Below are 140,570 nucleotides of genomic sequence, written 5' to 3'. Positions count from 1 at the left end.
ATTAGGACTTACGCCTCTGTGTTTTTCTTTTTTTTTTCTTTTAATTTTAATTTTTGGCTGCATTTGGTCTTCGTTGCTGTGCACGGGTTTTCTCTAGTTGTGGCGAGCAGGGGCTATTCTTCATTGTGTTGTGTGGGCTTCTCATTTTAGTGGCTTCTCTTGTTGCAGAGCACGGGCTCTAGGAGCACAGGGTTCAGTAGTTGTGGCATGCAGGCTCAGTAGTTGTAGCTCACGGGCCCTAGAGCGCAGGCTCAGTAGTTGTGGTGCACGGGCTTAGTTGCTCCACGGCATGTGGGATCTTTCCGGACCAGGGCTCGAAACTGTGTCCCCTGTATTAGCAGGTGGATTCTTAACCACTGCACCACCAGGGGAGCCCTATGTTTTTCTTCCTTATCTCACTGTCACTACCCTATACCTTATTTTTTTTAAATACATCAAGTAGCAAGGTGCACATGGCTTGCTAAATTACTGGTTCTCAAATTTTGAGGGTTCAGCATTCCTTTACATTTTAAAATTTTATGAAATCTCTAAGACTTTTTGTTTGTATGAGTTATATATATGAAAAGTTTCCATATTAGAAATTAAGACAGAATTTTAAAATATTTGTTCATTACAAAATAATAACAAAACCATTACAGGGGGGCTTCCCTGGTGGCACAGTGGTTAAGAATCCGCCTGCCAACGAGGGGTACATGGGTTCGAGCCCTGGCCCGGGAAGATCCCACATGCTGTGGAGCAACTAAGCCCATGCGCCACAACTACTGAAACCCACACGCCTAGAGCCCGTGCTCCGCAACAAAAGAAGCCACTGCAATTAGAAGCCCGTGCACTGCAATGAGGAGTAGCCCCTGCTCGCTGCAACTAGAGAAAGCCCGCGTGCAGCAACAAACACCCAATGCAGCCAAAGATAAATAAAATAAATATATTTTTTTTAAAAAAACCATTACAGGTTGACATATTTTAAAAATAATTATACTTTCCAAAACAAAAAAAGCACATCAGTGAGAAAAGTGGACTCATTTTACATTTTTGCATATCTCTTTAATGTCTGGATTAATAAAAGACAGCTGGATTCTCATATCAACATTCAATCTGTTGTGATATCACACTTCATGTAGCCTCTGGAAAATTCCACTCTACACTAATGAGAGAACAAGAGTGAGAGGCAGATAATGTCTTTAATAGTGTTGTTAAAATGGTTTTTACCTCATGGGTCCCCTTTGCTCACACTTTGAAAACCACTAACCTACGTCCTTCAACACATCTAAACTTAGATGGAGTTGGTCAAATACAAGAACACCTAAGTTACGCCTTTTTAAAAATAGTTTTCTTTAGGGACAGTCAGCCTGTTGTTGTATATTTCAGAATTCTGAACTATAGAGAATCCACAATATATACCTAAAGTTGTGCTATTGCTAAGTGGGTTTATTATCCAAGTACTCATACATCATTATTTTTTTACTACTGATCCTATACCAGAAGCTTTGTCTTATATTGATACTTGCTTTTAAAGATTTGTTTGGCTCTTAAAGAAAATCTGCTTGTGGTACTATTTACCTCAAACAAGTTATATATTTGATTTCCAACTTAAAAATTACAATTAGTTTTGTAGGAAACTGACATACTATCTTTCAAAATGACTGTACAGTTTCACATTCCCAGCAGCCATGAATGAGAGTTCCTGTTGCTCCACATCCTCACCAATGTTTGGTGTTGTCAGTGCTTTGAAATTCAGCCATTCTAATAGGTGTGTAGTAGTATCTCACTGTTTTAATTTGCAATTCCCTAATGACATATGATGTTGAGCATATTTTCACATGCATATTTGCCATCTGTATATCTTCTTCGGTGAGGTGTTTGTTCAGATCTTTTGCCCACTTTTAGTCAGGAAGTTAGTTTTCTTATTGTTGAGTTTAAAAGAGTTTTTTTATATATTTTTGATACCACTCCTTTATCAAATACGTGTTTTGCAAAGATTTTCTCCCTGTCTGTGACTTGTTTTTTCATTTTGTTAACTGTCCTTCACAGAGCTTAAGTTTTTAATTTATTATTTATTTAATGCATGGTTTTTTAAAGTTATTTTATTTTATTTACTTATTTATTATTTATTTATTAATTTATTTTGGCTGCACCGGGTCTTAGCTGTGGCACATGAACTCTTAGTTGCGGCGTGCGTGCGGTATCTAGTTCCCCAACCAGGGATTGAACCCAGGCCCTCTGCATTGGGAGCACGGAGTCTTACCCACTGGACCACCAGGGAAGTCCAAGTTTTTCATTTCATTTAATTTTATTTTTAAAAATATTTTATTTATTTATTTGTTTGTTTGTTTGGCTGCACTGGGTCTTAGTTGCAGCATGCAGGATCTTTTATTTTTCTATTTTTTAAATTTTTAAATTTTTTTATTTTTTAAATTGTTATTGGAGTATAGTTGCTTTACAATATTGTGTTAGTTTATACTGTACAGCAAAGTGAATCAGCTATGTGTATACATATATCCCCTCTTTTTTGGATTTCCTTCTCATTTAGGTCACCACAGAGCGCCGAGTAAGTTCCCTGTACATGGGATCTTTTAGTGGCGGCATGCACGCAGGATCTAGTTCCCTGACCAGGGATCGAACACAGGTCCCTGTATTGGGAGCATGGAGCCTTTTTTTTTTTAATTTATCTGTCCACGGCTGCCATTTCCCCTAGGAGATGCTATATTCCAGCCTCCCCTGACATTTTGTATCCCCCCACAGCTCCTGGCATAAGGCCTTGCAATATGGCAGGCTGCTGAGTCAATGTTGCAGCTCTGACTTCAGATTTCATCAGGGCAGTTTGCATTTCAGAAAGCAAACAGGAGAGGATGGACTCGGCCCGGCAATGGCCAACTTAGCAGTCTGAAGACGTGAGCTGTTCAAAATGTGGTCGATGCCTCTGATTTTCTGAGCCTACCTTTATTCCCAGGGCTCTCTGAATGAAACAAATTCACTTCTCCCTAGGAATCCTCAAAGCACACCGCCACTGAGGGTGGATTTATCTTTCTAGAACTCATATCTTAAATCCCCCTCTTTAAATCCTCTCCCTCTTTAAATTACCTCCCATACATCTGCAGGGATAGCAAAGACAGATCTCAGTGAGGCAGGCAGCCAGCTTCAATGAGGAAAGGAGGCCCATGCAATGTGGGGACCAGTGAGAATTGTGGCAAACTGAAAGGCATACACATTCAAAGGTTCTTAAAACTGTGCTGGTCAAACCAAATGTATGAACAGGAAGCCCAGTTCAATCACCAGCAGCCAATGTGGGGTGTTTGATTTATATTTTATAGTAAAAATTGCTCAGTATAAATTACAGGGCCCTTCAGGTCCAGCCACTCTTACCCATGTCCCTACACTCTGCTTACATGACATACTTTCACACATTCTCCCTGTCATCTTTGCTGGTTCATTCTTTTCTCCCCAACATTTATTGAGCACCTAATATGTACCATGCACTATAATATTAATAGATGCTGAGGAAACAAGGGTGAACAAGAGTTTCAGTCCTCATGGAGCTTGCGGTGTAGTGTCGACGAAAAATTAATCAGTCCATCTAAGAAATGGAAAATTTTATTCAAGCCAAATTGAGGATTATAACCTGAGAACAGCCTCTCAGAAAGCTCCAAGAACTGTTCCGCCCATTAGAAGTCAAAGCACAGTTATATAAGTTTTTTTGAGACAAGGAGCTGTACATTAAGTGACGCATTATTGACAGTTTACACAATCCAGATCTGTGAGTGCAAAGTAGTGGGTCATCATGACCCCTTACAAAATCAGGAAGGAATGTTATCTTTTAAGGAGTTGTCTTGTTGGTGCTAGGAGAATGTTGCTCTTTATGGCTGAGCAGGTATTTCTGCCTATGGGGAGGTTTGGTCGATGCATAATGCAGATACACAATGCACAGTAGAGGGGAGAGAGGAGGCCAAAGGGCAGAGAAAAGTTTTTATGTTTAAATTTTTCTTTCCTTGCCACGAAGTATGAATTTCATGTTATGGTAGTGAGGGGACATACATGTTAACAGACAGTTACCAGACTGTGATAAGCATTATGAGAAAAGTACCGGGTTTGACTGAAATATACACAAGGGGCGCCTAGCCAGATCAGAGAAAGATAGGTTTGGGAAGTCTTCTCCGAGGAGTAGATATCTTAGCCGAGGCTAAGGATGAGCTAAGGAAGCAAAGATGAGAGCGGAAGGGTGAAGGTGGTGGTAGGGAGAGGGTTTCCTGGAAGAGGGAACAGTACTAATAAAGGTTCCTAAGGAAACATTCCATGTGGCTGGAGAGTAAGAATACAGGGAGGGGTGGCACAAGATGAAACTGAAAAGGTGAGCAGAAGCCAGATCTTTCCAAACCTTGTGGCCCAATGAGTCAGATTTTGTCCTAGGGGCAATGGGCAGCAACCAACAGTTTTTAATCAAGGACTCACATTTGTCTTTTAGAAGAATCTCTCTGGCTTCATTGTGGAGAAGAGGCTGAACAAGGGGTGGAAGCAAAGAGGATAATTAGAGGGCCCTCACAATAAACCAGCCAGAGACGATGATGGCCTGACATGAGATGTGGCAGTGGGGTGGAAGGCATGGACCAGACTTGGGAGATAGAATTGATATAACTCAGAGATTTAATGATGGTGGGAAGAAAGACAAGAGGAGGTGTTAATGATGAACTTGGAGTGCCCTGATCCCCTCCTCATCCTTTCAGCTTAATTCTCTCAGTCTTCATGGACCCTCTAGGTATCTTCTTACCCACTACCCCCAATACTCTGTCCCACTACTGGTTTAGCACACCATACTGTATAATGGTGAGAGACTGGGCATCCTTCTTCCTTGCTGTGTTGGGCAGAGACCCCGTATCACTCAGGGTCAAATTGGGAGATGGAAGCCACACAGCAATTTGAACAGCGAAATTTTAATACATATAAGTGTTAAGTATAATAGGGGATTTGAGTAAAGTGGGATTGGCTCCTAGCCAAAAAGTAAAGAGAACTCTGGAGAATATAGGATTGGCATATATAAGGTGCATCCATCACCCCCTAAGCTGAGGTGGAGGGCGAGGGCTGAGATCCAGACCTTGCTGGAGAGTTACACAGCTGTGGGTAACTGGATGGCACAGAAGTCGCTCAATGCTGGGCCAACGGTGAAACCAAGTGAGGCCCTGTGAGGCTCCCAGGTATAGAGGCCCTTTTGTCCCCTGTTTCTTATAGGCAAGACTCTAGTCTCCATGACCTTCCCTGAGTTCCAAAGGGCAGATTCAAACTGTTGCTAATCAAGGGAGGAGCAGCCAGGAAACCAGCTGAGGCGAGATGAAAGGGACCAGAGAAGCTCATCAAGATTAGGAGACCCACCACCTGAGAAGAGATCAAGGGAGTGCAAGCCTCGAACACACCCTAATCTTGTCTGAGACCCCACCTTTGAACCACTGTTGTAAAACCCCTCATCAAATCCTCCCGGGTTGGGACACATAGTTTTTCCAGGCAGGAGTCCCCCTTTGCCTGGCAAAGTAATAAAGCTATCCTTTTCTACTTTACCCAAAACTCTGTGTCTGAGATTTGGGACTGGTGTACAGAGAAGCTGAGCTTTACACAGCAATGGTAGTTGCTGGAAATTTGCCCTCCAGAACTTGCCACAAACCTACCTTCTACGGTGTCAAGGAAAGTCATTCTTGGAGAGGTATCTCAGTGGAGGCACCCTGACACAAAGCCAACCAAGGATGGGAGGATTCAGGGGAAAACTACTGGCTGGGTGGTGCTGGCCACTGTCACTGCAGGAGCGGGGCTCTGGAAGAGCTACATGAGCTGCAGAACCCTGGTGCTGGGGAAGCCATCTGCACTGCAGGAGCTGAGCACTAAGGAACTCATGCATGCTGCAGGAGCCTGCTGAAAGAGTACATCAGAATGAGAAGGGAAACCCCTTCCTCCTGCAATTACTCTCCGGAGCCCCTCACCTGACAAAGACTAACATTGTGCCAACTGGTAAAGAAAAAAATACTTAAATGGTCCAGCTCCAATTTTTGCACAGCAAGCAATGAAGGGTGAATTTGGAGCCAAAAGGCAATAAATTGGTAACTGGCACAGACCCCATATTGTTTATCATAGCTGCTGGAGTACCACAGAGGGCTAAAAATCAATATGGCAAGGAAGGTTAGGAAAGGAGAAATGTATATTCAAGTCTGTTGCCCATTTTTAAGCTGGGTTGTTTTTTGGTTGTTGTTGAGCTGTAGGAGTTCTTTATATATTCTGGATATTAAACCCTTATCAGATAAATGATTTGCAAATACTTTCTTTCATTCCATAAGTTGCTTTTTCACTCTCTTCATAGTGTTCTTTGAAGCACAAAAGTTTTCAAGTTTGATGAAGTCTAATTTATCTATTTTTTCTTTTGTTGTCTGTGCTTTTGGTGTCATATCCAAGAAATCATTGCCAAATCCAATGTCATAAAGCTTTTCCACTACGTTTGCTTCTAAGAGTTTTATAGATTTAGAGCTTATGTTTAGGTCTTTGATTCACTTTGAGCTAATTTTTGTATTGGATGTGAGGTAAAGGTCCAATTTCATTCTTTCGCAAATGGATATCCAGTTTACCCAGAACCATATGTTGAAAAGCATTTGATCATATATGCAAGAGCTTACTTCTGGGTTCTCTATTCTGTTCCATTGGTGTATATGTTTGCCTTATTCCAGTACTACATGTTTTGATTACTGTAGCATTTGTCTCTTAAATCCTGTGAAAAATTAAAAGTGGGGTTACAAAAAAATTTATAACAATAGGTTTTATTTATTTATTTTTGGCTGTGTTGGGTCTTCGGTGCTGTGCGTGGGCTTTCTCTAGTTGCAGCGAGCGGGGGCTACTCTGTTGCAGTGCGCAGATTTCTCATTGTGGTGGCTTCTCTCGTTGTGGAGCACCGGCTCTAGGCGCACGGGCTTCACTAGTTGCAGCACGCGGGCTCAGTAGTTGTGGCTCACGGGCTCTAGAGCACAGGCTCAGTAGTTGTGGCGCACGAGCTTAGTGGCTCCGCAGCATGTGGGATCTTCCTGGACCAGGGATCGAACCCGTGTCCCCTGTATTGGCAGGTGGATTCTCAACAACTGCGCCACCAGGGAAGCCCCATCAATAGGTTTTTATATGTGCCCATGTATTTACCTTTAACAGGGATCTTTATGCCTATATCTGGCTACAAGTCACTGTCTCGCATCCTTTCATTTCAACCTGAAGGAATCCCTGTAGCATTTCTTGTAGGACAGGTCTAGTGGTAATGTGTGGGAGAGTAGTATGGGGGGGAGGGGGAATCGGATGAAGGTAGTCAAAAGATACAAACTTCCAGGTATAAGACAAGTAAGTACTAGGGATGTAACATACAACATGATAAATATAATTAACACTGCTGTATGTGATATACAAAAGTTAACAGAGCAAATCCTGAGTTCTCATCACAAGGAAAAAAATGTTTTTCTATTCAATTTTGTATCTATATGAGATGATGGATATTCACTAAACTTACTGTGGTCATCATTTCATGATGTATTAAGTCAAATCATTTTGCTGTACACCTTATACAGTGCTGTACATCAACTATACACCAATAAAACTGGAAGAAAAAAGGTATATCAGGGTAACCAAAGAGTCTAAATTCATGAGGGAAAGAATCCTAGCTAATAAATGTGGAAGAAAGGATTGAATTAGAAAATTACCATTTCACAGCCCCTAATGAGATAATAGCAAATGAACATAACAGCAAATAAAGCAATGAACTACGGTTGAAACTATTAGATAAAAGCTTAATGTGGAACTATACAATTGCAGGGGCAGGCTGTCACCACCTGAGCCTATTGATCACTAAAATTGGGACCATGAGCTATTGCGGGTCTCCTGGTGTGATACCAACACACATCACCTCCTAGCCTCTAGAGCCAACCTCCATTTACACGATATGGGAGAGAGAGGAAGAAGTTAAATGACACGACAAGGAAACAGAAAAATCCACAAAGTGGGGCATTTTACAGGACAACTGACCCAGTTTTTGCAGCAAGTCATGACACGGAAAAATGAAAAGGGCAGGGGCCCACCCTAGATTATAAGAGACTTAAACACCATACAAGAAAATTTCATGTGTAGATTCTGTATGTATTCTGAGTTGTATGTTTTCTATTGTCTTTTAGACAATCAGAGAAATTTGATTCTGGACTGGGTTTTAGATGATAACAGGGCCAAGTTGACTTTGTCAAGTATGAAAATGGCACTGAGGTTATGTAAGAAAAAAGTCTAGTTTTTTAGAGCTGTATATTGAGATATATAGGAGTAAAATGACATAAGGTCTGCAGCAGAGCAAAACAGAAAGGCGTAAAGCAAACCTGACAGGATCTTGATAATTGTTGAATCCGTGTGATGGGATACGGGAGTTCTTTGTTCTATTTTCACTTCTGAGAAGGTCTGAATATTTTCATAACAAATTCTAAAGAGAGTTTTAAAAAGAGATGATGTGTGGGAGAGTGGTAGAGGGATAAATATTAGTTTCTCTTTCCCAGTAGCAGGTGTAAGACACGTGGGTGGAAGAGAAAAGCCTCTCTGCGTTTTATTAAAAACTCTCTCTTGGGATTTGCTCATTTAAGGAACTAACAAAATTGCCCTCGGAGCGTGGTATGTAGGCCACGCCCCACCAGGGATACTTCAGAGAGCAGAAAAAAAACTCAAATTGGCAACTTGGTCACAGACAGAAACTCAGCAAGATCAAATACCTGAAAAAGACTTTTTTTTTTTTAAAGTATTGAATTATTTTCGATCTATTAAAAAGAAAATCCCCGAGGGGATAGATGCAAGTTTCGTGGGAAGAGAATTATCTGCGCTAGTTAAACCAAACCAAAACAAAGGCATTCGTCGCAATAACTCCCTGAGAGCAGCGTTTACGGAGACAGTAATTAGGTAATTAGACCGGGGAGTCACCGCAGAGCCTCGGGTGCCGCAGGGTGTTAATGACTCCTGCTCAGCTGTGCAGCTGCCCTCGGCGAGGAGGTAGGCCTGGCCTCTTCTGAGCGCAGGGCACTCGGCCTGATTCCTCTCGCCTCTGCAGCTCTCGGGGAGCATCCTTCCCCCAACGCCCGCGGGGCCGGGCGCACCCGAGGCTGGCGGGTGGGACGCTGGGCTCGCGCTGCTTCCCCCGCGCGGCCGCTACCAACTCTCGGCCCTCACCCCAAAACTGCCGGCGCATCAAGCTACCACAATTTTAGCGTCCCCTGGCCGCAGGGCTTGGGCACCTGCTGATAATCCGAAATTGCACGCGGTTCCCGGCCTTGCACCAGGCAGGGTGACTTTCCCTTCTTAATCGCTCGCTCGCTTAATACAGTTAATTCGTACCCCTTATCAAACACGTGGACTGTGGAATGGAAAAAGAACTAATGTGTGTATGTCCCTACCAGCCAGAAATACTTTTAGCATTCCAGCGCATTTCCTTTCACTCCAGACATGTTTTAAAAATATATTACTGGGATACCAGAGATATTACTTCAGAAGCTCATTTTTCACTTTGCATCATTTATTGAGCACTTACTCCTGTCATCAAATAGCCTAACAAAATGTTCAATGCTGATAAAAGTCCGCCGGAGGAATGCACAGCTCCCTCACACTTGATACTTGGATAATTTCCCATTTTTGACCGACATAAACAAGTGTTTGGTCGAATTTTGCCAAATACCCTTCTCGCTCAGGCGGCGCACAGGCCGGGATGGAGGAAGGGATCACGGTTCCAGGTGCCAGATCGCAGAGGCCTCGCGCGGAGTACCTTCCCGGCTCTGTGACGTCGGCCCTAGGCCCCGCCACCTTCGGCGGAGCCAATCGAAGCGCTGGGGGGGTGGGGGGGGGAACCTCCAGAAACTCGCGTGCGCGGGGGCGCGCGCGGGCGACCAGGAGGCCAGGCGCGATGGACCCGGCCTTTCCCGGTGTCCAGGGTCAGGCCCAGCCGCCGCCACCCGAAGCGTGGCCGCTGGTTGGCTCCGAGGAGGAGCTCTATGACTGTCCGGATTACTACTACCTGCGCGACTTCCCGGCCTGCGGGGCCGGGCGCAGCAAGGGCCGGACGCGGCGCGAGCGGGAACTGCGCACCAACTGGCGGGTGCCCGGCGGCCACGAGCGCAGGATCGCGCAGAAGCTCCTCAACGGTCAGCGCAAGCGTCGCCAGCGCCAGCTGCAGCCCCGGCCGCGCACCCGTCTCGCCTGAGCGCTGGTGCGTGCGGGCAGCCACGGGCCGGGGCCCAGGGCAACCGCGCGAGCGCCCTGGTAACGCTCCGGTCCGCCCCCTGCGACTCGAACGCGGCACAGTCGCCACCTCCTGAGGCTGCCCTGCGTAGCGAGTTATTAGCTGGGCCCCCTCAACTCCCAGCCTATCTCCCGGCGGCAGTTAAAATTCTACCTTTTGGAATTTTTTAGTTGGGTAGAAGGGGCTGGGAAACGCAGAAAACATCTTTCTAAAAATACAAGTAAGGGATTTACTTCCAGTTTTTATGCACGGACTAAACAGAATAACTGATTTATGTTTTTGTCTGGTTTTCAACAGGATACCCATACCCGAAGGACCTGATAAAAGTATTTTCTCTGACTCCAGCTGTAACTGTGGTCCTAAGGGGAACAGTCCATGTTGCTCAACAGAACTTCTTTTCGACATCGCTTAAGTTCAGTATCTTTTCCTTACTGATTGTTAATTAAGTAACATCCAAGTGGGTATGCCTGTTTAGGGTTTTTAATTAAAAGAGCAACAAGAATGGCATTTTAACTCTTCTGGTGTTTTGTTTTTTTTAAGTTGCTGTGGTAACTTGTTTCAAGTCCACAAATATTTGAGTTCTTATCTGCAAAGAAGAGGTCACAAAGATGAATGTGGGCAGAACAAAGATAGGAATTTGTCAAGATTTCAACCCAAGTGTCATATACTACTGTGCAGGCTTAATATTTATTTGCCAGAATAGGAATATTTTAAATTGTAATGCTGTATGCTAGGTTCTCTGCGCTGCTGACCCCACAGCAATCCTTTAAAGCGAATGCTATCTCCATTTTACGGACGGGATTCTGAGGCACAGAACTCAAGTAACTTTCCAGAGGTCATACAGCTAATTAGAAAACGTGGCATAACCGATACTCAAAAACATTCACTCTTCCCAGCATCACAGTTTTCCTCAACTGTAGACATCCTTCTGTGGTTCAGAACCACCCACAAACTCCATGTCCAAGAACTAGGGTTATAGTTTAAAAATTATGCAGAGTATGGCAGGGTCCCTTTTCTTTCTCTTCACTCTGCATTCAGTCAGGTCTCTGTGCCCAGCGGTGAGTCCTTTGTTGGGGGAGAAGGGTGGTGTTCTGGAAGGAGCAACTTGAATTTTAATCCTAGCTGTGGGTGTTCATCAATCTGGCATTCAGCAAACTTCTGAGTGGTAGCTACTTTCAAGTTCCACCACGCTTCAGGTTTTGCATTTGTAAAATGGGAATAATGTTGGGTTACTTCGCCAAACAGGATTATAGATAAAATATATAAAATGTCTGACACCCTTAAGGGCTTGGCACATAACTGGTGCTCAATAAATGGTAATTATTTTTAAGTTTACAGAACATGATCCCTCTTCTTCCTCTCTAGTCACGAAGTCTTTTTTTTTTTTTTTTTGGCCGCACCATGCAGCATGCAAGATCTTAGTACCCCAACCAGGGATGGAACCCTTGCCCCCTGCATTGGGAGTGCAGAGTCTTAACCACTGGACTGCCAGGGAAGTCTTGAATTCTTTCACTCACTTTATTAATTCTTTTAAAATGTCTCCAACATTCAGGCAGTGTGGTATGGTAGGAGTCTTCGCTTTGGAGTCAAACACCTGTATGGACTTGGGCAAGTTGCTTAAACTCTAAGCATAGGGATGATACAGTACCTATTTCGAGAGTTCTTGTGAGGCATAAATGAAATAACGCACGTAAAGCTCTCAGTGCCTGGTATACAACAGGCACTCAAATAATTAGTAATAATGTTCCCATCACCACTGTCTTAGCCTTCAGGATTTTTTTCCTTACCCCTAGTCTCCCTCTGCTATATCTCAGACATGTCCAGATTAATCTTCAGAAGACCATTTTAATAATATAAAGACCCTCAGTGCTGCTCTAACTTTGCAGGCCAAAAAGCTTAGATGCCTTATATTATGCTGCAAATCGTCTATTGGATTTTTTTTCTTTTTTTTGGCTGCGTCGCGTCTTAGCTGTGGTACATGGGATCTTCATTGCGGCACACGGGATCTTTCGTTGCAGCGTGCAGGCTTCTCTCTAGTTGTGGTGTGTGGGTTTTCTCTCTCTAGTTGTGCCACGCGGGCTTAGTTGCCCCGCAGCATGTGGGATCTTAGTTCCCTGACCAGGGATGGAACTCGCGTCCCCTGCATTGGAAGACACTGGACCACCAGGCAAGTCCCCATCTATTGGATTTTCTTAAGTTTGTTTCTCACAACTTCCAAAAACACACTGGTTCGTGACACACGTCTTCTGTCCTCTAAATTCACCATATTCAATTCTGCTTCTTCCTTTGAATCTGTGCTGTGCTACTCAGTGCGCCCTTTACAATTTTAATTTTTCTAAAACTAATTTCACCTAAGTGAAAGTGGCACCAAGTGCCACTTTCTCCCTGAAGCCTTCATCCACACTGAATGTCCATTCCTTTAAAATCCTTTAGAACTTCATATAAACACCACGTAACCATTTGTTTTATAGTATTCTGTACTTTTAGATCAACAGTTTAATTCATTCATTCATTCTTTTTTGTATGATATGTGCAAGGCACTATATTCATATAACTATGTCTTAGCTATCCAAAGAAAAAACTACATTTACAGTGTATGGACCTTAATGTCTTAAACATCTCAGTTCCTACACAATTCCTGCTGTAAAGTACAGCATACCCAGACAGACATCAGCTATGTTAAAGCAACACTGTAAGATGTTCTAACTAGATTTTGCTCATTTTAGATACTAGAGCTTTTAAAATTTAAATATGGTCACTGTAGAAGTTATGTGTATTAGTTACCTATTGCTGTGTAACAAATTACTATCTCAGTTTCTGTGGGTCAAGAATTTGGGAGTGGCTTAGCTGAATGATTCTAACTCAGGGTCTTTCAGGAGGCTGGAGAGGAATTAGGCTCCACCTTTTGAAGGGAGTGTCAAGGAATTTGAGGACATATTTTAAACCACCAATGTAGGTTTAATTATTGTGTGTTCACTGTAGACAAATTGGAAAATACAGACAAGCCAAAAAAAAAAAAAAAAAAAAAGGAAGAAAGAAATCACTATCCAATGGATAACATCACTACTGGGATGTATATAATTACAGCCTTTAAAATATAAAAGAACTTTCTCAAAATACAAACATACTATGTATACTACTTTGTAACCTGCTCTTTCACTTGGTATTTTGTGAAGATACTTCTCACTTCAGATATTCTTTCACAACATTTTGAATGGCTGCATAGCATTTCATTGTATGTATGTATTATAACTTATTCAACTAATTGTATATTGCAGGACACTTAGGTTATTTCACATTTTCCCTATTTTACACATTTTGTTAAATCAACATCCTTATGGCTAATTTCTTTCACATTCATGACTTTCTCAAATTCTTAGACATGGAACTTCTGGAACAGAGTTTGCACAGTTTTAAAACTTCTGATATTTACCACCTAATTTCAGTAGAATTTTTACTGCAATCATCAAAAGTCCATTCAGCCAAATATCTGTATCAGATATCTGTAACAATGCCTGCAAGAGTTCGTTGTTCAAATTTTGATCACTGTAATTGCATTTGTTGAGAATGACTGAGGTCACTGCGGAATAAGTTGTTATATAAATTTTACTAAAGTGTGAACTTAAGCACACCTAACCCGCCAAACTGCAAATGATAGGTAGCAGAATTCTATTTATTTTCAATTCCCACTTTTTTGCTATTCATTTTAACTTTTTACATGTTCTTGTCTTTTGAATAGAGGTAATACATTAACTGTTTCAAAATCCAAGAGATAGAAAATGTTACCAGTAAAAGTCTCACCCCTGTGCCACTGCCTGAAGGCAACCAGTGTTATCAGCTAAAGATATTTTATGCATGTACACTATGGGCTTTTCTCTCCATTTCACAAATAGCACCCTATACTCAATTCTGCCCCTGGCTTTTTTTCTCTTGACAGTTTATCTTGGAAATCATTTCATATCAATACACAGAAAAACGTCTTTCTTTTTTATAGCTGCATATTGTGTGAATGTGCGATAATTTTTTTTTAACCTGTATTCTGCTAACAGGAATTTAGATTGTTTAATCTTTTACTATCACAAAATAACCTTGCACAAACATCTAATTTTCTCTCTTCAATTTAGGAATTAATGACTTAGCTAAGTATGATTAAAATTGTCTCTGTTCTGGTCTGCATGCCTGTCTGTCCAAAGCTCTGCTCACTCTAAGCTCTTCTGGTGCCAGAATGTCCTTTATAAATAAGGTTTCTTTCTCCCATCTCTTTTTATGAATTATCCAAAGGCGAATACAAAGGCTTATCATTTGTAAACCTTTCATTTCTTTAAAAAGTTCTGTGAAAATAAAACTTTGTTTTTCACAAAAGTTTTTTGCGTTATTTACCCCTCAGTTCCACAAACATTCTGCTGTTGCTGGAAAGGCTGTGTTAAACTCTGCTACCTCTGGTGGAAGGGGGAAATTTCTGATTGGCATCCAAGCAGAAATGGAGGTTCTACGTCTGCTTTCTCTCCTCCATAAATCCCACCCCACCCCCAAGGACTTTCCCATGAAGCCCCCCATGAAATGCCACTAGTTAACTTGTCCCCTACTGCAGAGGCGCTAAAATGTACTGTTAAAAGCATTTCAGGGCTTCCCTGGTGGCACAGTGGTTGAGAATCCGCCTGCCAATGCAGGGGACACGGGTTCGAGCCCTGGTCTGGGAAGATCCCACATGCTGCGGAGCAACTAGGCCCATGAGCCACAACTACTGAGCCTGCGCGTCTGGAGCCTGTGCTCCGCAACAAGAGAGGCCACGATAGTGAGAGGCCCGCGCACCGCGATGAAGAGCGGCCCCCGCTTGCCGCAACTAGAGAAAGCCCTCACGGAAACGAAGACCCAACACAACCAAAAATAAATAAATTAATTAATTAAAAAAAAAAAAAAGCATTTCACACCAAGTATCACTGAAGCACGGATCCTTGGGGCCTTTGCAATTGCCATTCCCTCTGCCAGGAATGCTCGTACCCTTGATAAACACAAGGCTTGCTTCCGCACTTCCTCAAGGACTCCATTCAAATACTTCCTCTTCAAAGACTCATGCCCTCTCCAACCCCTAACTCCCTACCACCCTTACCCTGCTTTCGCTTCATATCACCACCATCTAATTTATGTAGGTGTTTGTCTCTTGCCTCCCTGAATTTAAACTCCTTGGAGGTAGTCTTATTTCCTGCTCTATCTCCAGAACCTAGCTAGCACTTGGAGATCATTCAGAACATCTCACTTAATTATCAGTGAACGAATACCCTACCAATTACGGGCACAAATTCTATAATATATGAAAGGGGTTTGAAAATGTATGAAATACATAAATGTAAGGCATTATTACTGTCTGAATTTAACTTTTGTTGACTGGATCCACGGACAAAATACAAGTAGAACCAACTCAGCTCTGGCGATCCCTAAAGTTTTCCGTCTTATTATGTGCCCACATTGTGCCTCAAAAAATATTTACCCAAATGAGTAACTTAATGGTGAGAAAGGTTAAGTAACTGGCCCAAGGTCCAGCGACAATCACGCCAGAGCTCTGACTCTCTCAAGATTGGAGCTGACCTACCATGTTAATAAGGCAAACGTTTGAAGGTAGTAGCGACGGTCCTTGTGCCCTAGGAAGCAAACAGCTCGCGGTTGTGACTCGCGCTAGGCTCGGAGGACAAGGTCTGCACAACAACACGGCCACTTCCGGTTTTCTAAACAGTCCTGGCGCCGAGCTCCTGACGTCAACCGTGCACTACAAGGCGCCGCCGTGACGTCCTGCTCTTCCTGTGACCTTCAGACCCGCGGAGACGTCGGCGAAAGGAAAGCCTCTGCCTGTGCTCTGATTGGCCGCGCGCTGAGTCCAGCCCCGCTTTCCGACTTCCGCTGTCGCTCGTCGCAGAAGCAGCTAGGGTCTCTTCCGAGTCTCGCGCTTGAAGATCCGGCTTCGCCACGCATTTAAGATGCCTCGTGGAAGCCGAAGCCGCACTTCCCGCGTAGCGCCTCCGGCCAGGTGAGGCCACCGCGAGGTTTGGGGCCCTGCCGGCGCCGTGACGCAGAGGGAGGTTGCGCTGGGCCTCGGGGCGGCGGGGCGGCGGGGCGGCGGGGCGGCGGGGGACGGGGGCGTCCGAAGGCTGGGGCGGCGTGGGCCCGCCTCCGGTCGCCGCAAGCTGGTTGTAGGGCTTTGGCTAGTTTTCCTGTTAGTGGCAAACTTGCTAATTTGGAATGTCCATGAATTATTACTTAAAATACTTAGAGTCCATTTTAAGTTAAAACAGGCCACTTCTAGAAAGAAATGGATATTCCTAAGTGTAATTTGGCTGAAACGTCAAAAATAGCAAGAAGAGCTTCCCTGGTGGCGCAGTGGTTAAGAATCCGCCTGCCAGTGCAGGGGACGCGGGTTCGAGCCCTGGTCCGGGAGGATCCCACGTGCCGCGGAGCTACTGGGCCTGTGCGCCACAACTTCTGAAGCCCGCATGCCACAACCACTGAAGCCCTTGTGCCTAGAGCCCATGCTCCACAAGAGAAGCCATCGCAATTAGAAGCCCGCGCACCACAATGCAGAGTAGCCCCCCCTCGCGGCAACTAGAGAAAGCCCACGCGCAGCAACGGAGACCCAATGTAGCCAAAAATAAGTAAATTAAATAAATAAATTTTTTTAAAAATAGCAAGGAAAAAAAAGTGTAAGGTAGTATAACCAGGATAAATGATCGTATTTCAATTCAGTAAATAATCTTTGAGCACCTTCCAGGAGCAGTGAGCATTCTAAGGGCTCAGCCCAGTAGGGGACACAGTCACTAAGACCTCACGTGTACATGACATTTTTTAGTTAATAAAATACTTGTAAAATGTACTGCCAATTGCACCTCCTGATAGCCTCAGAGGTAGATGTTTTCCTGTTTTACAGGAATAAGGAAACTGGAGACTCAGAATAAGTGACTTGTCCAGGGTCATGCCACCAATAAGTAGAGAAGCCAGGTCTCAGACCTGAGTTTTCCAGTGACAAATTCAGGACATTTAGCAGAGTACCACGTTGCTTCTCTAGACTAAGGTGAATTGTGTTCAAACTGCATGCTAGGAGCGTAGGGAAGGAGTTCACTTAATGTAAAGACGCTGCTATCCAAAGGAGGGGAAACCACATTTTTGTAAAGTTAGACCAGATACCACCTGATAGGAAGTGAAGTCATAAACTTTTGACCTAACATCATTTGAGGGAAGAGCGCCCAAGGAAACAATCTAAAAATGCAGAGTTTGTATAATCTGTGTGAAAGATTTTTGGAGCAACATTGGACATTTTAGTGAAATTTTGAAGACATCCAAATGTTCTACAGATGGGAAATAGTTGAAATCAGTTTAGGTATAACAGTTAAGGCAAGTCACTTCCACTTACTGGGCTTCAGTTTTCTAATCTGTAAAATGAAGGAATTGGACTAGTTTATTTCCCCATATGACTATCTTTCCGTGTTCATTCAATTGTTCCCAGCTCAGTGAGACCTCCCTTGACTGTCCTAAAATTGCAGCATCCCACAACATGCTGCCCTCTCTCTCAATATTTTTTTCTTAACATTTATTTGATCCCTCAATAGGATGTCAGCTCCACGAAGGTAGAGGCTTTTGTCTCATTAACAGTTATATTGATTTTTATGACGTATTGGAATAACTGTTCTCTAAAGATACTATAGACTTTGTGAATACATGGAAATGGTTAGACAAAAGCAGGGAAAAAAAGGTTATACTTGGTGATTACAACTGTAAAAGGTTAAAGAGATAATGATGTAAATAGTTCAGGGAATTGTGTTCTGTAAGGTTTTCTTGTATGTATGTAGTATTTGCGTTTAATAATTTAAAATGAAATCCTGAGGTTATTTTAATATACAAGGGGTTTTCGTTTGTTTATTTAAGTTGACAATTTCCTGGGACTTCCCTGATGGTCCAGTGGTTAAGACTCCGCGCTCCCAATGCAGGGGGCCTGGGTTCGGTCCCTGGTCAGGGAATTAGATCCCTCATGCCGCAACTAAAGATTCCACATGCCGCAAAGAAGATCCCGCGTGCTGCAACTAAGACCCACACAGCCAAATAAATAAATATTATTTTTTTAAAAAAGAATATAGCATCGACTTAATATCCCATTGGATTTATTTAAAAAAAAAAAAAAAGTTAACAATTTCCAAACTTGGTTGGGAGTGGGAACTTCATACTTTCTGTTCCTTTCTTTCACAGCCGGGCACCTCAGATGAGAACTGCGCCCAGGCCAGCGCCCGCAGCTCAGCCACCAGCAGTGGCTCCACCATCTGCTGTTGGCTCCCCTGCTGCTGCTCCCCGGCAGCCAGGTCTGATGGCCCAGATGGCAACCACTGCAGCCGGCATGGCTGTGGGTTCTGCCGTTGGCCACACTCTGGGTCATGCCATCACTGGTGGCTTCGGTGGAGGAAGTAATGCTGAGCCCTCAAGGCCTGACATCACTTACCAGGTAAGATTTGGGGCAGCATTCTCTTCGGTGGTGTATTTTAAGAGAAAACCTAGTTAGTTGTAAGTGCCTTATGTATTGGGACTGTCTCCACATGTGGAGAATGGTTTATCCATACTTGGCAGCAGTTGCGTTAGTACCTTACTTAGGCCAGCGTCAGAGAGTCCTGGACAAATGGTGTTTCTTCTCAAGGAGTAGAATTGTGGCAGTTCAACCTGATGCACTGTCAAACAGCCACGTTCCCCTTATTTTAAGTATTTTGGGGAATTCCCTGGTGGTCCAGTGGCTAAGACTTGCCGCTTTCACTGTCATGGGCCCGGGGTTCAATCCCTGGTTGGGGAACTAAGACCCCAGAAGCCGTGTGGCCTGGCATAAATAAATGAATGAGTGAATGAATGAATGTGTATATATATATATATATATATATATATATATACACACATATATATGTTTTGTTTTGTTTGTCCTGGTCACGCTTAACTAATTCAGTCTCAATCTTCGTTAAGTGTTCAGAAATCTTTTTAATGGCTCTGTGCTCTCTCATCTCTTACCTGATATTTGCCACTGCCCTTCTTTCTGAGATATGTGAATTTTCTCCTCTAAGGAGCGTGGGTGTGTACTCTATTGTATTTCTGATGTACTTAAAACTCTCATCCATCTATTTTTCTACAGTAGGCCCATTTTTTCCTCCATGAAACATCACTGAAGCACTGGTCTTTAGGTGCCCAGATAACCACTTTATTTGTATCTTTGTTCATGAATCTTTCTGATTACAACTGGGATTTTTGTTAAAGCTCATTTCCTTCTGCCTTTAATTTTTTTCACTGTCCATGTTATTAGATAGAAACTTTAATTTGCATCTGGTTCTAGTTCTGTTCCCCCAGTTAACCTCACAGAGTGGCTATTGCTCTTTGTTCAGGTATAAGTCTGATTTCCTTTTTTTTTTTTAATTTTTTATTTATTTATTTATTTATTGGTTGCATTGGGTCTTCGTTGCTGCATGTGGGCTTTCTCTAGTTGCGGCAAGTGGGGGCTACTCTTCCTTGTGCGCAGGCTTTGGGCGGGGGCTACTCTGCTTTTCATTACAGTGGCTTCTCGTTGCAGAGCACGGGCTTTCTAGTTGTGGCGAGCGGGGGCTACTCTTCATTGCGGTGCGCGGGCTTCTCATTGTGGTGGCTTCTCTTGTTGCAGAGCATGGGCTCTAGGCGCACGGGTTTCAGTAGTTGTGGCTCGCGGGCTCTAGAGTGCAGGCTCAGTAGTTGTGGCGCACGGGCTTAGTTCTTCCGCGGCATGTGGGATCTTCCCAGACCAGGGCTCGAACCCGTGTCCCCTGCATTGGCATGCAGATTCTTAACCACTGCGCCACCAGGGAAGTCCCTGATTTCCTTCTTAACAGTCCTGAATGTTATGCCTTTGCAGGAGCCTCAGGGAACCCAGCTGGCACAGCAGCAGCAGAATGGCCCGTGCTCTTTTGAGGTGAAACAGTTTTTGGAGTGTGCCCAGAACCAGGGTGACCTTAAGCTTTGTGAAGGTTTCAGTGAGGTGCTGAAACAGTGCAGATTGGCGAACGGTAGGTGATACATCAATCCATGGTTGAACTTGCATCTGCTTAATTCACTGAATGGTACCCCTGGACCTTATAAAACTTAGGGAGTCTGTGTTTGATAAATTAAACTGACAAATTAGAGGAGATATTGTTTAAATTACTCTAAAAATAATCTAACTCTTCTAACAAGGAGCTGGTCCAGAGTTTTCTAGTCATTATCTTAGGCTTTTACCTGCTTAAGGAAGAATCAGATTCAGTTACGTTGTGACTCTGATTCTTCCTTAGGCAGGTATAGATTAGTGTGCCAAGATCTTATTGTGGTTATTGCATAGCCTTAGTGCTGATTTCACCAAAGTCCAGGAATGAGCACAAGATCTGATAGAGCATTTTCATTCTGCGCACCTCATTTGAGAGGGGCAAGTTTATTAAATCCCTCAGTGGGACTTTGAGATTTAGGTTCTCTGGAATGTTGGCAGTCAACTTGTTTTTGTGTGATTTCCTCCTGTCAACCTAAGAATTCACCATCTATTAAAAATGATTATTTTCATTTTCCCGCCTGCATTTTTATTTATTTATTTATGTATTTTATAGTTGTGCAGATTTTATTTAGAAACTTAGAAAGGGTTTTTGTGGATAAATCTATAGTTGATTCTCATGGAGTCACAGAGTATATTTAATATATACAGAGTCATTTTTCAGGCCTCTTATACTGAACTGGTCTAGGCCAGAGGTTGACCACCTGTGGTCCATTTACCAAAGCCATCCTGACACCTGTTTCTGTAAATAATTTTATTGAAACACAGCCATCTCCTATTCATTTAGGTATTGTGTATGACTGCTTTCCATGGCAAAGGAAGAGTTGAGCGGTTGTGACAGAGACTATATGGCCCACAAAGCCAAAAGTATTTACCTGATTCTTTACAGAAAAACGTTTTAAAACCCTGGTCTGGGCCAGTGGTTCTCAAAGTTCCCCACCTTCATTTATGTAGGAAATAGGGGAGAAGTTAATCCTTATAGGTGGTCGAACTGTGGAATTAAGAGATTGCATGGCCAAGTTTATCAGAAGTCTTTGATGAAGCTACGTCTAATACCAGAGCAATTATGCTTCTGCTTCAAAGTGTAGAGTTGAGGTTTTATTGGTTGCAGGATGCCTTAAACAGCTTATGAAAGAAACTAATAACCTTGGGCTTCATCCCTGCTTTCATAATTTGGAGGACTTCTGTTCTGTTGAGAATACGTAGCTAGTGCTCTTCTAACAAACCTTTTCTGTTTGCAGGGTTAGCTTAATCAAGAAGTTCCAGTTGAAGGCATGGAAAATCATCTCTCATGACCACGTTGATTTAGCATTAAAAATATAATTGATAGTGAGGATATAAAGTGTGAAGCCACCAGTTAAACTGCTCCTCAATCATTAATAGCTTTTGTGCTTCAGGATTGCAGTGGAAGAGGGTATTCTCACCATATGGAAGCTCACTGAGATGATACTGAGTTTGGGGCTAGGCGGATGTTTGTGTGGCCTCTTAAACATGCTTTTGTTTGTGAATTAATTAGAATAAAGTGATTTTATTTCCAAATGTGTCTCAAGTATAAGGTTATAAATCACACATGGTATACACATGCTGAACAGAATGCATTTTGCAGAAGAACACAGTTGTCTCTACATGTCTTTAAGTGTATCTAGTCTGTAGTCTCCGGATGTTAAAGTAGTGGCCACCTGGAGGATCTGGCAGAGCTTCCTGAGGAGCTTTGGTAGAGGAATAGTTATGTGAGGAGTAGCTCCCTAGCAAACGTGCTACTCATTAAAAAGATTCCAGGTGGTACAGGCCTTTGGAGCCAATGTTCAGTAAACTGAGCAGTAACAAAACTAAAATACTAACTGTTCTAATCAGGTGAATGATAAAGGAAATGTGGGAGCAGACCCGTTACACGTGTGGGCTCCCTGTGGCCAGGTCAGCACTACATGGCATTGTTAACCTAGGTTATCCAATTGGTTGGAGATGAAAATTCATTCTCAATACAGGCAGTTTCCCTGCAGATGTTTTTATTCTACTTAAGGCATTGTAGCTTCCTCTTCCTGAAAGACTCAAGTTGCCCTCTCCAAGCTGTCTTAAGTCCATGTTGGACTCAATTTGGGGTGCATCTTTTTTTTTTTTTTAAATGAACCCAGCTCCATCCCTCACAAAGAGCTCAAAATTTCATTTACTTCTGGGAGTTGACCTCCAGTCTCCATTATGCTCTGCAGTTTTCCTACTTTCAAATATACCTTTCAGAGTTTCCATTATCTGATTTTTTTTTCCTATTAACTGCCAGGTGAGTGAAGTGCTGTTGAGTAAGTGAATTATTCAGTTGTTACCTCCTTGTCCTCAGCGGTGTTCTTAGAGTGCCCCATTCTGTACCTAATCACTCACTTCCTGAAAGAGGCCAAGACTACCTTGCCCAAGGACCAAAATGACCACAGACAATTCACTACTGGCCAGTCCCTCAGCATATTCCCTCCTGGGTTCATCAGTGGGCTCGTTTGCCCATTTTCCTAAAGGCTCAGGACCTCTGAGTTCATAGTTTTAATGCCCCTCACGTCCAAGGTGTGATGCTGTATGGTGGGTACCCAAATGTGGTTGAATCACTGAATCAAAGGAAAATGAACCACTGACAACAAAATGCAAGAGTCTTGGCTGACCTGGCCTGCCCCTGGTGGGAGCCATGGCTACATAGAGAAGGTCACAGGGAATAATCCACCAGGTGTATTGGCCTTTTGCCCTAAAGTCAGAAGGGATTTTTATTATGTATTGAAAGTGTAAGCCAGCAGGCGTCTTGCAGCTTAGAATCGGGGAAAAAGGCTTATTGACAGTAAGTAAAAGGAGAATTCAGTGTTTTCATCTTTGGAACCAGATGTTGCATCTCGATAAGCTGGAGGCCGTTAAGGATAGGGACAAAGTCATTTACAACTCTTCCTGTATAGCAGTTCAGCAAAGTATATCCCCAGAGTGGAAGAGATGGCGAGCGTGATACAATGGAAAGAGCACGTGGGCCTACATCTGAGGTTCACCTAGGCCCTCCTACTCACCTCATCGAGCAAGTCACATTCTCTCTAAAATTGGCTTAATACCAGAATTTTGGGGGCCCAATGAGAGTGCATATGAAGTGCATTGTAAAATGCTCATTAAATGGGTTTTTGTGGGCTCAGCACCTGTATGAAGCAGTATATTACCCCTTTCTTCGTTTGGTATAGTAGAAGAACTAGGGGTTTGAAGAACAGGTAGCTTTAGAATGAGGGTGAGCATTTAAAAAGTGTCTACTTGTGTGCCAGCATGTTTCGTACATTATTTCCAACTCTGTCAGCCTCTTAAGCTAGACTCGCACCGATGAGGACCCTCACCCAAAGAGCCTAAAGCCACACACGGTTAGAGCCCATGTGCTTTTCCTGGCACATGGAACTCCTCTCATTCATTAGAAACTGCAGGCTGAAGTTAAGGATGAAATGGAGGCAGATCAGAGATGGAGTCCTGAAGGGAATGTTCCCTAGCCTTTGAGGTCTGCATTGGGTCAGGCAGCCACACAAACCGTAGCTGAGCGAGTCCCTGTAGCAGCCAGGGCTGCAGGGTGGGCACGCCAGTGTGCTGGGGTGTCTCCAGGGCTCTGCTCTCAGCACACACAGGAATGGCTCCCAGAGAAGCCAGCGTGTTCCCAGCGAGCTGGCTTTATCTCCTCTAAGCCTGGAGGGTGAGTGAGCTCCAGAGGGAAGATGGGTCACCTTGTGCTGCCCTGCCTGCTCCCAGGCCACCAGAGCTTCCCTCACCCTCCAGCAGAGGTCACCCCTGCTGAGCCTTGGCCTGCACCCCAGCCTTGCAGCTGGGATTTATTTTTGGCACATCAGGCTTCCGTCCTCAAGTAGCAAAGCCTGAAGGAAGAGCAGCAAGATATCCTGTTCTGGCCACAAGCGTCTGCTCGGGACACGCTTCAGCTCTCTGTTGTCCCCTGTCCCCAGGGGGCTTCTGGACCTTTGGGATTCCTGTCACGTTCATTCCAGGGCCTGCGAGGACATAGAGGTGAGTAGCTGGGTGGGGAGCGGGAGAGGCTGTGGCGTAGAGAAGACAGAACCCCCCACATCCATTAGACCCACCTCTCCCTGCTTCTGAAGGCACATGGGCCCAGAAGAGTGGCAGCACTGATTCTCTAAGTTTCAGGGAGGGATGTCATGTTCCAAAAAGGACCAGGCTGCCTACTCCCGTTTGGGGACCCTTTCCAAAGGCATCTTCGGTAAGGCATGGGGAATGCAGGCGGGGGCAGTGGACAGAGGCGCGAAGTTGGCCCCAGGTTAGGCCTAGAGTAAGGGGATGAGGCAAGATAGACCTCCGCCGCCCACCCCAGGAGACGGGAGTGCTGCTGGGGCTCAGTGGGGCCGGTTGTGCCAGGGAACGGGCCCTGATGGGACGGCATCCCGGGCTGGGTCCACATACACTGTCTGTGCAGGGAGGGCTGCAGGAAGGAGAGACCTTTCCTTGCCCAGCTTTGGGAGGTGGGGGGAGGAGGGGGAACAGATGCCCCTCGTGGGAACTTTAAAGGACTTACCAGGGACTGGGCTAGTTTTTGTGGGGAACAGACACTGTGGTGCTCAGCTGGGGTTGCTGACGGGGGTGGAGCAGAGGCAGCTCCAGAGCCTGCTGCTGGCAGAGGACACTGTTGTTATTCTCATCCTTCCTCTGGTAACCAGGCACCCAGCAGTGGGGACGCCAGCCTTCCTAGAACAGCCGGCCTGTCCCGAGGCAGCCAGGGCTGCTGCTTGGCTGGTCAGCAAATTGGCCTCTTTGACAGGCCAGACCTTCTTGGACCCAGAAAGGGCGGTGGAAATGGGACCGGAGGCATCTTTGGCCCTGCCGAGAGGCAGCTCGTGCCCATTTTCTATCTGCCCCTCTTCCTGTTGGTACAGAATTTTCTCCATTCCTCAAGTCCTCGGTGTGAGGTAGGAGTTTCCATACCCAGTGGCCTCTATGTTCCTGAAGCAAAGCCGGCCATCTCCTCTGGGTCTAGGCCTGAGTGTCCTGGCTCCGTTCTGCCCCACGCTGCAGCAGGACCACTCAGGGCTCGTTGGCCATCGTTCGGTAGGACACAGGGCATTCTGAGGACATGACCATCCTGCTGGCAGGAACCTGGACCAAAGGGACACCTCCAGCCATTGACTTACATCTACGGAGCAGCACCTGCGACACACCTACACCGGGCACAGTGGGGAGGGATGGTTGGGATGATCTAGAGATGATCACGGTGGGATAGAGGTGAGAAAACAAGTGATACCAGAGGCTGGGACCAGGACTCACCCATCAAACTCTGCATCAGAGCACCTGGCACAGTACTTCTCCGAGTATGAAAGGAAGGAAGGAAGGAGGGAGGGAGGGAGGACAGAAGGAAGGAAGGAAGGAAGGAAGGGTCAAGGGGGGACAGTGATCACAAAAACTAAGGGCGGAACGGGTGAGGAAGCAGCAATGGGAAGCACAGCAAGGCTGTCCCAGGAGGAGGGGTGTTTTCTGGGTAGGACAGTTACAAGTGGGGGAGATAAGGAGAGGTTATGGGAGCAGCCTATTTGAAAATGAAACCATGAAGCTTCTCACCTTTTCCAGAAGTGCAGAGAGCAGGCCGAGGAAAAGCAGGACCAGCCTCGTCGCCTCAAAGAGGAAAGAGCACTTTAATTTGTCCTTTGCAGAATTTCTCGGTGGTGCTTTCTAAAACCAAGCGTGTGCTGGCCCTGTCAGAACTAACCTTGCAGCCTGGTGGCCCGATTCCTGCCTCGAGCCTGAGCTTGGGCCTGGCTGCCCATCTATTGCTCCTATCGGGGAGCAACAACTAACAACGAGAACATGCCGGGAGCCACATGGTCACCTGGGGTCACGAGAGCTTACAGCCCGTGGGGAGAAGCAAGTTGGGCTCTTTCCAAAGCTTTTTTAAAAATACATAAACATTTATTTTGAATATTCACAAGAGGCCAGACCTATGCCAGGAAATACGAAGATGAGGGAGAGGGACTTCCCTGGCGGTCCAGTGGTTGAGACTCCGCACTTCCAGCGCAGGGGGCACGGGTTCGATCCCTGGTTCCTCTGGGTTCCTGGTTACCAGAGGAAGGAACTAAGATCCTGCATGCTGTGCGGTGCAGCCAAAAAAAAAAAAGGGAGAAACGGTTTCAGCCCTCAAAGAGCACATCCCCCAGGTCAGGAAGGCTGACCGCTTCTTTCTGTTCCCCTCTTTAAGGAGCTGAACATGACCCAGGACAAGGCACTGCCGGACTCCCGTTCCGCACAGGGTTTCTATGAGAACTACGAGCCCAAGGAGATCCTGGGCAGGTAAGGCCCGGACCTTCCCCATGAAGTTCTGTCTTGGGCTCCGGCCAGCACTGCAGGCGGGATCCATCCCTGCTTGACCCTGAGCACTGACCCCATTTCCATCCCGAAAGCACTGTCCACTTGGAGAATCTCTCAGTTCGGGGTCCTGCCCTCCTGCACCAGGATGGAGGAAGCGGGTATAAGAGCACCCAGATTAGAGACCTCTCCCAGCAAGGAGCTCCCCCAGTTTGGGGCCAGGGTCAGGAATCAGGTGTCAGAGAGAAGCTTATGGCCCTGAGAGGGTGCAGCTTCTTCCTCCGTGCCGAGAAAGAGCACTGAACTAGGAGCTAGGAGGCCCCAGAGCAGGCTTCCTCCTCTTGGGCTCCAGGCAAATCGCCCTCTCTGTGCCTTCTTCATCCTACCATCCCCCAAAGCTCACAGGGAGCTGGGGGACAAGGCAGGACATCTCTGCTGCGGCCTGGATCTGGGCCTCCCCCTGGGCTGAGGGGCCCCGGGGATGATCTGTCCTCTGCACCCCCAGGGGAATAAGCAGCGTTGTCAGGCGCTGCATCCACAAGCCCACACGCCAGGAGTACGCTGTGAAGATCATCGACGTCACGGGTGGGGGCAGCTTCAGCTCCAAGGAGGTGCAGGAGCTGCGAGAGGCCACGCAGAAGGAGGTGGACATCCTGCACAAGGTCTCAGGACACCCCAACATCAGTGAGTGACGGCCCCGAGCCGCGGCGCGGTGCCCTGCCATGGGTCTGCTCTGATAACCCAAGCAGGGGAGGGTGGCCCCAGTGCAGCTAGCCAGAACCACCAGTGTCTCCTGCACCCCGAGGCCCTGAAAGCCCAGTGCCCAGAGGCTTGGGGCTCCCGGCTCCACCCTCTCTGCTCCCGGGAGTCAGCTCTAAGCCTCCTCTTCCAGCCCCACAGAAGGGGTGACAGGCAGGGCTGGGTGCAGGTGCGGGAATGGGAGTGTGAATTCCCTGGGTGCCCCCTCCCCTGGTGCGCCTCCTTTGAACACCATCGCGATACCCCTTCCAGCTTCTGAGTCCGGCCACAGCGGCCTTAGTCCCCTTCCCCCCGCGCCTCCACTGCCCCCGCCTGGGTTCCTCTGTTGCCTGAGACGAGTGAGCCATTTCCATTTCAGTACAGCTGAAGGACACTTATGAGACCAACACTTTCTTCTTCTTGGTGTTTGATCTGTAAGTACCCAGGCCTGGGGCCTATTGGAGAGGCTTCTATTGTAGTCCCCCACCCAGGGCTTCCTGGAGACGAGCAGCCAGCCCCTGACACCGTGGATGCCAAATAAGGCCACAGACGCTTTAGGCAGATCAGCCCCTGGAGTCAGGCTGCCAGGTTTTAAATCCTGGGTCCATCACTTATGGGCTGGATGATTTCTGTCAGTATCAGCTTTCCCATCGGTGTTGCAGGAGTAATAATGGCACAGTGACTGGCACAATGTAAATGCTAATAATTATGAACTACCATGATGATGACCGTGGTGGTCATTCAATACTCACTTTAGACGTTGAGGATACGCAGTCCTACTTCATGCACTAATTTTCACGGGGCGTGAACAGAAAGCTATCAAGTCATAAAACACACACAGAGTTACACATATACACATACACGTAAAGCTGAGCAGGGGTCAGAGGGAGTGGGCAGGGAATGCGCTCCAGGAGGTGACCTGAGCAGAGACCTGGATGAAGGGAGGGAGGGATCTGAGCCAAGACCTGGAGAAGGAGCCTCTAGCAGAGGGAACGGCCAGAGCAGGGGCCCGGCAGGGGTGGGCTTGGCATGTTTGAGGCTCGGCAAGGAAGTCAGGATGGGGGAGTGGAGCAAGCCTGTGGCGATGGCAGGATGCAAGGTCAGTCAGTACCAAAAAGCAGATTATGCAGGCGTTCTGGAGGTAAGAATTTTTTGGAGGGCCAAGGGCAGGAGGGTGATGTGATCTGACTTACTTTTATAAAGGATCCCACTGACTGTAAGGAGGCAAGAGTGGAAAGGAGGAGGCCAGCAATATGGGGGCAAGAGGCCCAGCAGGGAGACAGTGGTGGAGATTGTATTCGGGATGTGGTTCAAAGATTGACGTCATCATCGTTGGTCATCAGCAGCAGCATCAACAGCAACATGTCACCATGTTTGTGCACCAACAGGCCTATTGAGATGAGCTCCTTGTCACAGGGCCCTCTGCCCCCAGGGACCAGCGGGCCTGTTAGCTGTGAGAGCCTCTGTTTTCTCAGGAAAGGAAAAACGATACTGTCCATCTCACCAGGCTCCAAGCATCAAATTCGAACAACACAAAGTGTTCTGTGAACCGTGCCCTCAGACTTCTTACCGTTTTTACTGGAAAAGGTTCCCAAGGAAGGGAACTCTCCAGCTCCCATGCCCCCACTCCACTGAGTCCTCACTAAAGGACACACACCTCTGTTGCATGAATCATTGTTGGAGAGCTGTCTTGACTTCTCCATACATAACTGCTAATTTAAGGACTAGCTTTACTTGAGAAGATTATTCAAGCAGATTTTGTATTGCTGGAACACTTCATTGTGTAGTCATACTGAACATGTGCAGTGTTAAGTTTTTCTTGGAGACACAATTTAACTTGGCCTGTGTGTACAATTCAACCACCAGCTCCAGGAAGGCAGGAGCCTGCTGATGGACCTTGCAGGGTCCCAGTGTTGTTGACTGGTCAATCTTTTTGCTGCTGCTGCTATTAGTGAGTTCTCCTAGCGTGTTTAAAATGGAATTAAAGTGATCAAAACTGGAGGCACACACTGCCTTTTAGGGACACAGTACCAATCGTGTATGAAACAAGGCTCACTTCTGTAATTTCTGGGTTGCTCCTCAAACAGAACTCAACTCCCCGCCCCACCAGTTAAGTTCAAGGATTTTCTTGCCTCCCTCAGATACTGGCCAGAATTCTTCCCTTGGGCTCTGCTTTTCCTGGAGGAGCAGGCAGGATGCACCTTTCCTATTTAACTTTCCTAGGACCCCTCCAGACTTGCCCAGCTCTAGCTGTCTCAACTCTGTTCGGTGGCACTGTCCTGTAGAGTCCTTGGGGGCAGCTCAAATGTCTCTAACCTTTGAAGAAGTTCCTTGGGGAAGCTATTTTTAATGCTGCCCCAAATTGCCCTTCAGGGTATAACTAGATGATTCTAGCAGAAACCTCTTTCTAGATCATCCCAAGTGAGAAAATGGAACCGCAATTCTTAATCCTAAGAAATCCTAAAATAGGTAAAACTGCTCTTCCATCACTACTGTTGCTTCTGTTTGTTCCTGGGGAAAACCAGGATACTCCTGTCCTTCTGATGTGGGTCTGGGGCCTTGTGCCAGTGGCTCAAGTTCCCTCTCCCCCCTCCCAACCCTGACTTTGACCCTGAGGGATCCCAGTCCATGCTGTCACTCCCACACACGGGGGGACCTTCGCACTGGTGCCATCCCCCAGCCCCCAGTCTCGTTCTTCTTTCAACCTTCCGAGACAGCCTCTCCACTCACTTCCCTAGCTCCTCCCCACAGACCTTGGTCCTTTGTGGGGAGCAGCCCACTTTGCCCCTGGAGGTGTTAGGGTGGGAAACAGTTTTCTGGGAGCAGGGTAAGGAGGGGGTAGCCTTGGGGCACATCCAGCTACAAACCCTCTGTCCCCACAGGATGAAGAGAGGGGAGCTCTTTGATTACCTCACTGAGAAGGTCACCCTGAGTGAGAAGGAAACCAGGTGGGGTCCACTTGCCCCTCTCCCTACTTCCGGCCTGAGTCCCTTGCTTAGGCACCGCAGTCTTGGAGGAGGCGTGGCATGCGCCCGTCTGGGTGGGCAGTGTGCTCCGCTGGCTTTGGTGGCCTCCTTTCCTCCTTGACTCAGCCAAGGTAGGCCTGGCCTGTCTTGAGTCCTCCCTCACTTGCAGTCCAGCTGGCTTACGGGCTTTGGTGTCCCTGCCTGTTACCTGACCCTGCAGAGTAGCAGATGAAAGTAACCTGTTCCTGTCCCACCCCAGAAAGATCATGAGAGCCCTGCTAGAGGTGATCTTCACCTTGCACAAACTCAACATCGTGCATCGGGATCTGAAACCTGAGAACATCCTCTTGGATGATGACATGAACATCAAGCTCACAGACTTTGGCTTTTCCTGCCAGCTGGAGCCAGGAGAGAAGCTGCGAGGTCCGGTAACATGGCCTTGGCCCATGTCAGGGGCTCAGGCTCTCTCCTCAGCTCTCCTAGGAACAGAGGTTGCCTGGGTTTCCCCCCCAGGATAAAAATCCTACCATTTCAGGGCTGGGTGTTTCTTCCCCAGACTGGGCTGAGCCAAGTTCCCACTGCCTGCATTCCAGGCCAGGATAGCTAGAAGTGACCAGGCCACTGACGGTCCCCCATCGGGTGGCCACAGGACCCAGCACCCTGGCCCTGCCCTTGGCCCTGGGCCAGGCCTGTGTTCAGAGAGTCCCAGCCCAGCCACCACTTTGGTTCCTTCTCCATTGTCTCTTTGGGCTTTCCTCTTCCAAGTGCCTCTGCTGACCTGTTCTGATGGAAACTGTCCCTGCAGAGGTCTGTGGGACGCCCAGTTACCTGGCCCCTGAGATCATTGAGTGCTCCATGGATGATGACCACCCTGGCTATGGGAAGGAGGTGGACATGTGAGTGTGCTGGGGGGAGGGAGGTGACCCGTAGGGACAGGGATGCCCCCACGGCCGGGAGCACCTGGCTGGGGAGGAGGGCGCGGTGGGAGCTCCAGCTGGCCCTCCTGCCTTCCTCCCCGCCGCCCGGTGCCAGGTGGAGCACAGGGGTCATCATGTACACCCTGCTGGCCGGCTCCCCACCCTTCTGGCACCGCAAGCAGATGCTGATGTTGAGGATGATCATGAGTGGCAGCTACCAGTTTGGCTCACCAGAATGGGATGATTACTCGGACACTGTGAAGGACTTGGTGAGAGGAAAGGCCTCCTGGCTCGGGGGTCAGGCGAGGGGCAAGTACAGTGGGGAGAGGGGAGTGTACCGTGCATGCCACGGGATGGAGGCCCTGCCAGGAGGGACCCCCCCATAGACGTCTTCCGTTCTGTCTCGTTCTCTCAGGTCTCCCGCTTCTTGGTGGTGAGCCCCAAAGGCCGCTGTTCGGCAGAAGAGGCCTTAGCGCATCCCTTCTTCCAGCAGTACACGGTGGAGGAAGTGCGTCACTTCAGCCCCCGGGGGAAGTTCAAGGTACTTAAGCTCGCCTGCCACTCAGGGCCCCGGGGCAGGTGCCGCAGGCCCCTGAAGTCTGAGCTCCCGGTGCCCTTCTTGGGGACTCCTTACGCCCACAGCGTTTCCAGAGCACCCACCCTTCTCCTCCTGCCCAGCCATGTGATGGTTGCAGCTCAACTTCTGGCTTCTGGCTCCGACAGCCTTAAGCCCTGCGCCTGCTGGTCGGGTGGGAATGGGGATATCGGGGGTGGGGGGCGGGAATGCTAGGACAGGCCCAGCGGAAACCACACAAGCCTTCGTGGCAAACAAGCTCAGGGCCTGCCGTCACGGACTGGGAAGGATACAGGCCGCGGGGCGGGTCCAGCTCTCAGGCCAGGCCCTCCGCAGGTGATCGCCCTGACGGTGCTGGCTTCCGTGCGGATCTACTACCAGTACCGCCGGGTGAAGCCCGTGACCCGGGAGATCGTCATCCGAGACCCCTATGCCCTCCGGCCCCTGCGGCGACTCATCGACGCCTACGCTTTCCGGATCTATGGCCACTGGGTGAAGAAGGGGCAGCAGCAGAACCGGGCAGCGCTCTTCGAGAACACACCCAAGGCTGTGCTCCTCTCCCTGGCTGAGGAGGGCTACTGACGGGCAGGCCGGCAGGGCAGGTGGGACGGGGGTCAGGCCGGAAGGAGAAGCCACTGATATGGAGGGCACAGGAGTGAGAGCGTGTGCAGGCCTCTGTCCAGAGGGGGCACTTGGCCCCGGCCCGGACCCCAGGCGCTGGGGCCACTCTCCCGTCTTGGAGGCGTCACGCGGTGGTCAGTGCAGTTGGAGCCAGGCCCACGGGGTGGGGGACCAGCTGTGGTCCAGAACCAGGAGCACCCTGCCTCTCCATGGCCCAGCTATACCACCATGTCCGCTTGTCCTCACGGGAGGCCCACAGTTACTGACACTCGGTGCACCGCCTTTAGGGTCCCAGGGTGAGGATGAAAGAGAACAGTCTGAGAATCGCAATCACAGGAGATTTTACTGACCTCACAAAGTCCAGTGACACCACGGGAGCAGGTTCTTCTCTGGGGCCATGTTTTTAGAGGCATAGGGCAGCCCTTACATAACTATTAATAGAAAGGGAAGCTTCTGCTGTTTGTCTTTGTGGAGTATTATTCACTCTGTGCCTCCCATGATACGCAGTTGCGCCTGGTAAATCCGTCGTTCTCCTAGACCCTTTTAAGACTGACATTGTGCTTTAAAGAGCCCACAGAACTGCATTTCACATACGGTGGAAACTAGGTTCCCTTGGAGGTGCATGAAACCCCACAAATAAAGCAAATGAAGGAATCATTTTCCTTCTACAGCAACTTGCTGGGAAAACAAGGAGACCTGGGGAAATTCTGCCTTGAGCAAACAGTGTCAGGTCCCCGGGTCAGACAGCGAGAAAGGAGGAGGGAGCAGATTTAAAATTTTTTCACAAACTGCCTTTCAGAGCACTGTGCCCCAACTGTTTTGAGTATGTGGCCCCCATACGGTCAATATTTGACCTCTAAGAGAAACATCCGGCTCCTGGGCACAATCAGTAAGTTGGGCCCCTTCTCCAAGAGACAGTGGCGCCCCTCCGCGGAGGTCAGGGTCCTTTCCTGCCCGGGGGAGAGGTGCCTGCTGCAGAGGATGGGGGAGGGGATGGACGCAGTCCCAAGTTTGGCTGTGTTTGGCATGTGGCCAGGGAGTGCCACAGGTGCCACAGGGGACTCCTCTCGTCTCTGTGTGGTGCTCACAGCTGCCCCGGTGGTCGGCCTACACTGGAAGCGCAGCGGAAGCCTAGGTTGTCTGAGGCTGAATCTGGAGTGTTGCCCATCCTGCCACCAGAGAAGGGGAGAGACAACGGACATTTGTTGAGAAAGGGACCCGGGGCCTTACCCAACTCTCCTGCTCCAGCTCCCAGGGCCTGCTGTGGTCTGGGGCGCCTGAGGACTGGTGGGGGGGCATACACGGTCTGGAAAGGAACCTAGTGTGAGGGTAGGGCCTGAGGGTGTGCCATTCCTGGGGGAAAGGGGTAAGAAGGGACCTTGGGACAGAGTGGAGGAAGTGAGGGTGGTCCTGAGAGACTGAACTGGAAGGAAGGAAAGGCCACAAGTAATAACTTCGACTGTCGGTAGTTTAGAATAACTCAGCCGAAAAAAACCTGTCGGCAAGAAGTGAGACTATCATAGCACCAATCAGTACCTCACACTTTCCAAAGAAGTTTCACATGTATTCCTTCATTTGCCATTTCCCTTACTGATCTGGAAGGAGGGTTTTGTTCACCATCTCACAGACCCAGAGTCAGACACTAGGAAGATTTAAATGTCTTGCCCAAGGCCAACCACTGCTTCAGTGGCACAACAGAATCAGTGGCAAACCCAGTTTCCTGGTCCCCAAGCCAATACTTTCTCCACTACTTTGTCCTAAAGAAAAAGGTGAGGAAAATCCAGGGGGCTCCATGTATCAAACGCCTGCAAACCTGATACCCTGAGGCCACAGGAACAGTGGCTTCTCTACAGTCCTTACAGAACCCAGGAGCAGGAGGAGTTGCAGGGAGATTAACCAAAATAAATCTACAGATGAACAAAGTAGAAAGTCCTAGAAGGGGACTCGGGAGCCGGGGACTCTACCATTCAGGTGCCACCACTAGCCATCTGTGTGAAATGAGCAGGTTCCAGGACCTTCCTGAGCCTATTTTTTCTTGATTGTAAAACAAATGGCTGTAGAAAATGACTTTTCATGTGCACACTCGTTGGAAGAGTCAATATTTCCATGGCCCCTGGCCATGACCTATCGATGTGGCCATTCCACTTCCCTCTCTCTGCAAGCCTAGCTCTGAGGACAAGAGGGGAAACCACATAATTAAGATGCTGGACACAGAGTCTGCCTTGGTGCTGATTGCTGGCAGGAAAAGGCACCAGCAGTCCCGGGCTCTTGGCTTTTCATGGCAAGTGTGGCTTGCTTCCTCTTCTGTACCCACAGCCCCCAGTGGAGGGGGAGGCACGGCAGCGGCGGCCATGCCAGATCTGGTGCCACCTGTGCTCTGGGAGACCAGGACCCAGACCCTCAGCCCCCAGCTACCGAGCCCCTCACCTGGTGGTGACCCGGGCCCGGTGATTGGCAGAGCCGTCCGCCGTGTCGATCCAGGACGCCCCCCGGAGGACACGCATGTCCTGGTCGGCAGGCTGGTATGGTGACGCTGTCCACTCCCACACGTTGCCCACGAGGTCAGAGAGCCCTGAAGCACAGCGGCGGGTCTGGCCCAGGCTGGGGAGCGCCACCCCCGCCCCTCCTGGCCATCGACGGCCCTGGGGAGCTAATGCTTCCCGGTGCTGCTTCTCTCCACCTCATCTTTCAGGCAGGACCGTCCCACCAACGAAGCTGTGAACGCTGACAGCAACCCGATGAGCAATCTTACCGTAGTTGTTCTGTGGGGGGAAAGCGTTCACCGGGGAGACTCCGTGGAAGCCATCCTCAGCCTTGTCACCCTTGGGGAACTTTCCCTGAGGGGGGAGAAATTTAGACTAAAAGATTTACCATCCCGTCCCAAGGCAGCTGCTCCCACCTGCCCAGAGGAGTTTAAACCAAGGCCATCTTGCAGTATCCTCTGGGGTAGGGGAAGGGCACGGGGCAGTGACCCGAGGTTCCCACCCTGAGCTCCCAGACCAGCTGCCTCATGTCCTCCACCATGACCTCCTGGCTGGATTAGGAAGTGTGTCGTTTCCCCTGTGTCCACACCAGGCTGCCCCATTCCCACTTTCTCGACTTCCTCCCCATGTGCCTTGAGAAGAAAGGCTCTGCCTCCCCTCCTCCGTGACCTGCACCCGTCTTCTCAGGAACCAGGATGCTCATCCTGTGCTCCCCTGTACCATCGCTTTCCCTTCTACCACCAACAGGCTTAACTCTCCCTCATCTGCTCTGACCCTGCCTTCCTCACCTCCTGCTTTTTACCGCCAAAATTCTGGAAAAGTAACCTGTATTTGCTGATGCAATTTGTTCAGCTTGTTCATTCTGCTTCTCATTGAAATTGGAGTTCAGCTGCCCCTGCTCTATGGAGGCTGATCTTATGAAAGGGAAGATGAAGGGGCTACAATTTACTCATCGCCAACCATGTGCTAGGGCTGCTACATCTATGTCTTTAATGCTGACCAGGTTGTGAGGCAAGTATTCTCTCCCTTTAAAAAGCTAGCAACTGGGACTTCCCTGGTGGTGTAGTGGTTAAGAATCCACCTGGCAATGCAGGGGACACGGGTTCGAGTCCTGGTCCGGGAAGATCCCACATGCCGCAGAGCAACTAAGCCCATGCGCCACAACTACTGAGCCTGCGCTCTAGAGCCCGCAAGCCACAACTACTGAGCCCGTGTGCCACAACTACTGAAGCCTGCACTCCTACAGCCCATGTGCCACAACAAGAGAAGCCACCGCAATGAGAAGCCCACGCGCCGCAACGAAGACCCAACACAGCCAAAACAAACAAACAAACAAAAACTAGCAACTGAGACTCAAAACAGTTTAATTTATCAAAGATCCCATGGTGAATAAGTCAGATAAGACTTTTTGCAAAGCTCTGATCCCAAGATCATCTAAAAGGTCAGTCTACCCCTCAGGCCCTTTTCAAGGCTTCACCCTAAAATGCTGGTGCTGGGTTCCCCTCATGCTGCAGAGTCCCCCTGGGGGATGTCATTCCTGCCTACAGTGTATGCTGTTGACTCCAAACCAGTTGCTCTGACCCAGACCTCTGTCCTAAGCTCCAAACTCATACTTTCAACCTCTTACTGAGCATATCCATGACCCAAAGGAAGCTTAAGCTAGGCTGATCCTAAACTGACCAAGTTCTATCCCTCTGACCCCCAACATGCATATTATCTATTCTGGATAATGGTCACACCAGCACCCTCTTGCCCAAGCTTGGATTCATGCTTCAGTCCTTCTCTCTTCCACTCCTCCATGTTTGGTGAAGTACCAAACCCTGTCTCTCCTCTCAGGCCGGCGTCTCCCACCTGGCTTCCTCTCGATTTCACTTCCACTTCATGCAAGTGTTCACATGCCCGGGCCATGGCCGCAGCCTTGGATTCAGAGACCTCCTGCAGCTCTACTTCATTTGATCCCACACAAATTTTCAACAATCAGCATCCCCCAAATCAAAATGACGTTGTCGCTCCCCTGTTTCAAGACCTCTGTCGGCTCCCCACTGCCTGGAGGGTAAAATCTAAAACCACATCTTGGCACCCCTGGTCCTTCATAATCTGCCTCCAATCCACTGCCTACTTCATCTCCGATACCTCCTGTTTCCCTGTGCGCTAGCCTCTCCGAGTCTGGCATGTCTCTGAACACAAAGCACCCTTTCCTAATCCACTGCTGACAGGCATGTTGTTTCCTCCACTCTTCTCGTGGCAAACTCCGGCTCAATCAGCTCAAATGGCATGTTCACTGTGAAGTCACGCCCTGCTCTTGCAGCACAAGAGAGCACACTCCCAGCACACCCCCCAGCACACGCTGCACATCTTCACTATACAGCCCCACCACGTTGTCTTCTGCTTTACCCCTTTACCAGCTTTCAGTTCCATTAGAACACGAAGGCCTCTGAGTCCCACAGCCTAACACAGTGTCTAGCCCACAGCAGGTCTCAATCAACACTCTGAGAAGGGACAGGAGTGAGGAACGTGTGTCTTACCTGCCACAGGTTGGTGCGGTTTGGCTGGAACTCGTTTCCCCAGGGGTAAACCTGACCTGCCAGGAGGGCAAGGAGACAGCGGAGGAGGGAGAGGTGAGGAGTTGGGGAAGAAGGGAAAGGCAGAAAGAGCGAGGCAACCGAAAGGAAGTGAGGAAGTGATGAGAACAGAAGAGTAAGATTACTTACTTTTACTTCCCACACCCCTCCCTTCCACTCACAGTATTGCACTCGGAGGCCCTGGCTTCTGATTTGCTCCAGGACAGGACAATTCTAGGTGTGGTTCTGACCAATGCCATTCTGCAAACTATCTGTTACCAGCTCATGCTGGGATAAGTACAGAAACTGAGAGTAAGCATTGAGAAACATGTTCGTTAGACTTAGACTGGATAAATGAACAAGCAACCTCATTTATCACATTCATAACTTTGACTATTGGTATAGCCAGTGTTCATTCAAAGACTGTGTAGAGGTGTTGAATATGGGAAATTGCTATTTCACTCTAACTTTGTTTAGCTAGGATTGCAAACTAACAAAGTTATAAGCAAATAGCAATGTTATATTAATCCCTATACAGCTATGGAAAAGGTATACAGTGTAGGTAATCCTTTTCTTTTTCCCTATGCTATGTTGTTCTGATTATACTTATTGAAATGGAACATGTCTGTAGACTCTGCAACAATTAAAAAAATATATGTCTGGTTTTTTCATTCCATTTTCCAGTTATTAATTTTTATGCTATTTTATGGAAGTATTGGTCTGAGACGGATTAGAAATAACACCACCAACAACCGGTCCATCGCTACACAGTGTAAGCAGCACTGCTCTAGGGAGCACAAACCTGTCCCGCCCTTTAAAGCCCCCCATGCAAGGCAGGATGGGGAGAAAGAAAAAAGGGAAATCGCTTAGCATCTCTATACCCTTCAAGCCCCCTCGGGCAGCAAACTCCCACTCTTCCTCAACGGGCAGCCGTTTCCCCCGCCAAGCACAGTAGGCACGGGCATCATTCCAGCTCACGTGTACCACTGGGAGCTCCAATTTCTCTCGGATGCCAGAGCCGGGACCTGCAGGCTGATAGCCAGGATGAAGTGAGACAAGCTTCTGGGAGCTCGTGGAAGTCTGAGGAAGGCTAGGCTTAGGGTGCCTGAGTTCAGCTTTTACCACAGATGGAGCAAGGAAGTGGGAAGAGAGAGCCTGGCGAGTGAGGAGAGGTCCAGAGTCAGAAAGAAGGACTAAACATGAGACGAAAGGGAGAAATGGGATGGGCCAGGGGTAAAAGGATTAGGGCAGAGAAAACAGGGTGGCTTGGCTGCTTCCCTGAAATTTCTCTGTCATCCTTTTAAACTCAGTATTTCTAGATGGGCAAGGGTCTAGGGAAGCCAGGCCTCCCAAGAGTCAACAGGGGTAGAAAACAAAGTAGAGGAACCAACCCTTACCTGCCTCCAGAATGCCCTTTCCACTGGAAGCCACCAGAGAAGAGACTGCAAAAAGGAAGGAACACGACTGAAAAGATGCTCTGACCCAGCGAGGGCACCTTCCTGGCTGACACCCAGGAGGCAAAGCAGAGACTTCAGGCTGAGACTCAGGTGGTCCAAGTGAGGCTGTGTCCAAAATCTCACCACCCGTATTGGAGGGAGGCTTCTCAAGGGGTTCTCTTGCTGGTCCAGGGACTATCTTGAACCCTGTGTGTATCTGCATCTTTACAGAGTCTCTATATACAGAAACCAGCACAGGGTGAACTTCCTGGGAGTGTGTGTTCATCTGACTCTTCCAGGGTGGGTCTCTCTTGCTTCCTCCCTGCCTCTGGTTCTCAGGTTTGATTCTCTACTGTGGCCCAGGGGACCCCAGATCCCACAGGATCCTCTGTCTAGATCCCACTCCCATCCCCTCAGCAGCAAACCTAGGTTCTCTTACCTGCATTTTCTGGGTTGCTTTTTTTCTAAGCTCATCAGAGACAAGGTCCTCAAAGACAAAGCTCCACCCAAACACCTCAGCCTCTGTCTGGTACTTTTTCTCCCTGACAAACTCCCTGAAAAGAGATGTTTCATATGGTTTAGCTAATAGGGTTCTGTGCTCCACCCTCACCCTCTCCTGCTCCAGAACACCTCATACACCCTTATCCTATTAGTCACACATCACAGAATTTTCATGAACTACAAGGAATTAACCTGAGAGCCTGAGCAGATTTTCTTTTAAAATCTGTTGCTGTGTGTGCAGTTCACGAACAGGAGAATTCACTCTTTTTGGTGTATAGTTTTGTGAGTTTTGACAAAGCACGTAGTCACTATCACAATCAAGATACAGAGCAGTTCCATCAACCACCCCCTAAAATTCCCCTATACCTCTGCAACCACTCATCTGTTGTTTGTCTCTATAGTTTTGCCTTTCCCAGAATATAAATTCACATAAATTGAATGACACAGTATGTAGTTTTTGGGGTCTGGCTTCTTTCACTTAGCATACTGCTTCCAAGATTCATCCCTGTTCCTTTTTTTTTTTTTTAGTTTGCTGCCTTTCATTGCTGAGTAGTATTTCATTGGATGTATAGACCATATTTTGTTTATCCATTCACCAGTTGCAGGTCATCTGGGTTACCTCCAGTTTTTGGAGATAATGAACAAAGCTTCTGAGAAGATTCAAGGGTGGGAATGGGTCTCTCTTCGGAAAGGTCTTCGTCACATACCTAATGTCACAACAATCACAGGAGGGAGGCAGAACAGGGGTTATTATCTCCCTCTAACAGATGAGGGAGATTGAGTCAAACAAAAATGACTTGCCGAGATTTTAGAATGGATTTGCATATAGTTTGGTATGGCTGAGCAAATTTCAGCAAGCAGATTTCCAGGGTAAGATGGATTGTTTTCACTGGGCTAAGAGTACTCCATCTATGCCAGACCTCTGATATGAGAAGACATTGTTCACCCATCAAAGGGGCACTGAGAATGGAGGAGGAGATGAGATTTGGTAGCAATAGCTATTTACCGACCGCTGACCACCTGAACGGTTTGAGACTCTTTTACCAGAGAGGCAAAGACAGATTATGGGTTCTAAGAAAAGTTTAGGGGCTTACTGGAGGTGACATTATATTTCCATAATATAAAAGGTCAATTTAAAATATAAAAGAATGCATCTAGGGCTTCCCTGGTGGCACAGTGGTTAAGAATCCGCCTGCCAATGCAGGGGACACGGGTTCGAGCCCTGGTCCGGGAAGATCCCACGTGCCGCGGAGCAACTAAGCCCATGCGCCACAACTACTGAGCCTATGCGCCACAACTACTGAGCCTATGCTCTAGAGCCCGCAAGCCACAACTCCTGAAAACCGCGCACCTAGAGCCTGTGCTCCGCAACAAGAGAAGCCACTGCAATGAGAAGCCTATGCAATGAAGAGTGGCTCCCGCTCGCTGCAACTAGAGAAAGTCCACACGCAGCAACGAAGACCCAACACAGCCAAAAATAAATAAATAAAATAAAATTAAAAAAAAAAAAAAAGAATGCATCTACCTAGCTAGCTATTTCTGGTTGTCATGATGCGGTGCAAGCCTGATCAGAAGTGATTTCTCCTTTGATTTTAATAACTTTCCTGTTTAAAAATATTTTTTTAAAAGCATATATAACATCATATTATAGAAAAACAAGGAAATAGAGGTAGGTAAAAAGAAAAAAACTAAAATCATCCATTATCACACCAACTAAGATATACCTGTCCATATTCTCTCCCTCTTCACCCCACAACCAAGGATTTTTAAATCGCTTTCAGAAGGTGCTTCCTGTAATTATTTTCATTTGGAAGTCACAAAAACATGAGCAGAATCCGTCACCTAATGCCATGTTGCAACTTCCAGGTCTTTTTTAATGCATACACATTCTATACATATAGTTTTAAAAAATGGGATCATTCCCTATTTAGTATTTTGTAACCTACTTTCTTCACTTAACACTTCAGAACTATCTCTTTTTGACAACAGGATTTTTAAGGGCTGCTAAGTAGTCTGTTATATTGATACAATATGTTTAAGTGATTCTAAAATTGTTAACATTTGTTTACCAGATGACATTGTAAATGTATTAGCGTTGTATCAATAGCTAAATGTTTTTTGGCTAAATGTTTTTGGACAACTTTTAATTCTTCAAGACAAATCCTTAGAGGTGGAACCAGTGAGTCAAAAGGCCTGAGAGTATACTGACAATCCTTATGCTGATTTCAGCCTGTGTCTCCTGAATCAAATTCTCCCCAAAACTTCTTATCCTGAAAAGTTTTAAGTCCACAAATGTAACATTTAAGTCATTTCTCACATTTGCTTTATTGTCTTCCCATCCCCTCCTCTTCCTTTCCCTCTCCTCTCTATATACTCCCTCCTCTACCATTTGAAGGTAAGTTATACATATGTCCTGGATCATTTTCTACTTTGGCCTACCCAAAACATATCACCTTGGAGACACTGACGCAGCTCAACATGGCTTCTTAGATTAAGCTGGAACCAAAATGTTTGATTCTGGAAACAACGCCATTTCCCTAAGTAAATGTAAAGGGAATTTAAGGGACTCTCAGCTACTATGACCCTTCTCCCAATTCCTTCTCCCGTTGCAGAGGTTTCTGTTCAGTGTCTGACTTCTGCCCATATTTCTCAGCGCTATGCCCAGTGCACTGGACAATCCACTGGCTCAAGAGTCAGAGGATCTGAGTTCCAGGCCCAGCTCTGCCACTAACATAAACTTTGGACTTCAGATACTTTTTTTTTTTTTTTAAATTTTGGCTGCGTTGGGTCTTCGTTGCTGCACGTGGGCTTTCTCTAGTTGCGGTGAGCGGGGGCTACTCTTCATTGTGGTGTGCGGGCTTCTCATTGAGGTGGCTTCTCTTGTTGTGGAGCATGGGCTCTAGGTGTGCGGGCTTCAGTAGTTGTGGCGCAAGGGTTCAGTAGTTGTGGCTCGTGGGCTCTAGAGTGCAGGCTCAGTAGTTGTGGCGCACGGGCTTAGTTGCTCCACGGCATGTGGGATCTTCCCGGGCCAGGGCTCGAACCCGTGTCCCCTGCATTGGCAGGCAGATTCTTCAACACTGCGCCACCAGGGAAGTCCCTGGACTTCAGATTCTTCATCTTAAAAATGTAGACAACACTTATCTCACTGTACCATTGCAAAGATGATATGTGGTAGTGAACAAGCTAATCTCCTTTTAAATATTATGAAGATTAGAATAGCCTTTACTTCTCCTGGAAGAACACTGGATGTACCTGAAGTCTTTGTTGGTGACAGGAAATATGTCGATGGCAAAGGGCTTTACCGTCACCTCCCGGACAGGTCCTTCACCATCTCTGCCATCTGGTGAATTTGTCCCCATCTGGAATCTCCCACCTGGTAGCTGGACCATGTTGGTCATCTGCCCATTCCCTGCAGAGAAAAAAAGAGTCGAATATATATAAAAGAAGTGGCAATATTTGGATCATATGTAAAACTCATAATGCTATAATGAAAAAAACAATGGAGGCTTAAAAAATTTGGCTTTAGGACTTCCCTGGTGGCGAAGTGGTTAAGAATCCGCCTGCCATTGCAGGGGACACGGGTTCGAGCCTTGGTCTGGGAAGATCCCACATGCTGCGGAGCAACTAAGCCCCTGTGCCACAACTACTGAGCCTGCACTCTAGAGCCCACGAGCCACAACTACTGAACCCTTGCGCCACAACTACTGAAGCCCGCACATCTAGAGCCCGTGTTCCACAACAAGAGACGCTACCTCAATGAGAAGCCCGCACACCACAACGAAGAGTAGCTCCTGCTCACCGCAACTAGAGAACGCCTGCATGCAGCAACGAAGACCCAACGCAGCCAAAATTAGATAAATAAATAAATGTATTTTTTAAAAAAAATTTGGCTTTAAGTTCTTGTTCTGTCACTTAATTTGCTGGGTGACTTTGGGCAAATTACTTAGTCTGGATTTCAATTTCTTCATCTGTAAAATGGGGATAATATCTAACTGAAATGCATGGCTGTATTAAAATAATGTGTGCAATGTTTAGTGCATGGTAGGTTTTCTTTCTTTTTTTTTTTAATTAATTTTATTTGGTTGCGCCAGGTCTTAGTCACGGCATGCAAACTCTTAGTTGCAGCATACATGTGGGATCTAGTTCCCTGACCAAGGATCGAACCCAACCCAGGCCCCCTGCATTGGGAGCACAGTCTTTTTTTTTTTTTTAATTTTACTTATTTATTATTTGTGGCTGGGTTGGGTCTTCGTTGCTGTGCGCGGGCTTTCTCTAGTTGCGGTCAGCAGGGGCTACTCTTTGTTGTGGTGCGCAGGCTTCTTATTGCAGTGGCTTCTCTCATTGTGGAGCACGGGCTCTAGGTGCACGGGCTTCAGTAGCTGCAGCACACAGGCTCAGTAGTTGTGGCTCACAGGCTCCAGAGCGCAGGCTCAGTAGTTGTGGCACACGGGCTTAGTTGCTCCGCGGCATGTGGGATCTTCCCAGACCAGGGCTCGAACCCGTGTCCCCTGCATTGGCAGGTGGATTCTTAACCACTGCGCCACCAGGGAAGTGGCCGGGAGCACAGAGTCTTAACCACTGGACCACCAAGGAAGTCCTGGTAGGTTTTCAACAAATGTTTATTTCCTTTCCTTACCTCTCTATTCTTCTGCACAACCTTTTGTCCCAGAGAGATAAATCTAGACACTATACTCTGAAATACATCTATCAACTTTCTACCCATACTACTGCTCATGTTGTTTCTCTGACTCTTCCTTTTCACTTGTTTGAACTCTTATCAATTCGTAATGATTTTCACCATTATATCATTTGCTCCAGAAAGAAAAGAACTACATCTGTTTTGCCAGTGTATCCCTGGCACCTAGCACAAGTGCACAATAATTATCATCAAATGACTGAATGAACTGCTTTACACTTGCTGTTTGGATACCTCCAAAAATCATAGAATTAAAAGGATCTTTATTTCAACCTCCTCATATGACAGGAGGAAACCAAAACCCAAAGGGAAATGACTTAAACAGCTAGTTAACAGGAGAAACCAAGGTCTCCTTACTTCCAGGTTAGTGCTATTTCCAAAAGGTCACACTTCTCTGGCTTGACGTACTATTTCGTTATGTTTCTACCTAACGGTGTCTAAGTACTATAATTTCCCTAAAGGCAGAGTCCACATCTTTTCATGTTCCCCAGTATCCCATCTTTGGCCCTTTTCTCATTCTCATTCTGACACACTCACACATGATTTCGTCCACTTTAAGGGGGGTGAGGGTTGGAATAGAGAAAGCAGGAAATTCTCAGATTAAAAGGGAATTAAGAAACAACATACAGGGACTTCCCTGGTGGCGCAGTGGTTAAGAATCTGCCTGCCAATGCAGTAGGGACAGGTTCGATGCCTGGTCTAGCAAGATCTCACATGCCGCGTAGCAATTAAGCCCGTGTGCCACAACTACTGAACCTGTGCTCTACAGCCCTTGAGCCACAGCTACTGAGCCTGCGTGCCACAACTACTGAAGGCCACAAGCCTAGAGCCCATGCCCCGCAACAAGAGAAGCCACCGCAATGAAAAGCCGGCACACCACAACGAAGAGAGTAGCCCCCGGCTCGCGGCAACTAAAGCCCATGCGCAGCAATGAAAACCCAACACAGCCAAAACAAAACAAAACACACACACACACAATAGCAATATATGAATTTTATTTTGACACTAATTCAACAAGTAAACTATATTTTTAAAACATTTACAGTAGGTGAACTTGAACACTAATTGGATGTTTAATGCTGTTAAGGAATACGGTTAATTTTTTAGGTGGGAAAGTGATACTTTTTTTTTCGTGACTTCTTGTCTTTTTGGCTATTCAAGTTAAATATTGAGGAATAAAATTGTATCGTGCCTCAATTCACTCCAAAATGAATTTCCCAGGGGAAGGGTCCCAAAGAAGCAAGATTAAAGCCATAAATTGGCAACCGTTTAAACTAGGCAACGGGTACGTGGTGGACGGGAGAGGATCGTTTTATTCTTTTTTTATGCTCAAAAGATTCCAGAATAATAAGTTAAAAGTAAAAAAGAAGTGAGATACACCTCGCCAAGTTGGCCGCCTCTGGGAGGCACCTCCGGCCGCTGCAAGATCGCGCAGGAAGCGGGCAGACCGGCCATCGACTCTTTCCCCGCCGGGGCCGAGCGCCCCACCCCTTTTCTCCTGCCTCCAGGGACGAATGGCGCCAGGGGCAGTCGGGCAGGCCAGCACACTGACCTAGTTCGAGCCACGGGCCGGAGAAGAGCGACAGCAGAGTCAGCAGCGGCGACAGCGAGGTGGCCATGCCGAAAACACGACCCCGGAAGCCCCACGAGGAGACGCGCCACCGTGCGGGTCTGCTGCGCACGCGCCCCGCGCGCATCACGTCGGCGGCCGTGCCCTGCGCACGCGTGCGCACTGCTCCTCTACGCGGCCCCACCTAGAAATTAGTCCTGGGGCCGAAGCTCCAGGGTTGCCCGGCCAAGTAATTAAGAGAAGGCAATTTTCTCAGCGTTGGGGTCGAGAGACCCTGCCATTCCAGAAGCCCCTTCTTTAGCTTGTGAACATTTGGACGGACTGATTTCCTTCCCTTTTGTGCCCTGGAGTACCATCGCAAGATCACAGAAAAGGTTTCAACTTCCAATTTATTGTACGCTCACTGTAGGCAACTGCGAAGTCCTCAAAACGCAAAGCTTAGCAACACACAACTTCCCTTTCAAGGTCTTCAAATATATTGCCACAATATATGTATTTTGTGGCAACATGTAGGAGAACAGTAATTTGGGTGAGAAAAATAGGACACTAGAGGGTTTGGGAGAGATATCAGCCTAAGCAAGGTTCCGAGGTGCAAAAATACCGTCTTGCCTGAAAATCTCTTACCTCACCTGGTCCTCGTCACCACGCCTTCAGCCACGTATTTAACCTCTGCCTTTCCTATTTTGCCACTTTAGACTTGCAGCTCTAGTTCCATCTTTCTACTCACTACAACGTAACATTTCTGGGAAGCAGTTTAGCAAAGCTACTTCAAAAGCATGAAAAGTCCCATTTATCCAATAGTTTTTTTTACTCAAAAGCAGCCGTCCCCAACCTTTTTGGCACCAGGACCGGTTTTGTGGAAGACAGTTTTTCGAGGGGGGCGGGGGATGGCTCAGGCAGTCATGCAAGCAATGGGGAGCAGCAAATGAAGCTTTGCTTGCTTGCTCCCTGCTCACCTGCTGTGCGGCCTGGTTCCTAACAGGCCGCTGAACAGTACTGGTCCTCCGCCCAGGGGTTGTGGGGGACCCCTGCTCAAAAGGATTTATACTAAGGAAGCAGGAATGCTTTCAAAACCTTAAGTTACTTACGTCTTATTTATAACTAGCATAAAAATTGAAAACTTAAATGCTTAATGACAGGGAACTATTGGAGATAAATTAAAATACATTCATTAGAAGAATTATTAAACCATTAAAATGTTTTTCAAGGAATATTTAATACAGTAGATAATATATGCTTATCTAACATGTATTTTTATATCACTGAAGCTAAAGCAAAACATCCTGTTTATTGGTAAGTATGGCCTGTATGTGTACACTACAGTGCAATTTAAAAAATACTGTAATTATAATTTCAGAACTTCAGAATCTGAACAGATGCCAGTGTTCTCTCCTTTTTTTATATGGGAAAAGAAAATCCTTTGAAAATCATCTGAAGCTTGGACAAAAATTCCATAGCTATATTCTTAGGATCACTCTGTAGAATCTTCATGATTCAGATGATACAAGGGAAGCTTCAATTCAACCTTTTAGAGAAGACATTCCAGCTCTCATGATCTCATCAACCAGGAGAATGTTGGTGGCAATCACAGTGCTGAAAAGGGGGGAAAAAAAATCAGACTACTCAGGTTTGAGGTATGAACTCTAATTCAACTCAATCTCCAACTAAATTGCACAAATTATATCCAGTCAAGTTTCCCCTTTCCTTTCCATACATAGAAGGCTCACTTAGTTGCTACTTTTGACTGATTACCTTTTCTTACGGAAAGAAAATTAAACAAAACATACCAATTTTAAAGAGTATGAATATTCCCCAAATGTTATAATTTTGGCTTTCCCAAACTTACCAGGAATGAAGAAGCTGTTTCTTTACACAGTAGTTATCCCATACGCCTACTTCTGCTGCTACCATTGGCTCACCTGAAAAGTAACCCAGTATTCTTAAAATCATATAGAGCAGGTCATAAGATCAGAATACTGTCTGAAAGAACTAAAAAGGGTATTTTGTGCTGCTTTACTCATCAATGGTCACTCATTTCCTCCAGTATTATCTATGAGAACCCGAAGTTCCTCAGTTAGCCCAATGTTGTACTCCAGACCATGACTCCTGTGCACAGCAGCTTTGATGAGCGGCTGACCTCTACTTAGAATGCTTCCAGTGATAGGAATGCTCTATTTGGTTATCAAATGTTTGAACATCTCTGTATTTCTGGAGACGTTCCTATTTGTCCATATTAAAGTATAGCACCTGAACTATAATCTGGCAAAACAGGCTTAACACTACCCTCCTTCCAGAAACCTTTTAAATTAACTTAATTGGGAGACTGGGATTGACATATACACACTACTATATATATATAAAATAGATAATAACCTACTGTATAGCACAGGGAACTCTACTCAATACTCTGTAATGACCTATACGGGAACAGAATCTAAGAGTGGATATATGTATATGTATAACTGATTCACTTTGCCGTACAGCAGAAACTAACACAACATTGTAAATCAACTATACTACAGTAAAAGTTAATTTAAAGAAAAGAAACCTTTTATATTAACTTGAATGTAAATGATGCTGTTCACAATAGGTCTTACACATACTGCACAGATGTATCTCAGTTATCTCTCTTCCACTTTGTACTTGTATAATTTGGATTACACTGGCCTAAGATCAGGGCTTTACTCATTTTATTAGATTTGGTTCCCTCTTCCAGCATTTTTTGCTATCCTCAGCCTTTTTTCACCCATGAGTATGATCATGAAATGTATCATTTTAATCAAAGTCCCTGATAAAAAACAGTAAAGCAAGCTCAACATGAAACCCTTCAACATTAACCAAACCACCTACCACAACTCAGCAATATCAACAAATCCGTACTCTTCTAAATTATTCAAATGTCTCCTCGATTCCCTTTATTTCTGTATCTAGTCATTACATTTTTGTATCATACTTTAGAACCCAGAGATCCTGGATAGCACTGGTGTCAAAGAGCAAAAGCAACTCCAAGATTCTTCTCTCTCCCATTTTTTTTATCCTTCCTGGTCTTACCTCACCTATAGTATCTAGTTCACCCCCTACAAATAGTCACATCCTCCTTACCTGTGTTCAAGTCTACACCCACAAGTTGACCTGATTCTGAATGTTCTGCTTTAACTTTAACTAGTGTTTCCTGAAGGTCAAAACCAGAGTTCTGAGCAAGAACCTAAAGGAAACAAAATTTATTTAAAAGACAGGACCTAATAACAGATAGTCAAGTCTGTAATAAATGAACAGTATTTCCAATTAATAGTTAAAAAAAAACAAAACAAAAAAACCAAACCTTTAATAAGTGAAAACAGACTGGTATTTATGTTCACTTCAGAGAATGACTAGATATACATTACCAGCAAACTCACTAATCCACCCCAAGCCCGGCAATACACTGGTCATAAACTGTACCCTAAATAAGCATACAATAGAAAAATCACAGTATTAACCTTAGTTTAAAACAAAAACAAAAAGCAAGCTTGTACCCCTACACTGCAAACCCTCTTAAAACAGCTATCTCTTGCCATCTGAAACATCAGATATTCAAGCCTCCCCTCCAGAGGAACCAATACATCTAGATAATGAGAAATACCTGTTCTAGTGTTAGGGTGAAAACTGATGAACCCTATTTATTCAAAATCCACATTATGAAAAAACCCAGATTAGCAAAAAGTTTTCATCAGATGAATCATTTTGGTGAAAACAGTTAAAGCATTCACACCTTGGGAATAATGAGCAATGCATCAGCAAATGCTTGAACTCCAAGTTGGGCCCTGCCCTTTACACTGGGCTTGTATTTAATCAGGGCTTCTGCCATTGCCACTTCCACTGCACCAGCACCTGGAACTACACAGCCTGTTGGGTGGGAGGAAGAGAGAAATGCTAAGCTACAAAGAAAATAAAACTGCAGAGGCAATTTTAAGAAAATATATAAAACACACACAGGAAATCCATTAATTTGAGAATTCAGTATAACCACAGCAATTTTAATATTACATTTGAAAGCAATACAGGCAACATATCAAACAGCAGAATGATTTAACTAGCACATGGAAAATCCTGAAAGCTTAGTATTAGTTCATTTATTTGTATCCCCTTTTAACAATAGCATGCCATGAAAAAAATTAGCATACCATCATAGCCATTTTAAAGGTAAAACTTTACTTTTGCATGGTGTCTGGCTGTGTAAACTACTGATAAAAAGAACACAGTATTCAGCCATGCCTTTTAGACTAGCAAAAGAATACAATTTAAATACAGTGACCATCTTACCATCATCAATAGCATTTTTAACAGCCCTCAAGCCATCTCTTATTGCATCTTTGATCTGAGTAAGTGTGTGCTTATTTGGTCCTTTGATCAATAATGTGACCGAGCGAGGATTGTTACAGTTCTCAATGAAGGTGAACTTCTCTTCTCCCTGTGTGAAGAGACAGTATCTTCAAAAACCAGGATACGGTTATGCAACGAATGACCAGATGAGAGGGCCGTATGAAGGAATAAGTAGCATATTAATAGGGCACAGCACTGATCACATTAAAGCAAATAATTTCTTTTAAAAAGTCACATAAAAGAAATGTGATTTTCCCATCAATGGCTTATCATTACTACATATAAATCATCAAAATGTATATTAACAAGGCAAAAATATCATCCAAAGTTTGAATAAATTTTTAACTACTGAAGAATTCATGAGCCAAAAAGTAGTATTATTTTGGAAAGAAAATACACTTACCAATGTATATTCATAGACAAGTCCTGCATGTCCCAAACAATCAGGATTTAGGTCATCAAGAGAATTTAGGGCTACCCCACCACAAGCAAGAGTCAGCCTGAAATATTCAAGTGTTTTAAGGGAGATGCAGAAGGGATTTTATTAGTTATGTTTAGAGATTAATATTTTTAGAAAGCAGTCTTTTTCAGAATTACATGTGAAAATCATATTCTAAAATATATTTTAGCTTAAGCCTTTCCATTCACCACCAACTAGCTGAAAACTGGTCTTTTCTCCTAACTCTCCATTAAAACCACTCCTAAGTCAGCAAATACTTCTCTGATATGAAATCTAAAGGTGCACAGAGCTCTTCATCATGGTGAGCTCTTTGGAAGAAAGTATTCCTCTGAAACCCTTGATGCTGTCTCTTGACATGGAAAAATATGTACTGTATAGGTCATCATTTAAAAATAAAACAAGTATATCAACAATCATAGCAGCACTATTCACAACAGCCAAGGTAGAAACCCAAATAAACGTCCACTGACAGATAAATGAATAAACGAAACTAAATGTGGTATACCCATACAATGGAATATTACCCTTAAAAAGAAATGTGATCCTGGAAAACACAGGTAAAATGATAAATTTTATATTATGTATATTTTATCGCAATAAAAAATAAGAAAATCACAAAAATAAGAGGAGGGAAAAAAGGAATAATCTAAGTTAACTTGCAAAATAAGTGAAATTCATGTCACACAGATAATCTGCTATCCGTACCTTTCCATATTTCTCCTTTTAGCTCTGCGCAGAGCTACTATGCCTTCTTTTGCAAGAGCATCTAAGGAAAAGGGGTCAATTCCCTGTAACAACAACAAAAAATGTTTCAATATTTTACCTTTAAAATGAAAATAAGATACACACTAGTTTATAAAACAAAATTTCTCACCTTTTGATTAATAACAACAAATCCTTTATCTGAATCACCACAGACTTTCTTTTTCAGGTCTATTATTTTTTTAACTCTGTCTTCAATGAATTTTCTTTCAGCTTTCACTAGTTTCTCTCTCTCCTCTGCACTCTTGTAAAAAAAGCCAGAATTCACTTCTCTAAAAAAAGGAAGTTACAGAAAGGGGAGGAAATATTTAGCAAATAGTCACCGAGCTCCAATTCCACCTCTGGTACATTTTCAGAGGCTATTTCCTGTAATTTTCTGAAACCCCACTGAGGCATTATTGTCCGTACAGCAGGGAAACTGAGTCTCACAAAAAAGTGACTTGCCCCAAATATCAAGCTCTTCCACCTCTCTTCCATTTTTAAGGAGCTGTATATAAACTCACGTTTTTTCATATTCTAATGACACGTTGCATGTGAGGATGTACGCATCTTCTACTCTCTTTTTCATATCAGGATGCCGTGCCCCATGGTCCAAAACAAGACCTCTGATCAAGCTGTTACAACACATAAAAAATATATTCTTATTGATTTCCAGATGGGGTGTAACATATGCTAACAAAACTAAAACACTGAATTGAGACAGTATTGATAATTTTCACACAATCAGCTTTATTTCTTGAGCTATTTGAACAGGACTTTTGGGTAATACCAAGGAAGGTTCAATTGTGAAAAAGCAGAATTCCAGAACATGACAAAAACAAGCCATTCAAATGAAAGTAACAACCCTGTCTTGTGCAGAAGGTTCCGCAGAGAAATAGTCACAAGTTTGGTAGGCTACTAAACTGTGATCACCTCCTTTAAAAAATGCTTTCAAACTAGGTCTTTGAAATAATTTTCTTTAAAATTCCCTGAAGTCTCCCACATGCTCAGTTCAATAAATGCCAAATGACTGATGTAGTTGACTTTCCAGAATCATTCTATGTAAAAATACATTATACCATTAACTTCATTTCAAGAGGAAATACTGATACTACTGAGTAAATGAAATACTCATCTAGGCAATATATGTGAATTCAAAGACAAAAAAAAAAAAACAGGCAAAATATATGTATTGTATAAACTCCTTCAAGTTTGTAAACACTCTTTTAATTTCATAGTATTCTACCACCTACCTTGTATCGGTTTCAGATTTATGTTTCATCTCCATGATCTCAACCATGAAGAGGTCAATAGGTTCATCTTGTTTTTTAATGGCTAAAATGGAGTCCACTACAGCCTGCAACAGAGTATAACCATTCAGTGAATTTGACTAGCAGAAGTTGAGACACTTATGTTGTTTATTCTTCAGAAAAGTTTAAAGCAGACAGCTTCTCGTCTTTAAAAATCTCTGAACTGATCTAAGTCTTTTTTTACACGCTAATAGAATGCATTATTTGTAAAGGGCTGAAGTCATCTACATTTCTGAAACCTCAATTTGTAATTACCTACAGAATCACTGACATCTCTACTGTTAGTAGCTTTTTAATAAGGAAATCTCCATTTTAGAAACTCCATTTACTGAAAGCTCTGATTATACCTTCATAACCTGGCCAGGTATGCTATTACGATTTTCTCACTTTACTTATTTTTTCTATTTTTAGGGCCACAGATCAGGTTATCACTGCCACAAAAATGAACCTACTTACTCCACACAGGATGGTACTGTGAAGACTTCAGATGGCATTCTATAACTGGAATTAGCAAGAATACTGATGTTTCCAGTTGCCAGGGGTTTTCAGTATAGGTGTAATGTACCAGACACATACAAAATTTAACACATACCTCTGTTAAGACATCAGCAAGTTCAGCATGAACTTTAGTACGTAGAGATGTTCTGGCCACATCTATAAGTGTTTCCCTGTCCATCTCTTTGCTTACTTTGACTTGTTCCAAAAACTGAAGTGCCTTTTCCTTTGCAGCTTCAAATCCTTCTGTAATTATTCTGGGATGAAGACCCTGTAATAAACACACAATTACAAAACCGCCACTAACAACAGAGACCTTCAGTTAGATGCAACTATAGTTCACGATAAAGCAAATTTATGAAGGGATATTCTGGATCATTCATACCCTTAAACACAATTAATATAATGTGCTGACTTTCTGAATACATTTAAAAGGATAAATAGTCCTTTCAATGCAGAGGAAAAGAACAGACATTGCTCTAGCACAGAGTCAAAGCCAAGGGAACTATAAAGCACACTTGGGTGTTCACTGTGCAAACCACAAGGGATAACGCCCAAAACTCAAAACTGTGTCATAACAATTGGCAGTCAATAGGACCATTATATCTTTCCTATAGGTGATATGAAATTAATTCACACCATTTACTAATAAAATAAACAGGGAGACTAAGAGTCTGCTTTCTCTCTCTTCCCAGGAAATTCTTCCTAACATCAGATTAGTATTCACTGAGGTTTGCTTTAACCTTGGAACTACTGAGGGCTAAAAAAGTTGTAGTATTCTTATTTAAATTCAAGGTTTTTGTTAGCTTTTTCCTTAAAAATATGCCCAATCCTGAATATTCCATTTCTAGATCACAATTATTAATCTGTTATAGGCATATAAAAACTGTATATGCAATGCAACTTGATAAAAAACACCTTTCAGGCCAAGGAAGATTCTTCAACTCATCCAGGATCATAGTAAATTCGTGTCAGAGTAGGATACAGACCCTTGTTCCCATATTTAACCCCATGCTCTTTACATTCTATTATATGGCCTCAGTTACTACTAGCACATCAGTTTTTATAAGTAAAACTAAGATTATTTCCTATACACAATAAAATATCACAGAAACACGAGAATCATGTATACTTCAGAAATGTAGAGATCCGCCTGCTTCAGGAGCTCTCCAATAATTAGGACATTGGAAGTGGTACCATCACCAGTTATGTCATCCTGGGCTGTTGCTACTTTGGCTATTAAGGAGGCTGTTGGGTGTTGAATTTGCTGCAGGTAGAGAAAAAAAAATTTGTGGAACAACTTAAAAATGAAAACAGTCCAAATATACCTTAAAATGTGTGAAGGGCTAATCTATCTGCACAAAATGCCCAAGTGTACAGCTACATATTACTCTGATTAAAAACTCACCATTAGCTATCAGTTTATGATGACAGAAACACCTTCATATATAAATTTGTTTCCTTCTCAGATTATCTCCACTTTACTGATGAGGAAATGTGAGACCCAGTTAAGGTTAACTCAAGGTGATAGAACTAACAAGTAAGAGCAATAATTTCAAATCCATATTCCATGCATGCCTCTTTATGACAAATTTAAGATTCTTGTGAGAATAAACCAAGTGCCTTTTAAATGAAAGCCTGGCTGCCCAGTTTACTTGGCACTGAACAAATAATTAAAATGAAAAAAAAAGAAAAGAAAAACTTAGCCTCTTTAGCAAAGATCATCAGTGGATGCTAAGTCACTCTGGAAAGGTTTTGGAGAAACAGAATATTCATTATGTTTGTCACCCACAGATTCTTAATTACAAAGGCTCCAACACGGCTCCTGCACTGCTTTTGTCTTCTTATACTCCTTTAATCCTGTACAGTTGTCCAGTCTTTTATGTATCTGGGGACACCCACAGTTTTAAGAATCTAAGCAGACTATCTCATTCAATTAGGGAAAATTTAAAAGTCATGTAGAGACGGCTTTTCTGACATCAAGTTTAAACTAACTATGACTCTATTGTTCTCTGCTAGCACAGGCCACCACTTAAGCCACCAAACAAAAACTACACCTTCTAGGTTAGCTATTCCTTACTGAAGATATTTACAAACACCTGGAACGTTGAAGGCATGATACACTATTATCAAAACCCTAAATTTCACTCTAAACTCAAAACATAGGCAAGTCATTTCCTTTTCTAGGATTTGAACTGTTAGGTTTTGGAAACTTAGGGATGAGTAAAATGACTGCTCCTCTCAGTAACCTCAGATTCTTAGTCACTGGGACTTTAAAAATGGTAGTTTTATTTCTCCTCCAATTGGTGGTGAAGTGTGATACAACAGAAGAGGTGCTGTTTGAAAAAGTATAACCATCCTGTTGCATTTTGCCTCCCTGATTATGTCAACTGCTCTCAGTTTTTATTAGAATTTTAGTAATTAAAACCCTTTAACGAAGACCTTAAATGGCAAGGGTAGGGGATTCAAAAGGAAGACTCCAAGGCTCCTCACTGTACTGTACTGTCAACAACAGTACTGATTACATTTTTTCTACTTCTTCCGTTATCTGGAAAACTACCTGTTGAGAAGAATGAAAATGATTTTCTCCTACTTTGTAAACGAATAGTAAAAGTCTTCCTACAAATCAAATGTACTATGGAAAACCAAGACATTTTGGACCTAGTCTGGCAGCCTCTCACCATTTCATGAAGCAGCACATTTCCATCTTTAGTGAGCTTGATGTCTCCAGCACCAGAAACAAGCCTGTTCAATGGGCAGAAATGAATCACAGTGTGACTTTTTCAATGGAGACCAAATTAAGAGGTCCATAAAAATTGGGCTTTACCCAGATCCTCAAGAGCTGGGGCCAAGGGTTGGTTCTCTGCTTCCGGTAACAGGAATGGTGCAATGCCCACCCCCTCCCGTCTGGGGAACAGTCCTCAGGGTCTCTTAGGTCCCAAGCGCGCCGTGGGGGGGGGTGGGGAGGCCGCGCCGCGCACGCGAGCAGCTTTGTTCTCGGCGGAGACGGAATCGACCACCAAGGAAACAGCCAAGGCAAGAAATAGGACCGACCCGGGACAACGCGGGGAAGAAAGGCCACCGCGGCGAGCGCAGAGGCCCGAAGGCGGCGGGCTCCAGGCCTCGGTCCCCGGCGCAGGCCCGCGACAGCGCGAGGTGCGCGGTGCCCGCCCAGCCCTCCCCGCCAGCCGCGCCTTACATCTTCATGGTGCCCTTAGGCCCCAAGTTGGTCCTCAGCACGTCCTGCAGCCCCCGGGCCGCGCTGATGTTGACCGCCAACGCCGCCTGGGCTCGGGCCACCTCAGCCTTGGGATTCAGGGTCTTCACGGCCGCCATAGCTGACCCAGCAGAAGAAAATGGGGGAACCCGGCGTCCGGAAGGCCCAGAGCCGGTTCAGCGTGGCCGGGAGGCGCTATCCGGGTCTTCTGGAAAAGTCGGGTGCGCCGGGCCCGCCTCCAGCGTGCCCGCGCGCCGCCGCCATTGGGCCTCGGGTCGGCCGGTGCCGCTCATTGGGTCGCGGCCGCACGTAGCTCCGCCCCTCGCTTTGGCCGCGGCGCCATTGCGCTCGGGAGGAGAGTGTTCCCCCGGCAACCAGGGCCTCGAGGGGCCCCTGTGAACTGCCCAGCGCCCGGTTTTGCTGACCCCGGACCTGAGGGCGTAGGCGGAGCGGGCTTGTTGGCCGCGTGCGTCAGGGCGTGAGGGCAGGGGCGGCTGCTCTTCCCGGAGGTCTCCGGCCGCAGGGTGTAGGGTGGGCCTCCTCCCTCCCCCACTCGAGCCGTTTTCCCTTTTTCTCGCCGTGCTGCTTTCATCCCGGTCACTAGTTTTCTTGACTGTGTACTGTGTGCTGGACGGTGTTCTAGGTGCTGTGGGGGTTACAAAGTGGATCTGATAAGGACCCTCGCCCAGTATCCTAGGTGTTTTAGGCGTAAGGAAGACGAAGAGATATAATGCGAGGTGGAAAGCGCTAGAAGCCTTTAGAAAGCTACCTGATTGGTGCGATGGCAATTGAGGAAAAGCAAGAGTCAGTCCACCCTTCGGGCACACGACACGGTGCTGAGGCTTCAGGCCCTCAAGGCAGTTTTGAAAACTCAAACTTCGTTGAGCAGTGGTGTCCAGCCTTTGAGAGGACTCCTTTATTCTGAAAGATGTCCACAAGTGTTTTCTAGTATCCAGTTCACGCCCCCTGCCTAGATACCAGGTATTCGCTAATGTTTTGTATTTTATTTTTATAGGTAATGACTAAAACTGTTCAGAATTCAGAAGGTGCTAAAGGGTATATGGTGAAAGGTCTTCCTCCTCTAGTTCAATTTCCTCCTGGCATGTACCTTTAGCTACATAAGTTTCCTTCAGATAGTGTGAATTCCCCAGATGCTCTCTGAATTTCTAAATAAATACGTATATAAATATAAGAAATTTCCCCCACACAAAATGGCAATTTATAATACGCACTGTTGGGTGTGTTGCACTTAAAGTATCTTGGAGATTGTCGCATATCAATACAAATACGTCTTCCTCATTCTTATTAACAGCTGCATGATATTCTTTATAAGAATGACCTGATTAGCCAGTCACCTACTGGTTAACATTTAGGTTGTTCCCAGTCTTCTCCTAGCGACTACCGTGGTATAAAATGCTTTTAAGTGGCTTTGTGTATTTGAGAATCACAAAAGCATCTAAGTTTGAGTTACACAGTAGAAGGAGATGCATGATTAGTTCTGGAGATCCTTAATCCTCAAGAAGCAGGTAGCCTAGTTAGGGAGATAAACTTGTAAACAAATGACAGTAAAGTATAGGATGTTTTATTTAAGGGATGAATGCAGTGCTCTGAGCACAAAGGTATTAACTCGGAGTATCAGGGAAGGCTTCTTGGAGGAGGTAAGTTTTGAATGATACATAGATACTTTGCAGGAGAAGAGGGCTTAGGAGAGTGATATCAGAGCGACAGTGGAAGGGCCTGGCATGCCCAGCGGAAGGTGGGTGGATAAAGTTTGCAAGAGACAGATCTGGTGAAGTAGCTTGTCCTGACTGTTAGGGCCTGGTTTGCTTATTAAGAAGTCTGGGCCTAAGCCTGCCAGCAGTGAGAACCTACCCAAAGAACTAGTGATGAACATACCACTGGAGGTGGAATGGAGGATGAACTAAAGGAGAAGACTGAGAATAAGGCAATCAGAAAGAAAGGGGTTGAAAAGTCCATGCAGAAGGTGATGAAACATTTTTAATAACATAAATAAGGGGGAAAATAATGTTTTAAATAGCATGTATAATATGTTCTCAGTTTTTTAACCATTCCCCGTGCATCTATACAAAAAAGGACAGAGGATATGCATCAAAATATTAACACTGGGGACTTCCCTGGTGGTCCAGTGGCTAAGGCTCCGCACTCCCAGTTCAGGGGGCCCGAGTTCCATCCCTGGTCAGGGAACTAGATCTAACGTGCTGCAGCTAAAAGATCCTGTGTGCCGCAACTAAGACCTGGCGCAGCCAAATAAATATTTAAAAAAATATTAACATTGACTATATTAAAAAAATTCATAATGTTTTCATTTTTGCAGCCCCCCCCCAATTTATGTATCCATAAAAGCGGGATGCAGAATTACATACATGAAAATATGAAATATACAAAGTATGTCCAGTGTCTTATTTTTATGAAATCATGTATATGCACATAAGATTTCATAAAAATATTAAATAGGGGACTTCCCTTGCGGTCCAGTGGTTAAGACTGCACTTCCATTGCAGGGGGCACGGGTTCGATCCCTGATCGGGGAACTAAGATCCCGCATGGCACCGCCAAAAAAATGCATATATATATATTAAATATTTATATATATAAAGGACAGGAAGGATATTCTCAAAATGTTGAACATTTTGTTTCTATCTTTGCCAGTTTTATAGGTGAAAAATGGTATCTGAAAGTTTTAGGTTTTTTTTTTTGGCTGCACCGTGCAGCTTGCAGGATCTTAGTTCCCCCACCAGTGAAAGCGTCGAGTCCTAACCACTGGTCCACCAGGGAACTCCCTTATAGTTTTGTTTGTTGAGGGTGAGGCTGAGCATATATCTTATATGTAAGAGCCATTTGTAGGTTTTTTTCTGTGAACTATTTACGTCTTCTGTTTTCCTATTTGGTTTCTTATGGATTTGCAGGAGCTCTTTGTGTTTTCTGTGTTGCAATTAATTTGTCCCAGTGTTATTTATATTTCGTATTTATGCCTTTTTTTCCAATTAAACATTAAAATTTTTTTCAGGTAGTCAGTTGTATCTTTTTTCTTTTATGTGTGTTTGAATTTTGTGCTATACTGTGTAAAACAAGCTTTACACACAAAAAATATTTTTAAATTTCTCCCATGTTTTCTTTTGTATTTTTAAGGTTTTGTGTTTCATTTTAATCTTTGATTCATTTGGAATTTATTTTATTTTGGTAAGGAATGAGATAATCTGTGATATAATAAAAATATATATTTGGTCTTTGTCCGTGGTTCCTGGAACAGAACTAAAACCATTTGTTTTCTGAGAGATAGGAGGGTCTTTTGTTATCCATTACAGTCCCCTTTAGAATATACCTGAGTCTGTACTATTGAGGTGAGTCAAGGTAGGGACCCTAGATAGCCTCAGGGTGGGGGCTGGTCACTAGGAAGACCAAACATGTGATTAGAGGATGGGAAGTCTCAGCCCCGTGCCCCCAACCTCTGGAGAGTGGAGCGGGGCTGGAGATGGGTTATAAAAATGCTTGAACAATCAGTGTGAGTGAACCCATTGATGTCCTGGCAGGGTGGTACATCCAGAGGGCATGGTAGCTCTGCATCACTCCCCCAGTACCTTGTCCTGTGCACCTCTTCCACTTGGGTGTGCCTGAGTTGTATCCTTTCTAATAAGCTATTAAACCTAAGTCAAGTGATTTCCTGAGTTGTGGGTCAGTCTCAAAATTTTTCAGTTTCCCCTAAGGAGGGGATTTTGTGGGAACCCCCGAATCTGTAGCCAAGTTGTACAGAAATGTTGGTAGCTTAGGGACCTGGGACTTGCAACTAGTGTCTGAGGAGGCATTCCTGTGGGTCTGAACCCTTAACTGTGGGGGTTGCCCTAACTCCAGATAGTGTCAGGATTGAGTTGCTGGACACCCAGTTGGTGGTAGAGAATCAGATAGTTGGTTTCTGAGAATTGGTGCTTGGGAAAAACTCACACAGAATCCAATTTAATTTTTCTTCCAGAATAATTAATGTTTTCCACCGTTAATGTGTAATGTAATTATTAACATATACTACATTCCCAGATGTATCTGGATCTACTTTGGACTATATTCAGTTCCATACTGTTGTAAGTTTCAACACCATATTGTTTTATTTACTATAGTTTTACAGTATGTTTCAAAATTTGGTAAGGCCAGATCCTCTTCATCAACCTTTTTTCAGAAAATTTCTGGCTATTTTGCATGTTTGTTTTTCTTTTTAAATAAATAATAGAATTAATCTAGTTTTTAAAAATCTCTTTTTTTTATTACTTTTTAAGTAAAATACATGTTTTAACAGGTGGAATATTCAAATTTATGCAGTGGAAGTGGAGATAGCAAAAGGCCAGGGGCTAGAGGCATTTCTCACATAAACTTGCTTACCTGCTGAATTAGCGGTTTGCTTGTACTATAACTGTTATTTGTAGGTGCGACTTAGGGTAGGCTTAAAGTGCTGGGTGGTGATTTGAGTTCAAACAATAAAAAACTGTATTTTTTCAATACTGTAAAAAAAAAAAAATTGACTGAATTTCGAAACATGTGCTACATAGTTACAATTTCTGGTCTAGGAGTCTGAAGAGGTCAAGGAGATTCCAGAAAAGGGGCAGGTTTTGTATGGGGAGGTGAGGTAACTATATTGATTTTGGATAATGTTTCTTCTGTTGTTGGCCATTCATTCTCTGAGTGTCTACTGTGTTGCCGAGTACTGTGCTTGGAGTAAATATACACATGAAAAGAGAAGGCCCCTTCAAAGACTTCCCAGTGTAGAGAGACAAACACACAATAACATACATAATATATACAATATACTAAAGGCCTGTTATGGTATGTATAATCTCAGTGCATGCTATTTAGAGAAGACTTCCTAAAGCAAATCTTTTTCTTAACTATTGAAAAAATATATTTGATTTTCTTATTACAAAAATAATACATAATCATTTTGGAAAAAGTAGCAGAAGCAAATAAATTTAAAATAAATTCATAATCTCATCACTCAGAGGTGACCATTTGTGATGGTTAATTTTATGTGTCAATGTGGCTGGGCCATGGTGCCCAGATATTAGGTCAAACATTACTCTGGACATTTCTGTGAAGGTGTTTTTTTTTTTTTGGATAAGATTAACATTTAAATTGGTGGATTTAAAATTTAAACATTAAATTTACTCTATTGTAAAGTAGAGTATCCTACAATAACAGGTGGGCCTCCTCCAACCAGCCAAAGGCCTTAATAGAGCAAAGGCATATCTCCCCCTAGCAAGAATAAATTCTGCTAGCAGACAGCCTTTGGGTTACCAACCCTTTATGATCATGTGAGCCAATTCCTTAAGGTAAATCAATCTGTCTCTCATTTTAACGTGGATGATGCCCTACATGTCTTCACTTTAACAGTAGATACGCTGTGAGGCTGTATATCTATATATCTAGATTGATATGTATAGATAGATATCTAGATACACATTCTGTTGGTTCTGTTTCTCAGGAGAATCTTGACTAATACAGATTATGGTGCTGATAAGGCTTCTAAAGGGGCAGAATATTAAGGATGAATTTTCTGAATTGGTTCTGGGGTTTTTGGAATTGGCTCTCTAATATTAGATTTAAAGACTAATGATTCTGTTTCTAATAATAAAGAGAGTAGTAGTAATGGTATAGTTCATGGCATGTTATGAAAATAGAAATATGCAAAATATCCCAATTGGATGCTCCTAATCAAACACAAGAGGCAAGGACCTGGGTAACCATATATATGATGCCTTCGAACATTTTTGTCAAACTAATGACTATAATGAGGTTGGCTGGTTGCTTCTAATGTCACTGGACAAAGTGGGGGAAGAAAAGGATGAGATCAGGGATTCAAATTCCCAGCTTAAGCAATATATAAATCACCTGAAAGCTTCTCTGTCTATCCTGAAAGAGACTTTTAGCTCCTATAGCCACAGGGCTGAGATTGCTGAAATCTTATCATGTGAATGGCTGAATTACAATGCAAATTGAGAAGTGAGGGCATTATGAGGAAGGAAAGGGATCTGAAATTTGGAGTGGGACGTGTGAGAATACCCTGATGAAGCTGGGGACATTGAGCCCCTACATTCTGTTGAATCGTCTTTGCCAGTAGAAGCAGCCTCTCTAACCCTGTCTGTGGAGATTTATGCTACGTTGCGCTATGAAACTGTTATGGCCTCCCCTGAGGCAGTTGCCTTGCAAAATACTGGTGATTCTCTTCAGGACTCACCCCTTTTTGCTTCTGAAACTGTAACTAAAGTCTCAGTAGGCCCTGGAGGCACAAGTAAGTTACATGAAGAAGTGGCCTAAATGTCCATGATCCCAACTCATGCTATCTTACCTTCTCTCTCTCAGCCTGCACCTGTGGCCTCATAGGAAGTTCCCTGTGATCAGTTGACAGAGGATGAGAAAACTTGGGCCTGGTTTACTGATGGTTCTGCAGGACATGCAGGCTCCACCTAAAAGTGGACAGCTGTAGTACTATAGCTCCTTTCTGGGACATTCCTGAAGGATAATGGTAAAGGGAAATCCTCCCAGTGGGCAGAACTTCAAGCAATGCAACTGGTTTTTCATTTTGCTTAGAAAGAGAAAAGGCCTGGTGAGTGATTATATGCCAGTTCATGGGCTATGGCCAATGCTTTGGATGGTCAGGGACTTGAAAAGAAACATGATTAGAAAATTGATGACAAGGAAGTCTTGGAAAGAGATACATGGATTGACCTCTCTGAATGGGTGAACAACGTGAAGATATTTGTGTCCCATGTGAATGCTCACCAAAGGGTGACCTCAGCAGAGGAAGATTTTCGTAAGTGGCTAGAATAATTTATTCTGTGGATACCAGTTGGCCTCTTTTCCCAGCCACCCCTGTCATTGCCCAGTGAAGTTATGAAAAAAGTGGCCCTGGGGGCAGGGATGGAGGTTATGCATGGGATCAGCAACATGGACTTCCATTCACCGAGGCTAACTTGACTACCCCCACCGCTGAGTGCTCAATCTGAGCACTGAGGTTGAGTGATATGACACTCAATCCCTGATATGACACCATTCCCTGGGGTGATCAGCCAGCTACGTGGTGGTAGGTTGATTACACTGCACCATACGTCTGTCATGGAAGGGGCAACATTTTGTTATTGGAATAGACACTCTGGATATGGATTTGCTTTCCCTGCACACAATGCTTCTGCCAAAACTTCCATCTGTGGACTTAGAGAATGCCTTATCCACTATCATGGTATTCCACACAGCATTGCTTCTGTTCAAAGAACTCATGTGATAGCAAAGGGAGTGCAGCAATGGGCCCATGCTCATTCACTGATGTTACCATGTTCCCCACCCTCCTGAAGCAGCTTGATAGAATGGCAGAATGGCTTGTCGAAGACTCAGGTATTGGGCTAGCTAGGTGGCAGTCCCTTGCAGGGATGGGAAAAAGTTCTCCGGGAGGCTTATATGCTCTGAATCAATGTCCAATATACAATGCAGTTTCTCCCATAGCCAGGATTCACAGGTATCTAGGAGTAGAAATGAGAGTGGCAGTCCTAATGACCCACTAGTAAAATGTTCGCTACCTGTCCTCATGACCTTATGCTCTACTAGCCTACAGGTCTTAGTTCCAAAGGGAGAAATGCTTCTACTAGGGGACACAATAATAATTCCATGGAACTGGAAATTAATACTGCCACTCAGCCACTTTGAGCTCCTCATGCTTCTGGGTCAACAGGGAAAGAAGAGTTTTACTGGGCTGACAGGGGTGATTGATCCTGACTACCAAAGGGAAATTGAGGAATTCCCTGGCGGCCCAGTGGTTAAGGCTCGGCGTTTTCACTCCGGGGGCCCATGTTCGATCCCTGGTCAGGGAACTGGGATGCTGCAAGCTGCACAGTGCAGACAAAAACAGCAACAGCAACAACAAAACAAACAAAAAAACAAAGGGAAATTGGACTACTCCTCCACAACACAGATATGTCTGGGATACAAGAGATCCCACAGGGTGTCTCTTAGTATTACCATGCCTGTGATTAAAGTCAGTGGAAAACTATAACAACTCAATTCAGGCAGGATTACTAATGGCCCAGGACCCTTCAGGCATGAGGATTTGGGCCACTCCAACAAGTAAAGAACTGTGACTAGCTGAAGTGCTTGCTGAGGGCAGCAGGAACACCGTATGGGAGTGGAAGAAGGTAGTTCTAAATACCATCGGCAACCACACGACCAGTTACAGAAACGAGGACTGTATTTGTCATGAGTATTTCTTCCTTACATTATTATTAATACGTGTGCGTGTGTCTTGAGCAAATATCTTTGTTTTCTTCTCTCATTCCTTTATCATGTAACATAGTCATGGAACATTATTGACTTTATGTCATAGTATTTATTGTTAACTTTATAGCATAGTTTTTAAGTTATGGGATATCAGGAAGAAGAATAAACATCACCCAAGGACTTTGCATCCTCTTCTGGGGAAAGGGTTAGGGTGTTTTCAGTTGTCTATGCAGGAGAGTTGTATCATGTTCGGCAAAATTATGACCTTGTTATTGTCTTTATTCAATTATTAAATTTGAGGAGATGCATATGAGTGCCAACTAGACAAGGGGTGGACTTGTGATGGTTATGTGTTAACCTGACTGGGCCACAGTACACAGATATATGGACAAACATTATTCTGGATGTTTCTGTGAAGGTGTGTTTTGGATACGATTAACATTTAACTCTGTGGACTTTGAGTAAAGCAGATTATGCTATATAACATGTGTGGGCCTCATTCAATCAGTTGAAGACCTTAATAGAACAAAAACCTTACCTCCCCCTAGCAAGACAGAGTTCTGCCAGCTGACTGCCTTTGGACTTGAACTGCAGCTCTTCCCTGGGTCTCCAGTCTGCTGCCCTATCCTGCAGATTTTGAACTCACCAAGCTTCCATGGTCACGTGAGCCAATCCCTTAAAGTACCTCTCTCTCTCTCTCTTTCTCTGTCTCTCTGTGGTGCATGTGTATGTGTGTGTATAGTACAGGTATACCTCGTTTTATTGCACTTCATTTTATTGCATTTCAGAAATATTCCGCTTTTTACAAATTGAGGGTTTGTGACAACCCTGCATTGAGGAAAGTCTACTGGTACCATTTTTCTAACACCATTTGTTTATTTCATGTCTCTGTGTCACATTTTACTAATTCTTGCAATATTTCAGATTTTTTCATTATTATTATCTTTGTTATGGTGACCTGTGATCAGTGACCTTTGATGTTACTGTTGTAATTATTTGGGGGCACCATGAAACCTGCCCACATGAGATGGTGAGCTTAATAAATGTGGGCATTCTGACTGCTCCATCTACCAGCCATTTCCCCATCTCTCTCCCCCTCCTTGGGCCTCCTTATTTTCTGAGACACACAAATTTTTTTTTTTAATTTCATATTTCAAATTTTAATTTTTTTGAATTTTTGAATTTTATTTATTTTTTATACAGCAGCTTCTTATTAGTTATCCATTTTATACATATTAGTGTATACATGTCAATCCCAATCTCCCAATTCATAAGGCCCCCCCCCCCCCGCCACTTTCCCCCCTTGGTGTCTGAGACACAAAAATTTTGAAACAGGGCCAATTAATAATTCTACAGTGGCCTCTGAATGTTCAAGTGAAAGAAAGGGTCGCATGTCTCTCATGTTAAAAGCTAGAAATAATTAAGCTTAGTGAGGAAGGCATGTCGAAATTTGAGACAGGCTGAAAGCTAGGCCTCCTGTGCCAGTTAGCCAAGTTGTGAATGCAAAGGAAAAGTTTTTGAAGGAAATTGCAAGTGCTACTCCAGTGAACACACAAATAAAAAAGCAAAACGGCCTTATTGCTGATATGGAGAAAGTTTTAGTGGCCTGGTTAGAAGATTAAACCAGCCACAACATTCCCTTAAATCAAAGCCTAATCCGCAGGAAGGCCCTAACTCTCTTCAATTCTATGAAGGCTGAGAGAGGTAAGGAAACTGCAGAGTAAAAGTTTGAAGCTAGCTGAGGTTGGTTCACGAGGTCTAAGGAAAGAAGCCATCTCTATAATGTAAAAGTGCAAGGTGAAGCCACATGTGCTGATGTAGAAGCTGCAGCAATTTATCCAGAAGATCTAGCGAAGATAATTAATGAAGCTGGCTACACTAAATAACAGATTTTCAATGTAGATTAAACAGCCTTATATTGGAAGAAGATGCGGTCTAGGACTCTTATACCTAGAGAGGAGAAGTCAGTGCGTGGCTTCAAATCTTCAAAGGACAGGCAGACTCTCTTGTTAGGGGCTAATGCAGCTGGTGACTTTAATTTGAAACTAGTGCTCATTTACCATTCTGAAAATCCTAAGGCCCTTAAGAATTATGCAAAATCTATTCTGCCTACGGTTTATAAGTGGAACAGCAAAGCCTGGATGATAGAACATCTGTTTATAATATAGTTTATTGAGTAATTAAAGCCCACTGAGACCTACTGCTCAGAAAAAGATTCCTTTCCAAATATTACTACTCACTGACAATACACCTGGTCACCCAAGAGCTCTGATGGAATGTACGATGAGATTAACGTTGTTTTCATGCCTGCTAACACAACATCCATTCTGCAGTCCATGGATCAAGGAGAAATTTTGACTTTCAAGTCTTATGACTTAAGAAATAAATTTCATAAGGCTATAGCTGCCATAGACAGTGATTCCTCTGATGGATTTGGGCAAAGTCAATTGAAAATCTTCTGGGGACTTCCCTGGTGGTGCAGTGGTTAAGAATCCGCCTGCCAATGCAGGGGACATGGGTTCAAGCCCTGGTGCAGGAAGATCCCACATGCTGTGGAGCAACTGAGCCTGTGCGCCACAACTGCTGAGCCTGTGCTCTAAAGCCTGTGAGCCACAACTACTGAGTCCACGTACCACAACTACTGAAGCCCGTGCGCCTAGAGCCTGTGCTGTGCAACAAGAGAAGCCACCGCAATAAGAAGCCCGTGAACCGCAACGAAGAGTAGCCCCCTCTCGCCACAACTAGAGAAAGCCCCTGCACAGCAGCAAAGACCCAACACAGCCAAAAATAAATAAATAAATAATTTTTTTTAAAAAAAGAAAAGAAAACCTTCTGGAAAGGATTCACCATTGTAGGTGCTATTAAGAACGTTAAGAAAATATTTGTAATTTATGGGAAGAGGTCAAAACATCAACGCTAACAGGAGTTTGGAAGAAGTTGATTTCAACCCTCATGGATGACTTTGAGGGGTTCAAGACTTCAGTGGAGGAAGTAACTGCAGACGTGGTGGAAACAAGAGAGCTAGAATTAGAAGTGGGAGTCTGAAGATGTGACTGCATTGCTGTAACCTCCAGATACAACTTTAATGGATGAGGAGTTGCTTCTTATGGTTGAAGAAAGAAGATGGTTTCTTTTTTCTTCTTTACTTTTTAAAAAATATGTATTTATTTATTTTGGCTGCACTGGGTCATGTGGGCTCTTTTTTTTAGTTACGGCATGTGGGCACTTAGTTGTGGCATGTGGGCTCTTAGTTGTGGCATGCGTGATCTAGTTCCCTGACCAGGGATCAAACTTGGGCCCCCTGCGTTGGGAGCACGAAGTCTTAAACACTGGACCACCAGGGAACTCCCAAGAAAGTGGTTTCTTGAAATGGAACCTATGCATGGTGAAGATGCTGTGAAGATTGTTAAAATAACAAAGGATTTAGAATATTACATAAACTCAGTTGATAAAGCAGCAGCAGGATTTAAGAGGACTGATTCCAGTTTTGAAAGAAGTTCTACTGTGGGTAACATGCTATAAAACAGCATTGCGCGCTACAGAGAAATCGTTCGTGATGGGAATGCTCAATTGATGCAGCAAACTTCATCACTGCCTTATTTTTAAAAAATTGTGACAGCCACCCCAGCCTTCAGCAACCTGATCAGTCATCAGATATCAGCAATACGCTCCACCAGCAAAAAGATTACAACTCACTGAAGACTCAAATGATAGCAGTTTTTAGCAGTAAAGTATTTTTAGATTAAGATGTGTACTTTTTTTTTTAACAAATAATGCTATCACACACTTAGTAGGCTACATTATAGTGTAAACATAACTTTTATATGCACTGGGAAGCCAAAAAATTTGTGTGACTTGCTTTGTTGTGATAGTCTCTTTATTGGAGTGGTCTGCAGTATCTCCAGGGTATGCCTGTACACACACACACACATCCCTATACGTGTAAAGATATATATATATACATAACAAAAATCATACAGTATTTGTCTTTTTGTGACTGAATTATTCCACTTAGCAGACGTCCTCAAGTTTCATTCGTGTTACAGCATATTGCAGAATTTCCTTCCTTTTTAAGGCTGGACAACATTCCATTGATGGTATATACCACATTATGCTTATCCATGCATCCATTGATGAACACTTGGGCTGCTTCCATGTTTTAGCTATTGTGAATAATGCTGCCATGAAACGGGTGGACAAATATCTCTTCGAAACCCTACTTTCAATTCTTTTGGGTATATACCCAGAAGTGGAATTGCTGAGTCATATAGTAATTCCAATTTTAATTTTTTGAGGACCCATCATACTGTTTTCCACAGTAGCTGTACCATTTTACATCCCCAGCAACAGCGCACAAGTGTTCTAATTTCTCAACATCCTCATCAACACTTGTTGTTTTCTGTTTTTTGATAGTAGCCATCCTAATGGGTATGAGGTGGGTATCTCATTGTAATTTTGATTTGCATTTCCCTTATGAGTAGTGATGTTGAACTCCTTTCATGTGCTTATTTGCTATTTGTATATCTTCTTTGGAGAAATATCTATTCAAGTCCTTTGACCATTTTTGAATTGGGTTGTTTTTTGTTGTTGTTGTTGAGTTTTAGGAGTTCTCTGTATATTCTGAATATTAATCCCTTATCAGATGTATGATTTGCAAATATTTTCTCTCATTCTGTGGGTTACCTTTTTACTCTGTGGATACTGTTTCTTGATGAACAACATTTTAAAATTTTCATGAAATCCAATTTGTCTATTTTTTATTTTGTTACGTGTGCCTTTGGTGTCATATCCAAGAAATCATTGCCAAATCAAATGTTTGAAGCTTTTGTCCTTTTTATTCTAAGAGTTTTATTGTTTTAGGTCTTACATTTAGGTCCTTGACCTATTTTTAATTAATATTTGTATAAGGTGTTAGGTCAGGGTCCAGCTTCATTCTTTTGCATGTGAATATCCAGTTTTGCCAGCACTATTTGTTGGAAAGATTGTTCACCCTATTGAATGGTCTTGGCACCCTTGTCAAAAATCCTTTAACCATAGATGTTTATTTCTGAGCTCTTTATTCTATTCCATTGGTCTATATGTCTGTCTTTATGCCAATACCATACTGTTTTGATTACCATAGTTTTGTAGTAAGTTTTGAAATCAGGAAGTGTGAGTCTTCCAGTTTTGTTCTTCTTCAAGGTTGTTTTAGGACATATACAGGGTCCCTTGAGACTCCATATGAATTTTAGGATAGGTTTTTCTATTTCTGCAAAAAATATCATTGGAATTTTGATAGAGATTGCATTGAATCTACAGATTGCTTTGGGTAGTATTGCCATTTTAACAATATTAAGTCTTCCAATCCATGAATATGGGTTGTGTTCCATTTATTTATATCCTTTTTAATTTCCTTCAGCAATATTTTGTACTTTTCATTGTATGAGTCTCTCACCTCCTTGGTTAAATTAATTCCTAAGTTTTTTTTTTCTTTTGGGTGCTATTGTAAATAGAATTATTTTTGTAATTTCTTGTCAGATTGTTTATTATTGGTGTGTAGAAATGCAACTGATTTTTTCATGTTAACTTTTTAATCTGCTACTTTGCCAAATTCATTTATTAGTTCTAATAGCTTTTTTATGGAGTCTTTAGGGTTTTCTACATATGAGATCATATCATCTGCAAACGGAGATAATTTTACCTCTTCCTTTCCAATCTGGATGCCTTTTATTTCTTTTCCTGCCTAATTGTTCTGGCTAGAACTTTCAGTACTATGTTGAACAGAAGTGGTGAAAGTGGGCATCCTTGCCATACTCCTGTTCTGGAGGCTGGAAAGTGCAAGATCAAGGTGCCAGCCTGGTCAGGTGAGGGTCTTCTTCCTGGTTCACAGCCAGTGCCTTTTTTCTGTGTCTTCATATAGTGGAAGGGGCTGGGGGTCTCCGTGGTATCTCTTTTATAAGAGCACTAATCCTTTTCATGAGGGCTGTATTATGTTGCCCCTGTGGAACTTGAGAACAAGGAGAACTGATGGAAATAAAATGATGCTTATGCTGTTTGCTATACTGTAAGCGATAAAGTCCTTTGTCTCTGATCCAGGAGTCTCTGTTTTTGGCCACCATCTATGAAGCGGTATCAGGCTAACTTATTAGTTTGTAAGTAGGATAAAATTAACTCTCAGACCTGACAGTTTGCCAAATGGTAATTTTCTATTGTGATCATTCTTTTTTTTTTTAACATCTTTATTGGAGTATAATTACTTTACAATGGTGTGTTGGTTTCTGCTGTATAACAAAGTGAATCAGCTATATATGTACATATATTCCCATATCTCCTCCCTCTTGCATCTCCCTCCCACCCTCCCTATCCCACCCCTCTAGGTGGACACAAAGCACTGAGCTGATCTCCCTGTGCTATGTGGCTGCTTCCCACTAGCTATCTATTTTACATTTGGTAGTGTATATATGTCCATGCCACTCTCTCACTTCATCCCAGCTTACCTTCCCCCTCCCCGTGTCCTCAAGTCCATTCTCTACATCTGCATCTTTATTCCTGTCCTGTCCCTAGGTTCTTCAGAACCAATTTTTTTTTTTTTTTTTTTTTTAGATTCCATATATATGTGTTAGCATACGGTATTTGTTTTTCTCTTTCTGACTTCCTTCACTCTGTATGACAGTCTCTAGGTCCATCCACCTCACTACAAATAACTCAATTTCATTTCTTTTTATGACTGACTAATATTCCATTGTATATTTGTGCCACATCTTTTTTTTTTTTAACATCTTTATTGGAGTATAATTGCTTTACAATGGTGTGTTAGTTTCTGCTTTATAACAAAGTGAATCAGTTATACATATACATATGTTCCCATATCTCTTCCCTCTTGCATCTCCCTCCCTCCCACCCTCCCTATCCCACCCCTCTAGGTGGTCACAAAGCACCGAGCTGATCTCCCTGTGCTATGCAGCTGCTTCCCACTAGCTATCTATTTTACGTTTGGTAGCGTATATATGTCCATGCCACTCTCTCACTCTGTCACATCTTACCCCTCCCCCTCCCCATATCCTCAAGTCCATTCTCTAGTAGGTCTGTGTCTTTATTCCCGTCTGGCCACTAGGTTCTTCATGACCTTTTTTTTTTTTTTTTCCCTTAGATTCCATATATATGTGTTAGCATACTGTATTTGTTTTTCTCTTTCTGACTTACTTCACTCTGTATGACAGACTCTAACTCCATCCACCTCACTACAAATACCTCCATTTCGTTTCTTTTTATGGCTGAGTGATATTCCATTGTATATTTGTGCCACATCTTCTTTATCCATTCGTCTGTCGATGGACACTTAGGTTGCTTCCATGTCCTGGCTATTGTAAACAGAGCTGCAATGAACATTGTGGTACATGACTCTTTTTGAATTATGGTTTTCTCAGGGTATATGCCCAGTAGTGGGATTGCTGGGTCATATGGTAGTTCTATTTTTAGTTTTTTAAGGAACCTCCATACTGTTCTCCATAGTGGCTGTATCAATTTACATTCCCATCAATAGTGCAAGAGGGTTCCCTTTTCTCCACACCCTCTCCAGCATTTATTGTTTGTAGGTTTTTTGATGATGGCCATTCTGACTGGTGTGTGGTGATACCTCATTGTAGTTTTGATTTGCATTTCTCTAATGATTAGTGATGTTGAGCATCCTTTCATGTGTTTGTTGGCAATCTGTATATCTTCTTTGGAGAAATGTCTATTTAGGTCTTCTGCCCATTTTTGGATTGGGCTGTTTGTTTTTTTGATATTGAGCTGCATGAGCTGCTTGTATATTTTGGAGATTAATCCTTTGTCAGTTGCTTTGTTTGCAAATATTTTCTCCCATTCTGAGGGTTGTCTTTTCGTCTTGTTTATGGTTTCCTTTGCTATGCAAAAGCTTTTAAGTTGCATTAGGTCCCATTTGTTTATTTTTGTTTTTATTTCCATTTCTCTAGGAGGTGGATCAAAAAGGATCTTGCTGTGATTTATGTCATAGAGTTTTCTGCCTATGTTTTCCTCTAAGAGTTTTATAGTGTCTGGCCTTACATTTAGGTCTTTAATCCATTTTGAGTTTATTTTTGTGTATGGTGTTAGGGAGTGTTCTAATTTCACTCTTTTACGTGTAGCTGTCAAGTTTTTCCAGCACCACTTATTGAAGAGGCTGTCCTTTCTCCATTGTATATTCTTGCCTCCTTTATCATATTTTGATCATTCTTTATATATTTATGTTAATTGGAATTCTACTGTAAGGAAGATCTTTCCCTTCTCCCCTTCTCTCAAGGATTCTTGTATTATTCTTAGATTGTAGTCAGTCATAGTCTTTATTTTGATCCTCAAATTAGGAGCTCTTAAAATTGGCTCTTTTGTTTTTTGACTTGTCCCCATCATTTTCTGAGCACTTTACTTTTTGGCAGCACAGTACAAAATGTTCCAAACGCATCTTGTATTTTCTTAGCCCCAGCTGTGAAACCAGCCATTTCTCCAAAGAGCTCTGGACTTCTTATTGGTTAATCGTATTTGGAAAGTAACATCTGGATGCTAGGTATGCTTACTGCTACTAGGGTGTCATTGCCACTAGACCTTCTCAGCAGAATATTTGTATGAACACATACACATCTATATCAATCTGCATATATAGAAAAACCATCTATTTATACTCATACTTTCAATTCTAATCCAATACCACAAGGTTCATTCTAGTACTTCCCCTTTCCTTATTTGTAACTTCTTTATACAACAGTGAGATATCATTCAGTATAGTTTTAATTTGCACTTCATGTAAGTGAAATTGAGCTTCTTTCCTATGTTTTAAAGCCATTTGTTTTTCTTTATCTGAGCACTGACTGTACATCTTCTCTCATTTTTCTATGGATTATTGGTCTTGTTCTTTTTTCTAGGACTTCTTTTTATATTAGGGAAATTAGTTCTGCATATATGTTTTTCTCACTTCATGATTTGTCTTTTTTTAAAAATTAATTAATTAATTAATTTTTGGCTGCATAGGTCTTCGTTGCTGTGCCACCAGGGAAGTCCCATTGTGTTTTTAAATATCAAGGCAGAATGTATACTCAATCACAGCTTTCATTTTTTCTGTGGCTAACAGTTTTCTAGTTTTCTATTGTGTATTTTTTGTCTATGGGTAAGATTAGCTGCTCTTTTCTACCATTTTAATAGTAATTTTGTATGAAAGTTTGCATTAGACTGCATAACAAAATACCACAGACTGGGTGGCTTAAAAAATAGAATATTTTTCCCTCAAAGCTCTGCAGCCTCGAAGTCCAAGATCAAGGTGTCGGCAGGTTTGGTTTCTTCTGAGGCCACTCTCCTTGGCTTGCAGATGGCTGCCTTCTCACTGTGTCCTCACATAGTTTTTGTTCTGTGCACACTCGCAATTCTGGCATCCAAATTTTCTCTTTTTATTAGGACCCCAGTCAGATTAGTTTAGGGCTCAATCTACAGAACTCATTTTAAATTAATCATCTCTTTAAAGACCTTATCTCCAAATAGAGTCACATTCTGAGGTACTAGGGGTTAGAACTTCAGCATACAAACTTCTAGGGTACACAGTTCATCTCATAACAAAGGTGTTTGTCACTTTCTTCTTTCTTTTTTTTTTAACATCTTTGTTGGATTATAATTGCTTTACAATGGTGTGTTATTTTCTGCTGTATCACAAAGTGAATCAGCTATACGTATACATATATCCCCATATCCCCTCCCTCTTGTGTCTCCCTCCCACTCTCCCTATCCCACCCCTCTAGGTGGTCACAAAGCACCGAGCTGATCTCCCTGTGTTATGCGGCTGCTTCCAACTAGCTATCTATTTTACATTTGGTAGTGTATATATGTCCATGCCACTCTCTCACTTCGTCCCAGCTTACCCTTCTTCTTTCTTTTTTTAATCCATTATTAAATGAATTGTGTTTTCCAACCATTTTCAAGTGTCTTCTGTGAAGGAAGGGCAAGAGGGACCAAGGTAGTTTTCCAGGCTTCACAGTGCAAAGGTTTTCAGCTGCCACAATCAGACTGTCTCATTCAATGTGGCCCTTTTTGTAGTTTTTGTGTAGCCCTGCTTTCTTTGCTTCTCTGTTCTAAACAGGGCTTTTGCCCCAGACCTGTGCTCTCTGGCATCATCACTAGTCATTGCACACAGGAAACATAGCCCCTGCATTTTAGGTGAGCTCTTTATCTACTTTCTGAGATTTTCATATCTGAGTTTCCCAGACATTCTTTTGGACATTCTGTACCTCCTCTTTCTACTATGTTCCCTATAGCTTTAACCCAACCTCAGTTCATTTTATCTCTACTTCTGCTCTGATTGTTTAGAACAGCAAACATTTTCACTTTCGCATGAACTTCTCATCCTCAGTGAATCTATTTTCTCATCCTCTGGGAGTCTATTTTTGCTGGTGTTTTCTGGGATCTGCTGCTGCTGGTTCCCTTAAACACTCCAAGAGTCTCTCGCCATGCAACCTCTGCCCAGTCTCAGCTGCTCTTAGTAATCCTTACTCAGGTCTTGTAGTCTCCCGCTGCTCTTTGTCTCCTAGTATTGCAGAATATAGGATTTTCATGTTTTTTTTTTCCCTTCCTATATTTCCCTGTTGCTTTATATAATTTGTGGGGTGGAGGGCGGACATTCAGTCATACATAACTGCAGTACCTATATCATAATCATATTACTTTGTAATGTAAAATTTCCCCATTTTTCTCCATTATAAAGATAGCTGTATATTTTCCCTAATGCCAAAGATAATACATAATGCATAATCATGTAGAAAATTTAAGTCATACAAAAGAGTACAAGGAAAAATGAAAATCATTGAGAGGCAACTACTCAACATTTTGGTAAACATTCCAAACGTCTCTCAGTTATACACAGATTATAAGAATAAGCTCATACTGTACATGCTGTTTTGTATTCTGCATTTTTATTCAATAATATGTCCCAAAGTTCTTCTTTGTCAATAGATACAGATTTACACCATTCTTTTTTTTAATTATCAGAATTTATTCTTCCAAGCAACTATTATGACCTAAGAGAAGTTACTTTAAATATATTTTTAAATTTTATTGAAGTATAGTTGATATACAATGTTGTGTTAATTTCTGCTGTACAGCAACATGATTCAGTTATATATATTCTTTTTCATGGTCTTTTCCATTATGATTTATCACAGGATATTGAATATAGTTCCCTGTGCTATACAGTAGAACCTTGTTGTTTATCCATCCTATATATAATAGTTTGCATCTGCTAATCCCGAACTCCCAATCCTTCCCTCCCCCACCCACCCTCCCCCTTGGCAACTACAAGTCTGTTCTCTATATCTGCGAAACCAAATAAAGTAGAAAGGTAAATTCTTCATTCCTTTTACTCCCCAGGATTAACTACTCCCCAGAATTAACAGCTATATGCAGACATAGATATATAATCATATACCGCACATGTTTATAGACATACACAGAGTTTTCTTTGTTCAAAAATGGGAATTAAGCTATATATAATGTTCTGCAACCTGCTTTATTCACATGACATATCATGGACATATTTTCAGGGTGTGACATTTTGAATGTCAATGTTTACATTAAATTGTATTTTTTCTTTAAGTATATTCTTTTAAAATGTTTATGATGTTTTAATATAGGCATTTAATGTATTGATATAAAATATTACATGTATTATAAAATATTTTATGTATACACAGATACAAAAAAAGTCCTGTATATGCACTGCCCTTAAAATAAAGGAATGCTGTCAATACCATTAAAGAACTAAGTCTATTTATACTCTCTTTCCAGTCTCACTTCCTTTTCTGTCCCTAGAGGTAAGTACCATTCTGAATTTTATGTTATGAGTTATTTTTTATGATATTAAGGGATATTATCTTTTTAAAGTTTCCAGTCAATGACTATTTATATATATACAGTACTGCTGTGAACATTCTCCTGTGTGACTCTCAGTACTCATGTATGAGAGTTTCTTCTGAGTGCATTCTTGAGGTAGAATTGCTGGGTCATAGAAAATGTGCAGGTTCAATGTTGCTCAATAATACTATATTGTTTTCTAGAGTGACTGTTCCAACATTCTATATTTAAGAAGGCTATTTTATTAGCACTGAATTACTTTTTTTAAAAAATAGTACTTGATTCTAACATAGTTAATCCTTAGAAAATTTGTTAGCTTATAAAAATGTGATCTATAGAAAACCTTTCAGGAACACTAGTATTACTTGTATTACTTTTTAATAGCCAGTTATGATTAAAACTTTGCAAAATAACTTGCTAATGTTTTGATTATGACTTCATTATACTATATTGTGTTTGGTTTAGGTGTGCTATTTAACATATTCCAGAAGAACAACAATAAGCATATTATAATCTGTTTACATAGTTATGCCTTGTCTGATTGTTACATGTATTACTTCCTGATTGTTACATGTATCTGTGACCGCCCATTAGCTTCCTCTGGACACCATTTTTTTTTTTTTTAAATGGTATGTGTTCTAGCTAAACAGTGCCTACAACACTGCCACCTCACACCCACAAGTGTTAATACAGGTGTAAATGTGAGGTGGGTACAGGGACCGTAAATAGGTGACAGATTTTATTTGGTATATTTTATCTGCAATCTATTTAATATTCAACATCTATGAAATATGAATAATAGCAAAAATGAACTCTTTTACTGTTTCACATTTATTGTACTTGGGTTTCTTTTCCTCTTGAAATAAATTCTCAGTTACCATTTTATACTTATATACAAGTAAATATTTGGTGTTTAACATCTTGTTTCTTTTATTATACTTATTTCTAAATTACTTATCATAAAATATAAACAAGTTCTTGACTAGACTGTTATTTTAGACCCCTTTATTTTGCCCTCCCCTACTAATTGTATAATCTTTTACCTCATATTTCAAAACATCAAAATTCCTCCTTTCCATCCTTCATCAAAACCATATCTGGCAGATCTGGGAGAAGTTAAACCGGGTGTGCCCCAAACCTGTAAACATTTTCTTACTAATGAAATCTGAGAACATTGAACTTCAAAGGCACATGTGACCACGGAGCATCAGGACTTTTGTTTCTGGATAGAATTGTGTTTTTTGAGGGGTCCTGTAGCAAAGGGCAGGGATGCTGTGACCGAGCGAGTCTTGCTCCAGCAATTGCATCCCCTCTGCCTGAATGACCAGTTTTGGAAGGAGCCTGCAGACGTGACTGTCAGTATCTGAGGTTTCAGGTTGTGTTTCAGGGTAGGACCTCACTGCCCAGCTCCAGCCAGCTGTACCCAAAAGTAAATGTTTGGGGGCAATCACTCTAATTTATTGTAGTCAACATAAAAGTAGCTGGGCAAGTGACACCTAGAAGAAAATAAGATGACAAAAAAAAAAAAGTGTGCAAAGACTCATTTCGTCACTCACGGTTTTTCGCATTTGTGAATGTATGTAGTTTTTGAAGTTCTCTTGGGACCTGCATTCCTACAACAGCATAAAGCCAAACGTGGATTTCAAAAAAGTTCCCTAAGGGGCTTTCGTGAATTGCAAAATCAGTGCAGAGGTCCCTCGCTTCTCTCACGTACTCTTATCCCAAGTGGTGGTGGCGGTGGGGAGCGCTTGGGTAGCACGCGAGCTCTTTTGTTCCTCCTCCGCAAAGTGGAGGTGGTGTGACCCGAGGCTTTGCGGGATAGCGTCCACCGCGGAGTTCAAGTCTAGGTCCGCCAGCGCTGAGCCCCCGGAGGGAGGAGGGGGCGGGCTCAGGGAGTCCCTCCTTCGGGGGCGGGGCCAAGGGCTTCTTCGCTGCCCGGCCCTGCAGAGCGGAGGTCTGCAGGCTCTAGTTTAGTAAAGCGCATGCAAACCCGGCCAGAAGCCACCGCACTTATCAGCAGATCTCATGATTGTTTGGTAAAGGCTCTGCGGGTCTACGCAGGTCACCTCCCTCGGAACTCCGCGACTCCACGTCGGAGCCAGCCCTCGGCCCCCCTGCAGTCGGACGGTTACAGCCGCGGGAGACCTGGAGGCGGTGGCAGCGGCCCAGGAACTAGCAGCAGCGCCCGGGTAAGTCTGGGCATGTGTTTATCTCTCCGTGTGCCCAACTTTCTGATTACCGGTCTGCCTGTCCTACACCCAGGGCCTCTGTGATTCTACATTTATTTTCCTTAATCGGGATAGATAAAATATTTCATGGGATTCCAAGGCTTTTTTTTCATCCGTTTACTTTTGAATGGTTTTCACTTGTTTAATCCCACTGCTGCCTGTTACCAAACAGCATGAATGAATGATGCAATCCTACATAGGGGAGTCATCAGTACAAGAGTAGGAAAATCTCCAGAATTTAGAGTTGCAGTGTCTGACTTCATCAACTTCTTTACCATTGGAATTAGAATTTTAAATATGTACTTACCAGATACATTGTTGTAAAGGTAGAGCTTCAAGCTGGGAATTAAATAAATAATTCTTCTATTCATTAAACTTATGTACTATGTTTTCTTTATATGTGACTTGCACGTTGTGTTTACTATTTAAATATTTGACTGACCGGTATTGGAATGAGGATCAGGGAAGAAAAATTAAATCCAGGATTTCTACATGTTATTACAACTGCCTGGTGTGTTTGCAATATAATGATAATAGTCCTGTCACTTTCATGTTGGGAAGCAAAGTAGTCTGGACGTTTTAAGTTTTCAGTTTATTTGATACATGCCTAATAACTTTTTTTAAGCTAACGTTTTATTGATGTATAATTTAATGCAATAATATGCACCCATTTTACGTGTACATTTTGATGAATTTTGACAATGTTGTACACACTTATAATCACCACCACAATAAAACACTTCCATCACCCTTAAGTTTTGTAGGGCCTCTTTGCAGTCAGATCCCCCCACTTCTAGCCCTACTGGCCTGATTTTTGTCATAATAGCATTTGTTTGTATTTTCTAGGGTTTCATATAAACAGAATCATATTGTACGTACTCTTTTGTGTCTGGCTTCTTCTGGTCAGTATAATGTTTTCTATATTTATTCATGTTACAGCGTCATTAGTAATTCATATCTTTTTATTGCCGAGTAGTGTTCTATTCTAGGGACGTAACACACTGTTTATCCATTTATCTGTTGGTGGTCATTCTAGTTTTGGGCTATCATGAATAAAGCTGCTTTGAATATGTTTTTTGTTTTCTTGTTTTTTTACATACATTTACTTATTTATTTATTTATTGGCCACACCGCACGGCACGTGGGATCTTAGTTCCCCGACCATGGATCAAACCCATGCCCCCTGTACTGGAAGTGTGGAATCTTCACCACCGGACCACCAGGGAAGTCCCATCCCTTAGCTGCTTTTTTTTTAATACATACTTTTAATTAATTAATTATTTTTTGCCTGTGTTGGGTCTTCCTTGCTGCTCGCAGACTTTCTCTAGTTGCAGCGAGTGGGGGCTACTCTTTGTTGCGATGCGCGGGCTTCTCATTGCGGTGGCTTCTCTTGTTGAGGAGCACAGGGCTCTAGGCACTCGGGCTTCGGTAGTTGTGGTTCACGGGCTTAGTTGCTCCGCGGCATGTGGGATCTTCCCAGACCAGGGCTTGAACCCGTGTCCCCTGCATTGGCAGGCGGATTTTTTTTTTGTTTTTTTAAATTTTAATGCACATACTTTTATAATTCTTTATTTATTTATTTTATTTTTGGCTGTGTTGGGTCTTCGTTTCTGTACGAGGGCTTTCGCCAGTTGCGGCAAGCGGGGGCCACTCTTCATCGCGGTCCGCGGACCTCTCACTATCGTGGCCTCTCTTGTTGCGGAGCACAGGCTCCAGACGCGCAGGCTCAGTAGTTGTGGCTCACGGGCCTAGTTGCTCCGCGGCATGTGGGATCTTCCCAGACCAGGGCTCGAACCCGTGTCCCCTGCATTGGCAGGCAGATTCTCAACCACTGCGCCACCAGGGAAGCCCCGGCAGGCGGATTCTTAACCACTGCGCCACCAGGGAAGTCCCCTGAATATGTTTTCATTTCACTTGAATAAATCTCCAGGAGTGGGATTGCTGACTCTTACGGTAGATAAATGTTTAGTTTCGTAAGGAACTGCCAAACTGTTTTCCAAAGTGGTTGTACCATTTTACATCCCCACCAGAAATGTATAAGAGTTCCAGTTGTTCCATGTCCTCACCAATACTTGGTATTGTCAGTCTTTTTTATTTTTGTTATTCTTCTTTTGAGTTTATTTGCACATCTTTTTTGAAATGTCTATTGCTTATATTTTAATGGGTTGTTTGTTTTATTGAGTTGTAGGAGTTCTTTATTCTAGATACAAGTCCTCTATCAAATATATGTATTGTGAATATTTTCTCCCATTCTGCGACTTGCCTTTTTTTCCCTTTCTTTCTCCCCCCACCACCCCCCATAATGGTGTCTTTTGAAAAGCAGAAGTTTTTAATTTTTTCCTTTTATTATTCATGCTATTTGGGGTTTATTTGAGAAAATTTTGCCTACCTTATGGTTGTTCTATTAGTGTCTATTGCTGCATAATAAATTATCCCAAAACTCAGCAGCTTAAAATGACAAACGTTTATTTTCTCACTTTCTGTGGGTCAGAAATCTGGGAGCAGCTTAGCTGGGTGGTTCTGGTTTAGGGTCTCTTAAGAGGTTGCAGTTGGCCAAGGTCGACTTATCTGAACACTTTATTGGGGGAGGATCTGCTTCCTAGAGCACTCACCTGGTTATTGGCAGGATTCAGTTCCTTGAGGGTTGTTGGACTGAGGTCCTCAGTTCCTCACTGGCTGTTTGCTGGATGTTCCCTCAGTTCTGCCGCATGGGCCTCTCATTGGGCAGCTACCAACATGGTAGCTGCCTTCCCCCAGAGCAAGGAGTGGGGGTGCCGGGGCAAGATGGAAGCCACATTCCTTTTTTTTTTCTTTTTTTGAGATTAACTCACTTTATTTTATTATTTTATTTTATTTTTTGGCCTCACTGTGTGGCTTGCAGGATCTTAGTTCCCCGACCAGGGATTGAACCCAGGCCCCAGCAGTGAAAGTGCCGAGTCCTAACCACTGGACTGCCAGGGAATTCCCCGAGATTAACTCACTTTAAAAAACCCATTTTTATAATATTTTCTAGTTAGAAGTAATTATGGATTCACAGAAGGCTGCAAAGAAATATACAGGGAAATCTCATGCATTCCTCCTTCCCCCATGTCCCTTCCCCCGAAGACAACATCCCAAGGAACTGACATTGGCACAATCCATAGAGCTTGTTCAGACCTCACAGTTATACACACACTCATTTGTGTCAGTCTAATTTTGCAAGTGATATCCTATCACCTCTGCCTCACTCTATTCACTGGAAGAGAGTCACTATACCCAGCTCACTCTCAAGGGTAGGGGGTTACAGATGGGTTGGGATAGCAGGAAGTCGGTTCACTAGGTTTTTTGTTTTTTGGCCTCGCTGTGTGGCTTGCGGGATCTTAGTTCCCTGACCAGGGATGGAACCTAGGCCCCCCTGCAGTGGAAGCACAGAGTCCTAAACATTGGCCCACCAGGGAATTCCCACTAGGGGCCATTTTAGAGGCTGCCTACTACAGGTGTGCAATTTTCCTCCTGTGTTTTAGAAGTCTTATAGTTTTAGCTTTTGTGTTTAGGTCTTGATTCATTTGGAGTTAATTTTTGGCATTGGACTACAAGTTAGGGAAGAATATACATTTCAAGATTTCTATATTTTATTAAAACTATCAGGTAGGATTTCAATATAATAACGATCAGAGTCTTGTCATTTTCATGCTGGTGAAACAAGGGACGTCTTAAATTTTCACATGATCTAATACATGCCCAATTAAAAAAAAAAGGCCAGTAGCAAAGTATGAATTCTAAATTAGAAGAGAAATAGAGCGGGCCTTTATAGTTAAACCAATGGATCAAAGGAGAAAGAATAAACTCTATTAAAGAAGCAAATTGGAAATATTCCTTTTCTTGTCCTGCCATTCCTGGCAGTGGGTTCTCCTTAAGAACAGCAGCTTCCGGGGAGGGTCGCTAGGGTGTAGCTCTCGCGGGCCTGCAGGGGAGTGGGATTCAGAACACCTGCAGAAGCTAGCCATGCTCAGCAGAGTGGGAAAGAAACGCTAGACTTGCATGCTCAGGTACGAAGCTTTGAGTACACTTTGTACTCTTCCTCCTTCACGGGAGTATTATCCTGTGTGACTCCGCTGAGAGAAGGGTACACCGAACCCTTTCTGAGTTCAGTGAGGACCGTATTCGAACCTTCCAAATGATTTATTTCCATTCTGGCTTCCTTCCTTTGTCAACCTCTACTTTGCTTTTTCTTGCTGCTTGTTCTTAACTATTTCTTTGTATCTCTTTTTTTCTTCTGAGATTTAGCACCTTTATCCACTTTTTTTTTTTTTTTTTTTTTGCTGCTTTGGGTTTTCGTTGCTGCGTGCAGGCTTCCTCTAGTTGTGGCAAGCGGGGGCTACTCTTCGTTGCAGTGCTCGGGCTTCTCATTGCGGTGGCTTGTTGTGGAGCATGGGCTCTAGGCGTGTATGCTTCAGTAGTTGTGGCTCGAGGGGTCTAGAGCGCAGGCTCAGTAGTAGTGGCACACGGCCTTAGTTGCTCCGTGGCATGTGGGGTCTTCCCGGACCAGGGCTCGAACCCGTGTCCCCTGCATTGGCAGGTGGATTCTTAACCACTGTGCCACCAGGGAAGTCCCTATCCACTTCTATTTACAGTTTAAATGATGAGGATTATAATTTGAAGTTGTTGGCTTCGTTCCCTTGTTATTGGGCAGCAGGACTCCCCTGTGACTGTTCTTGGAATGTTGTTGACTTTCCTCATTTTGAAGAAAGCAGGGACCATTTTGTAGAGCCTGTAATGGACCTGTGTTGGCTTCTCTGTATTTGTATTGTGTTTTCCCAGTAGATCCTCTTTCCCTTTCTCTCTCCTTCTTTGAGCCTTGCTAATCAGGTGTAGGTGATTTCCTATCAGACTTGAAGCTTTTGCAGAATTAAAGCCACAGAAGAGTGTTTCCTCCTCTGCATGCTTCAAGGAGACAGAAGTGAAGGGTTTCCCAGGGGAAGCAGTCTTAGGAGACTTTGCAGCTGACCCTCCTTTGTACCGGTCCTGCTAGGAGGGACAGTGAAGCTAGACGGTCTCCTCTTTCTTCTCCTGTGTCTGGACCTTGACGTTCATGTCCCTGTTTTTTTCTAGGCTCTTGCTCTTGCAGAACTCACAAGATCTCTCTTAAAGAAACCTGTAGTCAGAACTTTATGCTGTGTTTTTATTCAGGAAAGAAGCAGGAAGAGAAGAGTATTGTCTCCTAGGAATCCAGCCCTGGAGAAACGTGAGTCCAATTTGTCTTCTGTTTTCATTGTTATTGTTGTATATTTATCAGTTAACAGTTTAATATTCACTGAATAAAAAAAAATTTCCTGCTGTAACCTATGTGGCATGCTTAAAAATCTCAGGTTCCCCGAAGAATAGCTGTTCTTTTTTATCATAAAATATACTATAATGCATTGACCAGAAACCATAGTCCTAGTTGCAGGAAGGCTCTTTGACGCTCCTCTGATTCAGAAACCTCTCAGCCTCCACTGGGCATTGTTTCACTGCTTGGAGGGCCCCAAACAGACTCATCCCAAAGACCAAAGCCACCCCAGGTGACGCCCGTCTAAGCCCAGGAAGCTTTGCTCTGTCGGCCTCCTCAACCTCTGTACCAGCTTATATTTGTTCTTACACAGGTGAAGGTAAGAGGTCAATCCCAGCAAAAGGGGAAGTTGGTGAAGATGATCTTAGATGCCTCTTGCGAGATACTTAGATGGAAAAGTTGGAAGAGAGTTTGGATGAGCAAGTTTTTCTCCTTTTATCTAAAACCAGACCTCCTAAGGTTGGCCATGGAGGAAAACTTGTTTTTGTACTTTTGGAGCTGGGGGTGAGGAGGGGTTGTCAGCTGTGGCTTCTTTACCAGTTGGCCCTCTGCTTTCCCAAGATGGACCTGCTTGAGGTCGGGTGGGCAGGAGTCCTGTCCTGAGACACAGAAGGCAGTGGTCCAGTGGTCGGGACCAGGCCTGGGAGCTGCCATGTCTAAGCACAGACCTTTCCACCAGGATTTCTTCCACCCCCGTCCTGTCCCCCTTCCTTGCAAGGGCCAGATGTGAGAGATCCAGAGTCCATTCTCCAGCAACGATTTTTCTAATGTACACAATTCACTTTGAAGCAACTGAACTTACTCAGCAGATTTCCCCTCTGTCCCCTGGAGCTATGAGAATTTTGACTTCGTATGAATCATGAGTCACTCCTGGTGGAGACAATGAAAAAAAGAGGGAACCAGAAGTGAACAAGGAGGCAGAGCATTTTACAGTGCGGGTTGGGAAGCGCTAAAGGAAGCTGAATTTGTTCTGCAGTCTAAGCAGGGGATTGAAACCCATGTAAGCTGAGGGGTGGAGGGCATATCCCCTGGCATGAGCATTTAGTGGGCAAAGTTAGGGTCATATAATCCAGCTCCATCTGCTAGGGAGGGCATGAAGAAAGAATCAGTCTTCCATGTAACTTCAATGTAATGTTTGTGTATGGCTGTTAGCATAACTGGCACCATCATGGACTCTTACAGTTTCTCCTGTCCTTCTGCTGACCCTACCCAGGACTGTACTGTGCAGTGACTCACTTCTCTGTCATCAAGGGCTTTGTAGTTAATAGACATTGTTTAATAATCATTAGGACCAGGTAGCCTCTATGCTCTGTTACTCCCCAAACAATGATGAAAACCCTCCCCTGATGTATTCCCGGCACCCACGAGACTACTTACCCATTCATAAATCTTGGCTTGGGAGTGCACGCCCTGTTTCCAAGCGCCTACTCCCAAGCACTATAAAATTGTCCCAATGGCCCCTGGGTGGTGGGAAGTGCAGCTGCGAATGCTTCTGGATTGTTGTCCACCCAATCCAGATCCCACCCTCTGAGTAAGTTACCTGTGATAAACCGATCCATTGATTATACAGAGCTGCCTGCCTCATTTTTTGGTCTCAAGATGCCTTCTCAGTTTGGTGGGCACTTTTCATTCCCTCTGTCCTCCAATAGTTTGTCTCAAAAATCCTGTCTTTGGAATCAAAATCTGTCTTTGGAACCACAGTGCAACCCAGGATGCAGGTGTCAGCAATTCTGAGTCATAAGTCAGGACTAATGTTCATCTGGGTCTGTGAAAATCAGTCCTCACTTTATTTGAGGAAATGTACATTTCCTTTCATATTTGAGGCTCATGATCTGGTTGAAGCTATTGCTGATATCAGTGGTTGGAAAGAGGCTAAAGGTGCTGGCTTTTCAAATGTGAGCAATAATGATTTGTCTGATCATCCCAACGAGACTGGGAACCTCTTGAAGATGGTGCCCATTCTGCATTTCCCAGGACTTGTGCTAGGCACAGAGAGGCACTGTGGATTGGCTTCATCTTCTTACATCTTTGAGGCTTCAGGAACCTGTCAGTCATTCTCAGGAGTCTTGCCCATTCTCCGTTATTTGTACTGTCTCCTGTACATTCTTTTTCTTTCTTTTAAATTTTTAAATTTTATTTTATTTATTTTTTTATACAGCAGGTTCTTTTTTTTTTTAATTTTTATTTATTTATTTTTTATTTATGGCTGTGTTGGGTCTTCGTTTCTGTGCGAGGGCTTTCTCTAGTTGCGGCAAGTGGGGGCCACTCTTCATCGCGGTGCGCGGGCCTCTCATTATCGCGGCCTCTCCTGTTGCGGAGCACAGGCTCCAGACGCGCAGGCTCAGTAATTGTGGCTCACGGGCCCAGTTGCTCCGCGGCATGTGGGATCCTCCCAGACCAGGGCTCGAACCCGTGTCCCCTGCATTGGCAGGCAGATTCTCAACCACTGCGCCACCAGGGAAGCCCATACAGCAGGTTCTTATTAGTCATCAGTTTTATACACATCAGTGTATACATGTCAATCCCAATCACCCAATTCATCACACCACCATCCCTACCCCCTCGCGGCTTTCCCCCCTTGGTGTCCATACTTTTGTTCTCTACATCTGTGTCTCAATTTCTGCCCTGCAAACTGGCTCATCTGTACCATTTTTCTAGGTTCCACATACATGCATTAATATACGTTATTTGTTTTTCTCTTTCTGACTTCACTCTGTATGACAGTCTCTAGATCCATCCACGTCTCAACAAATGACCCAATTTCATTCCTTTTTATGGCTGAGTAATATTCCATTGTATATATGTACCACATCTTCTTTATCCATTCGTCTGTCAATGGGCATTTAGGTTACTTCCATGACCTGGCTATTGTAAATAGTGCTGCAGTGAACATTGGGGTGCATGTGCCTTTTTGAATTATGGTTTTCTCTGGGTATATGCCCAGTAGTGGGATTGCTGGGTCATATGGTAGTTCTATTTTTAGTTTTTTAAGGAACCTCCATACTGTTCTCCATAGCGGCTGTATCAATTTACATTCCCACCAACACTGCAAGAGGGTTCCCTTTTCTCCACACCCTCTCCAGCATTTGTTATTTGTAGATTTTCTGATGATGCCCATTCTGACTGGTGTGAGGTGATACCTCATTGTAGTTTTGATTTGCATTTCTTTAATAATTAGTGATGTTGAGCAGCTTTTCATGTGCTTCTTGGCCATCTGTATGTCTTCTTTGGAGAAATGTCTATTTGGGTCTTCTGCCCATTTTTGGATTGGGTTGTTTGTTTCTTTAATATTGAGCTGCATGAGCTGTTTATATATTTTGGAGATTAATCCTTTGTCCATTGATTCATTTGCAAATATTTTCTCCCATTCTGAGGGTTGTCTTTTCGTCTTGTTTATGGTTTCCTTTGCTGTGCAAAAGCTTTGAAGTTTCATTAGGTCCCATTTGTTTATTTTTGTTTTTATTTCCATTACTCTAAGAGGTGGATCACAAAAGATCTTGCTGTGATTTATGTCAAAGAGTGTTCTTCCTATGTTTTCCTCTAAGAGTTTTATAGTGTCCGGTCTTACATTTAGGTCTCTAATCCATTTTGAGTTTATTTTTGTGTATGGTGTTAGGGAGTGTTCTAATTTCATTCTTTTACGTGTAGCTGTCCAGTTTTCCCAGCACCACTTATTGAAGAGACTGTCTTTTCTCCATTGTATATCCTTGCCTCCTTTGTCATAGATTAGTTAACCATAGGTGCGTGGGTTTATCTCTGGGCTTTCTATCTTGTTCCATTGATCTATGTTTCTGTTTTTGTGCCAGTACCATATTGTCTTGATTACTGTAGCTTTGTAGTATAGTCTGAAGTCAGGGAGTCTGATTCCTCCAGCTCCGTTTTCTTCCCTCAAGACTGCTTTGGCTATTCGGGGTCTTTTGTGTCTCCATACAAATTTTAAGATTTTTTGTTCTAGTTCCGTAAAAAATGCCATTGGTAATTTGATAGGGATTGCGTTGAATCTGTAGATTACTTTGGGTAGTATAGTCATTTTCACAATATTGATTCTTCCAATCCAAGAACATGGTATATCTCTCCATCTGTTGGTATCATCTTTAATTTCTTTCATCAGTGTCTTACAGTTTTCTGCATACAGGTCTTTTGTCTCCCTAGGTAGGTTTATTCCTAGGTATTTTATTCTTTTTGTTGCAGTGGTAAATAGGAGTGTTTCCTTAATTTCTGTTTCAGATTTTTCATCATTAGTGTATAGGAATGCAAGAGATTTCTTGCATTAATTTTGTATCCTGCAACTTTACCAAATTCATTGATTAGCTCTAGTAGTTTCCTGATGGCATTTTTAGGATTCTCTATGTATAGTATCATGTCATCTGCAAACAGTGACAGTTTTACTTCTTCTTTTCTAATTTGTATTCCTTTTATTCCTTTTTCTTCTCTGATTGCTGTGGCTAGGACTTCCAAAACTATGTTGAATAATAGTGGTGAGAGTGGACATCCTTGTCTTGTTCCTGATCTTAGAGGAAATGCTTTCAGTTTTTCACCATTGAGAATGATGTTTGCTGTGGGTTTGTTGTATATGACCTTTATTATGTTGAGGTAGGTTCCCTCTGTGCCCACTTTCTGGAGAGTTTTTATCAGAAATGGGTGTTGAATTTTGTCAAAAGCTTTTTCTGCATCTATTGAGATGATCATATGGTTTTTATTCTTCAATTTGTTAATATGGTGTATCACATTGATTGATTTGCGTATATTGAAGAATCCTTGCTTCCCTGGGATAAATCCCACTTGATCGTGGTGTATGATCCTTTTAATGTGTTGTTGGATTCTGTTTGCTAGTATTTTGTTGAGGATTTTTGCATCTATATTCATCAGTGGTATTGGTCTGTAATTTTCTTTTTTTGTAGTATCTTTATCTGGTTTTGGTATCAGGGTGATGGTGGCCCCATAGAATGGGTTTGGGAGTGTTCCTTCCTCTGCAATTTTTTGGAAGAGTTTGAGAAGGATGGGTGTTAGCTCTTCTCTAAATGTTTGATAGAATTTGCCTGTGAAGCCATCTGGTCCTGGACTTTTGTTTGTTGGAAGATTTTTAATCACAGTTTCAATTTCATTACTTGTGATTGGTCTGTTCATATTTTCTGTTTCTTCCTGGTTCAGTCTTGGAAGGTTATACCTTTCTAAGAATTTGTCCATTTCTTCCAGGTTGTCCATTTTATTGGCATAGAGTTGCTTGTAGTAGTCTCTTAGGATGCTTTGTATTTCTGCGGTGTCTGTTGTAACTTCTCCTTTTTCATTTCTAATTTTATTGATTTGAGTCCTCTCCTCTTTTTCTTGATAAGTCTGGCTAATGGTTTATCAATTTTGTTTATCTTCTCAAAGAACCAGCTTTTAGTTTTATTGATCTTTGCTATTGTTTTCTTTGTTTCTATTTCATTTATTTCTGCTCTGATCTTTATGATTTCTTTCCTTCTTCTCACTTTGGGTTTTGTTTGTTCTTCTTTCTCTAGTTCCTTTAGATGTAAGGTTAGATTGTTTATTTGAGACTTTTCTTGTTTCTCAAGGTAGGCTTGTATAGCTATAAACTTCCCTCTTAGAGCTGCTTTTGATGCATCCCATAGGTTTTGGATCATCGTGTTTTCATTATCATTTGTCTCTAGGTACTTTTTGATTTCCTCTTTGATTTCTTCAGTGATCTCTTGGATATTTAGTAACGTATTGTTTAGCCTCCATGTGTTTGTGTTTTTTACGTTTTTTTCCCTGTAATTCATTTCTAATCTCATAGCATTGTCATCAGAAAAGATGCTTGATATGATTTCAGTTTTCTTAAATTTACTGAGGCTTGATTTGTGACCCAAGATGTGATCTATCCTGGAGAATGTTCCGTGCGCACTTGAGAAGAAAGTGTAATCTGCTGTTTTGGGATGGAATGTCCTATAAATATCAATTAAATCTATCTGGTCTATTGTGTCATTTAAAGCTTCTGTTTCCTTATTTATTTTCATTTTGGATGATCTGTCCATTGGTGTAAGTGAGGTGTTAAATTCCCTCACTATTATTGGGTTACTGTCGATTTCCTCTTTTATGGCTGTTAGCAGTTGCCTTATGTATTGAGGTGCTCCTATGTTGGGTGCATATATATTTATAATTGTTATATCTTCTTCGTGGATTGGTCCGTTGATCATTATGTAGTGTCCTTCCTTGTCTCTTGTAACATTCTTTATTTTAAAGTCTATTTTATCTAATATGAGTATTGCTACTCCAGCTTTCTTTTGATTTCCATTTGCATGGAATATCTTTTTCCATCCCCTCGCTTTCAGTCTGTATGTGTCCCTAGCTCTGAAGTGGGTCTCTTGTATACCGCATATATATGGGTCTTGTTTTTGTATCCATTCAGCAAGCCTGTGTCTTTTGTTTGGAGCATTTAATCCATTCACGTTTAAGGTAATTATTGATATGTATGTTCCTATGACCATTTTCTTAATTGTTTTGTTTTTTTAGGTCCTTTTCTTCTCTTTTGTTTCCCACTTAGAGAAGTTCCTTTAGCATTTGTTGTAGAGCTGGTTTGGTGGTGCTGAATTCTCTTAGCTTTTGCTTGTCTGTAAAGCTTTTGATTTCTCCATCGAATCTGAATGAGATCCTTGCTGGGTAGAGTGATCTTGGTTGTAGGTTCTTCCCTTTCATCACTTTAAGTATATCATACCACTCCCTTCTGGCTTGTAGAGTTTCTGCTGAGAAATCAGCTGTTAACCTTATGGGAGTTCCCTTGTATGTTATTTGTCGGTTTTCCCTTGCTGCTTTCAGTAATTTTTCTTTGTCTTTAATTTTTGCCAGTTTGATTACTATGTGTCTTGGCGTGTTTCTCCTTGGGTTTATCCTGTATGGGACTCTCTGCGCTTCCTGGACTTGGGTAGCTATTTCCTTTCCCATGTTAGGGAAGTTTTCGACTATAATCTCTTCAGATATTTTCTTGGGTCCTTTCTCTTCTCCTTCTGGGACCCCTATAATGCGAACGTTGTTGCATTTAATGTTGTCCCAGAGGTCTCTTAGGCTGTCTTCATTTCTTTTCATTCTTTTTTCTTTATTCTGTTCCATGGCAGTGAATTCCACCACTCTGTCTTCCAGGTCACATATCCGTTCTTCTGCCTCAGTTATTCTGCTATTGATTCCTTCTAGTGTAGTTTTCATTTCAGTTATTGTATTGGTCATCTCTGTTTGTCTGTTCTTTAATTCTTCTAGGTCTTTGTTAAACATTTCTTGCATCTTCTCGATCTTTGCCTCCATTTTTTTTCCGAGGTCCTGGATCATCTTCACTATCATTATTCTGAATTCTTTTTCTGGAAGGTTGCCTATCTCCACTTCATTTAGTTGTTTTTCTGGGGTTTTATCTTGTTCCTTCATCTGGTACATAGCCCTCTGCCTTTTCATCTTGTCTATCTTTCTGTGAATGTCGCCTCCTGTACATTCTCTTATAAGGTTCTTTAGCCCATTCCATTTATCTCATTTTAGGTCCTCTAACATCATTTGTTTGTCTGTTGCTGGCTTTCTCTCCATTTACAAATGGCTCATTCTCCATGCTCAGTGGAACTGCACTGCATTAAGCACTGCTTCTCTGCTGATAGACTTCTGTCTTCTAGGCTTTTATAGTGAGCCTGCTTAGCCATGTAATATTAGGTTAATTCCCGCTGGACCAGAGCCAAATGGGTGTTTCTCAGGCACAGAGAGTGGGATATGGAGCTCCTTGGAGTTCCCTGGCTTGGTGGGAATTTGACAATTTATGAAACTTGTTTCTATCTGCTGGTCTCCCAAAGAATGGGCAGACTTTCTTCTTTCACTATTTCTCTAATAATTAGCAATGTTGAGAATCTTTTCACCTGCCTGTTGGCCATATGTATGTCTTCTTTGGAGGATAGTCTGAATTCTTGCTGAAAGTCTTTGACATTTCCTGGGTCCACATTACTCTTTCTTTCTTTCTTCCTTCCTTCCTTCCTTCCTTCCTCCCTCCCTCCCTCCCTCCCTTCCTCCCTCCCTCCCTTTCTTTCTTTCTTTCGTTGTGTTGGGTTTTCATTGATGCACGCAGGGTTTCTCTAGTTGCATCATTGCAGTGCGTGGGCTTCTCATTGTGGTGGCTTCTCTTGTTGTGGAGCACGGGTTCTAGGCGCATGGGCTCAGTAGTTGTGGCACACAGGCTTAGTTGCTCCTGTGGCATGTGGCATCTTCCCGGACCGGGGGTCAAACCCATGTCCCCTGCATTGGCAGGCAGATTCTTAACCACTGCACCACCGGGGAAGTCCCCACGTTACGTTCTTAACAATGTCTAACCTTATTTAATTCTGCTTAATTTATCCACCTCTTTTATGTTGTCTCTGTGCATTTGAGACCCAAGTTTCAGTTCTTTGGCCATCATTTAGGAGCTGTATGACCTTGGGTAAAGCATTTAACTTCCTTATACCTCTATTAGTTAATCTGTGAAATGGATGTATTAATATTGTTCCTGCAGAAAGGCATGGGACTAGCCCCAGATAATGGCTTTGAGTTTCCTTCCAACTTCACAATATATGATATTGATTCTGTTTCTCTGTTATAGCCATCATTGCTTGTTAAGGATTTTAATTTTAGGGTAATAGCACACTAAATTGGAATTGTTTTATTGACAATAGTAATCTACTCGATTCTGTGTTCTCAGTAACTGCTTAGATTCAACTCTAATTCATGAAACATTTAATTTTAGCACTCACTGTGCTGGAAACAGAAAGATAATTCAGTCAAGGTCCCTACCCTGAAGGAACTCACATTCTAGGAAGGGAGTGGGAGTGATTAATTAATTCTCTGAGGGGGTTATGAAGGAGCTAGTACAGGGAAAATAATTTAATCTGAACCTTGAAGAATAAATAGGGATTTTCCCATTAGACATGAGTAATTAGGTAATTTCAGGCAGAGGGAACAGCATCTGCAAAGGTACAGAGAACTAAAAAATCATGACATGTTTAAGGAACAAGAAGTCCTCTGTATTCCTTGAGCATAAGGTGTGGGTGTGTGTATGTGAGTGTATGTGGGGGGAGAAGAGCAATGGGGAATATATTGGTGAAATAGGACTCAAATCATGAAGGGCATAAATGAATAACAGAGACATTTTGTTAATTTATATGCTAATGGTGAGGAATGGATGAGCAAGGGCATCATGAGGTCTGATGTGATTAACCTGATTTGATTCTTCAGTCCTCAGCAGCCAAACCTGAACACAGGCAGGCACAGCAGTATAGTTAAAATTTAAGTGCAAATGACTATGTTAAAAAAAATGTCTTTACCTTTAAAAAATACATACTGAAATATTTTTGTATGAAATGATATGATTTGCTTTGAGATAAATCAGATTTATCTCAAAGGTGGAAGTGAGTGGGTGTGACATTGCGATTTGTAATAAACATATATTTGGTCCTGTCCCATTTCTGGCACAGAGCTCCTAAAACCCTTGGAATTTCCTGTGATGAGAGGGATAAAGATGTCTCTTATGTTAATGAGGTGACTTTTGGACCCACCTAAGGATGGGGGCTGTTTGCCATGAGAGCCAACCATGTGATTAGAGGGTTGGAACTTTTGGTCCCACTGCCCTGACCTCTGGGGAGGGAGGAGAGGCTGGAGGCTGAGCTTAGTCACCAATGACCAACGATTTAATCATTTATGCCCTTGTAATGAGTCTTCCATAAAAACCGAAAAGGATGGGGTTCAAAGAACTTCTAGGTTGGTGAACACATGGAAATTTGGGGAGAACGGCATGCCTGGAGAGGGCATGGAAGCTCCATGCCCCTTTCCACATACCTTGCCCTGTACATTTCTTTCATCTGCTGTTCCTGAGGTATATCCTTTTAGAATAAATCTAGTAAAGTTCTGTGAGTCACTCTAACAAATTAATCAAACCCAAGGAGGGGGTTGTTGGAACCTCCAGTCTATAGCCGGTCAGTCAGAAGCACAGGTGATAATCTGGACTTGTGGACTTGTGACTGGCATCTGAAATGTGTGTGTGTGTGTGTGTGTATGTGTGTCAGGGGTGGAGTGGGGTCAGTCTTGTGGGACTGAACCCTTGACCTGTGGAATCTGATGCTCTTCCTATGGGTAGATAGTGTTGGAATTGAGTTGAAATGTAGGATACCCTGCTGGTGTCCGAGAATTGCTTGGTAGTGTGGGAGCCCTACCCTCCCAATGTTGGAATTGGGGTGCAGAACCTTTTATAGTGGGGTTGATGAAGCAAGATTTGCTATGATTGTTGAAGCAGGATGATAAATACATGGAGTTCATGTATTCATACTTTCTATTTTTGTATGCATTTGAAATTTGCCACAATAAAAAGTTAAAAAAATGGTTAGTTGTGGGTATGTAATTCACAATTTTATCATTTATTTATTCATTCAACCTTCAGAATTAATTGAGCATCTACTCAAAAGAGGTTCAAAACAATAGGTGTTTTGGAAAATTTTGGATCTTAGTATAAAGAGCTTGCGATCCAAGAGTGGAGGTGCTATGCACATAAATCAATTTAAGATAAGTTGGAATATTATGAATTCCATATCTTAAAAAAACAGATCTACATGAAGTACTGTGGAAGTTCTGGGGAGAGATTTTTTTCCAGCTCAGGGGAATCAGGGAGGACTTAATAGTGAAGATGGCATTTGAGCTTTATTCATTCACTTAATTCAACAGATATTACTGAGTCCTACTGTGTGCCAAATACTGTTCTCAGTCCTAAGGATCCAGCAGTGAACAAAGCTGATAAAGATCCTACTCTTGTGAAGTTTATATCCTAATGGGAACAGATAGACAACACATAATAAACATAAGTTTTATAGTGTGTTAGAAGATGAGAGATGTTACAGAAAAAAGAAGTAGGGCATCGTGAGAGAGGTTAGTAATGTTGGGGGTAAGGTTAGGGAGGGAGGGTTACAGTGGTAAATAGGGTGGTCAGGTTGACATTTGGGCAAACTCTTGCCAAGGGAATTGGCCAAGTGGATATTCGCGTGAAGAGCCTTCCCTCCGAGGGCACAGCTGGAGCAAAGGCCCTAAGTGGGGAGTCTGCCTGGTGTATTTGCAGAGCAGCAGGAGGACCAGCGAGGCTGGAGCAGAGTGAACAAGGGGGAGAGGAGTTGAAAATGAGGCCAGAGAGGTAATGGGGAGGGTATGGTGGTGGTGGTGCCAGAATTGGGGGGCAGACCTTCTAGGTAATCATAAGAACTTTGGTTTTTACTTTTAGTAAAATGAGGAGCCAGTGAAGATTTTGAGCCAGAAGTGTAGCATGATTTGCTTATAGCTTACAGTGATTCTCTGGCTGTTATGTCGAGAGCAAATACTGGGGTGGGGACCTTTTAGGAGGCTTTTGGTATAATCTTGCCAAGAAACATTGGTGACTCAAGCTAGAACGATAGCAGTGGATGTGGTGAGAAGTGGTCATGTTTTAGTTAGAGCTTAAAGGCAGAACCAACAGCATTTCCTGAAAGATTGGATGTGGGATTTGAGAGAAAGAGAAATGTCAAGGGTGACTAAAGAATGGAGTTGCCATCAAGGGAGAGAAGGAAGGCTGCAAGAATGACAGTTTTCTGGGGGGAGGGAAGAGCGGGAGTTCAGTTTTGGGCATATTAAGTTTGGGATGTTTACCAAACATCTGAGTGGAAGTCAGGTAGGTAGTTGGAGTTTAGAGTTTGGGAGAGAAAACTGAGCTGCAGGTGTACGTTTGGGAGTTACTGTCATAGAGACAGCATTTAAAGCCATGAGCCTGGATGAATTAATTCATCTAGGGAGTGAGTATAGGTAGAGAAGACCAAGGACGGACCATGGGCCATTGCAACATTAAGAGAACAGAAGAGAACCGACCAGCAAAGGAGCTTAGCCTCAAAGAGCCGATGAACTGTGAACCTGGGAAGTCAGTCCTCTAAGTTGAGGGATCAGCTTGAACAAGAGCGTGATGCTGGGGGCAAAAACAGATTGTTGATAACCAGTAGCAGATGTGTTTAGTATTCATGTTTTTTAAGAATAGTTTTCTGTTGAATGGAGACTTATTCACATTTAGGTTGGTAATGTTAGTGCAGAGTTTAAGATTCTGTTATCTAACTGGATTCATTAGTTTACCCTCCCTTGCCTATTTTTATTGGGTCTCTAATGAAACTCACATTTCCTGTTTGGAGATCTCTCTTGTAAGGGGTCAAACAAGGATCAACAATTTTTTTTTGTAAAGGGCCAGATAGTAAATATCTCAGGCTTTGCAGGCTGTACAGTCTCTGATGCAGCTACTCAACTTGTCTGTTGTAGTGGGGAAGTTGCTATAGACACATAAATGATGAACATGGCTGTGTTCCAATAACACTTTATTTTGGACACTGAATTTTGAATTTTATGTAATTTTCATGTTTCACAAAATATTATTCTTCTATTTTTTCCAGCTACTTAAAAGGTAAAAAAATCATTCTTCGTAGGCTGTACAAAGATAAGTGGCAGGCTGGATTTGGCCTACTGGCTGTAGTTTGCTGACCCCTGGCTTAAAAGAGTTTTTTTTCCAGGTCAACTTTGAACCAGATCATTCTGCCAAATGCATTGGTTTTTTATTTATTTATTTATTTATTTATTTATTTGTGGCTGTGTTGGGTCTTTGTTGTTGTGTGCGGGCTTTCTCTAGTTGTGGTGAGCGGGGGTTACTCTTTGTTGCGGTGCACGGGTTTCTCATTGTCGTGGCTTCTCTTGTTGCGGAGCGTGGGCTCTAGGTGCGTAGGCTTCAGTAGTTGTGGCATGTGGGCTCAGTAGTTGTGGCTTGTGGGCTCTAGAGCTCAGGCTCAGTAGTTGTGGCACATGGGCTTAGTGGCTCTGCGGCATGTGGGATCTTTTCAGGCCAGGGCTCGAACCCATGTCCCTTGCATTGACAGGCAGATTCTTAACCACTGCACCACCAGAGAAGCCCCAAATGCATTGGTTTGAAATCAGTTACAAAGTGGGTTGGCCCGACTCCTTTGAGTCTGTTTTCAGCCACTGTTTATGCTGATTTGCATTGTCCGTGTGGCGTTGTACATGACATATTAGTCTCTTTGATGGGTGAGTGGTCTGGGTGACCTCTAGGATCTAGTTCACGTCCACGATTCTAGTCCAGTGATTTTCTTAAAAAAAAAAAAAAAAAAGAAAGAAAGAAATACTCAAAATTCTTTTGAAACTATCCTCCATAGCTTCTGCAGCACTGTGGTCTCCCAGAGTTTCTTCCCATGACCTCTCCCTCTCATTTTCCTTCTCAGGCTCCTGACTTGAATGTCCCATTCCTGCGCTCTGTCCTCACGCCTCTTCTTTCTCCCTTTTTCCACTCTCCCTGGTGACTTCCATCAGGCTGTGACTTCAGTTACCACCTCTGCACCAGAGACTAACACGTGTGTGTGTAGCTCTGACTTCTCTTCTGAGGTGGAAAGCAAGGTTTCCCATTAGCTAGAAGTTAAAATCCAAACTCCTTAGCCCGGCCCGCACTAACTCCCCGTGCACTGCCTGGCAGCTGGACTGGGCTGTTGGGCAGCTTCCAGCACGTCATCCATCCTTCGGCTGCGTTACCTTTGCCCTCGCTCTTCCCTCTGCCAACATTACCCTCTCTCCTTGCTGCCGTCTCCCTCCCTGCTAATTCCCAGCACACTCCAAATTGATACCCTGCCCTTTGAGAACCCACTCAGAGGGCCACTTACTCTGCAAGATTCAGCTTAGTGCCTGTACTTCTTGGAAGCCCTGTTTCATAGACAAGGTTCAACATTTCCTCTGTGTGCTCACGGTAACTTATGCACATTTCCATTGTAGCCCTTGCCTTATTGCTCTGTTAGGTCAAAAGTCCTTGAATATTGGTTGAACATCAAATATATTTATAAGTTGGTACCTTCACTAGACAATTCTTGGGAGCAGAGTTTGGGTCCCACTAATCTTTGTAACCCCAGAGCCTGACATTTAGAAGATGCTTAATTTGTGTTAAAAAAAAAAAAAAATGAATGACTCCATGAGGGCATGCTTATATGGGCTACACTGACTTGGATACAAATTAAAATATATTGACAGTCGTAGGCAAAATTAGACCTTTTTATGACTCTATTTTATGTCTTTAACTATATTTATCTTTTTCTGTTGTAGGAGGAGAATTCTTCCCAAGATGGTCTCCCATTCAGAGCTGAGGAAACTTTTCTGTTCAGCTGATGCAGTGTGCTTTGATGTTGACAGCACAGTCATCAGGGAAGAAGGAATTGATGAGCTGGCCAAATTCTGTGGAGTTGAGGATGCTGTGTCAGAAATGTAAGAACAGTATTCATTCACCTTACGAAATGATAAAGAATTGCAAAAGAAGAGTGACTTTTGGATGACATGCAGGACCAGAGCCACAATTCCCTGATCTTAGTCCCTGCCTATGAAACATGGGCACTAGGCTTTTTCCTCCGCCACTGAGAGCTGAATTTGGTAATGCACATCATCCAACCATCCATTTATACAAATATTTATGGCAAAAAAATATATGGTTGCCTCTGACAAAACTTGGTCAGGGGAACGACCTTAGCTTGGTCAGGGGAACGATGACGATAAGTAACCAAAGAAGATGACCTGGGGGGTCTCCAGGGGTCCAGCTTGGTCAGGGGAACGATGACGATAAGTAACCAAAGAAGATGACCTGGGGGGTCTCCAGGGGTCCAGTGCTTTGTGTCATGGTTGAAAGTGTGGCCTTAGTGGTTTGCTAGAAAGCTAGTTATGGTTCAGAGTCTCTCCATGGGTGCCTGGATGAGAGTCCCTCCCTCCCTCCTGCCCCCCCCCACCCCCGTGCCGCCTGCAGTCACTAGGTCATGGACCATTTCATGTTCAGCTTCCTTTGATGCAAGAGTCCCTGGCCTCTGGTTTCTTTCTTGGTTTACAAACGCTCACAGCTTCCAAGGCAGGTACCTGTGGATAGTATATGTGGTTTTCTTAGCTCACTGGAGGGTGTATTTGTGGATGCAAAGGATAAAGGATTCTCTTTACTGATGTCTTTTGCACCTTGGTATCGTTTGCTCTGCAAAATAGACTTAGGCTATTTTGGCTTCAAAATATTAACGTGATTCTCAAGCAAACCTTCAATAGTTTATCCCAGGCCTCACTCACTCCCATGGCCACGTACCACGTCTGTTGTACGGTGGGGCACCTTCCTTGTGCGTGGACCTTGTGAGGAGCTGGGGAGGGTAGACGTGTAAACTTCGAAGACAGCACTTGGCTGGCCTGATTTTTGGGTCTTCCTCCTAGGACACGGCGAGCCATGGGCGGGGCAGTGCCTTTCAAGGCTGCCCTCACAGAGCGCTTAGCTCTGATCCAGCCCTCCAGGGAACAGGTGCAAAGGCTCATAGCAGAGCACCCACCACACCTGACCCCCGGCATAAGGTAAGGGGCTCCCTGGTCTGGGTACACTGTCTCCCTATCAGCACCTGCATTTGGGGGCACGTCCTCCTGAGGGTATCTCACCATTACTTTAGAGCTCCCTTCTTTGTGGTTCCTTCGGTACTTGTATATGGTCTTGTCTGCTAGTTGGTCCTGCCCACGTCTGCCCTCCCTCTCTCCCCACGGAGAGCCCAAGCCTCCTCCTCTTCTTGTGTTTCTGGGTCCATGGGCAGAATAGAGTTGTGGAATGGTTTCCTAAAGCGGTCAAGCCCCACCCACTAATTTCTAAGTGCTTTTAGAAAAACATATATAAAACATTAATTCATTAGGCAATATACCTCATCTGATGTACCTTGGGCAAATGCATCTGGAGAAAAAAATATATTTGAGTTTCCTTTTCATGTTTCATGTTTTCTCTTTTATATTAATCAGCATTTGGTATTTTATATGTTTTTTGTTTTTATTTTTTCAGGGAGCTAGTAAGTCGCCTACAAGAGCGAAATGTTCAGGTTTTTCTAATATCTGGAGGCTTTAGGAGCATTGTGGAACATGTTGCTTCAAAGCTCAACATCCCACCAACCAATGTCTTTGCCAACAGGCTGAAATTCTACTTTAATGGTAAGTCTTTAATAGTAACGTTTTCTCCTTCTTATCAGTTTTAGTGTTCAGTATCCTAGGAAATGTCTGTTGGAACGCAGCTCAAGCAAGGTGGCATCAGAGTTAAATGCTGCGATAAAGGATTTTCTTTATGATGTCTTTTGCACCTTGGTATCGTTTGCCCTGCAAAATAGACTTAGGTCATCATCTCTCCTACCTTCAGTATCCATATAATCGTCTATCTGTATATAAATGTCTGTACTTAGTAAAATGTTAGTTCCTATGTAACCCACGTGACTTATTTTGTTATGCATCATACTTCAGTTCTATGAAAGCTCTCATGTATCTGAATCAATTTAGACTCAGGAAGGAGAGTTAATTTGTGAGCAAGTCGCTGCACTTTAGCTGCCTTTGGAGGCACCTCCTGGCCCCTCTCTGGACCATCACAGAGCCACAGCTGTAGTTTTCTGTCATCTCAAGATGTCTCCAGTTATGTCAAGGGGTGGCTGACATTCTTAAAACCAAATAATATTAATTAAAAAAAAATTAAATGTGTTAATAGAATACTTTTTAAGGGTCTATAGATAGAAATCATTAAAAAAAAAAGTAGAGATAAGTGCGGTAATCACTGTAAGAATGGAAATAATCCATCAAATATAAATTGTAATCTCTTCTTAGATGAAATTGTATATTAACATGTTTTAAATTAATATATTACTATTTCATGGTGTTCTGCCACCTCAACAAGTTTTGAGAATTATGACACTGGAAGCTTAGAGGATAAAATTAATTTACCCCAAGATGTTTATCATCTAAAGGAGTAACCTTGACAAGAGGTATTTGTAATTTAAAAGCAAAGCTTGTTCATTCTGAGGAATAAGTGTGGAAGTCCAGGCTGTGTCACTTTACTGAAGGCCGTTTTTAGCTTTGTGAGTGACATGAAGGTGAGGCTATCATCTATGCAAAAGGCTGGCCCTACTGATACAATCCTGTGGATCTTTAACACTGTTTTAATGGCTCTTTTAAGGTGAATATGCAGGTTTTGATGAGATGCAGCCAACAGCCGAATCTGGTGGGAAAGGAAAAGTTATTAAACTTTTAAAGGAAAAATTTCATTTTAAGAAAATAGTCATGATTGGAGATGGAGCCACAGACATGGAAGCCTGTCCTCCTGCTGTATGTATTAAGTGTACTAATTTTTTTGCGGTTGTACTTTTACTGTTGACAGCTGACTTAGAACTCAGTACAATTTGTGAGAGTTAAACAAAAACCTGTATCAGCCTAAAATAAAAAACCAAAATAAATAAAACAAATTCAATCTCAATATATTAATTGGCTTTTTGCAAACCTAAGGAAGGTTGCAAATAAGGAGCTTAAAAACCTTTTAAAACTTCCAAAGACCCCTTGTCCCTGGAGGATGGCTGCCACCTCTTAGCCCAAGTATGTGCTCAACAAGGTTTGGCTTCATTTCCACAAATAATGCAGCTCTTATACTATAACCAAAATTTTAATGTTGTTTTATATTTGATAAACTATTTCCTCATACGTTATCTCATTTAATCCTCATAACAGCCCTGTGAGGTAAAAGTATTATCTTCTCCTTTTTACTGATCAGGGAACTGAGGCTCAGGGAGGTTTGATACCACGCCCATATTAGAGCATTTTATTCTTCTGAATTAACATTGTTTTCTGAGGCTAACAGGAAACAAGTGCTATATAGCCAATATCTTATCTATCACATGTCCATTTCACGTACGACTTTGACTATATTGTCTTGTTCTAACTTAAGAAAAACTGAACCAAAAATACAGTGGTGACCGTTTTACTACCTAGTTTCCTGAGTTCTAAAAATAGCATCTTTCTCTGTCAATGATTAAGCATTCGTGGTTAAAGAATCTTTTGGGATCCTTCTAACACTACTTGAGTCAGTTCGAGATAACACATTCTTAGACGATTTATAGCCGATGTTGGGGTTGACTAAGTAGTGAACGCCGGGCTAGTTGAATGAGTACAAGACATAAAATGCAGGGTTCTCTCAGGGGGCCCCCGATCCCGGTGTCCAGAAAGAGCAAACTTACAAATTCCAGATGACCCTACCAGTCAGAAAATGATACAGCCTGACTGAGCCAAGAGAAAGTGGTGTGCGTGCAGGTGTGTGGCCCTGGAAGGTGGTCAGAGGAACCTGGGCCCTAAAGGACGGTTAGCAGAGTGCATGTGGAGGCCTGGCAGGACTTGGCGGGGTGGGTGTGTGTGGAACTTCTAGAGGGAGGGGAAGCAGCAGAGCACAGTATGTACTAGCATGGTCCTAGGCACGAGTGAGCTTTCTCTTCAGCAAGAGAAGAAGACCCCACATACCAGGCACTCTGGTGTTACCTTTGGGTCCTGGGAAGCCCTGGAAGGCTTCTGGACCGAGAAGGAACAAGTCAGTGTGTTAGGACAGCTGAGTTGGTGCTGGCATGCAGAAAGGGCTGCAACAGAGGCAGGGAGCTCAGTTAGAAGGAGGCTAAATTTAACTAGAAGGTAAGCATCTAGTTATTCCCCCCCCCCACCCCCTTGTATGGTATGAAAATAAAAATGAAGACAAAGGTCAAGTAAGAGAATTTTGTACTTCTAAATTCGTGTATATTGTGTCTGTAGCCTGGCAGAAAAAGAGAAAATACCATTTAAAAAGATCATTGACTAAAAGAAGGTATCACTGAGCAGAAATTAATGAAACAATGTAACTTTAAATAATTCTACCAGTGGAAAGTAGAGTGCTGCTAACATACTCTGGGGTTGTCATCTCCTTCAGCCCAGAATCACATGCCCTCCTGGGAGGGAGGTCCCTCAGTTTCACCCAGGACGCCAGCCGGGAGATACCTGCTCTGGTCCTGATTCCAGGCCCCGGGCATTTCCACGGCACCACAGGCTTTTCTCTGATCTTCTTTCTCTGAAATTGTCTGGCCTGGATGTGATTGCCACCTAGTTTAGAACTCAGATGTTTACCGCCTGGTGTGGTTTTATTTTTGTAAGCAATTGTCTTGGTTTTAAGAGGGCTTCAGTTCTCCTGAAGCCCGCAATGTCCAGCTGAATGCATCTGCAGCAGTGGTGGTCAAACTCATTCATTCTCGGGGCAGGAGCCGGGGAAGGAGGCTCCCAGGGAGCTGGGGAGGGAGGTGCCCCAGGTGAGGCTGGGCTCACCTCTCTTTGCACAGAGTTTATTCTTTTAAACAACACTTACTGCCCTAGGCTGCTGCTGTATCTTTCTCTCTCTTTTAAACTATTTCCCTTTTGTTCTCTTCTTAGGATGTTTTCATTGGATTTGGAGGAAATGTGATCAGGCAACAAGTAAAGGACAACTCGGAATGGTACATCACTGATTTTGTAGAGCTTTTGGGAGAACTGGAAGAATAAGATCCGTTTTTATACAGTTCATAACAACTTCAGGTTAATTTTTACAAGTTATACAGTTTGATACTGTTTGCTTCCAATTGCATATTAGGACTTAATATATAAATTTAGTACTGATTATCTGTACTTCCAAGTAAACTATAGTTAGGGCTCCTAGAACATTGTGGTTTGGTTTTTTTTTTTTTAACTGTAGTTCTGGTATTATTATGACCATTTAATTACCTGGAGAGTTTTATAATTTGAATTCTTTATGTATTTTCCTAGCTATATTTTATTTGAAGCCTTTTGAAGGTGGATAGTAAACACCTTCATTATTGGAAATATGGATTAGGCAGCTTTAAGTGAAATTGGTTTTCCCTTTATATATAAATAAAAGTTTATCCACATATCAGAACAGATTTGTAGAATTTTTTTTTTTTTTTTTCTTTTGAGCCACACCACGCAGCTTGTGGGATCCTAGTTCCCCAACCAGGGGTTGAACCCAGGTACTCAGCAGTGAAAGCACGGAGTCCTAACCACTGGACCGCCAGAAAATTCCCGATTTGTAGAATTTTTAATTCTGCCTATCGTGTATTTCAGTATCCAGTATTTCAAGTATTTAAGTATTTGAGTAGAAACGACCTCTGGGCAAGGAACCAAGGAGACGAGACCCTCCTGAGCACAGGGCAGAGTGCTTGTCACAGTGAATCCACCACTCAGCCCCCGCCACTGAGGGAAGCGCTGGGCCAGAGGGATGGAAGTGCTTTTACGACCTCTTGGTATTTGTCATATAGGGAATGTTACAAAGATTTTTTTAAAAAGATAACCATGGCGCCTTAAACAAAAGTACTGACCTTAAAAAATGGATATTTGATAATCACATGAACTAGGAGAACTAAAAACAAGTTTTACTTATGCCAGATGAAGATCAGTATTTTCCCTTAAATGAATTAAGAAATAACTCCTCAGAACATATATGAACCATTTCTTTCTTACAGAGGACTTGGGAGGACCTGAAAGCCCAGGTTCATGTTTATTCTGAGTAGCGCCTTGAAAGGGACATTTCAGAACATGCTTTGAAAGTAGGAGATTATATTCTCTCCCTGGTGGGAAAGCGGCTGGGCGGGTGGGGGAGGGGGAAGACAGAGACACAGGTTTAGGAAGAGGCAGGCCATGAGTGGATACTATTGGATAATTAAGTAGAAAAGGCCGGAAGGGTTTAACATTGGAAGTCATTTGAAAAATTTATAATTTAACCAAATAATCAAATTGGGCCAAATTGTCAGATAATTATTTAGCCAAATAATCAAATCAGATGAGTCAAGCTTCCTTCCAGATCAAAGTTTCTGTAGGAGAGCCATGAAATCAGTTTGGCAACCTTTAACCGAGACCCCAGACAGCAAGGCAGTTGTTTCATAATTGTGAGTGCTCGCTGGCAGCTCTCTTCGAAGCCGTTTTGCGGTGTTGGCACTCTCAGTGGTGCAAAGTGGGCAGGGCCAGGCATGCCAGGCCTGTGAAGCGTGCTTCAAATTGTTTCAGCCTCTGCTACCACCCTGTGTGCATAAGCTGGAGCAAGCCGGGTGGGCAGGTCAACTTCTATGAGCTTGTTTCCTGTCTGTTAAAAATAGGGCAGTGATATCTGACCTCAGTGCTATGAGAATCACATGAGGAACATGTGAAAACACCTTGGAAAATGTGAAAATAAGCAGTGTGACTTGTGGTCAGATCACTCCCCAAGTTTTCTGAACCTGATCATAAAGATTCTGAGGGTCATAGAGGCAAAAGCCACCATGCTGTGCCGTCCGTTCTAACCGCCAGGCCTTCAGAGCCTGCCCTCCACTGGGCAGCAGCCTGCACAGGGGGGGTGCGTGCTGAATTTGGCTCAGAGGAGTCTGATCTGCTGAGGAATCATGATACCCACAGAGAACCTTTTATACCAATTATACAGCCCCTCCTCTGGCCCCCAGGCTGCCCAGCTCTCACAAGCTGCACAAAAGCAGCAGGGACAGTCCCTTCTTTGTTGTGTCAGAGGGGTGAGTTTGAAATGTCCCAAGAACTGTGCTAACCTCTTTCATGCTTTTCTAATTCTGGACTCACTGGAAACAGTGACCGAAAGGCTCTCCCAGGAGTTATGTATGTGGTGACACCAGGACAGGATTCAGAAAGCAGTGGCAGTGTTATGTGGCTTCCTATCCTTGTGACACCCACCATTTTTCATTCTGATTATGACCATTGGGTTATGTAAAAAGAAAAAAAATTGAGAATTGGGTTCTCGCTCTCTCTTCCAGTGGAGACAAGTGTTTCTCCATGACATCTAGGGAGGCCCACTTGGCTGCCATTCCCAAGAGCGGGGGACAGCATTCTAGACCTGGGGCAGGAGTGTAGCAAGAGATTCCAGAGATTGAAGTGGTCGGCCTCAGTAAGTGATGGCACGGCATGGTGGCTTTTGCCTCTATGACCCTCAGAATCTTTATGATCAGGTTCAGAAAACTTGGGGAGTGATCTGACCGTAAGTCACACTGCTTATTTTCACATTTTCTAAGGTGTTTTCACATGTTCCTCATGTGATTCTTATAGGCCTGAGGTCATATCACTGCCCTATTTTTTTTTTTTTTTAAATGCTTCCTTTATTACATAAAGCCAGTACTGCTACTTCTAAATTCCACTGTTTGTGCATCTCTGTGTTGTTCAGTGTTACACCTGTGATGTGAAAGGCAGTCACTTCCAGGTGTCCTCAGCGTGGCTTCCCGCGGCTGTCGACCGTCACACCTGCTCCCCGCTTCAGACAGTCGGCAAACTACTCTAGGAAATTAAGAAGCTTGCCCAGGCCCCAGAGTAAACATGATGTTCTTCCAAACCTTATTGTACCAGAAGCAACACAGTTCTGAAGGAGACACAATTAAAGACATCCCGGTATCCCAGTCTGTCAATACACCACCTCACCATTTTCATCAACAAAGTGGATTACACTGGAGCCCTAATTTGCATTATAATTCGTTGTTACAAGACAGTGCACATTCTCCAGATTTCCAAGATGCAAGGTCACTCTCAGAACAGCCTCCCGACTAGACCAGCGAGCAGCTGCAGGTACAGGAGCTGCTTCCTGTGTGCCAACTACGTGCATAAAGTAGTGCTGTGCAAGATCAGTGCTGGTTCTAAGCAGTCTCCACCACATGTCTGGTAGAATCTTACGTAGTTAGTAAGTACATTAGTGCTGTTACATGTTGTGAGGAGAATTATTTTCCATTATTCAGTTTAGCTCAACAGAGAAAAAAGAATTTGGGTCAAAATTATAACCAGATTATGACCAATTCTCTAAGCAAAAGAAACAAAGTAACTGCTGAGGTTAATGAAGATGCAGTAATTCTCTTCATGTGGCCTTGGACTGTTTTGTGAACTGCACTATTAAAAATCATGAGCTTAACAAAAATCTTTACAAGTCAACTAATCAAAACAGGCATTTGTCCAGTAAGAATTTAATTTCACACCAATACAACTTTAGAGTTTAGATTTATTTAGGGCCATTTGCACATGTTCATGGAATAGTTTACCCTAGCAAATGACAAGACAGCTCCCCTCAGCGAGTCCCTGGCCTAAACGTATCAGCTTTACTTACATAGCAAAAGGATAACATTAAACACGGAAGCTTTCAGTTTGTGGCACCGAGTGATGGTCTACACAGGACATCCTTCAAAAGCTACAATTAAGGATCCACCTAGCTTTTCAGCAATACAAGCCCGATTGAGGTCTTCTGGCCCATTTGCTTGACATTCATGTTTTATGCCTTGAAATTTCTTTTTGATCGCATCCTTGGAGCTTTGCATAGATCATTTTACTTTTCAGAGGTGCTAGTTCTGGAGCCCACAAAAAAAACATCAACTCCTCTTTCCTGGACTCCTTTGTTTCGAAGCTTGCATCATACAAAGCACAGCGACAATCTTTTTCAGGAAGCATTACCACAAAATGCTTGAAAGGATCAGTTATGGTTACACCGATATCTCCAACCAAGATCTCTTTGCCTTCTTCTACAATGATGCACTTTTTGTCTGCACTGAGACAAAAAATGACAGCTTTCTTTCTTTTCTTGATTTCTTCTGGTGTGGAGCACTTCCGAACTTTCATGTCATAAAAAATGCGACATACTTCATCAGCAACTTGCACTCCTGAGGCCATCTTCGCTGCGGCGGTCGCAGAGCGCGGAGAGGGAGCCGGCGAGCACCAAGTCTGCAGAGCGTCCTCCTCACAGCAGCCCCGCTAGCCTCCACTGCCCTATTTTTAACAGACAGGAAACAAGCTCAGAGAAGTTAATGACTGCTACAAGGTCACATTCAGAGCTGGAACCCAGGCCAGTGATTTCCACAGCATTCCTTATCTTAAGCATTACTAGAGTGTTAACAGTTTACTGGGGCCGAGAGAATCCACCCTGAACTGTGACCACAAGTGTTAACATGTATTAATACAGTAGATGAAATTTTACTTCCTACGATGGAAGTCCTGTTTTGCAAAAAAATACAAGTGGTTTCATTTTTTTAAAAAAATTTATTTATTTATCTATTTATTTTCGGCTGCGTTGGGTCTTCGTTGCTGCGCGCGGGCTTTCTCTAGTTGCGTAGAGCGGGGCTACTCTTCGTTGCAGTGCACGGGCTTCTCATTGTGGTGGCTTCTCTTGTTGCGGAGCACCGGCTCTAGGCATGCAGGCTTCAGTAGTTGTGGCACGAGGGCTCAGTAGTTGTGGCTCGCGGGCTCTAGAGCGCAGGCTCAGTAGTTGTGGCGCACGGGCTTAGTTGCTCTGCGGCATGTGGGATCTTCCCCGACCAAGGCTCGAACCCGTGTTCCCTGCACTGGCAGGCGGATTCTTAACCACTGCGCCACCAGGGAAGCCCCAGTGGTTTCATTTTTAACGGTTAACCGAACTCTGGAAAAAGTACTAGTTTTAGTACTAGTTAACAGAGGACTGTTCAGTACTTTGCTTATCACAGTTTCCAACTCTGAACATATTTCTGTATATGTTTATTGTCTTCCTTTTAAATTGTTTTTATGGAGCTTATCTAGGCAGAATGTATTTCTAAGGATTTCTAGAATATGAAAATAGTAGGAATAAAGGCACGGCAGTATCTGCTTTCTGAGAGTACCATGTATTTTCCAATTAGAACTGACAGTCTCTATAAAGATTTTTTTTTTTTTCTTTTTTGCCGAACAGCAGCTGGGATCTTAGTTTCCCCGACCAGGTATCGAACCCGCGCCCCCTGCAGTGGAAGCTCAGAGTCTTAACCACTGGACCACCAGGGAATTCCCAGAACTGACAGTCTCTATACTTTCCTTTTCCCTTCCTTCCCTTTCTCCCTCTCTTCCTTCTGTCGACTCATCAAGCATATTATTGAACATCTGCTATGTCTCAGCCAGAAACTGAGAGTATAAATTTAATAAGAAATTTAAAAGTTTAATGTAGAACTGAAGAAAAGGATATTTCACAGGCAGCTGTGAGAATAAGGGAAAAGAAGCAGATTCTGTCAAGTGCTAGTTGGGAGGAGAGCGAAGTGTGGTTCCAAGAGGGCTTTTAAAAAGTAGTAGGGGTGGGTTTCGCTGGTGGTGCAGTGGTTGAGAATCCGCCTGCCAATGCAGGGGACGCGGGTTCGAGCCCTGGTCCGGGAAGATCCCACATGCCGCGGAGCATCTAAGCCCATGCGCCACAACTAGTGAGCCTGCGCTCTAGAACCCGCGAGCCACAACTACTGAAGCCTGTGCACCTAGAGCCTGTGCTCCACAACAAGAGAAGCCACCGCAATGAGAAGCCCACTCACCACAACTAGAGAAAGCCCGTGCACAGCAACGAAGACCCAACACAGCCAAAAATAAAAATAAATAAATAAATAAATTAAAAAGAAAAGTAGTAGGGCTGATATCACATGAACTATAATTAAAAATTATTTGGCTTATATAAGTAATAACCACCAGACTTATACCCAATGAATGGAAAGTGAGTTTGGAAGTTTTGAATATTGCCAGGGAAAATTAATAGTTGGACAAATTAATATAATTTGTTCTATTCTGGGGGTTTAATAAAAGAATTTGACAAATTGGGCAAGAATTGCTAAAATAAAGTGTTAATTTGATAAATTAGCTTATTAATAGAATGTTCCTGTCAAAAGTCACCAGGTGACCACTGTGTTGCTAAATTAATGATCCGTTGTCAGCCTTCATCCAACCCAGCCTCGCAGTAGCATTTGACACAAGTGATCTCATCCTTGATGGACTTTCTTTACTTGGCTTTCATGATATCCCACTTCCTTGAGTTTCTTCCTGTTTCCCTGGTGGTGTCTCACTCTCCCTTCCTGGTTCGTCCTCACCTTGGTCCTCTTCTCTGTCTACATTCACTTCCCACTGACTTTATTTTTTAAAAATTTGTTTTTATTTTTGGCTGTGTTGGGTCTTTGTTGCTGCGCGCGGGCTTTTCTCTAGTTGCAGCGAGCGCGGGCTACTCTTCCTTGCGGTGCACGGGCTTCCCATTGCGGTGGCTTCTCTTGTTGCGGAGCACGGGCTCTAGGCATGTGGGCTTCAGTAGTTGTGGCTCGCAGGCTCTAGAGCGCAGGCTTAGTAGTTGTGCCGCACGGGCTTAGTTGCTCCGCGGCATGTGGGATCCTCCCGGACCAAAGCACGAACCTGTGTCTCCTGCATTGGCAGGTGGACTCCCAACCACTGCACCACCAGGGAAGCCCGGCTCCTTCAATTTTAAATCTCAGCTTTTCAGCAGGGCCAACTCTGATCAAACGTATATAATATCACGTACCGCCCCTCCCAACCCACCCTCAGATTCCTGATCTCCATTACCCATTCTGCCTTCTTCCACTACAGCATTTATCAACTTCTACCATACCATGTAACTTACAGTGTTTTTTATTTTAATTGCCAGTCTCCTCTCACTGGACTGTAAGCTTCGCAAGGGCAGGGATCATGTTTTGTTCATGTTCTTCCAAGTGCCTGGTGCTTGGCACATAACAGAAGCTCAACGTTTGTTGAGTTGAATGAAGACTAAAGCCCAGTGTGGGGCTTTTTTGCTGCCTTGTGAAACCCAATGACTTAACTAGGACAGAAATTCCTCAGAACTCTAGAGGAGGGTGTATTCTGAAAGAACTCTTTTATTTTTTCATTATATGAGCTGATTTTATTTTTTATTTTTTAAAATTTATTTATTTTATGTATTTATTTTTGGCTGCATTGGGTCTTTGTTGCTGTGTGCAGGCTTTCTCTAGTTGCAGCGAGTGGGGGCTACTCTTCGTTGCAGTGCGCGGGCTTCTCATTGCGGTGGCTTCTGTTGCAGAGCACAGGCTCTAGGCGCGCGGGCTTCAGTAGTTGTGGCGCATGGGCTCAGTGGTTGTGGCTTGCGGACTCTAGAGTGCAGCCTCAGTAGTTGTGGCGCACCGGCTTAGCTGCTCGGAGGCATGTGGGATCCTCCCAGACCAGGGATCGAACCCGTGTCCCCCTCATTGCCAGGCAGATTCTCAAGCACTGCGCCACCAGGAAAGTCCCGAACTCCGTTTTAGAGTCGGTTTATTGCTCTATGCTTTTCTTTCTTTTCTTTTCTTTTTTAAAAAATATTTAATTAATTTATTTTTATTATTTTTGGCTGCGTTGGGTCTTAGTTGCGGCACGCGGGCTTTCAGGTTGAGGCACGTGACCTTAGTTGCCCTGCAGCATGTGGGATCTTAGTTCCCTGACCAGGGATCAAACCCCCATCCCCTGCATCGGAAGGTGGATTCTCTACCACTGGATCACCAGGGAAGTCCCCTCTATGCTTTTCTGAACAGAAAGCAAGACAGAAAGAGAGAAGTGAACTATTTCTAAAAGAAAATATCATCCTTTCATATTCGGTTTGGCACCTGGACACTCCGGTTCTCACCAGATATTGAATGGCCCGTGGACGGGGAGTCAGGTGGATGAGGCAGTTTGGGGAAGCTCTTGAGCCCAGTGTGATGGTTAATTTTATGTATCAACTTGACTGGCCTAAGGGATGCTCAGATGGTAAAACCTTATTTCTGGGTATGTCTGTGAGGGTTTTCCTGGAAGAGATTAGCATGTGATTCAATAGACTAGGTAAAGCGCATTACCCTCCCCAATGTGGGTGGACATCACCCCATTCGTCAGGGACATGAATGGAACAAAAAGGTGAAGGAAGGGCAAATTCACTCTCTTTTTGAGGTAGGATGCCCACCTTTTGCTCTGATACTGGAGCTTCTGGTTCTTGGGCCTTTGACCTTGGGCTGGGAGTTACACCATCAGTTCCCCCTGATTCTCAGGCCTTTGGACTTGGACAGAATCTTACCATTGGGTTTCTTGGTTCTCCAGCTGGCAGACAGCAGACTATGGGACTTCTTGGCTTCCATAATGGCATGAGCCAATTCCTATAATAAATCTCCGCTTAAATATATGTTTAAAACAAATTATTGAAGTGTAGTTGATTTACAATGTTGTGTTAATTTCTTCTGTACAGCAGAGTGACTCAGTTATACATATATTCTTTTTCATATTCTTTTCATTATGGTTTGTCACAGGATGTTGAATATAGTTCCCTGTGCTACACAGTAGGACCTGGTTGTTTAGCCATCCTATATATGATAGTTTGCCTCTGCTAATCCCAAACTCCCAGTCCTTCCCTTCCTCACCCCCCCTAAATATATCTATATCTAGATATTCTATTGGTTCTGCTTATCTGGACCCGAATACACCAGTGTATGATAGAAGATTCCTGACCTCTGCAGGGTTTGTTTCATTTACAAGTCCATGCAATTTTGTAAGTGAAAATTCCCGGTTCCCAGCGATTTTTTTTCAGTTCTGAATAGCTAGATTACCTTTACTAGTAATAGTAATTCTACCATTTTTCTTTAAGTAGTTTAGAAAGCAGTTTCATATAGTTTTCATTCACATGCTGCAAACATGCTCTGAGCCATCTAATCAATCAGTAGAGTAGCTGGTGCTAAACTGCAGGTTTTCTGTGCCAGAGCTTGCTATACCCTCTCTCTCCCACTGCTTCCTGTGCCACCATGAAGAGCCAGTTACAGAAATTCAGAGCTGAAGGGACCTTAAAGGCTATTGGATTCAACCTCCCCATTTTATAGGTTAAGGAACTCAACACCCAGGAGGGTAAGTACCCCATCAAGGAGCACAGCCTGTTCTTCCACTGGCAGTCCCAGCCCCCAAACATCAGGCCATCACGCACTGGTACCCAAACACCCATTCCTCATAACACCTACCAAGTGGCCATAAAGAGCGGCCGATGAGCCTATTTAATATTTTACTCTGTAGATGCACATATGCCCATTGAACTGGGACAAGCTATCTATCTTTCAAGAGTGACAGGGTCATTCTCAGCACCAGTCATTAAAAAGAGATCGCAAACATGTAATATGTGAAAATTAAGAGGATTTTATTGACTTTTATATGTTCTTGGAGAAAACCATTCGCATGTAAAAGCTTGACATTTGATATGAGATTTTTATTCACACTTTATTTTAACATAAATTCTTTGATCTGGGGGTCAGCCATAATTTTTCATTTCAACAGGACTTTCACATGATTACAGTCACAAAATTGGCACACTATATTAAAAAACTAAATCAGAGCTAGACAAAGTATGCAGCTTTATGCCAATTTAAATCTCAACATGCACCACCCCTCATACATGATCTTGGAAAAATCGTCTGTGAGCTTACTAAAATATTAACCAGAGAATGTCTGAGGTCACAGATGATTGTTTACAAAATAAAACCTCTTTTCCTAGTGCTACTCGTTTTGTTATAGAAAAATATTACAAATAAAAATTAGTGCTATTCAAGGTGTTCATTTCAAAGTCACATATAATACACAGGTTCAAACCATTTTTTCCTCTCACACAAAGATATCACGATACACAATGTGGAGACTGAATTACCGATCAACCACTTCCAGCTCAGTAATGATACACTGTTTACTATGCTGACATTAAAAATGAGAGTGAAGTAAAACATTTTCAGCTATTGGGTACACTTATAATTTGTTCCTAGTCTGAGACTCAGAAAAATGCTACAGAAACATGACAAAATTTATATTTCTTCCTGATACAAGAAATTTGTCTAAAAATCTGTAATTATAAAACAGATTTGCATTTTATAAAGAAATGGCTAATTTTTTTCCATGGTTGGATTCTTATTTGGAGATGATTCCAATTTTAATTTGGGCCCTCTTTTCCTGGAGGGTGGGGAGAGGTGGCTGGGTATTATAAGGTATATTCGACAAATACAGGGATGTTTCAGAGGACTACAGAGCACTGTTACAATCCGCCAAACTGTAATAGTTTACTTTCTTGTGATTTTGTAAATTTTAAAGAGGTCTCTTACAAGCTATATACAGCAGTTTACAATTCAGTGTTTCTTTTTCACTTGATATACAGTTCAAATTAATTTATGACAAGTACTTGTCACATAAATTTATGTAGGCACATCGAAATTCTGTATCTTTACTGGAGGGGTGAAGTCTTCTGTGGGATCATGATTCTGGATTCCATTTCCTGAATAAGTGGGACTGAAAACAAAGATCAAGATTACTGGGCTGGTTCTTTTCTAAACAGACTGCAGTAAATATACATTAACAAATAGGTTGCTAAGAATATTCAGAAGACATGCTGCTTGAAATCAGAATAGAGTACTGGAATATTTAGGACTGATCTCAGGGGAAGAAATACACAAACTGATGACAGATCAGCTGACATCCTATAAGATGATATTAAAACATTCTGTCGGAAATGTGTTTCATTTGTAGGAAACTAGGAAAGTCCATATTATGAGAAAAATGGTGCTTTCTTAGAAGGTTCTTTCAACTGAATTAAAATTTATATAACATCAAATAATTTGACTGTATCCTGTATAAAGGAACAAATACACTGTACTTGTAGAACTGTCAGTGCTAAGTAAAACACATCTTTGGGAACTGATGGAAATGTAAGAATAAACAGCAAAGCCACATACAGTTATATGATTTTTTTGAATTAAAAGACAAGATAATAGTTATTTTCCAGAACAAATTACTCTTTGATCTTCCTGGTAGGATATGGGCTTAAATGTACCTGACGTGCAACATAGGTGGTACCTGCATTGGTGTCATTGGGTGGTATTCAGCCTGGCTGTTTTCTTCTAAAAATCAAGCAACTAGGATTTCATAGTGTGTGTATGTGTGTATGTATGTATGGGTATACATACATGTATAGGTGTACACGTATGTACACATGCATACACATGTACATATGGAAAGTCTAAATACCAAATTAATTTTCAAAATTACTTTTTAATTGCTGTATTAAATTGTAATGCTTTGGGGAATGGACAATTTTGATGAGAAAGGAAAAGCTTAGAAAAAAATTTATTTGTATAATAAATTTTCAGAGAATACAGAAATGTACAAAAAGGGTAATGATGTAAAGTTTACAATACACAAAGATCTGAGAACTGTACCAGACAACATATATACTTGAAAGAATGAATATTCTCTATTGAAAAAATGTCCTGTAACTGTCCAAGAAAAATATGACTATTTCTCCATTCCCTCAACCTTACAATTCACGATCCTAGAGCAACGTACTATTTTTTTTTTTTTAAATACATATTAGCTTCAGGGTGAAAGAACATTAAAACAATGAGATGAGAAGAATGAAAAATGTTTTATGCCTATTAAGATATTACCTGTATAATATACCAGTTCTTCCCAGCCGTGTTTATGCCATGCTGCATTCCGTATATCTTCCCTGGTCTGAAGATCCTTGTAAGCTTAAAAATAGCCACACAGAAGAATTAAGACTTAAACCAAACATAATTCCACTAGTACAGTGGGAGACTGGTTCCGGGATCCGCTGTGAGAATACCAAAATCTGCAGGTGCTCAAATCCCATAGCCGGCCCTCTGTATCCATGGTTCTGTACCCTTGGATTTGACCAACCATGGGTCATATAGTACTGTGTGTATTTACTGAAAAAGATCTGCATATAAGTGGACCCCAGCAGTTCAAACCTGTGTTGAACGTTCAAGGGTCAACTGTGTATCCATTAAGTGTTGATTCTGCTGCACTCCTCGTTTTCTCAAAGAGCCTACAGACCTTCCTCAACTTATGATGGGGTTACATCCCAATAAACCCACTGTAAGCCGAAAATATTGTAAGTTGAAAATGCATTCAATACACCTAACCTACTGGAATATCCTAGCTTAGCCTAGCTTAGCTTAAACGTGCTCAGAACACTCACATTAGCCTATAGTTGGGCAAAATCATCTGACGCAGAGCCTATTTCATAATAAAGTGTTGAATATCTCATGTAACTTACTGAATACTGCACTAATAGTAAAAAACAGAATAGTTTTAAGTGTACTGGTTGTTCACCCTCGTGATCGTGTAGCTGACTGGGAGCTGCGGCTGCCACTGCCCAGCATCGCGAGAGAATGTATCGAAAGCCCGGGAAAAGAGCAAAATTCAAAATGTGAAGTACAGTTTCTACTAAATGTGGATCACTTTTGCACCGTCGTGAAGTTGGAAAATTCTAAGTTGAACCGTCGTAAGTCAGGGACCACCTATACTCTGGGAACTCAGTACTAAGCTGGAATGACTGTGAGCTGGCTATTCTGAGCAAAATTGTCAGGCCCTGTGGGAGACGCAAAACAACCCGCTCTCAAGGCTCACAGTCTAGCGGATTCAAGACGTGCCTTTACAAACCAAGTGAACTTCCTCAATACATGTTAAATCTGTAACCACACACTGTCAGACTACGGATAAGCAATATTAGATTCCATTTTTCTCAGCATTTATAAAGCACTACAGTGATCTGGGTGAGACTGTATTCAAGGCAGTGGAGAACAAAGAGACTCAACAGGGAGAACACAGCTGACCAGGGAGAGCTGCCTGGAAGCTGGGATCTGACCAAGTAGGTCTTCAAGGTTGAAAAGGCCATTTCATCATCGACACGCGGGAACGGGAGGGAAAGGCGCTCCAGGTGGAGGGAAGAGCATGGGCCAAGGGTCAGAGTCCTTGGGGTACAATTCGGATATCTCACCCAGGTGCCTTGGTCTCTGATTCCCAACCCGGGCAAGATCCTTCCAACCAGTGACCAGGGAAATGTCTCCTAGGCATCTGGACACGGTGTCAGTCGTGACTAAGAGATCACCCAGGGCTCCCTCCTCAGTTCTAGTTTCTGTTTTGGGGCTTCCTTCTCCCTATGAGAAGACCTAACCTTGCAGGCCTGGCAATTTGACCATCTAAAGACAAAAGTTCCCTCCACTAGTAATGGAGTATAAATTTATTACATAAAATATTGAAGATGCAGAAAAATAGAAGGAAAACAAAATCTTTTACCTCTCACCACCCGGAGGAAAACAGTTAACATTCATGTGACAGGCAGCAGTGACCTCACCGGGGTTGGGTGCACACCTAAGGCACCATGTGGTGACCCCTCACCCCCCCCGCCCCCCCCCCCCCGCAGGGAACACAGGTTGGAGAGGCCTATGTTCTTTTACAAATTTTCTTAATTAAAAAAAAAATTGGGGGGGGGTAAAATATACATAACAAAATTTACTATTTTAACTATTTTTAAATGTGCAGTTCAGTGGCATTAAGTACATTCACGTTGTGCCACCATTATCCATTGAACAATATCTTCCCATTCCCCTCTTCCCCCAACCCGATACGCTTTACTCTACGTTCTGTTTCTATGAATTTGAACAAACCACATTTTGTTCATCTGTCAATGCACCTTTGGGTTTGGGGAGGCTTTTAAAGATGGGAGGCACTGAGCCCATTCATATACTAAGGGAAGGAGGCCACGGATCGGGTGGTGGAGGAGCCGTGGCTGCAGCGAGGCCTTGAGGAGGTGGGGGAGGGATGGCATCACGTGCAAGGGTGACAGGAGGGGGGCTGTGCTGGGGGAAGACCTGCTTTGAAGCCAGACTTGCTGACGTCTGAGCCTGGCTCAGCTCCTGAACAGCTGTGGGTTCTGGGTGATTTATTCACCACCCATGAGTCACAGGTATCTCATTTGTGGTGTGTGGCTGTAAGGATTAAAGGTAATGGTGCATAAATAACCAACACACTGGAGGTGCTTGATAAATGTTGGTTCTCTCTCTCTAAAAAAGATGAAAAGTGAGGGTAAGTTTTGGGGGCAGACAACTGAGAATTCATCTCTGCACATCTCAAGACTTTTTCCTATAAAGTAGGAAGTGGGCAGTGGACATTTGGGACACAGACTCGAGACAAAAAGGAAGGTGGAGAAGGGCAGGGCCTCAGAGTAGACAGGTGCCTGACCTCTGGTCCTGACCCATCCGTCTCCGCGCTCGCTCACTACAGAGGCCGACCTCAGAGGCCCCTCCAGGCTGGGGAAGGGCAGGGGTCTGTCTTTTCAGTTTATATCCTCTGGACAGATCATGCACTAAAAAATAATGATAAAAATGACTTCACTCCCACCTTGAACCCATAAAGGTTAAATTACACTTAGTATAATCAAAAGGCAGGGACACAGAACGCATCTTTTAAAGATCTGTTTGCAAATCTACTCCATTTGAAAACTCTGATCCTTAGGAGGTCAAATCTCAGCTGGCTAGAAAGCTCCCAGGAACACCGCTGCCCCCGACATTCCGGGAGCTGAGGGTTACTGGCGGCCTCTAATCATCTGGTGCAGGTTTCAATCTTTTAAATGCCGGGGAAGCCCAGTGTGTGTGGCTGAGGTGAGCAGCGGCTGGCGGGGGCTTGGAGTGGGGTCTCCTCCCCAGACACGGAGGGTTTCGGGGAAAGGTTCCAGGGGCACAATGTGAAAATGACTTTTCTTGCCTCAACTCACCCATTTAGACCCAGGTCCCCGGCAGGTATCTTACCATTTAGCCCGTCGGCACTATTTGTAGTTTCCTGAGCACTTTTTATAATTTCCCGTGTCTCCATTGCTCTTCCAGCCCCTCCTTCCCACCTCTACCTGTCAGTCCCATCTAGATGCTGAAGTCTAGCTCGTATTCCACCTTTCATTGGTTTTCCCCCATTTCATAGCTTTGTATCCCTTTATATCCCGATATACACTCCTAACGAGGAGGACCCCCACTGGAACTCCCTGCGTCACTCAACGCACACGGCCTGGTGGCCTGTCACTCAGGTTTGCTTTCCCGCTCAGCAGACCTGTCACCCGTCTCTGAGCCTCCTGCTAACCCAGCAGGCACGTGACTCCACAGCACTTGGTGGACCAAACAGGGCAAACCAAGACCTCAGCAAATTCATAAGGTTTGGAAAAAGTCATGCTTTTCATCTCTTTAACTTTAATAACCATTTACAAATGTGCCCAGAGTGAACCAAGCTACTGCTGAGAGCCGGTTCCTGTTCAGCAGGGAGACAGACACAAACAGCCATGACTGTGACCACACACACAGTATTGGGCTCTTGGGGGCTCAGGGGACAGCGACATTCCCTTGGGGACAAAGGGGAACATCTGAGTCAGGCCCTGAAAGACACCAAAGACGGTGCCAAACCAAAGTGGGCGGGGATGGAAAAGGCGAGAGAAGGGCCTCTGGGACAGTGGAGTCAGACCCGAGGCAGGGGGTGGGCGTGCGTGTGGGCACCTCCTCTGCATGGAAAGCGGGACCGTCCCTGAGGGAGCCGGGGGCAGCTCTATCATCTCCCCTCGCCCAGGGCTGCTGCCTCACCGCTCTTGCCCCACTCTCACTTTCACCAGCTCACTGACATGCCGCACATCTGTGGACCCTTCACTATTGACCTCTTATTCCGGGTAGCCCAGCACCTATGTTCCATCTGGGACATTTGGGTCGGCTGCAGCGTTTAAGGTTCCTGACTTGAGATACGATTTACTGCCTAGGACAAGTTAGTTAGTAATGAACTCTGAAATCGCAGGAATACGGAACTGAAGGGAAAAGAACATACCCCAAAGATGATGAACCATATACAGCTGCCCAATCTGGGAGAAGAACCCTCCAACTGCTTCATTGCTGTCCTGTCTGAAGCGAATTGCACGAGCCCTGTAAGAAGAAAAGCAACGTTCAGATATTGAATCAGGTATGTTAAAAAGTGTCAGTGAGTTCCCTCCATCCTCAGCGCAAGTGGTTCAGAATGCATTCGAAAGTTATTTTAATGCACGTAAGATGTAAATGTATCTTTCTGTAGCTGCAGCAGTCATTTTCATGAGAAGTAGACAGTAATTCATAACTATTAAAATAAAAACAACATGGGACTTCCCTGGCGGTCCAGTAGGTAAGACTCCATGTTCCCAATGCAGGGGGCCCAGGTTCGATCCCTGGTTGGGGAACTAGATCCCTCATGCATGCCACAACTAAGAGTCCACATGCCGCAACTAAGACCCGGCACAGCCAAAATAAATAAAAATGAAAAATAAAAACAACAACGTGAGGATATGTGGTTGCACTGATGATTCTTAACGTAAAGTCTAGAAAACTGGCAGAGGGTAGGACCTGTCAACTTAAAAAAAGCTGCTTTCCAAGAACACACTGAGAGAAGGTGAGGGAATTCTCGATCCAAGAAGCCCATGGTGCCAGAGGCACTGTACTCCAAGGGAGGCAGGGACCCTGCCTCGAGAACAGGGCTTAAAACAGAGAGGAAGGAAGTGCACCGCACCTACAAAGCAGCCGCACACTGTGAGCTCTGAGAAACCCGCAAGCTCTGTGATCTACGGCCGAGGGCGGGTGTCAAATTCTGCAACCCCTTGGTCAGCATATGGAAGAACCATGGATGTGAGCTTCCTGGCAGTTCACTGTCACTGCCAACACTGAAGCTGCCTCCTTTTCTGCCCCCTTACCTGAGCAAACCGTTAGGAAAATGAGTACCAAATGGCATTCATTATGTATGCATCATGTGTGGATACACATGTGTCTATGTGTATAACATGAAATTGTGATTAAATTGGTTAAAAATTGGTACTTGCCTTAAACTTTGCTTTTTAAGATTCCCTGCTGCAAAAGGCATTAGCTTTTTAAACACCTTCTTTTGTGTCTGCACCAGTACTTTATTTTTATATTTAGTGATGCACTTGAAATCCTAAACAAGTTTTTAAAATGTATGTTTTCTTAAAGCAGTTTTCTAGAATCAAAGTTGAAAATGAAGGAAGCAGCTTCAAGTGATGTAGGAAGGTCACAGGTAGAGTCTCTCAAGAGACTCCACACCCCAGTTACCCAGTCAATTTATATCAACACTGCCCAGGCTTGGCCTGATGTCTCAGTCATATTAGGGTCCCAGAGTGGACAGGACTTGGGAAGATGGATTCATTCTAATTCATTTAAAAGAGCTGGAGACTATGAACAAGGATTCAATCCACTAATATCCACAGTGAGAGACAAGATAAGTGAGTCGGCCTGACCAGCACATTCTCTTCTTAGAGGCAAACTTCATAGTAACTGAATTAGAACATCTCAAAGTGGGGTGTGGAATCAGAGCAAGGGCAGCCTGTGGTGGGAGTGAGGAAGCCAGTCTCCTCAAGGTCACTTTGTACATCTTGGCTCTCATTCACCACGTGCTCAACTCCACGAAGGTGACCCATGCTTTCAGGTTCTTTAGGGGAAAAGGAGGGATCTCTTGCTATTGCCCCCACGGGCTACCTCCAAGTGATGTTAATTTCTTTAACCTTACATGTAGTGTTAAGTGATCATAATCTTCACAAAAATTACAAATCTGATTCATAAATTATTGAAATTAAGCAAATCACTTTAATGTGCATTCTAGCCCTAAGGGGGAAAACCCTCAGTTTCACTGACAGTAATAAATATTCAGGACTGTTCATTTCATTCCGAATTTTTCTCATTCACTTTCTCAGTAGGCAAAGAAAACATAACTTGCCTTAGCCTGGAAATAATCAGAAGCATGTAGTGAAGAGGAGATCACCACCTTAGTTACCTATGTGCCAAAATATAAATTGAATGCTGAACTGGCTTTATAAATAATTTTTAAAATAACTGAAGAATAACCTCAGTTCCTTCCTTGTGGATTCCACGGTGGGCAAGTCTCAATGAGTAATACGGAAACATAGAACTGGGTGATCCTATTCTGTGGGCAACTAAATTACTACACTTATAGCATCAACCCTACCCCCCAATTCCTTAATAAAATGATGTCTACAATAATAGGATAAAATCAAATATGTATTTCTTAGTTTTCAAATGAAAAGGAATTCTACCTTGCATTATTTAGCCTTTGATGACCTAAGAAGAAAAGATTCATTAGAAAAAAAGATCCCAGAACTGTTTTTTGGAGGTAGAAGAGACCTTAGAAATTATCTAGCCCAAAGCAAGAAATTTTATAACTGAAAAAAAGAGAATATATATAAATTGAAAGTAAGTAAAACGTCATGGTTTTCCTTTTCCAAGGTGGCTGTACCATTTTACACTCTCACCAGAAATGTATAGAGGTACAAATTCATTGACAACCTCATCAACACGTTATTCTGTCTTTTAAATTATAGCCATCCTAGTGGGTATGAAGTACTATCTCACTGTGGTTTTACTTTGCATTTCCATACTGACTAAGGATGTTGAGCAGCTTTTCACGTCCTTTTTAGGCATTCATAGAGCTCCTCTGAAGAAATGTCTTATTCAAATTCTTTGCCCATTAAATTTTTTTTTTCAAATTTTTTTTATGATTTTATTTTTTATTGTGGTAAAAAGCACCTAACATTAAATTTATCTCAATTTTCAACTGTGCAGGCTAGTAGGGCCAAGTCTATTCACATTGCTGTGCAACAGATCGCCAGAACATTTTCATCTTGCAAAATTGAAATTATACCCACTAAACACCAACTCCCCTGCACCCAGCCCCTGGCGACCACCGTTTCATTTTCTGTGTCTATGGTTTTTACTACTTTAGAAACTCTGTATTAGTGGAATCATACAGTATTTGTCCTTTTGTGACTGGCTTATTTTGCTTAGCATAATGTTCTCAAGGTTCACCCTGCATGTGGCAGGATTTCCTTCTTTTTAAAGGCTGCATTAATATTCCATTATATATATATGCCACATTTTTATCCATTCATCTGTTGATGGATATTTGGGTTGCTTCCACCTCTTACCTACTGTGAATAATGCTGTGATGAACATGGGTGTGCAAACATCTCTTTGAGATGCTGCTTTGAATTCTTTTGAATATATACCTAGAAGTAGGGTTGCTGGGTCAGAGAGTAATGCTATTTTCAATGTTTTGAAGTACCTCTGTACTGTCTTCCATGATGACTGCCCCATTTTATATTCCTACATACAGTACACAAGGGTTCCAATTTCTCTGTATCTTGCCAACACTTGTTATTTTCTGTTCTTTTGATAATGGCCTTCTTAAAGGGTGTAAGATGAATGGAAAATAATTGTGGTTTTGATTTGCATTTATCTTATGATTAGTGATGCTGACCATCTTTTCATATGTTTTTTGACTATTTGTGTATCTTTGGAGAACTGTCTATTCAAGTCCTTTGACCATTTTTTTTTTTTTTTTTTTTTTTGGCTGTGTTGGGTCTTCGTTTCTGTGCGAGGGCTTTCTCTAGTTGTGGCGAGCGGGAGCCACTCTTCATCGCGGTGCACGGGCCTCTCACTGTCGCGGCCTCTCTTGTTGCGGAGCACAGGCTCCAGAAGCGCAGGCTCAGTAGTTGTGGCTCACGGGCCCAGTTGCTCCGTGGCATATGGGATCTTCCCAGACCAGGGCTCGAACCCGTGTCCCCTGCATTGGCAGGCAGATTCTCAACCACTGCACCACCAGGGAAGCCCTGCCCATTTTTTTAATTGGGTTATTTATCTTCTCGTGATTGAGTTGTATGATTTCTTCATATATTCAGGATACAAGTCCTTTATCAGATATGTGACTTGCAAAATTTTCTCCCAGTCTGTGACCCGTCTTTTAATTTTTAAAACTGTATCCTTTGAATTACAAAAGCTTTTAATTTTGATGAATTATAATTTACCATTTTTTTTCTTTTGTGCATTGTGATTTTGGTGTTTATGTAAGAACTCTTTGCCTAACCCTAGGTCACGAAGATTTTCTCTTATGTCTTCTTCTGAAAGTGTTGTATTTTAGCTCTTACATCTAGGTCTACAATTCATTTTCAGTTAGTTTTTGTATATAATGTGAGGCAGAGGTCTAAATTCATCTTTTTACAAGGATATCCAGTTGTCTGAGGACCCTGCGATGAAAAGACTATCAGTCCCCAGTGAATTGCTTCGGTACACTTGTCAAAAACCAATTGCTCACATGTGTGAGAATTTATTTCTTGTCTTTCAATTCTATCCCATTGATCTATATGCCTGTCCGTATGCCAGTACCATACTGTCTTGATTACTCTAGCTTTGCAGTCAGTTTTGAAATTGAGAACTGTGAGTCCTGCAACTTTGTTCCTCTTTTTCAAGGTTGTTTTAGCTATTTTGGGTCCCTTGCATTTCTAAAGCCTGCTGGGATTTTGATTGGGATTCTGTTGACTCTATAGATCAGTTTGAAGGAAAATTCATATTTTCCTAAACTAAGAAGAAAAAAAAAAGAAGCAACTGTATCATTGTGGTGCTCTGTTTATGTGACAAAAGCAACATTTCAGAAAAGATAACATCCAAGAAGAATATGAAATAACTTCATGCGACACTGGGGGGTTTTGTTTTTTTTTTTTAAAAAGTCCTTATCTCTTGGAGATATATACTAAAATATTTATAGATGAAATTTTACGTTGTCTGAGATTTACTTCCAAATACTCTGGGTTGGGGGATTTAGACCTAAGCAAGACTGGCCACGTGTTGATAATTACTGAAGCTAAGTAATGGGTATAGAAGGGAGACCTGTGGTATTATTCTCTCTAGTTTTGTATATGTTTGAAAAATTTCATAATACAAATATGTCAAACAAAACAACAGTCTAGTATCAAATCATGGCACTAACCCCAGATTTTATTTCTAGAAGTAACACTATGGCCTAAAAGAATCTATTTATAAGACTTAACAAACTCATCATTTGGTAAAATACTCACCAGTAATTGCCCCATTCAATCATAGTTCCCGGCTGAAAAGAGATTTGGATTTGGTTTGTTAGTTCTTCTGTGAAGAAATATGGAACTAACAGTATAAAAAACATCAAATGACAAGACTAACTTAAAAATTAACTTTTAATAATGTGAGATCTAACAAATAAAAAAAATGTAACAAAATAGTATTATTCACTGTGTTCATACCTATCCCATAGTGGAAGTAATATTCTGTGGCTTCATCTAAGAAGACAACATACACACAAAGTGAGAGTTAATTAAGTCATCCAATTATAGTTATGAAAACGATAGTTAGGCCCACGATGATTAAATTGTTGGTACCTATTCAGACTTTATTGTGAAATTTTTAAATAATTCAATTTAAGTAAACCTAACAAGGACATCACTTGTTTTTTCCCAGTATAATACTGAGTATTAGACCACAAGATCTACTGATACTTTTTCACTTTAACTATGTTGCCACCTGGGCCTTTCTTTTTAGTGGTCACCTAAGTAGGGAAATATCTAGAAAGTCGTACAAAGTTTATTCCCCTTTTGTCTTACAGTGCTGTATAATGATTTCAATAGTCACATGCTTATTAGTTGCTCTAGTTCAATGACAATAGATGCTATATAATGTAGCTGGTCCGGCATGTTAGGTCTTTCCTCTTACGTGTAAGGCTATAAAAAACAAATGAGCTTAGCAAAGAGAAAGAAGGAGAAAGAAGGAAGGTTTAAAAAAAGGAAACAAGAGGAGAAGAACTGGACAGGGGAGAAAACGAGCCAAACACACATCACAGAACATTTGCTCAGTGTCTGCTGCCCACTCAGCATCAGGGGTGCGTGTCCTTCTGCACAGAAGAACAAGGGGACAGTTAACTCCTATTTCAGTACTTACTCGGAGCTGGTAAGATCTGAGTTCATATATATTCGGTCCTGACCGTGGGACAGGCTCATTCCAGAAACTGAACTCCAATAGCAGCTGATTCTTCCTCGAGAGAAGCATGTTGCTTCTCGCCTTACGGAATTCCTCAAATTCCTTTGAGTGAACAAAGGTGCTCATGAAATCTTCTCATATTTATATTATAAATATGAGAAGATTTATATATAAACCCACTTTAGCAACATTTATGTTCCTCCCACAATAGAATACTATTATAAATAGGGTCAAGTTGGCCTGAGACAGTCCTAGTTTACATCTTGTTGAACCAGCATAACGACTATTAGTATTCCCTTTCACTCTCAAAAGTGTCCAAGTTTAGGTATCAAACTACATAGTCATCCTAATTATTTAAATGACAAAGTAAACAAATTTAATTTCCTACGATTTTAGGTTCTTCTAACAGTGTTTGACAGCATATTGAGACAGGTGACATGGAAACCTCAAAACATCAGATAATCAAAAAGCCATTTATATTGGGAATTCCCTGGCAGTCCAGTGGTTAGGACTCCGTGCTTTCACTGCTGAGGGCGCAGGTTCAATCCCTGATCAGGAACTAAGATCCCACAAGGCTCGCAGCGAGGCCAAAAAAAAAAAAAAAAAAGTCATTTATATATGGGCGGGGAGTCTACACAAAAGGTTTTCTTTCCTAATAATGTATGGCTGGTAGAATATTCTCCATTAACACACACCTATTCGTGAAGGGAGGGGGAGGATAGCAAAGTCGGCCCAAGATGAAGAATATGTGGTTGTCAGTTCCTGAAGCAGATATGTGTTAGGTAACTCACACTGACTTACCGGTTTCAAAGTTCCAGCTTATCAAGGTACAACTGACTTTTACAATAAGAACTATTATTTTAATAGTATTACAACTGGTTACTCTATGTTTAAATACAACCTCAAGAGTCCAAATAATAAAATTTTTACTACAGAAAACTAACAGTTTACTAACAAAAACGATGACAGAAAAGAGTCCTTTAATTCTGTCCTAACATCTACTGTATCATTAGTCTTTTTCAAAAATCATTACCTGATTTTCTTTGAGTTTATTCATGACCTCCGTGAGGACTGGATAACCTCCTTCATACCTCCAGAGGTGAACTGAAATATATTTTAAACGATAACATACATTTAGAGTTTCATGATACTCTTACCTTGAAAATATTCTAGATACGCATGGTGTTAACACAGTACAAAACTGTAATGTGTGTTGGCTCAAGTTACACCATAAAGTTTCAATGATAGATTCAAACATGAAAAACGATCAAAAAGGAGTTTTTGCAGTGATTTACTGGAGAAACTACTTTAACCATAAAACTAGACTGAGACTTGGAAAGCTTTGCTTATAAAAACAAGCATTATGTCAAAAATCATTTAAGTAATGACAGTAAAGGCTTAAGGAACAAGTGTTTATTCCAAAGACTTCTGCTTCCTACCAGCTTGATCCTGCTCGCCATACCACGTGTTCCAAGTCCCCACCAAAGTACAAGGGTAATGTTTATCTTCATGAATCTTTGGCAACACCTCTTGACTTAAAGAGAAGAAAGAGCAACACTAATTAAACAACCACCAAAATGACACCAGGTGGACAACACATGATCAGTAACAGGGAAAGGTCATCTACTCTGTGTTCTGACAACTGACCTCAGAATACGTTTATGATAAAAAGACGTGCAGAATTAGCCTTTTGGCTGAATTCTGTTGTGCTCTCATGTCCCACTTATCAGAAGCTTAGGTGACTGATACCCCAGCTATCTACAACAGTGGTAAGTAACTCAAGTATATTGATAAAAATGATAAAGAAGAGCCAAAGGTCCAAAAATTCCAGGAACTATGAGTCTATTATTTGCTGTTTCAGAGAAAAAAAAAAAAAAAAAGAAGTATATACTTAGGAATGGTGATGTGTATGAAAGCTAACTTTTGCTGGTTCCAAAGATAGGAAGGATGAGAGAAATGGGAATAGTAGAAAAAGAATGCGGGAGAAGAAAGAAAGGGAAGAAGGTCATGTGGAGGATGGGGTAGATGACAGGAGCGGCCCAGGAGGCACAGGAAGCAGTGGCAGAGAACGAGTGGGCTTTAAGGAAGACGACGGAGCCGGGACACAACACAGTCTGGAAGCAACCCCGACCCCAACAATCCCGAAGGGCGTCAAAGGGGCAGCAGAATCCAAATGAAAGAGACGACATGAGGCATAAATTAGTTTCTACTCAATTCAACCAGCTGAGGGGATTTGAAAGGTATCGCACCTAATCCCATGCTGGACACACCACCCAGTTTGTCGCTATTGATCGCGCATGGTCCTGGCAGTGTATTAATTTAACAGAGGTGTCAGAGCCTGGTTCCACGGAAACCTTCCCACATTACAGATCCTAATGGACAGGGAAAGGCAAAGGGAAGAGGCATAACTGCATCATACCAAGAGAAAAGCTAAAACTTGCACCCTTTTTGAATAGAAAAATTACGATGAAAAAGTGCCATATAGATCCAACAATGGATGCAAAAAGGTATCAAGGGTCAGAAATGGAACCTGTTCTGATTATCTGCTGACGTCAATTGATATTAAGCCAGTGATCACCACCCGATGTCGGAGCGCTAGGACTGGGTGGATGTGACTAGTTAACAGAGAAAAGCTCTGAATGCTCTTATGTCTAACTGAAAACTCAAATGTCTTTAAGACCCAGTACAATGACCAAACCACGTAATTTTTTGAAGGGTAGCATTTACTTTTAAAATTAAGATCAGATATTAAATGTATCTGATGTATGACCCATGAATGTTCAGAAATCACATGGGATTGATGGAAATCAGGGGTGGAGAAAGCCAGATTATGTCAGGGAAATGGAATTGGGTTTTCTTTTTGCCACATGACATGAGCAGGAAGTAAACAACCCAGCACTGGAGCTACTGTGGCAGATGGAAGCCTGCACAGATGACCCAGGTGAATGGGGGCTGTAAGGTAGGTAGTACTTGTACCCAGAACTTGATGAGTTGGGAAGAACCTCATTATCTGGGCCCCTAAAAACCAGGCTGGAAACAGGGAGCTGCTGAAAGTTTCAGAGAAAAGAAAAACAAACATGATGAAGGAGAAAACAGAACTCAAGCAGATCAATTTGACAAACTTTTGGGTAACGGACTGCAGGGTGGGGTGAAGGTACAGGTGCAGCTTCAAGCCCAGGAAGGCAGTCAGAAAGGGCTACTTGGAAATGGGCCTCAACAGGCCTGGAGAGGGAAACAAGCAAAGAGAAGCAAAATACACATCACATGAAGAATGCACAGCCTGCAGTGACTGGCTAATCACATAAAACTAAGGAAAGAGTCAAATAAAACCATGGTGAGTGTCACACATGGAGAAACTGGAAGAGCAGGGTAATTCTACACATTGAGTTTGAAGTGAGAACATGAATAGATAGCCAGGAATCTGAGACAGGAGATGAAGTGAAAAAAAAACACAGGACAGGAAAGATAATCCAGGGAAACACCAGCATACAGAAAAATTTCATTTTATGAGAAGAGAATTAGAAAAAAAGCATTTGTTTTGTTTTTAGGGCACTTCTAAAATAAAGAGAACTGTGCTGAGGTGAGCAAGAAACTCAACACTAATGTTACATTTCACAAACCACCTCCAAAAATAAAACAACAAAAGATGTTTTGCTTCTGAAAGTTATGCTGATTCTGGTAACAAAATCATTTGCTTTCTCATGAAAGCAGCAGATATGAAAGGTTAAAAAAAAGCTTTTAAATTATATTTGTGGACAACTGATCATTAAAATGCTATTTCTGTTAAGAACTAATGCACTTAATTCTCTTTGGTCTTAAAGTTTACAAATTCTATAAGAATATATGGGTTTCATATCATATGAGAATCTGCTGAAGGGACTTGAATCCTGGCGGATGGAAGACCTGGGAAGAAATGGCAGCTCTACTGAAATCCATACAGGGCTCTCACGTGGCAATATTACTTAGGAGTAAAACTGGACACAGTGGAGGTCCCAGGGGTGTGAATTCTAACTCCTAACACTCAGAGCTGTCCAGAAATGGAGCGTATGGAATGTATTTAAGCATAGCGTCAGGAAGGGCTACAGAAAGGACTCAAGCACTGGATGAGTAGCTGGGCTAGACCTCCTTGCAAGGTCCCTTCCAACCTGAAGAGTCTAGTAACATTCCGAAGTCTGAAAGCCTATGTGAGGAGTTAGCTGAAAGAGCGCTTAAAATCAAAACACCCTTGGTAATGCCCAACAGAGCTCAACTTAAGAGCCTCTCAATGTTCACCTTTAAGAAGAGGCGTGAAAGATCTCGCTCTGCTATCAAGGGTTAGTGCAACTGACAAATATTAAAATCATTATTTTTCCCCAAGTAAAGGATAGTTTGGTATACACACCAAATTTTGTTGTATGCTTCTAGGCATTCCGGTTTAACATTGTGAACTGAAACAAAAGAAAATTCAACGATAAACTTATGAACAAAGGGAAAAAAGTCAACTATGAAGATAGCAAACCTATGACTCACACTGTAATTTGTACAGACTGCTTGTTTCCTTTTTGGCTAGGAGATTAGAGTGAGCATCTTTCCTTGGATCAACTTTCCGGACAAATAAGGATTTTAACCAGCTGTCCTCTCGAGGTCTGTTATTGGAAAACGCCAATTTCCTATGGAATAACAAATGCAAAAATTTGAGTTTAATCAGAGGTACGAAGATCTCAGGGTCTTTAGGTTGTGTCGTGTAGTACATTGTTTTCATAAATTCATCAATCCATTCAGCAAACACTCCTTGAGCACACTGTCTAGGCACTGTTCTAGAACCTGGGATACCACATGTCCACTTTCCATGCCACCAGCGTGCACTCTGAACGCAGGAGCAAAGTGTGAGAGAAGTAACTTCGGCACTCCTAGGAGAGTTCTCACATGTATCTCTGTGAGTTCCACCAGGTGTTCTTCCTTCCTCCAAGGAAATTTTCAACATAGAAAAAACATACAAGGAAACCTAGAATAGTCAAATTCACAGAGAAAGAAAGTAGAATGGTGGTTGCCAGGGGCAGAGGGGAGGGGAGAATGCAGAGTTACTACTCAATGGGTACAGAGTTTCAGTTGGGGAAGATGAAAAGGTTCTGGAGAGGGATGGTGGTGATGGTTGTACAACAATGTGAATGTACTTAACGCCACTGAACTGTACACTTAAAAATGGCAAATTTTATGTTATATGTACTTTACCACAATAAAAAAATGTGAAAAGGAATATACAGAGAAAGTGAAATGAATTTTTGTTAAAAAAACTTTTACCCCTAAACTAAATTAACCTTAGAATCAAGATTTTTAACTCACAAAAACATAAGAATAGACTTCATTAACATATAAATAATTTGCTTATTTTCATCTTATAACTGAACTCCTACTATCCATGCTGTCAGAAAGTGAGGATAGATTTGACTTAAGTAACAAACTACACTTTACCCGTGAAATTTTAAGTGCATGTTTAATTCCCATATGCTTGCTGGTAGGATCACAAATTTGTGTGACCTCCCTAGAGGGCAGTGTGACATTATCTATAGCAAAATTAAAACTGCGTAGGCCTTTCGGCTTAAGAGTTGCACTTGTAGTATGTCCCACGGGCAGCTATATTTAGACAAGTGCACACAGCTGAATGCGTGCAAGCATTCCTTACTACCTTGTTTCCAGTTTGTTCCTGGTACAGGCAATTTGGAACCCATTAATGGGGACTGGTCAAATAAATCAAGGTAGAGCCAAAATCAGAATAGAATGCAATCAATACAAGGAATGAGGTAGATCTACACGCACTGATATGTTGGTATCGCTGAGATGAGTTACGTGGAAAAGTAGGCCCAGAACAGTACCACAAATACACACACAAAGTGAACTGCTAATAGTGAGGACACCTGGGGACTGTAGTGGGCTTGGGATGGGAGGAGAGAGTTTTCCTTTTCGTTGTATAACCTTCTGGACTCTTTGAGAATTTTCCATATACATATATTATTTTTATACCTAAAATTAGCTAAAATATCTAAAGTGTGGGCTTCCCTGGTGGCGCAGTGGTTGAGAGTCTGCCTGCTAATGCAGGGGACACGGGTTCGAGCCCTGGTCTGGGAAGATCCCACATGCCGCGGAGCAACTAGGCCCGTGAGCCACAGCTGCTGAGCCTGCACGTCTGGAGCCTGTGCTTCACAACAAGAGAGGCTGCGACAGTGAGAGGCCCGTGCACCGCGATGAAGAGTGGCCCCCGCTTGCCGCAACTGGAGAGGGCCCTCGCACAGAAACGAAGACCCAACACAGCCGTAAATAATAAATAAATAAAAATAAAAAAAAAAATCTAAAGTGCATGTTTAGAAACTCCTTTATTGGTAAGGTATATAGGTATATATAACCTGAGAACAAGATTTTAAAAATTAAAGCCTGGCTGAGACTCACCCTCTTCCTAACTTCACACAACCATAATCAAATGACAAATCGCGTCCCTTCATCTTCTCCACTTTAATTCATGCGCTGTAAAATTACTCTTTTTTGGACATACAGTTCTGTGAGTTTTGACAAATGCATAAAGCCATGTAACCACCACCACAGTAAGATAGGGAACAGTTCCTTCACTCCCTAAAACTCCTCCTTTTGTAATCAACCCTTCTCCCAACTCCTAGCAACCACTGATCTGTTCTATGTCTCTGTAGTCTCCCAACTCCTAGCAACCACTGATCTGTTCTATGTCTCTATAGTTTGCCTTTTGCAGAATGTCTCATATATGGAATCATACAGAATGTAGTCGTTTGAGACTGTGCCCATTCTTTCTGCACGATCGCCTTTATGCGGATGACCATCCTCTCTGGCCAGGGCTATCACGGCATACTCTTTATTGTTTTGATCTTTAATTCATGTACACATAAATGATCTTTTCTGCCCTTTGCTAGATCATGCCAAGGGCAGTAACGTGCTGGGATTCCAAATGACCAATACAAACACTCAAGATCTTATCCAGTGCTTCAAAACAAGGTCTGGCTACTGACAGGCCAGTGTGAGCCTTTTCTGGGGGGATCTCTTGGAAACACTAGATGATTTCCTACAGACCATTTTCAATCTGCTTAGCAGACCTGTTTAAGGGCACAGATACCATAAAGCAAATATAAGAGGAAAAGAGAGAGTGACCCCAGGTGTTAAGGAAGGGGAGTTTAAACAAGAGGCAAGAAAAACTTGCATGACATGCAAATTCCCTAATGTCTCACGAGATGAACGTGTGGATTCCACATTAATACAAATTCCTATTCTTATTCAACTATGGTGCTTTAGAAAAAACAGAACTCTAAATTTCACGGGTTACACTGGCAGCCTTTTTCTTTTTTTGCTTAAAAAAAATCGACTTGCTGCTTTAATGAACAAACATTACAGAACACTTTTCACTCCATATGACTGTTTTAAATTTAAAAACCAATTCATAGGATATTATCACAAATAGCTAGAAACCAGATGAAAAATTTTTTTTGACTGATGGAGCTTACAAATATATAAACAAAATATACAAATACAAAATTAACAATAAAATGTTTTCTATAAATACAGTAATCAAGAAACAGAAAAGCATTTTTTCAAATCTTTTAAGATTAAAAAGCAGCAAGCTCATGTTAAATAAGCAAAATAACAAGTTAATACCAGTACATGCAATTTTTCTTATTAGTGCATATGACAAAAATATATAGTCCTAAGCGGCATTTGTAAAAAGAAGTTGGAAATTCTTCCATTTTGCTTTTATTATATGTTAAAATGCCTTAGAATTGAGAAAAGTGTTAATGGTGGTATCCCTGAAGGAAGGATGGAGAGTTAAAATAGAGGAGAAACACATCTTTCCCCATATAATATCTGTATTGACTATGTTTTTTATTTTACTCTTGTATATTTTTAAGTACATGTTTAACCCCTAGTAAATATGCTTAAAGCACTTAGGACAGCACCTGATTAATGGTGAGATTTAAAAATTGTTTTTAAAACTACTTTAAAAAAACTTTTTAAATTAAAAGAAATTATATATAAAAACTATTAGCTCTTTAGCAGAAACCAAAATCATACGGTATTTGTCCCTGTTTTCAATTCACTCTTTTTTTTTTTCTTTCCAAATTTATTTATTTATTTATTTTTGGCTGCATTCGGTCTTTGTTGCTGCACGCAGGCTTTCTCTAGTTGTGGTGAGCGGAGGCTACTCTTCGTTGTGGTGCGCGGGCTTCTCATTGCAGCGGCTTCTCTTGTTGCAGAGCACGGGCTCTAGGCACGCAGGCTTCAGAGCACAGGCCCAGTAGTTGTGGCGCACGGGCTTATTTGCTCCGCGGCATGTGGGATCTTCCCAAACCAGGCCTCGAACCCGTGTCCCCTGCATTGGCAGGTGGATTCTTAACCACTGCGCCACCAGGGAAGTCTCCACTCTTTGATTATATAAATAAACTAATTCTGAAGAAGGCAATTCTCCAAATGAATCATGGTAAAATTTACTTCAATAAAAATAAAAACATTTTTGTCAATTCGTTTAAAGTATTTCATTTTATTTTTTTTGGCTGTGCCACGTGGCTTGTGGGATGTTAGTTTCCTGACCAGGGATTGAACCCCGGGCCCTCGCCAGTGAAAGTACCAAGTCCTAACCATTGGACCACCAGGGAATTCCCATGTTTAAAGTATTTTAAACACACCATGTTTTGGGATATTTGCTTAAATAATATCATGAAGCGAAATGGCAAGCATATAAAATTAGTGATATGCAAAGTAGAAAGTTTTAAGATTTTTTTAACGGGACTTTGTATAGTTTTTTTCTTTTTTAGGAATAACAATTATGAACAACTAGGAAAGGGGTACAATGGAAGTTTCTAAAAATATCAGCACTAAGGAATTTCATTAAGAAGTACTCACCAAAGCAACCACTACTAATAGTTCTTAATGAATCCTTCCAGAAGTGCATAGACAAGCATATACCATGTGCACTCATATTGATATTTAATTCCTATGGCATTTAATACTTTATAAAATAAGAGAGCATAATAAAGAATTATTGACAGACTAAATCTGGAAGGGAAAAAAATTCCAAAGTAATTCTTCCCTTCCTCCTTAGAACTTAAGGGGATTACAAGCTAATAAGCACATACTTCCTGTTAGGCACTGGACTAGGCAGTTTGTTCCTGTCTTCTCATTTAATCCCCAGAACAATCTAGCAAAGTAGGTATTATTGCATTTTAAGGACTGGCTCACAGAGGTTATTACACAACCTGAGCTAAGCAGCAGCAAGATAAAAATATGAACCCAGATCTAACTGTAAAGTTCAAAATATTTTCACTAATAAGGGATGCCTCCTCCACACAAACCTCCCCAAGTGAGCATTCGTTCCAGATTTTAATACCAAAGGGATTTACTTTAGGATGGGTAAGATGAGGTAAGGGATATGACAACACTTTGTAAGCTAAAGATTAACCTAAGAAGTAGTCAACATCACGGGACACACACAAGAACCTGAGTGCTGCTTACTTGTCAAAGTTGGGTAGCAACTGTCTTGACAAATGGAAAACAGTGTGGCGCAGCATAGCCCCAACTGACTGTCGAGCTCTGAAATCTTTCAGCTGGCAGGTGACCAAAACTGCCTCACGTGCCCAGCCCATCTCACTGTCCAAGCTGAATCACGGAAAGGGGTAGAAGCAGCCATGCCAACAGCTGTCAGGGTGCTAAGACCTGGGCTGGGCCAGGGTGCTTTACCAAGAGTGACAAACACCGCAATCAGCTGTCTTTATAACATCATTTATGTGTCGGGTGGCACTTTACAGAGGGTGAGGTAGGGGGCAGCACATCCTACAAAACACTAGATTCTAAATAGAATAAGCATTATGTGCCTGGCTCAATGGATACAAAGATGAACAGATGCCTAGCCTGCCCACTGTCATGGGAAAAACCTATCAGTAAACAGCCAGAGCGGTCACAGGCACTGTGGACTCACAGGCACTGTGGGAACTCGAGGGAATGAACCATCTTGGGCTCGGCCTGCAAGGAGCGAGAGGGACTCCAGTGGAGACAGTCTAGCTCTGTCTTGGAGGACAAGCAAGACAGGGGACAAAGCCAGTGATAATCCCAGTCAAAGGGAACAACGTGTCCTGGCGCATGGAGTCATGAAGCTGTGTGGCATGTTTCTGGAACAGCAAAGCGTTCAGGAAGGCAAGAGAACAGGGTGTGACAGGACAGTGAGAGGAACAATGGGAGGGCAAGCGGGCCAGGGGGGCTGGGCTCCCGTGCACCAAGCCTATCAGCTGGACCTTATCCTGTAGACGGGGCAATGCTAGCAAGTTTTCAGAAAAGATTCAGGTGTAAAAAGCAGCCCGGCGGTGGTGTGGCGGGTGGACTAAGCAAGAAAGGCAGGGAGCGTGGCTCCTGGGCTCCTGGCCGGCTGCCCAGCCCAGCAGTACCGGCACACCGAAGGCATTTGATACTCACTGGATGGACCAAAGGATGGTCCTGGGTTAAGATGATGGCAGGAGGGATGAAGGGGATGGATTACATTCAAAAGACACTCCTGAGGTGAAGAGGAGAAGACACGGGTCCTGATTAGGTGTGGAAGATGGTGTTTTGGTTTAGTCGGGGCAAATTACAGAAGGGAAATACATTTAACACAGAGACCACAGGATGAGGCAAGGGGCTTTGGTCGTCTGATCACCAAATATGCACGAGCTGTGCCCTGCATGTGCCAGGCACTGGGCCAGGCTGAGGCTACGAAGAGGAATAAGCCTGGCCCTGACTTCACAGAGCTCAGTTTGCTGGTGGAAGCAGACAGACAAACGTGATCACAGCCCAGGGGAAGAAGGGCCCCTCCGTGGAGACACAGGTGGTGGGCGTGGTGGGCTGGGGCAGAGGGAGTGGGGTCTAGGTCAGCCTGAGGGAGACGAGGACCAGCCCTCTGAAGAGGCACCTGTTGAGCTGAGGACCCGGAAGATGAGGAGCAGTTTGTCAGGTTGCTGCCCACGGGAGGAAGGACTTTCTCGGAAGCAGAACTCTAGCTGCCGAAGCCAGGGGAATGTGAATACAGCAGAGGGGAGGGGGAGGGGCAGAGGCTGAAGGGCCCGACCCGAAGAAGAGTCTTGCCTTAAAGCAGGAGCCAAGGGCCTCCCCTCCCCCGCCCTGCCGCCAAGCCCAGTAAATCTGTCTTCGCCACTGCTGCTACAGACAGCAGTTCCCCAACCTTTCATTTTGAAAAACTTCAGACACAGAGATGAAAGAACAGTATAACGAAGACCACTATGCCCTGTATCTAGATGAAAAATGGACATTTTATAATTTTTACTGTTTATATATATTTCACTTTTTCATTTTTACCAAACCATATGAAACCAGAGTGCAGACATCATGATACACCATCCCTAAATACTTCAGCACACATCTCCTAAGATCAAGGACAAACCGCGTCACTAATGATAAATATCACATCTAACGAAAATAATAATTCTATAATACCTAATATCCACTCCATCTTAAAATGTCCCCAACTGTCCCTAACATGTTTTTTATAGATTTTTTTCTTGGTGGACGTGGGGTGGAAAGGAAGAGGGATTAGGATCCAGTCAGGGTTCATGTCAGAGGTCTTTCTGGTAGGAAACTGTCCTGCTCCTTTGTTCTGGGGAATTCTCTAGCTGTCCCCCTCACCGATGGCTTCAAGTCTACACTCTTGATAGGAATCCAGCCGAGTGGTGATGCAGAGGCGCAGTCGAGACATGTTGGAGGCAGAACTAACAGATCTGGCAACTGACTAGATGGGCGGGAGCAGGAGGGGAAGGGCTTGGGGAAGACCTGGTTTCTGGCCTGGACCTCTAAATGGCAGATGCTCCATGGCTGGGGAGAGAGACGCCAGGAGGAGCAAAAGCAGGCTTTGCCGGAGGAAGATGAGTGAAATTCTGGGTACACGGTCGTTTCCAGCGCCTGGGGGACACTGGTGCGGCGCTCAGTAAACAGCTGAGCAGAGGGCCTGGCGCTGAGCAGAGCGAAGATATGCTTGGCAAATCAGCCTCCCGGGAACGCGTCCTCCGGCCCGCTAGAACCACTCTTCCAATGTCACTCACAACACCCCTGTCGGTGAGTGCAGTTTTCTTCCGTCATTTGACCTTCTGGCAGCATCTGGCACAGCTGAACCACTCCCTCTTTAAAATACCGCCCCCCGGGCACTGACCCATAATGACCTCACAGCTGCCCCTTCCAGCTCCCTTGCTGCCTCTCCTTCCTATATCCAGCCTGTAAATACCCATACAGCCCAGGGCCTGCTTCTCAGCTCTTTCTCTAGCCACACTCCTCAAGCAAATCTCATCCATTCCTATAGTTTAAAAAAGCATTTTATTATGAAAAATTTCAATCAAATACAATATAGTATACTGAAACCCATACATCTATTAACATTTTGCATTCCTATACGCTGACAACTCTCAAATGCCGTCCAGACATCTCCTTGGAGAAGTCATATAGATCCAATAAGCCAACTGCCTACTGGGTCTTTCTATTCGAGTAGCTCACAGCCATCTCCAATTTCACCGGGTTCAAAACTGCCCTGGATCCGCCCCCTCCCCACCCTGCACCTGTTCCTCCTTCTCTGAATGACTAACAAGCACCCTGTGTGCCTTATTCACTGATGCTTCCCAACAGCACCTGGCACGTGGTGGGCACTCTCACCTTTGGAACAAATGAGTCTCGGTAAATGGCACCAGCATCTGCCTCGTTGGCCATCATCCTGACTGTCCCCTTTTCAAAGTCAGGCTGATCTTTTAAAAACGTAGATCAGATCATGTCACACTAAAGTGTATACCTTTAAACGTCTTCCATGGCTCTCAGAGTAAAATCCAAGCTCTCTCAATGGCTTGTAAGGCCTGGAATTATCGGGCCCCTGCTCCTCGCCACCTGTTCTCCGTCTTCCCTTTACTCCTGCTCCTAGATTTTTCTCGGGTTTCCCAGCATGCCTGACTCCTCCCATTCACGGCTTTCATGCCCACTGACCCTTCAGGTCTCAGCTTAATGCCACCTTCTCGGAGAGGCCTTCCATGACCTCATGCAGGGAGGTTCCCTGATTCTCCCATGCCACCTACCTCAATCTGTAAGTCTACGTGGGATTTCACCTCTGCCATGGCTTCCTGGGGAGAGTGACCATGGCTATCATGCTCAGGTCCATAGAGTTTCAACGACATCATATACATTCAGTATCTGATAGAATCAATGAGTTAGCTGGGTCCAGACTGAGTCCTAAAGAACGCCTACAGTTAAAGCAGACTAGAGCCCAGGAAGGAGTGAGTAGTCAGAAAGGACAGGGGACTTTGTATAGAGACAAGGACGCCAGTGTCAAGAGCATTTGGCCCCAGCAGGAAGTGGGGGTACCGGGCACACCCAGGTCCAAATCTCCAGTTTACTAGCTTCAAGTGACCTTGGGCACTTTAGGGGAACGCCTTCAGTCTCAGCTGTCTTTTGTGAAAAGAAAATATCAATTTCATAGGTTTTTATCATCTGTGTGAAAAAATAAAGCAACAGTAGATACTTAATAACAGAATAAAAATAAAAGGAGGGTGATTTGTTAACCAACTTGGAAACATAAATATCAAATTTTGAAACACAAGTTGAGCATGAGTCCTAGGAAGGGCACTGGGCCTCAAGCCTCACAAACTTGGGTTCAAATGCCTTTTCCAGCCATGTGTCTCAAGCCCTTTAGGTTTCTTCTCATCTCTAAAATGCAGATCCTATTACTTACTTCTTAAGAGTGCTACTAGGATTACATTAAATAAGCCGTATCAGTAAAAAGCCGGGCCGTATTAAGAGTTCAACAAACAGGTAGCTCCCTCCCGCTTCCATTTTTAAGCGCCAACTGTATTTTCTATAGGCTCACTATTTAATTCAACACAAACAAAAAGAGAAAATTTAAGTTACCCAACGTAAAGAAACTGAAGAAGCAAATCGACGTGTAAGTTGGTATGGGATTTGGTTTTTCGATTTGGAAAATGGGACATGGCTATCTCAGGGATGGATTCTGAAAACCGAATATTTAATCCAATGAGGTTAGAAAAAAAGTTTAAACATGAAGCCAACGTCCCCTTAGTGCTGATAACTGTACATACTTTTTGATTCGCTATCTACTTTTAAATGCAAGTCAACGACTGTTCTTAGGGCTGACACCTCTTCACTACTCCCCCGACCTCCACTTGAGGGCTCACCGGGGACGAGGCGGTATTTTATTTCTTCCTCACAACAACCCAGGAGGTGAGGGTTATCTCTACTGCCGTTTGCGGAATCAAGCACTGAGGCTTTGCGCGGGCGAGCAGTGTTCTCAGGCGGCTGCGACTTCAGGGCCTGCGGCCTCAGGCATGCGCCCGCCGCCCGGGCACCGCTCCGGGTCGCGCCGGGTCAGGGTACCGCAGGCCGGGCAGGCTCGGCGCGCGGACGTGGCTTCGGCGCCGAGCGTCGTTCCCACCGTGACCTTGAGCCCGGCCGGCCCGGCAGGCAGGCACTCCGACCCCGCCGAGGCTCCGACTCGCCCAGCCGCGCCGACCGAGGCCTCGGTCCCGCCGCCCCGCAGTCCGGGAGGCCCTGCCCAGTGGGAGCGCGGCCGGGCCGGGGCGTACACTCGTGCCGGGGACCCGTGCCCTCTGCCCCGCGGCGGCCCCTCCCCGGCCGCTCCCGGAAAGGGCGGCGCTGCTCACCAGAGCCTGGGCTGGAGGCTGCAGGGGCCGGCCCGCCGCAGAAAGCTGCCGGCCGAGGCCGCTCCGCCGGCGCGCAGCACCCGCGCCGCCATCTTGCTCCAGCGCCTCGGTTCCCACTGCCCGGGCAGCCGCTGACGCCGCCGCCGCCGCCGCGACCCCTCCCCCGGCTGGGCCAGCCGAGGCGGGGGCGGGGCAGGGCGGGGCAGGGCGGGGCGGGCGCGCTACCGCTGCAGTGCTGGGCGCGGCCGCCAGGGGGAGCGGGGCCTGCGGCGGTCGCGTCCGCAGTGCGTCCCCGCGGCGAGGTCCCGCAGCTGCGAGCCGGGAGAAAGGGAAGCTGGAGAAGAACCTATTTTGAGACTTTAAGCTCCAGCGGAAGGAGCTCGGTGCGTAGCACAGGGTACGCCAAAGGAACAAGGGCAAGGCTTGAATGCACGTGGCGAGATTCACAAGGGGAGAGTAACACGGTTCCTAGGGGAATCCAGGACCTGGGGTGCGAAGCTGGGGGGGGGGGCGGGCTTCTCCCCGAATACCCTTTTGGATTTTGCTCCGTGTAAATATATTGCCTTTTCAAAAATAAATTACGCTGTAATAAAAGCATTCTGGATGGACGCACACTCAGGTTCTCTCGTGGTCTCCAGACTCCATTGTTCCCGTTGATTTCAGCACCGGTGG

At 43.3% G+C, this 140,570-nt stretch overlaps 7 protein-coding genes, 2 non-coding genes and 1 pseudogene across 13 annotated transcripts; 4 read left to right on the top strand and 6 right to left on the bottom strand.

Moving 5' to 3' along the window:
- Positions 1-9,912: 9,912 nt before the first annotated feature.
- Positions 9,913-10,758, top strand: NUPR2 (nuclear protein 2, transcriptional regulator). The gene is made up of 2 exons (XM_068524520.1): positions 9,913-10,225; positions 10,556-10,758. The coding sequence occupies exon 1, from the start codon at positions 9,923-9,925 to the stop codon at positions 10,217-10,219; it is 297 nt and encodes a 98-aa protein (XP_068380621.1). The 5' UTR covers positions 9,913-9,922; the 3' UTR covers positions 10,220-10,225; positions 10,556-10,758.
- A 5,293-nt stretch (positions 10,759-16,051) lies between these two features.
- On the top strand, positions 16,052-21,854 carry CHCHD2 (coiled-coil-helix-coiled-coil-helix domain containing 2). The gene is made up of 4 exons (XM_068524522.1): positions 16,052-16,280; positions 18,488-18,737; positions 20,154-20,304; positions 21,557-21,854. Exons 1-4 carry the CDS (start codon positions 16,231-16,233, stop codon positions 21,565-21,567), a joined length of 462 nt encoding a protein of 153 aa, XP_068380623.1. The 5' UTR covers positions 16,052-16,230; the 3' UTR covers positions 21,568-21,854.
- A 2,217-nt stretch (positions 21,855-24,071) lies between these two features.
- On the top strand, positions 24,072-32,904 carry PHKG1 (phosphorylase kinase catalytic subunit gamma 1). Its single transcript, XM_068523971.1, has 10 exons — positions 24,072-24,326; positions 26,521-26,612; positions 27,133-27,311; positions 27,745-27,799; positions 30,248-30,313; positions 30,591-30,754; positions 31,137-31,227; positions 31,364-31,517; positions 31,664-31,789; positions 32,159-32,904. Exons 2-10 carry the CDS (start codon positions 26,530-26,532, stop codon positions 32,402-32,404), a joined length of 1,164 nt encoding a protein of 387 aa, XP_068380072.1. The 5' UTR covers positions 24,072-24,326; positions 26,521-26,529; the 3' UTR covers positions 32,405-32,904.
- On the bottom strand, positions 32,768-46,786 carry SUMF2 (sulfatase modifying factor 2). Of its 3 annotated transcripts, XM_068523973.1 has the most exons (10): positions 45,673-46,786; positions 42,677-42,833; positions 39,363-39,477; positions 38,885-38,929; positions 38,610-38,642; positions 38,369-38,519; positions 37,452-37,507; positions 35,196-35,280; positions 34,871-35,015; positions 32,768-33,612 (listed from the first exon to the last, which is right to left on the bottom strand). In XM_068523973.1, exons 1-10 carry the CDS (start codon positions 45,815-45,817, stop codon positions 33,528-33,530), a joined length of 1,017 nt encoding a protein of 338 aa, XP_068380074.1. In that variant the 5' UTR covers positions 45,818-46,786; the 3' UTR covers positions 32,768-33,527. The 3 variants fall into 3 exon arrangements, with proteins under 3 accessions (XP_068380074.1, XP_068380073.1, XP_068380075.1); XM_068523972.1 differs by having other exon boundaries at positions 38,369-38,642; XM_068523974.1 differs by lacking the exon at positions 38,610-38,642.
- A 173-nt stretch (positions 46,787-46,959) lies between these two features.
- Positions 46,960-56,492, bottom strand: CCT6A (chaperonin containing TCP1 subunit 6A). Its single transcript, XM_068523970.1, has 14 exons — positions 56,258-56,492; positions 55,740-55,803; positions 54,191-54,325; positions 53,156-53,329; positions 52,507-52,610; positions 51,778-51,888; positions 51,387-51,546; positions 51,218-51,300; positions 50,456-50,552; positions 49,993-50,140; positions 49,442-49,575; positions 48,793-48,895; positions 47,537-47,609; positions 46,960-47,283 (listed from the first exon to the last, which is right to left on the bottom strand). The coding sequence occupies exons 1-14, from the start codon at positions 56,392-56,394 to the stop codon at positions 47,211-47,213; spliced, it is 1,596 nt and encodes a 531-aa protein (XP_068380071.1). The 5' UTR covers positions 56,395-56,492; the 3' UTR covers positions 46,960-47,210.
- LOC137750775 (small nucleolar RNA SNORA15) lies at positions 49,805-49,944 on the bottom strand. The gene has a single exon (XR_011070561.1). It is a non-coding gene; the product is annotated as a small nucleolar RNA SNORA15 (small nucleolar RNA).
- On the bottom strand, positions 53,462-53,595 carry LOC137750779 (small nucleolar RNA SNORA22). The gene has a single exon (XR_011070565.1). It is a non-coding gene; the product is annotated as a small nucleolar RNA SNORA22 (small nucleolar RNA).
- Positions 56,493-78,324: 21,832 nt separating the features above from the next.
- Positions 78,325-106,763, top strand: PSPH (phosphoserine phosphatase). Of its 3 annotated transcripts, XM_068523948.1 has the most exons (8): positions 78,325-78,594; positions 83,803-83,857; positions 98,063-98,221; positions 99,194-99,328; positions 99,798-99,943; positions 100,950-101,098; positions 103,208-103,269; positions 105,984-106,763. In XM_068523948.1, the coding sequence occupies exons 3-8, from the start codon at positions 98,082-98,084 to the stop codon at positions 106,000-106,002; spliced, it is 651 nt and encodes a 216-aa protein (XP_068380049.1). In that variant the 5' UTR covers positions 78,325-78,594; positions 83,803-83,857; positions 98,063-98,081; the 3' UTR covers positions 106,003-106,763. The 3 variants fall into 3 exon arrangements, with proteins under 3 accessions (XP_068380049.1, XP_068380048.1, XP_068380050.1); XM_068523947.1 differs by lacking the exon at positions 105,984-106,763 and having other exon boundaries at positions 103,208-103,706; XM_068523949.1 differs by lacking the exons at positions 99,194-99,328; positions 105,984-106,763 and having other exon boundaries at positions 103,208-103,706.
- A 21-nt stretch (positions 106,764-106,784) lies between these two features.
- On the bottom strand, positions 106,785-107,549 carry LOC137749740 (destrin pseudogene; annotated as a pseudogene).
- A 5,142-nt stretch (positions 107,550-112,691) lies between these two features.
- Positions 112,692-140,039, bottom strand: NIPSNAP2 (nipsnap homolog 2). Its single transcript, XM_068565652.1, has 10 exons — positions 139,899-140,039; positions 129,727-129,866; positions 129,599-129,644; positions 126,657-126,751; positions 126,251-126,321; positions 125,179-125,319; positions 124,287-124,318; positions 119,213-119,307; positions 115,000-115,083; positions 112,692-113,845 (listed from the first exon to the last, which is right to left on the bottom strand). The coding sequence occupies exons 1-10, from the start codon at positions 139,988-139,990 to the stop codon at positions 113,781-113,783; spliced, it is 861 nt and encodes a 286-aa protein (XP_068421753.1). The 5' UTR covers positions 139,991-140,039; the 3' UTR covers positions 112,692-113,780.
- Between the last annotated feature and the right edge of the window lie 531 nt (positions 140,040-140,570).

This window comes from Eschrichtius robustus, chromosome 16, assembly GCF_028021215.1.
Source record: "Eschrichtius robustus isolate mEscRob2 chromosome 16, mEscRob2.pri, whole genome shotgun sequence".
In the NCBI taxonomy this organism is placed as follows: domain Eukaryota; kingdom Metazoa; phylum Chordata; class Mammalia; order Artiodactyla; family Eschrichtiidae; genus Eschrichtius; species Eschrichtius robustus.
Note: the sequence above shows the minus strand (reverse complement) of the source record. Positions and strands in the feature narration are given on the sequence as shown.

What these genes read in the sequence shown, in the direction of transcription:
- NUPR2 (XM_068524520.1), top strand. Translation starts at nt 9,923, where the DNA reads ATGGACCCGGCCTTTCCCGGTGTCCAGGGTCAGGCCCAGCCGCCGCCA.
- CHCHD2 (XM_068524522.1), top strand. Translation starts at nt 16,231, where the DNA reads ATGCCTCGTGGAAGCCGAAGCCGCACTTCCCGCGTAGCGCCTCCGGCC. An exon ending in CGCGTAGCGCCTCCGGCCAG is followed by an intron (nt 16,281 to 18,487) that starts GTGAGGCCACCG and finishes TTTCTTTCACAG; the next exon opens with CCGGGCACCTCAGATGAGAA. An exon ending in GGCCTGACATCACTTACCAG is followed by an intron (nt 18,738 to 20,153) that starts GTAAGATTTGGG and finishes ATGCCTTTGCAG; the next exon opens with GAGCCTCAGGGAACCCAGCT.
- PHKG1 (XM_068523971.1), top strand. Translation starts at nt 26,530, where the DNA reads ATGACCCAGGACAAGGCACTGCCGGACTCCCGTTCCGCACAGGGTTTC. An exon ending in CTGAGTGAGAAGGAAACCAG is followed by an intron (nt 30,314 to 30,590) that starts GTGGGGTCCACT and finishes GTCCCACCCCAG; the next exon opens with AAAGATCATGAGAGCCCTGC. An exon ending in GCCAGGAGAGAAGCTGCGAG is followed by an intron (nt 30,755 to 31,136) that starts GTCCGGTAACAT and finishes CTGTCCCTGCAG; the next exon opens with AGGTCTGTGGGACGCCCAGT.
- SUMF2 (XM_068523972.1), bottom strand. Translation starts at nt 45,817, where the DNA reads ATGCGCGCGGGGCGCGTGCGCAGCAGACCCGCACGGTGGCGCGTCTCC. An exon ending in AAAGGGCATTCTGGAGGCAG is followed by an intron (nt 38,643 to 38,884) that starts GTAAGGGTTGGT and finishes CTCACTCGCCAG; the next exon opens with GCTCTCTCTTCCCACTTCCT. An exon ending in TGCCCGAGGGGGCTTGAAGG is followed by an intron (nt 37,508 to 38,368) that starts GTATAGAGATGC and finishes CCCTCCTGGCAG; the next exon opens with GTCAGGTTTACCCCTGGGGA.
- CCT6A (XM_068523970.1), bottom strand. Translation starts at nt 56,394, where the DNA reads ATGGCGGCCGTGAAGACCCTGAATCCCAAGGCTGAGGTGGCCCGAGCC. An exon ending in TTGTCTATGAATATACATTG is followed by an intron (nt 50,141 to 50,455) that starts GTAAGTGTATTT and finishes CTCTTCACACAG; the next exon opens with GGAGAAGAGAAGTTCACCTT. An exon ending in CATTGCTCATTATTCCCAAG is followed by an intron (nt 48,896 to 49,441) that starts GTGTGAATGCTT and finishes TGTTTCCTTTAG; the next exon opens with GTTCTTGCTCAGAACTCTGG.
- PSPH (XM_068523947.1), top strand. Translation starts at nt 98,082, where the DNA reads ATGGTCTCCCATTCAGAGCTGAGGAAACTTTTCTGTTCAGCTGATGCA. An exon ending in CACCTGACCCCCGGCATAAG is followed by an intron (nt 99,329 to 99,797) that starts GTAAGGGGCTCC and finishes TTATTTTTTCAG; the next exon opens with GGAGCTAGTAAGTCGCCTAC. An exon ending in TGGAAGCCTGTCCTCCTGCT is followed by an intron (nt 101,099 to 103,207) that starts GTATGTATTAAG and finishes TTCTCTTCTTAG; the next exon opens with GATGTTTTCATTGGATTTGG.
- NIPSNAP2 (XM_068565652.1), bottom strand. Translation starts at nt 139,990, where the DNA reads ATGGCGGCGCGGGTGCTGCGCGCCGGCGGAGCGGCCTCGGCCGGCAGC. An exon ending in AGCCTCCAGCCCAGGCTCTG is followed by an intron (nt 129,867 to 139,898) that starts GTGAGCAGCGCC and finishes GTTATTCCATAG; the next exon opens with GAAATTGGCGTTTTCCAATA. An exon ending in AGAACTGGTATATTATACAG is followed by an intron (nt 113,846 to 114,999) that starts GTAATATCTTAA and finishes CTTTGTTTTCAG; the next exon opens with TCCCACTTATTCAGGAAATG.